This window comes from Bombina bombina, chromosome 3 (genome assembly GCF_027579735.1).
Source record: "Bombina bombina isolate aBomBom1 chromosome 3, aBomBom1.pri, whole genome shotgun sequence".
Classification (NCBI taxonomy): Eukaryota; Metazoa; Chordata; class Amphibia; order Anura; family Bombinatoridae; genus Bombina; species Bombina bombina.
The window spans coordinates 395,655,130-395,799,308 of NC_069501.1; the positions used below are offsets into that span (position 1 = coordinate 395,655,130).

The following is a 144,179-nucleotide window of genomic DNA, read 5'->3' on the forward strand; positions in this document are numbered from 1 at the left end:
CACCATGATTATCTAGACCGTTCTCTATGTTTCTCAGGTGCTCGTTAAATCTGGTCTTCACGGGTCGTTTCGTACGACCTACGTAGATTTTGTCACACGAACACCTTAAAAGATAGACAACATAGCATGTTTTACAATTCATCAAGCCTCTAATTTTAAATGTTTCATCACCTTTTCTCTTTCCAAAGGTACCATTATTCTTTTCCAAATGTGCACAGCAATTACAATTCTTCCTGCCACATTTGAAAAATCCCTCTGAGTTTTTCTTTAACCAATTTGTGGATTTCTCCGATTTAAGCATACTAGGACTAATTTTATTTTTAACATTTGAGTTTCTCCTAAAGATGACTTGTCCCCTATCGTTCAAAATATCTCTCAATACTGGATCCTGCATGATAATCGTTTTTTCATGGCTTTCTCAATCTCCCTTGATGCTCTATTAAATTTTGTTACAAGTTGGATCTTCCTTTTGCTACTATCGTGCTTATTCTTTTTCAGATTGTTACCTCCAATAAGTTCATCCCTATTCATATTACCTACAGTTTCCTGAATTTTAACTAGTTCCTTATTCTCATATCCTTTTGCTAAAAATCTATTTTTAATCACCCCTGCAGCTATTCCATAATCATCCTGTTTGGTACAATTACGTCTCGCTCTCTGAAACTGTCCTAGGGGGATATTTTTTAGCCATTTATCATGATGGCCACTGCTGGCGTGGAGATACCCATTTGTGTCAGTGGGTTTCCTATACAGATTCCAGTAAACCCTGCCATTTTCTTGTATAATTTCAAGATCTAAAAAGTTAACCCTGTCCTTACTCCATTCCATTGTAAATTTTAAGTTCAATAGATTTTTGTTGGTATATTCCACAAAGTTCTTCAACTCCTCACTGGAGCCATGCCAAATCATAAGCACATCGTCTATGTAACGATACCACTGTATTATGTTACATTTAAAAGGGTTATTTGTACTGAAAACAAATAGATCCTCCCACCACCCCATGTAAAGATTCGCGAAAGTGGGGGCGAATTTTGTACCCATAGCGGTACATCTTGTTTGGAGGAAATATTTGTTTTCAAATACAAAATAATTTTTGGTTAGAATAAAATCCATGGCCCTCTCTAGGAAACTCATTTGGGTCTCATTTATGTAGCCGCTTTTGTTAGCAAAGTACTTCACAGCCGCAATTCCCAACAAATGTGGAATTGAGGTATACAACGAGCAAACATCCATTGTGACCCAAATTAAATCCTGTTTCCATTCTATATCCTTTGTGAGTTCCAAGATATGTATTGTATCCCTCACATAAGACCATAAACACGGAACCATGGGTTTCAAAATTTGATCAACATATTCAGACAATTTGGTGGTGAGGCCTCCAATCCCCGAGACTATCGGTCTCCCCGGCGGGTTAATCAAACCCTTGTGGATTTTGGGGAGATGATAGAAAATCGGTAGGACTGGATTCCCCACCACCAAATACTGAAATTCCACATAACTTAGAACCAAATTATTCTTCCCAGTCCTGATCAATTCTTCATATTCTAATAGAAAACTTTTTGTTGGATTTTTCTCTAGGACTTTATATGTCTCAGAGTCGCCTAATAGACGATGGGCTTCTTTGATATAATCTTTTCTTCCCTGAATTACAACCCCCCCACCCTTATCCGCACTACGGACCACTACGTCCATGGCCTCACTTAAATTCTTTAGTGCTTTTTGTTCATTCAGGTTTAGGTTGCATCTATTTCTCTTCCTCTTACTATGTCTTAGGCAAATCTCTTTTAGTTCCTTTTCTAAAAATTTCTCAAAGACTGGGATAAAGTTCCCCTTAGAATGAACAGGGTAAAATGCTGTATTCTTCTTTAACTGACTATGATTGACAGGTATATTTCTTGCTTCCTCTTCAAGATCGTTCAGAATATTTATTAACCCTGTTTCATTAACCCCTAAAACCTCTTCATCCTCTAGACTCTCAAGGACAACTGACTCATCCCCTTGTATTGGGGGGCCATTATCCTTTTTACTGTCATTCTTAAGGTTAAAGTGTCTCGCAAGTGTGAGTTTTCTAATCAGTTTCTTTGTGTCAATATATAACTCAAACTCATTAGGGGCTGCATCGGGAGCAAAAGACAGGCGCTTTCTCAGGAGATTTTCTTCATCTTTAGTTAATACCTTATCCGATATATTAAAAATCTCCTGCCCAAAGGGTCTCAAAAATGCTTCCCTTTCCCTTTTTTGTTTTTTGGCTCTATATACCACTCCTCCTCTGCATCCTCTTCTTCGTGTTCAATACCTCTTTTTGGGTTTCGATTCCCTACTCGAGGCAGATTCTCTGAGGGGTGGCCTAAAAAACGATCCTGTACTTATTCTTTCCTATAAGGGAAATATCCCCCAATATCTTTCTGTTCTTTGTCTTTATATCCAGCATTTTGGCCTTTTTTACTATTGGTGTTAATCTTTTTTCCACTCTCTGAGTTTTTCTTATGAGTAAATAGACCTTTCTGTATATTACTTTTTGGTCTGGCCCCTAAACCCCATTCCTGATAGTAACCTTGATTCTTTTGCGGGTATAGAGAATACTGTTCATTAACACTTGATTTCCTCCTTTCTCTGTATACCCTATTCCCTTCAATCTGATCATATTTATAGCCCTCTGAATATGTACCTCTCTCTCTGTTCATTTGATTATTTCCATTTTTACTCTTGTTCTTATTAATATTTTTATTATTCATGTTCATCTTATGTTTGGGCTGGCCATTAACATGAAATCTTCTACTGTCATAGCCTGTTCTTTCCGAACTCTCATCCCCCCTCTCTATTCCCCTAGGTGTCCCCTCAATCTTCTCTCCAGTGTTATTATCTTTTTATTTCCATATAGGGCATTATGTAGTTTCTTATTTTTGTTTTTTATAACTTCAGATTCAAAAAGTCTCAGAGCTGTTCTATTTCTCATATCTAATTCTTTGTACAGGACATCATCCTTATACTCATTTAAGACTGTTTCAATCTGAAGTATCTCATTGCTCAATTTTTCTACTTTTTTATCCCTATATCTCTTCAGTATAGAGATAAACTTTCTCGAACAGGTATCCATAGCTTCCTCCCATTCACTGAGGAATTCTACCTCATCTAGCTCGAATATAGATTTTTTATATAATTTTAACCCTTTTGGGATGATTCCGTATTTTTCAAAATTTTCCAAGGTTATTAAATCATACCAGCAGTTTATCTGTGACCTGCTGAGTTTCTCTAGCCTTCTAAATAATAACTTGGGATCTCTCTCTTCCTCCTCCCCATCCCCAGTTGTAGATAATAATCTGCTTCTGGTGGAGGGATCAAAATATTTTCCAAAGCTAGTAGTATTTTCTAAACTTGGCATGTCCATTTCTAGAGATGTTTCTTTAAGACAATATCTATAATATCAAGTGTCCTCCTTATGGTATTTGAAGCTGTGGGCCCAGGAGGTATGAACCGAGACATTGACTTAGCAGCATTTCTGGACATATGACTAATGTATAAATATACAGTTGCTATTTCTCTAGGTTATTTCAGTTGATTTTACTCTATTTAGTCCCCCAATAGAAACATGCCTTTCCTAATATCATAGTTTTATATATATCATGCATCTTTAAGGGAATGTAGAGTATCCAGGGCTCTAGTAAATAAAAACAATATATGTGGAGACCTGATCTTGGTCAGGGTGCAGTCACTCCAGATCTCCCAGAAATTTATACTTTCCTTATGGGAGTTCTTATACAGGTGTGTCCAAATAGGCTTTATCTAGTGTCTTATGTATTTTGATTATTTTTTAAAATATGCACTACTCATTTTAGTGACTATTTATTGATTGATTTTAAGTAGGTAATATATATAACTATGTTTATATTTTTAGCAGGTGCAAATATATATATATGTATATTATGATTTTTTAATTTTTGCAAGTGCATATACATTTATACATTTATATATTTGTTTTGGGTTTGCTTTTAAGTATTTATTTTGGGTTGTTTAGAATAGCTATTACACATAATGCAGTTTTGTGACTTTTTATTAATTTTGTATGTAATGTATTTGATGTATTTAGATTTTAACTGTTATCAGATCAGTAATCTTATGTATAATCATAGGGATTGTTCTAATCACATATTAATAGGTTGGGAAGTGTATTGGGAATTTCTATGTGATAGATGGAAACAGCCCGCCTATTGATTGGGACATTAACATATGTATATCGCTCACATATGATAGAGGGATATAAATAGGCTGTGACAAGCAATGTGGGCATTGCCTCTGACGAAGCGAGGAGGAGCCTCGCGAAACGCGTTAGGCCACGCCCACTTTACGCAACGTAGGACGTACTCTGACGAGTGTGTTAGTACCTGGACTGGAGCCGGCAAATTACAGTACAGCGTCTATCGCATGAGAGCAGAGAGGGTCCGGTTTTTCTGAGAGGACTTACCCGCTGGCTATCGAATATCTTGGGAGAGAGAGAGGAGAAGACCAGCAGTGGGACGCACTCTCTTCTTATTTTATGATGTGCTGACATACCTCATATGTTTGAGGGCTACTATGTGAGTTTGTTATCATTTGTTTGGATGTTTATATTTGTATTGTTACCATTAAAATCGTTTTAAATCTACACTTAGATCATCCGTGTACTGTTTGGTGCACGGAGTTGCGCTCCTGTCTTCTTGTGTCTTTTGACAGAGATTTTCTTCAGTTTTGCTACCACGGATTCTACACCAGTGGAATATAAGGAGCAGCAGGACAGTGTGGAGGAAAATTGTGAACGCTTTATTTGTTTGAACTACAATTATATATTTTTTTTCACTTTTGATCTGCCTTTGTTGAATGCATATTTGGTAAGAGTTTATTTATTCCTTTTTTTAGGACAAAGTATTAGTTTATATGTGCATTATTTATTTATCATTGAGCAATAGACCCTGTGACTTTATAGTGTTTATTCTATCTCTGAATTTCTAAATAGTGGGTCTATCTGACTTTTTTGTTGGCGCTTTTGGGAATTTGTTCTCAAGAGATATATGCGATGCGATAGAAAAAGGATTTCATACAGATTTGTGCTAAGAGTTGAAGGAGCTGAAAGTTTTGCGACCTATCATGGTCGCCGCCCGGAAGTTCCCCCAGATATATGAAAATTTTATTCACAATGCTAAAAAAAATTCTGGAGTAAAGGAAACCCTTGCATCTCTATTTATAGGCTCACCCGTGCTAAAGAAGATGGTGGTATGACACTGCCCAATATTAAAATACATAACTGGTCAAGTATGGCCAAAATTGCTTTAGATTGGTTAACAGGTTCAGACTATATCACAAGTTATCAAGTAGAAGAAAATATTATTTTCCCGTACTCCCCCAAAGCTATTCTATATATTCCTAGAATTGAAAGTTTAAAAAATTTCATTCCCAAGTATACATTTCTTAATATAGTTAAGGCCTGGAATAAAATCTGCAAAGGGCTATCTATAGATAATCTGTCCTACTCATTTCTGCCTATACAAGGGAACCCGGAATTTAAGCCTGGTTTGGACTCCAAAATCTTTCATAAATGGGCTCGGAAGGGCCTTAAATTTGTTATTCAATTTTTAGATGACGATACAAACATGATCAAATTATTCAATCAGCTGGTTCAAGATTTTAGTCTGAGCAATAAAGATTTTTTTGCCTACCTCCAAGTGAGACATTTTCTGTCAGTCAAGAAGATTTGTAGTAAAGAACAGTGCTCTTTGGGTGTGAAGGATGAGTTGATTAAAACTTATCAGTCAGGCCTCCATTCCTCGGCTCTGCTATATAATACTTACATATCAAAACAGGGTAAAAAGGATCTAAGGATGCTATATTCTAAATTGATTAAGGAACTACAGGATCTCCAATTTTATGATTTTAAAAATGCTTTTATTAGAATTAACCAGTATACAGTATCAATAACTTGGAAAGAGGCCCATATGAAGCTAATAAATAGATCATATATAACCCCTCTCATGAGATCAAAATGGAATAACTTTGATAGAATTTCATGCTCCAGATGTCGTTCATGGGAAGCGGATCTTCTCCACTGTTTCTGGCAATGTCCTAAGATACAAAAACTATGGTCTTGAATCGGTTTCTGGCTGAATAAATTTATGGATACCAAAATTATGTTGAATCAATATCATATTTTTTTTATTTAACAATCTGAATTCTGAACAGATATTTAATTAATACAGCCATTCTCATTGCGAGGCAGCTTATCCTCAAATCTTGGAAGGACAAGCATAGTCCCAGTTTCAGTCTTTTTTTAAAAGAAATTAGACTACAAATAGCGGTGTGGAGCAATACAACGCTTTGTCCACTTCTGAGAACAAAGTGATTTTTTTTCTGAATAAATAAGATAAGGTTCTTATATCCTTCCTGCTAGCATTTCAACTTCAAATTCTCCACCCTATGAGGCAATCGTCAGAATTCATCCTTGCGATTCTTACTACTGACTGGTATCCGGTGGAATGGAAGCATATATTGTAGGGTGGAGTGAGTTCGGGGGGGGGGGGGGTGTCGAGGACTGAGAGAGTTTTTTTTTTTATTCTATTCATTTTATTTTTCTCTTTTCTTGGAATAGTAAAAACTCCAACAAATAGGTATGTTTGGGATATTTGTCATTCTTATTTTGGGAACTTAAGGATCAAATATATATTTCTGGAAGGAATTCTAAAAGTATATATCTACAGAGGATGTATGTCTTGCTGTGTTTTATTTTCTTTCTTTTTACTATGGAATATTGTGTTTTGTTTGATACTACGTCTGTAATTAATTACTGACTAGTGATATTGATAACCTTCCCATGTTCTGTTTTGTTTTATTGTATAATCATGCCTGTTTGTTGGTTAATAAAAAGATATATATATGAAAAAAAGTCACAACAATTTATAATAACATAGTGTAGACATATACAGTAATGTAAACAAATTCAAAGGACCATATAATCAGAATGAACAAGGTTTTATGTCAGTCCTTAAGCAACAAAGTCCAACTATTTTGGTCTTGAGGAAAAGTGATCCTAGAACGTACAAGACCTAGGTTGTTCTATGAGGTCTTCAACAACTACAGGTGGAGATTAGCAGAGTCCATGTATTAAGAAAACAATATACGTTAAACATCATAATATTGCATACAAAAACATTATAATCACAACAATAAAACTCAATGATCTGTACTACCACATTGAATATTTACTGTGACAACTGATAGATAATTAGCAAGTCTAACTCATTTAGACTTGATTCCATGAAATCATTCCAGGTGGGGTGAAGTGTGAAGAGAGGAAGGAGGGTGGAGGGGAAGGGAAGTTCAGTAATATAGAATAGATCATGTGAGTAGAAAGAATAAATCAAATGACCGGTATTCTCTAACGTGATACAGGAAGTGAATTAGGCATTATAGACTCTTTATAGAACCTCTTGGTAATGAAACCAGGGCTCCCAAATATTCCAGAACAGAACCTCTTCATCCAGATTTATATAGAAACTTTGTTCCATTTTGGCAAAGTATTTTAGTGTCTCAGTTACTGCCTAGATGTCAGGGGTGCAGACTGTTTCCAGGCTCTTGCTATGCAGAGCTTCATCGCAGCCAAAACAAAAATGATCAATTTAGATTGAGTTTTTGGCGTTTTAGATGGGAAAATATGAAAAAGAGCAACTTCAGGTCTCTGCGGTAGCGTAAACCCTATTTCTTCACACATTTGAAAGAGGATCGGGATGATTTTAATCCGCCACCTAAAAAGGTGGCAGACAAGTTAAGGTGCATCGGTCTTATGACCGCTGCTTCTGTTTCAGGCTAAGAAGAAGCATCTGCTGCTTAATAAATGGAGCCCAAACTGTTGATTGTCATGCCGCGCCGCTCTAGCCGTTGCTAGGGGCGCAGCGTCTCCTTACTGCTCGTTGCCTAGGGCTGTGTTGGCTCTGGAGGCATGCTCCTGATGACGACCGGTCCTGTGGCGCCAATCCTCAGGTATTTAAATGGGCAGCAAACAATCTATCACTGCCCAAGTATAGGTGCTACTTTGTGTACTCCTGGATGTGATAGATTGTTTGCTGGACTGATACACTGTTGCTGATCCCTGCCTATCTCACTTTGCTACTTGGTTAACCCCTGAATTGCTGGACTGATTGATTGTTGCTGATCCCTGCCTGTCCCACTTCGCTACTTTGTTAACCCCTGAATTGCTGGACTGATTTATTGTTGCTGATCCCTGCCTGTCTCACTACGCTACCTGGTTAACCCCTTCATTACTGACTGATACATTGTTACTGTCAGGGGTTTTTCCCTGTTTTGTTTGCCATGTGCTGCTGGTAGCCATTTTACTCACCTCTCTTGCTGACTATGGTGCATTGTGGGGGATGCTGCTCATTTCCTGCACTTCCTTTTATGGCCAGACTGGTGTGCATCATCCGTGTGAGACAGGATGCAGTCTCAGAATTGTGATGTCATCACTTATTATTTAAAGGGCCTCTGTTCAGTATGCTTTGCCTTTGCGTTGTCTCAGACCTGTTTGTGAGAGTTCCTGTGTATTACCTGGCTGCCTGACTCCTTCCTGGTTCCTGATCCCTGGCTTGTTCCTGACTCTGCTGTTTTCCTTGTTCCTGATTCCGGCTCGTCTGACTATTCGCTTTGGCTCCTGACTCGGCTCGTCTGACTATCAGCTCTGGTTTTGACTCCTGCCTTGTTATTTGACTTGTGGACTTTTTATTATTTTTTGCTATTAATAAAGGTGTGATTATGTTTGCACTTCTCGTCTCAGTCTGATTCCTGGCACCCTGACAGTTGCTGAACTCTGCCTGTCTGGTTAACCCCTGAATTGCTGGACTGATTTATTGTTACTGATCCCTGCCTGCCTGACCATACTCGTAGTTTGCCTTGTGCTTTCCTGCCTGTGGTGTTTGCCGCTCTCCTCATTTGTCTAATATTCTCTGCTCTGGGATATTCCCTATCTTTCCGGCTCAACGCCAGGATAGCAAGACTACTGGCCGAGTTCGGTCTGATAGAGGAGTATCCCACGAGCCTTAGATTATACTTGGGCCATGCAGCCAGATGAGGTGGCACGAGCTGTTTATCTGCAGGGACAGATTTTGGGAACCCATACCACGAAGCTGCAGAATATGGATTCCAAGCTAGAGGCTATTACCACTCAACTTGCCTTACTAGTTACCGCAAGGCATGCCGCTCCTGTTGCTTTACCACCAGCCCCTACTCCCAGTGCTGTGACCTCTCCCTACACTCCTGGAAGTATACCCCGGATACCCTTGCCTGACAAGTATGGCGGTACTACCGATTGCAGGGGCTTTTTGAACCAATGCAGGCTGCACTTCCGCAATGATCCTCACACCTTCCAGTCTCATCAGTCAAGGGTCACCTTTATCGTTTCTTTGTTAAAGGACAAAGCTCAATCCTGGGTCTCTCCCCTTTTGGAACAGAATGCTACACTTCTGCAAGACGCTGATGAGTTCATTTCTGCCTTGTCTTCTGTGTTTGGGACCTCTGGCCGTACCTCTGCTGCGGAATATTCACTCCTGGATCTCCGCCAAGGCAGTAAAACAGTGGCACAATTTGCCATTGAGTTCCGCACCTTGGCTCTAGAAACCACTTGGGATGGCAGTGCACTCAAGGCAGCCTCCATAGCGCTTTGTATCAATCTGGACTCTCGCTTTCAGGAGAGACAAACAGAGAGACAGAGCTAGGAGGGGCCTTCCCTCCCGACCTCCTGTTCGCCCAGTCCCATCAGCAACCACTACCCCTTCTGTTACTGCAGATACCTCAGTAGAGGAACCCATGGATCTCTCCTCCTTCAAACCTTTAGAGTTTGAAAGACAGAGAAGAAGGAGACTAAAACTAACACCCACCAACTGAAAGACTGACATTCGACCGGGAAAAGCCAGTGCTTAGGGGAATAACACTGGGGTACCTCTAAGCATGGTCTCAACAAAATCACCTCACTCCTCTCTGATCCTGGTACCTGTTACCCTTACCTTCCTTCAGAATACTGTCCACACTCAAGCCTTCATTGATTCAGGGGCAGCTGGAAACTTCCTGGATCATCGTTTTATGATGCAAGCCAGTTTACCTCTTCTGCAGAAAAGACACTGTCTCAAAATAACCACCCTGGATGGCACCCCCCTTGGTTCAGGCGTGAATTATTTTGAGTCAGCACCCCTGACCCTGACTGTGGGAGTCCTCCACACTGAACAGCTGCAGTTTGAGGTCATTCATTCCCCAGCACAGCCTGTCATCATTGGTCTTCCTTGGCTTCGGATACATAATCCACAGTTCGGCTGGGCTGAGGGACAACTGGCCTCCTGGGGTACCTCCTGTTTCCACTCATGTCTTGTTAAAGTCATTCCTCTGTCCCATATTCCCATAGCCAGTATACAGACTCCTTCAAACCTTCCTTATGTTTACATGGACTTTGCGGATGTGTTTGAGAAAAAAGCAGCCGACATGCTGCCACCCCACCGTCCTTATGACTGCAAGATCGACCTCTTTCCTGGAGCCCCACTTCCTAAAGGGAGGACTTATCCACTCTCCAAGGCTGAAACCAAATCCATGGAGGAGTACATCCAAGAGAACCTAGCTAAAGGTTTCATTCGCCCTTCCTCCTCTCCTGCTGGGGCTGGCTTCTTTTTTGTCAGTAAGAAGGACGGCGGGCTTAGACCCTGTATTGACTACAGGGCCCGGAATAAAATAACCATCAAGAATCGCTATCCCATATTTGATCACTGAACTGTATGACTCACTCCAGAATGCTCGCTTTTTTACCAAATTGGACTTACGTGGGGCATACAATCTGATTCGCATCTTTCCAGGCCAGGAATGGAAGACCTTTAACACAAGATCTGGGCATTACGAATACCTTGTAATGCCCTTTGGAGTCTTGCAGTCTTCCAAGCATTTGTCAACTATGTCTTCCGTGATCTCCTTAACCGCACGGTCATCGTTTATCTGGATGATATCCTTGTTTTCTCTTCCACTTTAGAGAAGTATCACAGGCACGTGAAAGAAGTGCTTCTTCGCCTCAGAAAGAATTTTTTAGTAGCTTAGTTAGAAAAGTGTGAGTTTGATCAGGAGCAAATCCAATTCCTTGGTTATGCCATCTCGAAGGAGGGTTCTGCTATGGATCCTACTAAACTCACCGTAGTTCTACATTGCCCTCAACCTACCTCTTTAAAGGAATTGCAGAGATTCTTGAGATTCTCCAATTACTACCGCAAGTTTATAAAGAACTTTTCCCAAATAGTGGCTCCTCTCACTGAAATGACAAAACGGAACAAAGATGGTAAACATTGGCCTCCTTAGGCTGTAAATGCCTTTTCTTGTCTGAAAAAGGCTTTTTGTTCAGCTCCTGTCCTTCGTCATCCTGATCCTGACCTAAAGTTCACTTTAGAGGTTGATGCCTCTGAGATAGGAGCTGGAGCAGTTCTTACCCAGAGGGACTCTTTGACCTCCAAGTCACACCCTGCAGCATTTTCTCTAAATGTTTTACTCCTGCTGAGAGGAACTACGATGTGGGTAACTGTGAACTCTTAGCCATTAAGATGGCCTTAACGGAATGGTGTCACTGGTTAGAGGGCACCGCCAATCCTATTCAGATTCTCCCCGACCACAAGAATCTGACTTACCTAGAGACTGCTCATTGACTCAATCCCCGACAGTCCAGGTGGGCCTTGTTCTTTTCCCGTTTTAACTTTGTGGTCTCTTATCTTCCCAGGACCAAGAACAAGAAGGCGGGCGCCCTTTCTCATCAATTCCCTCACTCAAATGATGCCTCAGAAGCTCCTATCGAACACATCATACCCCCCTCCTGTGTGGTTGCTTAACTCAATACCACCCTTCTGCAAAGATTGCAACGTGCCCAGTCCAGTAAACCCCCTGGTGCCCCCATGGCCTCAGATATCCTCTTTGTACCTCTGAATCTACGTATCCCTGTGCTAGCCTGGGCTCATGATAGCAAACTTTCAGGACATCCTGGTTCGACTAAAACCTTCAAGCGTCTTTCCCAACATGTATGGTGGCCTACTATGAAGTCTGATACTCAGGATTATGTGAAGGCCTGCACGATTTGTGCGGCCAACAAAACTCCGATCTTTGCCTCCTGGCTTGCTCCAACCATTGTCCATTCCCAAACAACCCTGGACACATATAACTATGGACTTCATTGTGGACCTTCCCTCTTTCAACCACTATACTGTTATCTGGGTGGTGGTAGACCGCTTCTCCAAACTGGCTCACTTCGTACCACTAACCAAATTACCTTCTGCTCAAGAATTATCGTCTCTTTTTCTCTTGCATATGGTACGACTTCATGGCATTCCTGTGAACATTGTTTCCGACAGAGGTCCACAGTTTATCTCTGCCTTTTGGAAAGCCTTTTGTAAATTGATTGGAACCAAGGAGTCCTTGTCTTCCGGCTTCCATCCACAGACCAACAGTCTAACTGAGAGAGCAAACCAGGACCTTAAAGCCTACCTTAGAGCCTTTGTCAACGCTAGTCATACCAACTGTTCTGAGTTGCTACCCCTAGCCGAGCTGGCAAGAAACACTCATTGGCACTCTTCTCTTCGATGTTCTCCATTTCAAGCCGCAGCTGGGTATCAACCTCGTGTGTTCCCTCTTTCAACTCAGTCCACTGGGGTTCCTGCCGCAGACCGACACGCCACTAGACTCATCACTCATTGGCAACGTATTCGCTCTCAGCTACGTTCTGCTGTCTCTAGAAGTTTGCTGATCGTCTTAGGGTTTCTGTACGAACCATTCCAGTGGGTGAACGTGTTTGGATATCTACCCGACACATGCGTCTACTCCAACCCTGTCACAAATTGTGGCCCAGATATATCGGTCCTTACAAGGTCCTGAAAAGACTGTCTCCTGTTGCCTACAAAGTAGCCTTGCCAAAAACCCTACATATACATCCAGTCTTTCACATCTCCCTGCTTAAACCCTACATCAAGAATCGATATAACCGGCTCCGAGCTCCACCTCCTCCGCTCCTGATACATGGGGACCCCGAATATGAGGTAGCTAAGATCCTGGACTCCAGATACAGACGCAGACAATTGCAGTACCTGGTACATTGGAAGGGTTACTCCCTGGTGGATCGTTCCTGGGTTCCTGCCCGTGATGTGCATGCTCCATCTCTGGTCTCCAAATTCCATGCTGCTCATTCTATGAAGCTGACTCCGGTTCCCAGAGGGAACCCTTGTGGAGGGGGCTATGTCACGCTGCGCCGCTCTAGCCATTGCTAGGGGCGCGGTGTCTCCTTACTGCTCGTTGCTTAGGGCTGTGTCGGCTCTGGAGGCGTGCCGCAATGACGTCATTGCCGCACGCTCCTGATGCCGACCGGTCCTGTGGTGCCAATCCTCAGGTATTTAAATGGGCAACAAGCAATCTATCACTGCCCAAGTATAGGTGCTACTTCGTGTACTCCTGGGTGTGATAGATTGTTTGCTGGACTGATACACTGTTGCTGATCCCTGCCTGTCTCACTTCGCTACTTGGTTAACCCCTGAATTGCTGGACTGATTTATTGTTGCTGATCCCTGCCTGTCTCACTTCGCTACTTGGTTAACCCATGAATTTCTGGACTGATTTATTGTTGCTGATCCCTGACTGTCTCACTTCGCTACCTGGTTAACCCCTGAATTGCTGGACTGATTTATTGTTACTGATCCCTGCCTGCCTGACCATTCTCGTAGTTTGCCTTGTGCTTTCCTGATTGTGGTGTTTGCCGCTCTCCTCATTTGTCTAATATTCTCTGCTCTGGGATATTCCCTATCTTTCCGGCTCGACACCGGGATAACAAGACTACTGGCCGAGTTCGGCCTGATAGAGGAGTATCCCACGAGCCTTACATTGATAATGTGTATTTTCAGTTTCTTATGAACCCAGTATTGAAGTTTGTTGCAAAATTGGTTTATAGGTGGACCATCCAAAAATAATGAAGCAAGTTTGGGGCATCTATAGAACATTTAACACATTTATTGGTCCAACCATCCACCCATTTAGCCAATCCTCTCTCTTGGGGTAAAATATGCTTTGTGCAGAATTCTAATATATGATTCCCTAAATGCTGCAGATAAAGTAGCCTTTCTGATCTTCTCTAAACCCTCACAAGCCACAGCCCAAATAACATCCATGATACCCTCCCTTTCCCATCCTTTTAAAATCATGGGTTGAGGTTTTAGCAAACTGCCCATTTTGTATAAAATAAAATTCTGTGTTGTCCCTGACCATAGTCCCCAAGTAGTGTCACAGTTGATGATAGGCATAGAAGTGTTTATTTGGGATCTCATAATCTCTCTGTATAGAGGCAAACGTTTAAGTGGAGTGTGTAAGTGGATCCAGAATTGCTCTAATATCCACTGTCTTTCCCAATATAAAAAGTTAAAGTATCTGTTCTAGCAGGGAAGTCAGGATTTACACGGATAGATAGATAGATAGATAGATAGATAGATAGATAGAGGAATTACAAGATTTTTTCAAAAACCTATGTGCCTGTCACCAGGCCCTTAAAGGGACACTAAATCCAAATGTTTGCTTTAATGATTCAGATAGAGTATGCAATTTTTTTTTTTTTTTAAATTTCAAAATTTTTTATTGAGTGATAGTCAAAACATTACAGGCTTTCAATTCACAATCATTAAGAGCATTGCAGTTTTACATCATCAATTGAACAAACAATACTCAAATCAAAAGGGAACAAAATAATTTTTTATCATAAAGGATGAGCACATACTCATATAAGGTTTGAACAGAAAAGATGAATAATGTAAGATCATTATACTATAAGCTCCATATAATTAACATAATTGTTAACTTTGACCCATAGACAGACTATGTTCTTTGCCTATTAATATATTTTGTGGTGTGTAATGTAGAATATTCTTCCCACAAAAAAGAGATAGATAAGTAATCGTCAAATCTCTTAGAAATAATAAAGTGATACTTTTCTAATAAACTTGTAGATGATACCACCTCTCTCCACTTTTCCATGGTGGGGGGGCTAATTTGTTTCCAGTTCTGGGGTATTATCCTTTTTGCACTATTAACCATGATATATAATAGCTGGAGTCTAAGTTTGCAATGTACCTTAGGGAATTTATTAAATAAGAGTACCACTGGGTAGAGTATGCAATTTTAAGCAACTTTCTAATTTACTCCTATTATCAATTTTTCTCTCTTCCTTTGCTATCTTTACTTAAAAAGCAGGAATCTTAGGAGCTGGCCCATTTTTTGGGGTTCAGAACCTGGGTTACGCTAGCTTATTGGTGGCTAAATGTAGCTACCAATAACCAAATGCTATCCAGGTTGCTGAACCTAAAATGGGCTGGTGTTTTGTCGAAACATCAAACCTGTTGGAATGTGAAATACGTCACTTCCGGAGACGTGGTTCCTCTCAATCCGACAGGTTGCTCCCGCAGCTCAAACATAATAGAAATTCCTGGAATTCCTAGCATAAATACCGCGCATGCCCACATTGCCTGTCAGATTTTGCAACCGCAGTCACGTCCGGTCCCACAGATCAATTAGGTAGCCCGTCAGAATGTGGAACCACTGAGTGCGCAGTGACTTCCTAGTGTGTTGTAAAACTTGACGGGTGATGTGCGCATCCGCTGATTAGCTATTAAAGCTAACATCTGATCTGACCTTCCATCACTGTTCTCTATGGGACGCAGCCACTACAGGGAAAGGCTTGCAGATTTAATTGAAGGTGAGACACTTTATTTTACCTGTGTACCCCCTCTTTATCCTACTTACCTGAACCCCTTTTTTCATTACCCTGCTTCCCTGAACCCCTCTATTTCTCACCATGCCTACCTGCACCCCTTTCTTCCTTACCCTACCAACCTGCACCCCTCTTGTCCCATAGAGAACAGTGATGGAAGGTCAGATCAGCTGTTAGCTTTAACAGCTAGTCTGCGCATGCGCACATCGCCCGTTGAGTTTTACAACCCGCTGGGAAGTCATCACGCACATAGCGGTTCCACATTCCGACTGGTGTCCTAGTTGATCTACTGGACCGGAAGTGACTGTGATTTCAAAATCTGACGGGCAATGTGTGCATGCGCAGTATTCGTATTAGGAATTCCAGTAATTCTTAGTATGTTTGAGATGCGGGAGTTGTGCATGTGCAACCCGTCGGGTTGAGAGGAACCACGTCTCCGGAAGTGACGTGTTTCCACATTCCGATAGGCTTTATGTTTCGACAGAACACCGGCTCCTAAGCTTTACATTTAACAAGTTTAACATCTGTTTTTGTTAACAGCAGAGGCAGCGTAAGTAAAGAATATAATAGGCAAGGTAATATAATCATCTTAAAGGGACAGTCAACACCAGAATTTTTGTTGTTTTAAAAGATAGATATAATCCCTTAAAAGGGGAAGTAAACCTACAAAATAATGTAATATAATTCTGCTCATAGTGCAGAATTATATTACATTATCTTAGCACTAACTTCATACTTTAAAATATTGCAGGCATATTTTATAAATAAAAAAAAATTCATACCGCCGCTCAGTGCTCTACTGAGTGGGTCTGGCCTTTTGTCTAAGCGCATCTGGGCAGCTGTCTAGTCCTGCTCTGGGAGCGAGCTACATTGAGTGTAATGGCGCGATCGGGCCGGGCTGTGACTAGACAGCTGCCCAGATGCGCTTAGACAAAAAGCCAGACCCGCTCAGTAGAGCACTGAGCGACGGTCTGAAAAAAAAATATTTTTTAATAAAATATGCCTGCAATACTTTAAAGTATAAAGTTAGCGCTAAGATAATGTAATATAATTCTGCACTATGTGCAGAATTATATTACATTATGTTGTAGGTATACTGCCCCTATAATTACCCATTCTCCAGTTTTGCATAACCAACACAATTTTTATAATACATGTTTTACCTCTGTAATTACCTTGTATCTAAGCATCTGCAGACTGCCCCCTTATTTCAGTTCTTTTGACAGACTTGCATTTTAGCCAATCAGTGCTCACGCCTCGGTAAATTCATGTGCATGAGCTCAATGTTATCTATATGAAACACATGAACTAACGCCCTCTAGTGGTGAAAAACTGTCAAAATGCATTAAGATTAGAGGCGGCCTTCAAGGTCTAAGAAATTAGCATATGGATCTCCTAGGTTTATCTTTCAACTAAGAAAAGCAAGAGAACAAAGCAAAAAATTGGTTATAAAAGTAAAATGGAAAGTTGATTGTCTATTAGATTAGATTCGTTTTATTGTCATTGTACAAAGTAGGAAAACAGAGACAACGAAATTATATTTGAAAATCTAACCAATCCTATACACAGATAGCACTATAATGGTAAAACTAATAGATAGCAAAAAATTCAAGTGACTTGTGCAAAAAATTTCTATACCACAAAAGTAAGTACAATGCAAGTGTAATAAAGTTCAAGTGCAAAAAAAATCAGTTCCATACAAAAAAGTATATATATGTGTAAAAAAATGTAATAAAAAATTAGTCATCTTGCGCACATATGTGTACATTTGCATTATATATATGATGTGAATCATGAGTGTTTTATATGAATCATATGTGTATTTTATATTATATGTGTTATGTGAATATAAAGTGAGGTGAAAAAGAACCATTAACAGGATAATCAATAAATTAAATTAAAACCATTAATTTAGCACTTTCTTCAATATAATAAAAAGATCTAATCATCAAAAGGATAAAAAATTTAAAAATTAAAAAAGGCTATGAGCATAAGAGAGATTTTTAAAAGTTATTATTTAGCAGAGTAATGGCTCTTGGAAAAAAACTATTCCGTAATCTAGCAGTTTTTCCTTTTAAGCTTCTATAACGTCTCCCAGATGGTAAAAGGGCAAATAGTCTGTTGCTAACATGGAAGGGATCATGAATAATTCGATAGGCCTTTAAAAGACTACGTCTGCTTTGAAGATCTTCAATGGTAGGTATACGTTACTGGGCTATGGTTGTCTGCCTTTTGTGTCCATACAGGCAACATACATATTCCCTTAAGGTCATCTGATTGGACATCATTGCTGGTATCACACAGTGAGCTGGACCACTGCGAAGTTCCAGTCTGCCCCACTAGCTTTTTGTTTCTGAGTATTATATTCATCTGCATCCTTTTATATTTGTTTTGATGGTACTAGGCCATGGTGGCGCCTCTGTTCTTTTTCTGCAGATCACGATAAACAAGGATTTGACTGTCCTTCGACAGAGAGCTGACCCCCTTTTTTTGGATTACATGGACTTTTATGTTTAGTTGTTTTATTGTTTGCTCGTTATAGTTTTATATATTTATTTAATTTAATTTTCTTCTATATTGTTCTTATATATAGGTAGTAGGAAGGGCCCCCTGAGGGTTTGGCTGTACACCTGTACACCATTCTCTATTCTGTCCCTTTAAGTAGACTTACTCCACCTGCAAGAGACAATGGATGTTTTTTCCAACTTTTTATTAGGTTATGGAGTTTAGAACATGGGAGGTACTATTTATAGTGTACAGTTTTTTGGGGTTTAATATGAATATAAATTTCCAGAAAAGTCAAGGATTGTTTAGCTACAGCAAAAGGGTAACTATATCCCGTCTTCTCACCCTGTTTTAGCCATAGGATTTCCGACTTTTGCATATTAACTTTATAGCCAGAGAAGAATTTGAATTCTTGTAGAGCCGACAAAATAGCTGAGATATGTTTCCTTGGTTCTTGGATGAACAACAACATATCATCCAGGTAAAGAGCAAGATATTGAGGACCACCAGCGATATCTATACCAGGGAAAGTCTGCCTTAACTTAATTGCGAGTGCCTCTAACGGCATAATAAATAGTAAAGGAGAGAGTGGACACCCTTGTCTCGTGTCTCTTTGCAGAGAAACAGTAGGAGAAAAAAATATATATTGCTATCGTGGAGGTATATAGTTTTTTGATAACGAAAGAAAGGAGCAAGAGAAATTAAAATTGTGCATGGTTGAGAAGAGGTGATTCCACTGCATACAATCAAATACAGAAGGAAGGCCTCCTGGAGCTTTGTATTTGTACCATTTTGTCCTTTGTTCCATAAATACTGGATCACATTTAGAACTCATCGTACATTAACTATAGAGGAATGGGCAACATGAATCCTGTCTGGTCCTCATGGATCAGATCAGGCAGTACAAATTTCAAGCGTTCTGCCAGGAGTTTGGTCAAAATTGTATAGTCTGACTTAAGTAGGGAGATCTGCCTATATGACTCGGGCAATAGATGATCTTTTCCTGGCTTGGAAATAAGGGTAATATAAGCCGCCGACTCCGCCGAGAAAGTTGATGCAGGAATATCCTCTCCCTGAAAGTATATAGAAAAAAAGAGTCTGTGTTACTTGGGGTTTACTATTCTTTTTAATGTTATATATAAAGTTTTGTGATTTGTTGAGCCTTTGTAATGGGTAGTATATGTGAAAGAAAAATGAGCTTTTAACTCTCAATCCGTGAAAATCTTCAAATTTTTAAAATATGCTTTTTTGGTGCCAAATATGTCAAATGTAGGACCAATTTTAAAAATCAAAAATATATTTTAAAAAATATCAAAAATATAAAAATAAGCCGGACAGATAGTTTATTGTGCTAATGCACTGTTACAAAGATCTGTGGCAACCCAAGGGTTGCAGGTTTGATCCCGGCAAGGTCCACTCAGCCTTTCATCCTTCAGAAGTCGGTAAAATAAGTACCATTACGTTGGGTAATAATAATACCTGTTGTTATCAGTGCCGCGAGTCAATGAAGTTTGAGGTTGTGCGCTATACAAGTACCCATCTATTATTGATTATATTGAATTAGGTAGCTCTTTATATGTATTTTTAAGGGGGGGGGGGGGGTGTTGTGTTGTTACTCCAAGTGGTACAAAAGTTATAGGTCTTAGAATATGGAAAATATGATAGTTTAGTTAATAGCAGACCATGTAAGCATTCTACATCTGGTTGCAGACGGACTCCGTAGGTTTGAATTGGTTTCACAAAGCTTGATTTCCTGTTGAGGCATGTATCTGCTGGCTTAAAGTTGTTACAGCCAATACTTGCCTTAGACTGGCTCTCTCATAAATTCTCTAAAATATCGTTTTCAAGTTTGAGTGTGAGTTAAACAGTTGTACTTTGAAAAATCATTGACTAATTATGATTGAAGTTTTTGCCATTTTTAGACTTTATACATGTGAGGTATTTGTGTGTGTTTTTGTTTACTTTTTGCAGACTTGAGAATGGATTGGTCAATAGGGTATGTCAATCTAGCAACAGTCGATCCTCAGAACTCAAAAGGTATAATTCATTTTACTGAAGATAAGAAAAGACTCCTAGGGAACAATTTATTAAGATGCGGGCGGACATGATCCTGATTCCAGGTAAAGATTTGTGCTCTAAGTACTTACAAAAAGTACAGAATGCTTACAAAACTGTTAGATGATGAATCCGAAACAAAGAGATTGGTTTAAACCTGAGTGGGTTTCAATATAAGCTGTTAATGAAGCCTTGTCAGCACTTTTCATGGCAGAGGTCCATGTGATAGTGTAGGTTGTATAGTGAGGTGGTTGGTGGCAAAAGCAAGTCTACAACATACCATAACCAATCACTTTGTAATCCCTTTAGAGATGTATAATTAATCTAGATTAAACAGCTGGTAGTTTAACCTATTTGTGGGGTAAAAGACACAGTAGTTTAGGGTCTTAAAGGGACAGTATACACCAATTTTCATATGACTGCATGGAATATACACTAAAATAAAGAAGAATGTGCACAGATACTGATATAAAAATCCAGTATAGAACCTTTTACAAATATACTTAGAAGCTCCCAGTTTAGCACTGTTGATGAGGTTAGACTGGGACGCACACTGAAAGGGCTGGGAAAGAAGGAAAAGCAAACACACACACACACCCTTCCCTGCACATGAAAAGCCATTAAACAAACAGGAGCCAGCTGTAGTCATCAGAATACATTTAAAACTGTGGGTCTTGGTTAGGAGTCTGAACATCAGCACAATGTTATTTAAAAATAAGCAAAACTATGCATTTTTACAAAAACACCCCAAGATGGGCTATATAAATGGACAATCTACAAAACATGTATGCAAAGAAAAATCTAGTGTACCTTTAAAACTACATGTTCTAACAAACTAGAGCATGTCATTTTTAGACTACTATAGATAGGACTTGAAATGTCCTCTTGTCCCAGACAGAAAATTGCAGTGGACAAATAAAAAATGTGACTTTTCCCTATCTTTAACAATGAGTAGACTAATAACTTTTTTCCTCTGGGCCATTACATTTTAACCCCAGAGTAGTAAGCTGAAGTTTTATTTTTTACCCCTGATTATGATTCTTTTAACGCCTTGTTTGATAATGTTTTTCAATGGTCAAACCAGACACTTTCCTTATTTGGAGAAGTCAAAGTGAACTTGAGTCTGTAGATGACAGGGTTTACCACTGGCATTCAGTTGACAAAATCATTATTGTTTGGCTTGAACAGAAATACACAATTGTAAGATTTAAATTACAGAATAAATTTGGAAAAATAAATTCAGAATTATTCAGAGTACATTGCAAAGTATTTTTACTACGCATAATAAATCAACACAGTATCCAAGTCCAACTGACTATTGCAGCAGAAGCCATTTTAACTGATGCCGCTTTGTTATACATTGTTACAGTTTTTAATCTAGCTTCTTCACCCTCTTATGCCTCACGCTCATTACGACCACACAAATCGCTACTCTTGATAAAAAGAAACTGCAACGCTGCGTTATACGTGCTAAACGTCATGCCCTATACCTAATATACACAACATCAACTGGCAGCGTGAAGCATCAAGGTCCGTACAACGTGCAGCGTCACCTCAGCACACAGAAAGTTCCATACAACGTGCTCAATGACGTCGGCGCGCTGTCATCTGCCCCGGAAGTGGACCGCTGTTTGTAGGTGAACCTGTAACAGGTAACCAGGTTGAAATAAGAGCATGGGCTGATCTGGGGGTCCTTGCAATGTGTGTGACGTTAGGGTATTGTCACTAGTCTTAGCACTCACCTCGGCGCGTCTGGTTAACAGTTAACGTCACTGCGAACTAGAGATGTTGTTCTGAACGAACTTCCTGTCTTATTTGGCTACAGTTGGATTTTTAACAATTATTTCACTAATAAAACTGGTCACAGTATATGTGCGTATTAAACATTCTTTGCCTTTAGGCCTGTTAAAAAAAAACTGCAACAAAATTTTCTAAACAGATACATTAAACAGAGTGCACGTACTACTCCATATTAATGTGTACGTAAATTAACCTATGCAACTGGTAATCTCTTATTTTATCGTATTTTATTCTCTATGGGAGAAACAAGCGTTTTAAATTCCCAGCCACTGTTGATGCTTTCTATACAATGTTTCTTAATACTGTACAATGTTGCATCTTGAAGAAACTACACAGAGCTTCTAAAATGAAAACAGCACTGCCCTTAGGGCACATATTGACATACTGAATTCAATCTCTTTTCTATTAACCCTTGCAATGCCATCACATTACTAGGCAATACAGGGTTAATTTTACAGTGCATAATACTAGTTACTGTAGGCAATAAAGTGTTCATTTTACAGGGCATAAATACTAATTACTGTAGGCAATAAAGGGTTAATTTTACAGGGCATGATACTAGTTACTCTAGGCAATAAAGTGTTAATTTTACAGTGCATAATACTAGTACAATCTGAAGGCATGAAATGGTTAGCTTCACACTTTTTCATGCAGTCTGATTACTTGCAACATTGTATAAACATTGTGTTACCAGTGAGAGCACTGAGAATAAAATACTCTAAAATACTAAATTGGGCAGATGCTCCTAATAAAATATGCTGCTGTGTTTTACCAATCAAATAGAAAGAGCTAAATTATAAATATGTTATGTACCATGTGCCCCGCTCCAGACTGCATATGTCATTGGATTTGACTTGTTTTTAACTACCGTGTAATGTGTATTCGATTTAGTAATATATAAATGGCAGCTAAAACAGAAAACTGCATGCTCTATCTCACTGGTTTTCAAACCTGTCCTCAAGCCTCCCTAACAGGCCACATTTTGAGGATATCTAAACTGGAGCACAGGTGAAATAATCAGCTGATTGTAAATTTTTTTTACTTTACTAGGCGCTAGTGAGAAATTGAATCCATTGTCCGATTGGTTGTGCATTCGGTGACCTCACGGAGACACAGACCAATCAGATCATGCATTAACAGCCGAGGACATATACGCTCCAGAGAGTTCTGTTCTATTCAGCTCCTCGGGCACCGCAACCGTCTCTGAGAACCTAACCCACAATGTGCTTTTAAAGGTTCTCGGACAGAATGCGTGTGTGACGAATAATAATCTGACAGACAAATGTCAGTTGGATAACAGTCCAGTCTGTCCGAGAACCTTTAAAAGCATGTTGTGGGGGTGGAACCCATGGTTAGGTTCCCAGAGGCGGTTGCAGGTGCCTGAGGCTCTGATTAGAACAGAACTCTCTAGAAAGTATCTGCCCTCGGCCATTAATGCATGATCTGATTGGTCCGTGTCTCAGTGAGGACATCCAATCGGATAATGGATTCAATTTGTCACTAGCGCCTAGTGTTATTTTACCTGTTCTCATCCAAGGCAATCCTGAAACCCTGGCCTTTTGGGGAGGCCTGAGGACAGGTTTGAAAACAAGTGCTCTATCCGACTCACTGAAGTTTAAAATATGCAGGGCTTTGCTATTTATAGAGCAGTCCGTGAATATAACCTTTGAAAAGTCTGTGGGAATTTTCCATCAGCTGGCATTTGAGACGTTTTACAAAGGCACACAGGATGGCTACGGTGTATTCACTCTTGGTCTCCAGTCTTTTTGGTGAAGAAGGAAAACACAATTTGACAAAGCTAATTACAGGGAAAAATAAGCAACATACATAAAAGCATGTATTGCAAGGATACCAAAACAAAAAGGAGGAATGCATGCAAATATTTAAGTACTTGGGTTGTAGGTTTTCATTATTATTTTAATTTGTTTTGTCGCTATAGTCCACATTCCATGTTTGAAAGGAGCAGTAAGGACCTAATTGTGTGCAAACATGACTGACGATGTACACTGCTGAGTAGCGAGCAAGGTCTGCAGCTATGTGAGGAAGGGTTAAACAAATTAGTGTAGCAAGAAAAGTGCCACTGGATAGGGCTAAAGTGCACAACAGGATAAATATATATATATTTGGTATTAAATGAATACACAATCAATAAAAAGCAGCACAATATAAAATATATCAAAGGGCACAATCAAAGAAATGGAAGAAGTCTTCCAGACATCTTTCTCCCTAGACCCCCTGATATGGCTGCTCAATAAATCAGCTAAACTCCCCTCCAGACACTATAGACCATTATTATTTACGAGTAATGATAAATAGCGTTAAGGTCCTCATAGCCAAGAACTGGAAATCAGATGGGGTTTCCAGACTTGGCTTTGTGGAGACAAAAAAGGTAGCTGAATTAATTGAACTAGAAGAGTACAGATCAGACAAAAACGATTCATTTATTGAATCGCAAGTTGTCTGGGAACAACACATAAAACGTCTTTCCACCAATTCACTCTCTCAGAATTGGCATACATAAAAACTCACACTATTGCATGACACTCCCAAAATACAAGTGTGACAAAGAAAGCGCAAAAGAAAAATGACTAAAGGCGACACATTTAACATAGTATCATAGATGATATTGTATATTTAACAGATGGGTAACTGTTTTGAACTAACTCTAGATAAATGAGACTGCTGCATATGTTTAATGTTCAAAGTTTATCATGAAAATGTAAAAATAAGAATCCATGTTTAAAAGATAATATTCTTTTCCACAGTTTGTAACCTTTACATTATTACCGACTTGAAACTATGTAATGTTTAAAGGATTCTTAGTAAAAAAAAATAAAGACGTTAAAAAAAATCAAAGGGATCCTAATGAGTAAATGCACAAATAATACCAAAAATAGAAGTAAAAGTTAGGTCCAAAATATGTAGTTTAGAATAGATGAAAAAAATATCTCATTACATTAAAGGCATCCAGCAGCTCTGGTACCATTTGCATCACCCCTCAGTCTTTAGCTGTAAGCCCTGCCTGTCACTGTGTTGTGTACATTCACTGACAGCTATGCATTTGTACTGCATTGCAACTGTATTGCTCCATCCAAACATGTTGTGTGCAATACAACCAGATACCTCCATTATATTTTCCATTCTAAGGGGCCCATTTATCAAGCTCCGAATGGAGCTTGAAGGGCCGTGTTTCTGGCGAGTCTTTAGACTCGCCAGAAACACTAGTTATGAAGCAGCGATCTAAAGTCCGCTGCTCCATAACCCTGTCTGCCTGCTCTGATGAGGCGGACAGGAATCGCCAGAATTCAACCGAATCGAGTACGATCGGGTTGATTGACACTTCCCTGCTGGCAGCCGATTGGCCGCGAGTCTGCAGGGGGCGGCGTAGCACCAGCAGCTCTTGTGAGCTGCTGGTGCAATGTTAAATGCGGAGAGCGTATTGCTCTCTGCATTCAGCAAGGTCTTGCGGACCTGATCCACACTGTCGGATCAGGTCCCCAAAACCTTTGATAAATAGGCCCCTAAGTGTTTACAAACCAAACGTCTTTTAATTAAACACAATATGGTTTTATGTTTCTTTAAAGGGACAGTAAACATTCAGAATAATGTTATATAATTCTGCTCATAGTGCAGAATTATATAACATTATTTTAGCGGTACGTTCAAAAATTAAAAGTATTTGCTGATTTTGTAGTGTAACGTTGGACTCCGCTCCAGGATCTACTGAGCGGGTCTTGGACATCCAAAGCGTTTTGTGGGCTTGCTGGCTAGTCACAGCACTCCTGGTCGCACTATTGGACTAAATGTAGCTCGCTCCCACTCTGGTCTAGTAGCGGAAGCGAGCAACATTTTGTCCAATAGCGTGACTGGGCGTGCTGTGACTAGCCAGCAAGCCCACGAAGCACTTTGGATATCCAAGACCCGCTCAGTAGATCGTGGAGCGGAGTCCAACGTTACACTACAAAATCGGCAAATACTTTTAATTTTTGAAGTTATCGCTAAAATAATGTTATATAATTCTGCACTGTGTTCAGAATTATTTAACATTATTCTGAACGTTTACTGTCCCTTTAACTGTCAGTGGGAAAAATTGATAGCAACACAATTGCATAAGTTATCTTCCCAACAATAATAATAAAAAAAATAATATATATATATATATATATATATATATATATATATATATAATTTTATTAGTATTACTATTATTTTATTATAGCTATGACCTGCACAATAGAAAAGATCCTACAAGATGCCAAGACTCTGCTGGAGAGATTAAAAGATCACGATAATGCTGCAGAATCCCTTATTGACCAGTCCAGCTCACTTCACAAACGTATGGAAGGAATGAAAGATGTTGGGACAGCCCTACCAGACAAGGTAACAACACAGGACACTTTTTTTTTTTTAAATTATATTTTTAATTTTTATTGAAAACTGTCTGCTATAGTCTAATTATGTTATGTTTTAACATATCCAAGAATGTCAGGTTGTTCTTTATTTTCTAGTTCCAGGAAGATCTCTCAGAGTTAAAGGATGCCTCAAAATACAAACCTCATGTGTTATTGTGTCAGGAGAACACACAGATCCGAGATCTTCAACAGGAGAATAAAGGTAATTAATGGTCTCATAGCTTACTGTTTTGACATTTAAGTGCTGTAGCTGTACCAGCTTTAACTAAAAATACCTAAATACGAGTTTTGTTTCAAGCTTTATATCTGGAAAAAAATTGTGGATTGTTGTGTTTTTTTTATTGTATATACACAATGAAGATGCGCTATAACTTAGTTATTAATATAGATATGAAATTCAAATACCCCTCGTTACACCACCCACTTCAAAAGTCAATTTTCCTGTCAGCTAAATGATTGAATTACTCTCCAATCAATGCTCTAGCTACAACAAAAGTGCCATATGGGGAGAGCGCTGATTGGACAACAATTCAATCTGTTAGCTCACAGAAAATTTTACTTTTGAAGTGGGCGGAGGAGCATGCAGTATTTGAATTTCATATCTATATTAAAAAGCATGTTATACTGCATCCTCATTACAACTAATAAGTTAAACTCCATCTCAAATAGCGCTTACATTCCAGATCTGATTTTAAAAAGGGGAGAGTTTACCATCACTTTAAGTGTATGCCTTTAAAAAAAGATGAGTAAACCTAGCCAGCAGAAGAAATTACACTCCCAGTGGAAGGTATGAGAGAAAAGTAATACAATCTTATACATTTTATACTCTGCTGCTGATATAACAAGGAAAAACAATTTTACTGTATACTGTCCCTTTAATTATCTTAGGCAATTTATGGATCATTACTATTAAAAGGGGTAGACCCCTTGCTGTTTACCTTCACTCATATAGTGTTATCATGCAAGAGCAGGCATGGTAGTTTCATGAATTCTCCAGTTTTCTGGCCTGTATTTTCTTTATATTGTGCCCTGCATTTATCTAGAAAGATGGTCCAGTCTTGCTTATGAATATACCTTGGGAGTTAGGCAGTATATTTCTTTAAAGGGACATTCCGGTCGAAATTTAAATGCACATAGATGAATTGCATCTTTAAATAGAAACATATTTACAATATACATATATTGGTGAAAATGCTTCTAGTAAAAGTTATCACTGTTTTAGTGTTACATTTTTACTCTGCACGTGCATGTGAAGCATAGCTAGATAGTCTCAGTGCACCAGCATTTTAAATACTGAAGCTGCTCAGAGCACCAGTGGGGCTTGTATCATGTCAGCAATTAACAAATTGATTAATTACCAGTTGATACAAACACCTTAGGCTCTCTCAGCAAGTGCTGTGTTTAAAATGCTGGTGCACAGTCCAGTAAACACAGTAGATTTGCATAATCAACAAATGCAAGATAACAAGACAATACAATAGCATTCACTCTGAATTTCATATGAGTAGTAGATTTTTTCTAACAAATTTTAAAGTTTATGTATATTTCCACTCCCTCTGTACCATGTGATAGCAATCAGCCAATCACAAATGCATATGCTCAGTAGGAGCTGGTGATTCAAAAAGTGTAAATATAAAAGACTGTGCAAATTTTTTTTAATGGAAGTAAATTGGAAAGTTGTTTAAAATTACATGCTGTACGTGAAGAAAGGTTTCCGGTGGAGGAGGAGCTACACAGGTGTGCTGCACAGGTGTAGCCCAAGCAACAGCTCCAGTCCCATACCTGCTGGCGGTAAATCTCTATGCGCCCAGCCCTCAGCCCTTTGACTGTGGGCTGACACATTTGCGTGGACAGTCAAGCAAAATCTGTTCCGGAACCCATGCCAGTGGCCTATCATCCCACTGGCCTTTGTTACCTCCATCTATCTGGACTTTTTTTTTACAAAACACAAACATTCATCATATCTGCTCTTTTGTTGGGCCTGAACTTTGCCGATACATTTAAACTCACCCAAGTTTCTGGGACCCTGTCTGCTTGCTAAAGAGTACCTTCATTGTCACTACAGGACAAACTCCCCCTGTGCGCCAGCCGCCCCACGACAACTAACTTTAAATTGCTGGATAGCTTTCCTTCCAAACACGCCGCACTGCGGTGACTCTGATGGCGGTTTTTCTTCTACCACTGTAAATGTGTGTTTGCCGCATTGATTCGGCTCTGGTAACACCTCACCTTTCCATCTGACCCACCGCTGTGGCTACGCCGTTGTCCTGCTGATCCACGGATCCGCCTGCCGCTTTGTTGCGGCCCCGCTGGCGTCCCGCTGCTGCATCCTGCACCTCTGTGGCCCCTCCGACGGCCCGTAGATCTGCTCCTCCCTCCCCCACCGGTGCTGCGTGGGAGGGAACGGGGCCCAAGCACAGAGCAGGACCTCGGCCCGGGGGTACCCCCTACAGACTGCCCTGCTGCACAGGCTGGTGTTGCTGCCTCCCCCTGTCCCAACGATCTGCGAGGGGCACTGACGCTGCTCACTGGACCAGCCGGAGCAAAGGAGGAGGCATAGTAGTCCCTGCTCTGGAACCGGGCTGCCTGCCGGAATATTTGAGCTGACGACGGACTTCTGGGGTGGCTGGATAACGCGCGAAGGGGGGGGGGGGGGGGTAAGTCTCTAAACAGGCACCTTAGAGCTGATACACCCTGTGTTTTCCTCCTTCCCTTTTGTTTAAGGCTGCCAGTGACACCTGGAGGAAACATATACATAAGGACTGACAGGGTCTGGCCCTGGAACTGATAAAGGAGCAAGAAGCTCTTAAAAAGTACCCGGGGATTTAAATAGGACTTATACCACTTTGAAAGCTCACATATCTGTATAACTGTTTAAATAATTGTAAAGAGTTAAGTCCTATTGCACTATAAGAGTTTATGTTATATAGACGGGTGGATTAGATTAAGGCTTTAAACAGGCAAAAGTTACAAATATGTTAAATTCATATAAATTTCCAGGTTTATTGAAGTCACCCCTCTAGGATAAGGGGGACAGTGACAGAATATATATACTGAATGTTGTATCTCAGAACATAGCTGCAATTATTAGTATTTAGGATTACTATACCGCAGGCTTAATAGCCACAGGTAACCTAAAAACACATGACTTAAAACGATTCGTTTATTCTACTTCTCTACACTATAGTCTAAACTCCCTAGGAGCTGTGGTTATATACATAAAAATAAATTTTGAGCAGCCTATTGGCTGCACCTACTTTTGAGTTTCCTCTCCCCCTGTTATCCCTGCTCTGAAATATAAGAATGCAGATTCAATGTTTAATGTTATAAGCTAAGCATCTATTGGGTTTACTTCCTTTTTTTTTTTGTTTTTTTTTCTTGAAATGGTCCTTACTGCAGCTCTTGCTACATAAGAGCTGCCCAGGTTTCAAGCCTCTGGTGCCACCTACTAGGACCACTTGGTCATGCCTGGCAAATTTTTCAACTGATCTAAAAACAATCTCTATCTAATAACAATTCGCTCACTTTAAACAAAACTAGATAACACATAGAGTTCGATACTCCTTAGTAAGGTTCCCTAAGATACAGGGTTACGGGCACAGTCAATAAAACAAAAATAACAGCTAACACTTAAAAGGAGTAATCTTGCCTAGAATTAGTGGCTCTCCCTTTTAATATTTCTAAATCACATCTATAAGTCCTGGCGAGCGTGTCTCCAATCACCCCCTGGCCCCTGAATAATTTTTTTTCCGGCGGCCTGCATCTGCACCCCCCTTTTTTTTTTTTTTTTCCCACTAACTGAAATCAGGCTTAAAGTAGAGCACGCACTCCCCTCACATTTCCTCACAGTTTCCCCCACTCCCTTCCCCCACTTTTCTCTCCTTATTCTAGCACCTCGACAATTTTTTTTAAACACGATTTTTTCCTTTTTTATTCACTGAAGCGTCCCATGGATACATTTTTTCACTCACATGCTAAGACTCCCTCGCCAGTCATGGCTGCAAAACACAAAGACAGGAGAGCAAAGAACACCATAGCAACCTCAGATCGGATATGCAAAATTTAGTCACCAGAATAACGGAAGCATTAGCTCCTAATTTTGATGCACTAAAGTCAGAGATCAGACAAGATATCACTCTCCTATCTCAGGAAATCATACAGTTTGCAGGCAGAATCAATGAAATTGAGCAGAGAGTGTCAGATCTTGAAGATCTTACCATATCACATAACACCAAGTTAGATTCAGCTAAACACTCTCTAAATGTAATTCAGGCTAAACTCGAAGATATTGAGAACCGCGCCCGCAGAAATAATATACGCCTGATAGGGATACCCGAGGATAAAAGATATGAGGACCTAAACTCCTTCATTTCTGAGCATTTACCTCAGCTTCTCAAACTCCCACCTAACTATCCCCCGATAGTAGTAGAGAGGGTACATAGGCTTGGTAGACCCTGGGTGGATAATAAAGGAAATCATAGACCTAGACCAGTAATCGCAAAACTCTTGAATTTTCAAGATAAGGTTACTTTGATGCAATTCTATCGTAAGAATCAGCCTATTACTATTGGAGAATCGAAAATTCTCCTTTTTCAAGACTTCTCAGCTGAAACATCATCCAAAAGGAGGGTGTTAGCCCCCATGTGCACAAAATTGATCCAACAGGGCTACCAAGCCACCATAATCTATCCTGCAAAACTTAAAATCAAAGAAGCTGAGAACACATTTATTTTCAATACTCTTCAAGAAGTAGAACAACATTTGAAAGACTCCAACATTTCAGGCACATATCCACCAGGCTGAAAAGGGAAGAGAAAGAAAAAAGGGAAAAGGGATTTATCTCCCGCTGTTTTTCCTACTTTTATTTTTCTTTTCTTTTTCCTTTCTTCCCTTCATCTTTTTTTATTTTTTCTTTTCTTATCATGAGCAGGATTCCTTGTCTTAGGAAAGTAATGATAGATGGGGCCTTAAGCCCTCCTGGTTTTTTTTCCTTTTTTTTGTTTAAAATTCTGGGGTTTTGTGTTTTTTTTTTTTTTTTTTTTTTTTTTTTTTTTTTTTTTCCCCTCTCTTCTCTTTTTTTCCCTCCTTCCCTTTCCTTCCCCTCCCACCCGCGCCAGTCACACTTGGACTCGGTCACACTACCCAGTTAAAAACCTATGGCAAACTTTAAATTAGTTTCATGGAATGTGGGTGGGATCTCCACTCCAATTAAAAGAAAGGCCATTCTAACGCATCTGAGGAAATCAGGGGCCGATATAGCATTCTTGCAGGAAACGCATTTAACAACAGAAGAATCTCAGAAACTCAAATCCACATGGGTGAAAGAAATTTTCTTCTCCCCGGGAGAGCGAAGGAAGAGAGGGGTGGCGATCCTGATTGGGAAGAAAATTGGCCAAGCGGTTATTCACAGTGACATAGACCCTGATGGGAGATTTGTAATAATTAAAGCTAAAATCCACAAAACAATCTACACACTATGCAATGTTTATGCCCCTAACAAATTAGACCCCAGCTTTTGGCACAAGATCCAGGCCAAAATTCTTTCTGTTCAGGAGGGACACCTAATACTAGGAGGTGATTTCAATATGTCTCCACAGTGCCCATTAGACAGACTTAGAATTTCTGGTAAGTCGCCTAAACAAAAACGGGATAATTTAGAAGCTAAATTAATAAAATCAATTATGCACAACCTAGCAATAAGAGATATCTGGAGGCTTCAAAACCCCGATGTCAGAGATTTCACCTGCCTGTCCAAAGCGCACAAAACAATGTCCAGAATTGATCTTTTTCTCATCAGCGACAGAATAAGACTGACAGAAGCAAAAGCAGGCTTGTCTCCTATCTATTTATCAGATCACGGCCCCATCTCGCTCGAGGTGCAGACTAGCTGCTACAATAAGAGACCAACACGCTTTTTATTTCCCTCCTTTCTCGCGAATGATCTGAAGTTTAAGAATTGGCTTAAACTCAAATTTGCGGATTATCTGGATCATAATCAAGACTATATAGGTTCGCCCCTGGTTTTCTGGGAGGCTGCTAAGGCAGTCCTCCGGGGCGAAATCATAGCCTATAGCGCGGAAAGATTTAGGAAAATACGACAAAGGGAGAAAGAAATTACTAGCTCAGTGATTAATTCATATAACTCTTATTAACTTGAAAAATCACCTAGATACTGGGCAAAATATATTCGGGCCAAAAACACAAGAGACACATTTACAATCTTCCAGGAAACGCAGAGGGATCTTAGACTCCAAGCCAGAATCTATAGATTCGGTAATAAATCTGGCAAACTACTGGCAAATCTGGTAAAAAGGGAAAGGAAAACATCTCTCATTGAAAATATTCAAGAGGATGGTATTCTTCTTGATAAACCAGAAGCAATAGCGAAAGCTTTCACCAGCTACTATCAGAATCTTTATCTAAGCAGAGGCTCAGATATCTCACAGGCATCCCAATTCTGGAGTCGAATATCTTGCCCAAAAATATCAACGGAATTGATTAATTCCCTAAACACACCAATCACTGAATTAGAGATAAATAAAACAATTGTAGATCTTGCCAATAATAAATCACCCGGACCAGACGGTCTCCCAAATGAGTTCTACAAAATTCTGAGATTACTCCCTATCTCAACAATTTATATAACAGTATGTACATCAAAGGCAATCAGGTGGCCGCCTCTTTCTCTTCATCTAATACTGTCTTAATTTTGAAGGGAGGGAAAGATCCCTCCCTCAAAGAATCATATAGGCCTATAGCTCTCCTGAACGGAGATTATAAGATATTTTGCTCTATTCTTGCTGAACGCCTCCAAGCACCACTTACCACGGTAATACACCCTGACCAGGCGGGGTTTCTTAGGGGCCGAAACTCTTCAGCTAAAATCAGAGAGGCCATACTTGTTACGGAGTATTTTAGGAAACTGGAGGCACTGGAGGGAGGGGGGGAGGGGGTGGCACCCGACCTGGCTATTCTTTCGATCGATGCAGAGAAAGCATTCGATTCGATACATTTTGACCATCTTTTTTCATCTCTGACAAATTTTGGCTTCAAAGGTAAATTTCTCGAATTTATTATGAATCTCTATAAAGAACCACACACTACCCTGATTATCAATTCTATAGCCTCTTCACAGATAACTCTCTGAAGGGGAACGCGCCAGGGGTGCCCCCTCTCTCCCCTTCTTTTCGACATTTCAATCGAACCATTAGCACTTATGGTTAGGCAACAACTTCCAGGCATCAAGGTGGGGAAGCAAGTTATAAAAATTGCCTTATACGCGGATGATCTTCTGTTATACCTTTCAGATACTAAATCCAGCATCCCCAAACTGTTAAACATCACTACTCAATTTGGGTCCTTTTCGGGCTATAGGATTAACAAAGTAAAATCGGAACTGCTATGGTTGAGACAAAACAAAGACTCTCTTTATGATACTCCCTTTACCGTCTCTAAAATATCTCTTAAATATCTTGGAATCTTAATCCCTTCATCCCAGGGGGACCTGTACAATCTTAATTTCTCTCCGATTTTTGAAATGATCAGGGAAAAACTTAAAAATTGGCAATCTCTTCCGCTATCTTTATCCGGACGGATTGCTTTGTTTAAAATGATCTTGCTCCCAAAACTCCTCTACGTTCTCCAGAACGTCCCATTAATTCTTTTAGAGAAATACATTCGCTGCCTAAATGGCTCACTTAGCAAATTCCTTTGGCACGAAAAAAGACCTAGGATATCCCTAAATAAACTTTTTTTATCAAAAGAGAGTGCTGGCCTTGCATTGCCAGATATTCGATCCTATAACCATGCCTTTTTAGCCCGCGTGGTGGCCGACTGGATATCCCAGAGTAACTATGTTACGAATCAGCCCCTGGGAGAGAATATGTGTAGCCCGTATCAGCTGATAGCGCTGGCTCACTGCCCACCAAAAGATCTACCAGGCAGAATCAAAAGATTTCAATCTGTTTCTAATCCACTAAAGGCCTGGTGGAGAATAAGTAATCTATTATCCCTAAATGGGAAAATTTCTCACTATTTTCCAATACAGGGAAATCCGAAATTCCCCGCAGGAGTCAGTTCAGGAACCTTTAGGAAGTGGCAAGACCTAGGCTTGAGTAGGGTGATACAACTTTGGGACCCAGAAAGGAACATTGTCAAATCCTTTGACGAGCTAAAAGGAGAGTTTCACATCAACAATAAGGAATTTTTTGCATTCCTACAAGTTAGACACTTTCTTCTCGAACTAGTGAACGAGGTAGGATGGAGCTGGAGTATGGGAAAACTGGAAGGCTGGATCACTCTGTTCAAAAACGGCATTAGGTCCATCTCCCCATGCTATCAGCTACTTAAATCAGGCAAAGGCGTTGTAGAGCTAGAGAAAATTACTGCTTTATGGAATAGGCTATTACCACAATCAACTATTGATACAAAAACTATTCAAAGCTCAATTTGCAGAGTGGCTCAGGTCTCTCTCTCAGCTACATGGCGTGAGATGCACATTAAACTTCTTCACAATGCATACTTCACCCCCAAAAAAGGCGACAAAATTCACTATGCCAGATTTAACAAATGTCCAAAGTGTTCACTCCCCGCAGCGGACATAATACACATGATTTGGAGTTGCCCCAGAATAAGATACCTCTGGTATAAATTAGAGTTCTGGATTAACAAAACCCTTAGGATCTCCCATCCGGGTCTTACACAGTTATTGATTGTTTTTGGTCATGGGGAACACAACCCAGAGAATAAATTGATATTTTTATCTATTTTAGCAACTAGATATCTTATCTTCAAAAAATGGAAGACGAGGGCAATACCATCTATCTCAGAGATAAAGAATTGTCTGAAAAAACAATGCCTTTTAGAACAAAGGGATACTAACCTAGATAATGACTTAGACATTAGACGATTCTTTAGTAAATGGTCTGCCTTCATCAAGTCACTACAAGACACAGAAATGCATGACCTTATATTCCCCTTTAGGAACTCGGAACTGGTCCTTCTGGGTGCTTGGTAGAGATCTGAAGGTGCTCTGACGCGGGGGGGGGGGGTTTCTCTCACATCCCTATATTCCTCTTCCTTTTTTTACCCCTTCCCTCCTCCACTTCCCTTTCCTCCTCCCCCTCCTCCCTCCCCCTTCTTTCCTTCCCCCCCCCCCCCTTTTTTTTTTTTTTCTTCTTTTTGTCTGTTTGGTTGTCTGCTTGTTTTGTTTTGTTCTAATTTGTTTTCTTTTTCGTTTCTTTAACCAGTATAAATAAAATAGAAAAGACTCCAGTTTAGTGTACAAACTTTACGCTGTGGGGACCAACTTATTAAGATAAAATGAAGTTATTGTTTTTTGAGGTTCTCCGAAATGTGGTTTACCTGGCCCTGCGTGGCACAAAGAGGTTGAATTTATTTTGACTGTACACTCTGCTGGATTTAAATAAATATTTAAAAAAAAAAAAAATTACATGCTGTAGGAGGTTCCGGAGGAGGAGCTCAGGTGTTTGGTCAGGTGAATCACCTGTGCAGCAATTCCTCCACTACAAGCCTTGGCGGTACTTTCGCGCTCAAACCTACTGTCTCAGGCTTTTGGCTTGCCTAGCTAATTCCACCGCTTCCGAACCTACACAGTGCCGCACCAAAGCACTGGGCTGCATATTGCAGCAGTTATAAGACTTTATCCCCTTCTTTCATATATTGCCTTATTAAGGGGTAATATTTAAAGGAGTTTGCTGTCTTTCCCCTACGCTGAACTTCTTCTATACAACCAGAGGACCTGTCCCAAAGCAACATACCACACTAAAGTTTCACCCGCTGTTCTCCTTCCCCGCTGTGCTGAGATCTGAAGAGTTACTGACCCCTCTACGATCTTACCCGGTTAAAGAGAGAGGTTCCCTGCTATCGATTTCCGGCATCAAGTACAGACCCAAGGTTCTCTGCCCAACTTGGTCTCCTTCATGAGCCTTCATCAAGGGTGGAGAGGGGTAGAGAGGCTTTGAGCTCGGCACTTCTTCTTCGGTCGCGTAGTCCCCTCCCACCGGTGCTGCGTGAGGGGACCCGACCGCTGCTCGCCTCCAGGAGTACTACCCAGACGTCAGGCGTAATCATCCTCGCTGCAGTTTCGCCTTCCGGGCTGGCCTGGATTCTCGACAGCTGAGCAACATCTCACACTCTCAGCAAACCTGAATAGGCGCCCCCTCTCCCACCGGTGCTGCGTGAGAGGGGTCGCTTTAGAAAAGGGTCTCTTTCGGTCACGGACATTCCTCAGATCTCCAGCGGGTAATATTGACGATTTTTTTTTTTTTCTCTTGGGTATCTGAAAATATCAGCATTATCCTCCTTACCCCTGTCTTATAACTACATCATTCAGATAAAGCCAAATCTGGTAAAGGGAGATAAGGAGGGACAAAGGCAAACGATTAACAGTTCAGCACTTAACCTGGCCCCTATGGGCAACTCAGTTATCATTCAATGGGGAAAGTTTTATCCCTCTGGATAAAATATTAAGTTACTGGACATTTCCTTTGTCTTTTCTGTTTTTGCTTTTTTTTTTTTTTCTTCATGTTTTTGTCCTGGATTATTTAAATTCACTGAAAGGAACTGTTTGCTTCAACAAGGATGTTACCTTTAAAATATAATGTTTAATAAATTAGCCTCTTTGTTGTAAGAATTGTCCACATTAAGAAGGCTATATTCACCTTAATTTCCAAGTAAGCTGTCCTAATTAGTTCACAGAAAAAAGAAAAGAAAAAGAAATTTTTTTTTGCTATTGGTAGGTGGATAAATTAGACATGTTTACTAAATTTGTCTGAAACTGTAAAGGGAAGAGGAGAAAATATACTGTTAATATCTGTAAAAGCACTGTGAATTGCTAACCATTATATCTCTTCTTCCAAAAATTTAATATTATATTATGCACTGTTGATTGAGGGCCATACTCTGCCATCTTTTCATACAATATATGTGACTTTAGAATTATAACTCTATCATCACATGGTTTATGTCTAAATTTCCTTGTTCTTGGTCATAGTTAAGGTTGATTTATCTCATCTGTTTAAAATTAATAGAACAGACTATCTCCTAATACTTTTTACTATCTAAGGTAGTTTTTTTACCACACATAATTTTTTGATAGACAGTATCTCTTTTCTCTTGTTAAGTGTATCCAGTCCACGGATCATCCATTACTTATGGGATATTAACTCCTCCCCAACAGGAAGTGCAAGAGGATTCACCCAGCAGAGCTGCTATATAGCTCCTCCCCTAACTGCCATTACCAGTCATTCTCTTGCACCCAACGAATAGATAGGATGTGTGAGAGGACTGTGGTGATTATACTTAGTTTCATACCTTCAATCAAAAGTTTGTTATTTTATAATAGCACCGGAGTGTGTTATTCCTTCTCTGGTAGAATTTGAAGAAGAATCTACCTGAGTTTTTCTATGATTTTAGCCGGAGTAGTTAAGATCATATTGCTGTTTCTCGGCCATCTGAGGAGAGGTAAACTTCAGATCAGGGGACAGCGGGCAGATTAATCTGCAAAGAGGTATGTAGCAGCTTATTATTTTCTGACAATGGAATTGATGAGAAAATTCTGCCATACCGCTATAATGTAAACTCAGCCTTAAATGCAGTAGCAGCAACTGGTATCAGGCTGTCATGTATGTATATTTTACACTTCAGTATTCTGGGGAATGGCACTTCACTGGAATTATACTGTATGCATAAAACTTTAGCCTAATTTGCAGGGACTAGCAACAGGCTTTTTAATAACACTCAATTTATTAATGTTAAACGTTTTTTGCTGGCATGTAAAATCGTTTAATTTTCTGAGGTACTGGGTGAAAAAATGTTTTGGGCACTATTTTTTTCCACTTGGCAGTCGTTTTATTTAATTTATGACAGTTTACTGATCTCTCTCACTGTTATGTGTGAGGGGGAGGGACCTTTTTTGGTGCTTTTGCTACGCATCAAAAAATTCAGTCAGAAGTTTATTGTCTTCCCTGCATGATCCGGTTCATCTCTACAGAACTCAGGGGTCTTCAAAACTTGTTTTGAGGGAGGTAATCACTCACAGCAGAGCTGTGAGATTGTAGTTGACTGTGATAAAAAAAAACAAAAAACGTTTATTTCTGTATTTTTTTTTTTTTTCTGCTATCAGGGTTAGTTATCCTTTGCTAATGGGAGCAATCCTTTGCTAAAATTGTGTTTTTTACAAAGATTTGATGCTATAACTTTTCAGTTTATTAATTTTCAACTGTCATAACTTTTTCTGTGCTTCTTATAGGCACAGTACGTTTTCATATTATAGTAAATTACTTGAAAAGTATTTCCAAGTTGCTAGTTTATTTGCTAGTGTGTTAAACATGTCTGATTCAGAGGAAGATATCTGTGCTATATGTGCTAAAGCCAAAGTGGAGCCCAATAGAAATTTATGTACTAACTGTATTGATGCTACTTTAAATAAAAGTCAATCTGTACAAATTGAACATATTTCACCAAACAACGAGGGGAGAGTTATGCCGACTAACTCGCCTCACGTGTCAGTACCTGCATCTCCCGCTCGGGAGGTGCGTGATATTGTAGCGCCGAGTACATCTGGGCGGCCATTACAAATCACATTACAGGATATGGCTACTGTTATGACTGAAGTTTTGGCTAAATTACCAGAACTAAGAGGTAAGCGTGATCACTCTGGGGTGAGAACAGAGTGCGCTGATAATATTAGGGCCATGTCAGACACTGCGTCACAATTTGCAGAACATGAGGACGGAGAGCTTCATTCTGCGGGTGACGGTTCTGATCCAAACAAACTGGATTCAGATATTTCAAATTTTAAATTTAAGCTGGAAAACCTCCGTGTATTACTAGGGGAGGTGTTAGCGGCTCTGAATGATTGTAACACAGTTGCAATACCAGAGAAAATGTGTAGGTTGGATAAATATTTTGCGGTACCGGCGAGTACTGACGTTTTTTTTATACCTAAGAGACTTACTGAAATTGTTACTAAGGAGTGGGATAGACCCGGTGTGCCGTTCTCACCCCCTCCGATATTTAGAAAGATGTTTCCAATAGACGCCACCACACGGGACTTATGGCAAACGGTCCCTAAGGTGGAGGGAGCAGTTTCTACTTTAGCTAAGCGTACCACTATCCCGGTGGAGGATAGCTGTGCCTTTTCAGATCCAATGGATAAAAAGTTAGAGGGTTACCTTAAGAAAATGTTTGTTCAACAAGGTTTTATATTGCAACCTCTTGCATGCATTGCGCCTGTCACGGCTGCAGCAGCATTTTGGTTTGAGTCTCTGGAAGAGACACTTGAATCAGCTCCATTAGATGAGATTACACACAAGCTTAAAGCCCTTAAGTTAGCTAACTCATTTATTTCAGATGCCGTAGTACATTTAACTAAACTTACGGCTAAGAATTCCGGATTCGCCATTCAGGCACGCAGAGCACTGTGGCTAAAATCCTGGTCAGCTGACGTTACTTCCAAATCTAAATTGCTTAATATACCTTTCAAAGGGCAGACCTTATTCGGGCCCGGGTTGAAAGAAATTATCGCTGACATTACAGGAGGTAAAGGCCATGCCCTGCCTCAAGACAGAGCCAAACCTAAGGCTAGACAGTCTAATTTTCGTTCCTTTCGTAATTTCAAAGCAGGAGCAGCATCAACTTCCTCTGCACCAAAACAGGAAGGAGCTGTTGCTCGCTACAGACAAGGCTGGAGACCTAACCAGTCCTGGAACAAGGGCAAGCAGGCCAGGAAACCTGCTGCTGCCCCTAAGACAGCATGAATCGAGGGCCCCCGATCCGGGAACGGATCTAGTGGGGGGCAGACTTTCTCTCTTCGCCCAGGCTTGGGCAAGAGATGTCCAGGATCCCTGGGCGTTAGAGATCATATCTCAGGGATACCTTCTAGACTTCAAATTCTCTCCCCCAAGAGGGAGATTTCATCTGTCAAGGTTGTCAACAAACCAAATAAAGAAAGAGGCGTTTCTACGCTGCGTACAAGATCTTTTATTAATGGGAGTGATCCATCCGGTTCCGCGGTCGGAACAAGGACAAGGGTTTTACTCAAATCTGTTTGTGGTTCCCAAAAAAGAGGGAACTTTCAGGCCAATCTTGGATTTAAAGATCCTAAACAAATTCCTAAGAGTTCCATCGTTCAAAATGGAAACTATTCGGACAATTTTACCCATGATCCAAAAGGGTCAGTACATGACCACAGTGGATTTAAAGGATGCTTACCTTCACATACCGATTCACAAAGATCATTACCGGTATCTAAGGTTTGCCTTTCTAGACAGGCATTACCAGTTTGTAGCTCTTCCATTCGGATTGGCTACGGCTCCGAGAATCTTCACAAAGGTTCTGTGTGCTCTTCTGGCGGTACTAAGACCGCGAGGAATTGCGGTAGCTCCGTACCTAGACGACATTCTGATACAAGCTTCAAGCTTTCAAACTGCCAAGTCTCATACAGAGTTAGTACTGGCATTTCTAAGGTCGCATGGATGGAAGGTGAACGAAAAGAAGAGTTCTCTCTTTCCACTCACAAGAGTTCCCTTCTTGGGGACTCTTATAGATTCTGTAGAAATGAAGATTTACCTGACAGAAGACAGGTTAACAAAGCTTCAAAATGCATGCCGTGTCCTTCATTCCATTCAACACCCGTCAGTAGCTCAATGCATGGAGGTGATCGGCTTAATGGTAGCAGCAATGGACATAGTACCCTTTGCACGTCTACATCTCAGACCGCTGCAATTGTGCATGCTAAGTCAGTGGAATGGGGATTACTCAGACTTGTCCCCTACTCTGAATCTGGATCAAGAGACCAGAAATTCTCTTCTATGGTGGCTTTCTCGGCCACATCTGTCCAGGGGGATGCCATTCAGCAGGCCGGACTGGACAATTGTAACAACAGACGCCAGCCTACTAGGTTGGGGCGCTGTCTGGAATTCTCTGAAGGCTCAGGGACAATGGAATCAGGCGGAGAGTCTCCTACCAATAAACATTCTGGAATTGAGAGCAGTTCTCAATGCCCTTCTGGCTTGGCCCCAGTTAACAACTCGGGGGTTCATCAGGTTTCAGTCGGACAACATCACGACTGTAGCTTACATCAACCATCAGGGAGGGACAAGAAGCTCCCTAGCAATGATGGAAGTATCAAAGATAATTTGCTGGGCAGAGTCTCACTCTTGCCACCTGTCAGCAATCCACATCCCGGGAGTGGAGAACTGGGAGGCGGATTTCTTAAGTCGTCAGACTTTTCATCCGGGGGAGTGGGAACTTCATCCGGAGGTCTTTGCCCAAATACTTCGACGTTGGGGCAAACCAGAGATAGATCTCATGGCGTCTCGACAGAACGCCAAGCTTCCTCGTTACGAGTCCAGATCCAGGGATCCGGGAGCGGTTCTGATAGATGCTTTGACAGCACCTTGGACCTTCGGGATGGCTTATGTGTTTCCACCCTTCCCGATGCTTCCTCGATTGATTGCCAGAATCAAACAGGAGAGAGCATCAGTGATTCTAATAGCACCTGCATGGCCACGCAGGACTTGGTATGCAGATCTAGTGGACATGTCATCCTGTCCACCTTGGTCGCTACCTCTGAAACAGGACCTTCTGATCCAGGGTCCCTTCAAACATCAAAATCTAATTTCTCTGAAGCTGACTGCTTGGAAATTGAACGCTTGATTTTATCAAAACGTGGTTTTTCTGAGTCAGTTATTGATACCTTAATACAGGCTAGGAAGCCTGTTACCAGAAAGATTTACCATAAGATATGGCGCAAATACTTATATTGGTGCGAATCCAAGAGTTACTCATGGAGTAAGGTTAGGATTCCGAGGATATTGTCTTTTCTACAAGAAGGTTTAGAAAAGGGTTTATCCGCTAGTTCCTTAAAGGGACAGATTTCAGCTCTGTCCATTCTGTTACACAAACGTCTGTCAGAAGTTCCGGACGTTCAAGCTTTTTGTCAGGCTTTAGCTAGGATCAAGCCTGTGTTTAAAACTGTTGCTCCACCATGGAGTTTGAACTTAGTTCTTAATGTTTTACAGGGGGTTCCGTTTGAACCCCTTCATTCCATTGATATCAAGTTGTTATCTTGGAAAGTTCTGTTTTTAATGGCGATTTCCTCGGCTCGAAGAGTCTCTGAGTTATCTGCCTTACATTGTGATTCTCCTTATCTGATTTTTCATTCAGACAAGGTAGTTCTGCGTACTAAACCTGGGTTCCTACCTAAGGTGGTCACTAACAGGAATATCAATCAAGAGATTGTGGTTACATCTTTGTGTCCTAATCCTTCTTCGAAAAAGGAACGTCTGCTACACAATCTAGATGTAGTCCGTGCCCTGAAATTTTATCTACAGGCAACTAAGGATTTTCGACAAACGTCTTCCCTGTTTGTCGTTTATTCTGCTCAGAGGAGAGGTCAAAAAGCTTCGGCTACCTCTCTCTCCTTTTGGCTTCGTAGCATAATACGGTTAGCCTATGAGACTGCTGGACAGCAGCCTCCTGAAAGAATTACAGCACATTCTACTAGAGCTGTGGCTTCCACTTGGGCCTTTAAGAATGAGGCTTCTGTTGAACAGATTTGCAAGGCTGCAACTTGGTCTTCTCTTCATACTTTTTCCAAATTTTCCAAATTTGACACTTTTGCTTCTTCGGAGGCTGTTTTTGGGAGAAAGGTTCTTCAGGCAGTGGTTCCTTCCGTATAAAGAGCCTGCCTGTCCCTCCCGTCATCCGTGTACTTTAGCTTTGGTATTGGTATCCCATAAGTAATGGATGATCCGTGGACTGGATACACTTAACAAGAGAAAACATAATTTATGCTTACCTGATAAATTTATTTCTCTTGTAGTGTATCCAGTCCACGGCCCGCCCTGTCACTTTAAGGCAGGTAATTTTTCCATTAAACTACAGTCACCACTGTACCCTATGGTTTTCCTTTCTCTGCATGTTTTCGGTCGAATGACTGGTAATGGCAGTTAGGGGAGGAGCTATATAGCAGCTCTGCTGGGTGAATCCACTTGCACTTCCTGTTGGGGAGGAGTTAATATCCCATAAGTAATGGATGATCCGTGGACTGGATACACTACAAGAGAAATAAATTTATCAGGTAAGCATAAATTATGTTTTTTGTTTCTACTGTGGAAAAAATTTACAGGGGTACATAACTTAACATAATAGACAAACCTACTGTCTTAATTTAAAATCACACGGCCTCCTCAATACAACTTCACAAATTTGGCCACTAGCTGTAGTTAATAATCTGCAGGGGAAGAGAGAGAAAGAAAGAGAAGAAGAAGGGAAGGAACAAAAAAAAAGGGAGAGAATATTAGAAAGGCTACAGAGAGCAGAAGAATATTCTAGTATTTCTAGTATACTTGCAACAAAACTATGAAAAGCAGACTATTTTGAGGTTGTATGTTACTTCTCTCTCTTATATCTGTCACAAACGGGTTAGAAATTATATATTTATAGTTAAAGTGACCTTGATTAACCACAAATGTAAGTAGACTTAATTAAGGCCCAGGCTAAAATAGTCTCCTAATTACCTTTATAGCAAACTAGTAGGAGATACCTAGTTAGACTGTAACTGCTGAACAAACTAACAATTTTAACCCCCATAAGAAAAAGAGGGAGAGACTTCATACAGACTCTACTTATTATTATCTTAGTAAGTACCCCTTTGGTCTCTCTGATATACACCACAGAAGCTTGAGTACTTCTTAGCACTTTACCACTTGAATTTTTACCAACTTCACATATTTGAATCTGTAGTAAACTCACAACTATTTCAACCTCACCCTAGACTCCTATTTCTCTCTCCTTCTCTGCTTAATAACCCTCTCATTTCCAATATTTTAACTTAAAAACACACATTTAGAAATTTAATAACTGCAATATACCCTAACAGACACCAATAGAGCAGTTCAAGGGTAGATCAAGCACAAAGTAGTTTACAATTTCACTGTCCTGTTCTCCCTGACTGCTTTGTTTCTTTTTTTTTCTCTTTTTTTCTTACACGTTCCTTCACTACTACATCCTCACTTTCTTATTTTCCCGGATTTAACCCCCCCCCCCGGGATCTTCACACTCACTCTCCCCCTCTTCTTCTTTTTTTTTTTTTTTTTTTTATCACTTCACCAATAAGCGTGTTAATTAGCGCTCTTCTCTTCACGCTTACACACACCCACGTAGCGTATGGATAAATTTCTTTCTACTTCATCCAAGACACTCTCCCCTAACATGGCAGCCAGGCAAAGGGACAAGAAATCTAAGAACACTCATGAACTTGCTGCTGGGATATTACCAACCTCACCTCACAGGGTAGCCATTCCTGAATCTATTACCTTACAGACTCTGGTTACTAATATATCAGATGCTCTTGCTCCTAAATTTGAGGCCCTCAGGACAGAGATTAAACAAGATATTTTGTCATTATCTCAAGAGATCAGACAATTCTCCAACAGAATTCAGGAAGTAGAACAACGAGTATCAGATCTGGAAGATCTAACAACAGCTCATAGTTAAAAAATTGAGGCATCAAGTAGCAATATTCAAAAAATCTATGACAGACTGGAGGATCTAGAAAATCGCTCCAGAAGAAATAACATACGCATAATAGGCCTTCCAGAGGACAAGCAATATGACAATCTAAGTTTTTTCATATCAGATACACTTATTAAAGCCTTAAAAATTCCCCCAACTTACCATCCAATTATAGTGGAAAGAGCACATAGAGTAGGCAATCCTCGCTTAGGCAATAAAAATACCAACCGTCCGAGACCTATCATAGCGAGGCTACTTAATTTCCAGGACAGAAACATGATACTACAATACTATCGCAAAAGCCAGCCAATCCTCATAGACAACGCAACAATTCTGATTTTCCAAGATTTGTCAGCCCACACCGCATCTAAAAGAAGAGAGCTAGCCCCCATTTGCACTAAGTTCATACAAAACGGACATCGTGCGACTATAATTTACCCTTTTAAACTCAGAGTTGTAGTGAATGATATAGTACACTTTTTTGAGGATGCCCATATGGCTGAGAGCTTTTTTCAGACAGTAAACCCCTAATTTTACTAGAAGATGATACCCACAATTGAAGGAAGGATAAGTCTTATGACTAGGGAATCCCCTCGGGTCGGGGACGATTTGGTTGATTGTATGAATGGGTTTAGGTTTTTTGTTTTTTTTTCTTCTTTCTCTCACTCTTGTTCCCTCCCTGTCTCTGTAAATGCCACAAGAGATAAATAAATTCAAAATAGTATCATGGAATGTCGGAGGCATTTCGACCCCTATTAAACGAAAGGCGATACTCGCCCATCTGCAAAAGGTCCATGCCGATATCGGTTTCCTCCAAGAAACCCATTTAAACTTAGAAGAATCTCTAAAATTAAAGGCACAATGGGTTAAGGCAGTTTTTGTAGCACCAAGTGTAGGGAAAAAAAGAGGTGTGGCTATTCTAATTGGGAAAAGATCTGAGGTGAAGGTTTTGCACTCTGAGGCTGACTCTGGGGGGAGATATATTCTGGTAAAACTTAAGCTTGCTCAAGCAATTTACACTCTCTGTAATGTGTATGGCCCAAACACTTCTGATCCAGAGTTCTGGAACCTAATTCAATCAAAACTCTTGTTATTTAGTGAAGGCCATTTAATCATAGGGGGTGACTTTAACATGGCACCACAATGCCCCCTTGACAGACTCAGAAATAAGGCTAAACACTTAAAGCAGAAAAAAGACAATTTAGACTCTAAAATACTTAAGAAAATTAAACACAATCTTGCAATTCGAGATATTTGGAGAGTCCAAAATCCGGATGTCCAGAACTATACCTGCCTCTCTAAAGCTCACAAAACCCTCTCCAGGATTGATTTATTTTTAATTGACGAACACCTACCTATAACAAAAGTTAAAGCAGGAATAATGCCAATTCTTTTATCTGATCACGGTCCCATTTCCCTCGAACTATATCTTGATCATCTTAAGCCCAAAACATCGCAATTTTTTTTTCCTTACCACCTCACTACAGACTTAAAATTTAAGAATTGGATCAGAAATAAGTTCACTGAATATGCTAATTTTAACAAAGATTACGTGCAGCGCCCAGAAATATTCTGGGAGGCTGCAAAGGCTGTGCTTAGAGGAGAAATCTTGGCCTATGCCACTATGCTATCTAAAAAGATTAAGCTGAGAGAAAGGGAAATGTGCAACTCTCTGGTTTACTCATATAATCACTTCCTACTTGAAAAAACTCCCTTAAACTGGGCAAAATATATCCACGCTAAAAATATTAGAGATACTTTTTTACTGACCCAAGAAACCTATAGAGAACTTAGATTTCAAGCCAAATTATACAGATTTGGCAACAAATCTGGAAAAATGCTAGCCAGATTAGTTAAAAACGAAGGAAATAAACCAACGATAGAAAGACTCGCACACAATGGGAAGCAAGTAATGAAACCAGAAGAAATATCTGATCTATTCATAAAATATTTTCGAGATATATACACATGCAGAGGGTATGATGCTGCGAATGCTTCAGAGTTCTGGAGCAAAATCACCTATCCGATAGCCTCGGCCGATGAGATAATCAGCCTTAATTCTCCTATTTTAAGAGAAGAAATGGAGAACGTAATCTTTAACCTCTCTCTCAATAAAGCAGCGGGCCCGGACGGACTTCCGAATGAAGTCTACAAAATTTTATCACCTGAAATAACACCTTATTTGAGCAATCTTTTCAATGATATTTATCTCAATGGCAAATCGGTCTCATCCTCCTTCTCCTCGTCATTTACAACTTTGATCTTAAAAGAAGGGAAGGATCCATCGCAAAAAGAGTCATATAGGCCAATCGCTCTATTGAATTCTGATTATAAAATTATGTCCTCTATCTTAGCAAATAGGCTACAGACCATCTTACCCAAAATAATTCATACAGACCAAGCCGGTTTTCTTAATAAGCGAAATTCCGCGGCAAAAATTAGAGAACTTCTTGTCACTTTGGATTATACCCAGAACCTCCCCTCTTCTGAAGCGGAGGGAGAGGACACCCTGGACTTAGCCATTCTGTCAATTGACGCAGAAAAGGCGTTTGACTCAGTGACATTTAATCATATATTAACATCTTTAACAAATTTCGGAATTAAAGGAAACTTCCCTAGATTTCTAGATAATCTGCATAATCAATCTCAAACAAGATTGATAATAAATGGTACTGTTTCATCCCCGATCCAAATGGACAGGGGGACGCGCCAGGGTTGCCCTCTCTCTCCGCTTCTTTTTGACATAGCTATTGAGCCTCTCGCAATCATGCTAAGGGAATCACTTGATGGCATAAAAATTCGGAACTATGAGATAAAGATTGGACTATATGCCGACGATCTTTTGATCTATCTATCTAACACAAAGCTTAACATACCAAGACTTCTTCAAATAACTGACCACTTTAGCTCCTTCTCAGGATATAAACTGAATAAATCAAAATCTGAAATTTTCTGGCTGAGGAGAAATAATAGCTCTATCACAAATACCCCATTTAAAGAGGTCTCCGAATCTTTTAAGTATCTTGGGATTCATATACCGATTAACTTTAGAGACTTATATAAGCTGAATATATCCCCTATACTAATTAGCATTAAAGAGAAATTAAAGGATTGGCAGCATCTACCATTATCTATCTCCGGCCGATCAGAATTGTTTAAAATGATTCTTCTTCCTAAGCTTCTCTATATTCTGCAGAACTTCCCGTTAATCTTGTTGGAAAAAGATATTCGCTCAATTAATACTGCACTCATACAATTCATATGGCAAGGGAAAAGATCCAAGATATCTTTTACCAAACTTAATGCACCAAGGGAGTATGGAGGCATAGCAGTGCCAAATATTAGATTTTATAATCTTAGCTTCTTAGCGCGTATAACAATGGACTGGATCTTCACTAAGAATTACATTCTTAATAATGAACTTGAACTCAATATCTGTGAACCATATTTCCCAGTGGCCTTAATCCATTGTTTGCCAAAGAAGCTTCCAGAAAGAATCAAAAGATTTAAAACTATATATAATCCTATAAAAGCATGGTGGAAAGTAACTAAAATTTTGGCAATAACCAGTACTGTTTCAAATTATCTTCCCATGATAGAAAACCCACAATTTCAAGCAGGGATAAACTCAGCGGTTTTTAATCGATGGCACAACAACGGCCTAGTCAAGATTTCCTCTCTGATAGATAGCGAAAGAAAGTGTATTAAGTCTTTTGAGGAATTGAAGACTGAATTTAACCTTGTTAATAAAGATTTCTTTGCATATTTGCAAATAAGACATTATACAGCTGAATTAGTTAGAGAAGCCGACTGGTGCTGGGCGCTAGGTAAGTTGGAAAATTGGCTAACTTTAGCCAAAAATAGCTTTATGTCTATTGCTCCGTGTTATCACATACTCAGTGCCAGTAAAGCCGCCCCTACTTTGGAAGGCTTAGCAACGGTCTGGACCTCCCTAATACCTCAAAGTAATATTGTATCAAAAACTCTTCAGTTATCGATTAACAAAGTCGCATCCACCACCATTTCGGCTACCTGGTGAGAGGCGCATCTTAGGCTCCTTCATAGGGCTTATTTCACCCCGGAGAGAGGCCTCAGAGTGCATAACCAACAATTCAATAAATGCCCCAAATGTTACTGCCCGGCAGCAGATTTGATACATATGTTCTGGCATTGTCCCAAGATTAGAAGATTTTGGAATAAATTGGAATACTGGCTTAAAAATGTCTTGAAAATTGAGATAACTACTCTATCACTATATCAAATCATTCTATGTTTAAATATTAACAGTAGCGCTCCGAGTAATGAAAAACTAGTAAATCTCTCTATCCTGGCCTCTAGATACTTGATCTGCAAAAAATGGAAAATGAGAACCCTGCCAACCATTACCGAAGTAAAGAATTATCTAAAAAAAACAATGCGTATTAGAACAAAAAGATACAAATATTGACAAATAATCGGATATAAGACATTTTTTTAATAAATGGGCAGTCTTTATAAAAACATTTCAAGAAAGGGAAATTGATTTCTTGATTTTCCCATTTAAAAACTCAGAAATAGTTCTTCTTGGCATTTGGTAACTGGAGATAGAGAGCGGTGAATAAAATCCCCCTCTCTCTTGTCCTTTCCCCCCTTTTTTTTTTTTTTTTTTTTTTATTTCATTATTTTTTTTATTATTTTGTTTGTTGTTTTGTGTGGCTGTATGTTGTATGGTGTATTGTTATGGCCTGTCTTAATTAGTGGTGGCTACTACCACATCACCAGTCTAGATCTTGATTATAAAATTGACCTAATACCTAGATTCGGATAAGGAATTTACTATGACAATAGGAAGAATAGGGAACATTTTAGAGTATATATAAAAGTGACCCTGCTGTGAGATCTCAAAGTTCTCAGTTATCATAGATGGATCTTGGCCTGCCTCTGTTACAGAGGTGGATAACGATTATTAGTCCTTACATTTACATAATATCAAGTCCTTTTTTTTTTCTTTTTTTTCTCTTTCTCTTTCTTCTCTTTTCTCCTTTTCCACTTATATATTGTGAAGGTCATAATGATTGAGAATATTATATACATGAAGGTCATAATGATTGAGAAATCGTTAGGATAGGAAGTTAAAAAAGAAAAAAACCCTCCTGCAGAGTATACAATGTAATTTAGAGAAACCTTGTTTATATTGATAAATATTTTTGTTTGCAATTTTTATTTGATTTCTCTGTTGTCTGTTTTGGGCCCTGCGAGGCGCCAATTATGTTTTTCTTTTTTCTCTCTGTATGCACTGCTGGATATAAATAAAAGTTTAAAAAAAATAAAAAAATTACATGCTGTATCTGAATCATGAAAATTTAATTTGACCTGAGTGTCCCTTTAAATACACTTTTTAAACAGCTACAGCTTTTATTAGAGGCATTTTTGCTAATACGTGTTTATTACAAAAATGCTTCCATCCAAAACTGAAATGCATACATGTGGATTCCAATTTAGGCTGTAATGTACCTTTAATTTATGATAAGAAAATGATGGGTCAGTAGGTGTTCCTCCAGTTCTCCCTGCTATTTTTTTGCTAGCCTTTTGTTAGTTATTTTCATAGATATTACTGTTCCTTCCCTTTACCGTGGTACATGCACAGTAAAGTGTTTGTGGAGTGTCTATACCAGATTAGTTATGTGCTGTAAATCTACTTTGTGTATTTTGGCTCCTAAAAATATGCAGGAAGAAGGATGGTGGTGGAATCTGTGGTATCATCAGTGTTGTACTTTTGACACCATTTTGGTGTTTTGCTATTTCTCAGCATTAAGTGCATTTGCTTTAGTTTAGTGTCCCTTTAATATATTTTATGAGGCAGAATGTCCTGGTATGCATAATATGGATAATATTAAAGGGACATGAAATCCAAACATTTTCTTTCATGATTCAGATAGAGAATACAATTTTAAGCAACTTTCTAATTTACTCCTATTATCTAATTTGTTTCATTTTCTTGGTATAATTTGTTGAAGGAGCAGCAATGCACTAATGGTTTCTATTTTTTTTTTTTTTTACATAATTTTTATTAAGGTAAGGATTATACAGTACAAAGCAAGCTTTAGCGTCATACTGACAAAATAAAAGAAATGCTACATTATATTCAGTTCAACCTATAACAATATTCTCAATACATTTGTTGAATACAGAGTTACAAGATACAAACATCTGCATAAATCAATATTCAGCCATTACCTTATTTTTCTATCTTAATAACTTAATAGAACTAGTGTTAGTGAGCCAGTATTTTAACTTTAACTACAGCTGGTTTATCAAGGGGCATGCCCATACCATGTGGATGAGATCTGCTGCAGGGAGAAGAGATTTCGGGCATTTGTAAAATTTCAGGTTATTCCAGTTCGATCCCTTCAGTGGGGTGTAATAAGATCTGTATAACAGTTTAATATGGGACTCCCTCCAGCTTGAGGATAAAGTGGTTTGCCCTACCGGGGCAATGGAGCGCTTTACTTGGTTCGGCCCTATGGTGATTTTAGGTAACAGTGTTTTCCAATTTTGTGCTATATAAAGCAGATTCTGGTCACCATATTGGCTAATTGCCAAATCGTACCAAATTGAGATAGAGGATAAGTCGCTCTTGACAAGAACAGGTCAGCTATCCAAACTCCCCCACGTCCATTGCCAGCCAAATTTCTTGATAAGTTCAAAGAGATAGTGCCTGACTTGGAGATAGGCAAAGAAATCCTTGTCAAGTAAGTTAAATTCCTGTTTTAAACAATTGAAAGTCTTAATAATGTGGGTATCCTGCGCTATAAACTAGGTGATGAAAGAGAGGCCTGCTTCATGCCATCTTTGGAAGACTCGGGACTGCAGGCCTTCTTGAAACTCTGGGTTTCCAAGTAAGCCCTGGAATTTGGGAATGCAAAGATTAATATCTAGTTTTGTACCTAGTTTTTTTCCAGGCCTGAATTACTATATATATATCGAACTGAGTTATTTTACTTGTTTCGGGATTGTACTAACTGGGCAGTGAATGAGGGCCATTGGGTGATATGGACATAGTATGTTCATCTCAAGAGTATTGTTAGTAAAATAGTCCTTATTCAGAATCCAATCGACCGCAATACGTGATAAAAAGACCAGATTATATTTATTAAGATCTGGGAGCGCTAGACCTCCGAATTTCTTAGGTAAATAGAGTTTATTAATAGAAATTTGTGGTCTTTTTCATCTCCAGATAAAATATCGCAGAGCAGTGTTCAAGCTCTTCCAGTCTTCCTAGTAGTAAAAAAAAAAGGGGGGAACGTTCTGTAGAGCATATAGAATTTTGGGGAGTAGGACCATTTTAAACAGAGCTATGCGGCCAGACAGGGATAACGGCAGATTTTGCCAGCTTCTCATATAATTTTCAATTTTGGTGAGGATCGGGGGAATATTAAGTCTATACCAATCATGGGGCTTTAATGAAATATTAATTCCAAGATATTTGAAGGAGGAAGCTACAATCTTAAATGGTATGTCGGTTAAGGAGAACTTCTTTTTTTTTTTTTTTTTTTTTAATCCACAGGAGTTCAGTTTTAGACATATTAATCTTATAGCCAGAGAAAGAACCAAACATTTTAATGAGAGTAATTTAGGGATATTAATTCTGGTATTGGAAATATACACTAATACATCATCAGCGTTAAAGGGCTATTTTTTGTTCTGTAGCTCTAATCTTAATTCCGTCTAGTTGCTGCCTTATTTTAAGGGCTAATGGTTCAATGACAAAATCGAATAAAAGGGGGGAGAGCGGGCAGCCCTGTCTAGTGCCGCACCGTAGATTAATTGATGTAGACTCTAAATGATTGACACTTAATTTTGTTGTACATTTTTCATACAAATTGTGAACAAAACATAAATTGAGAAAGCGTGTCTCAGAGATGGTGATAATGCACAGAGTCAAATGCTTTTTCGGCATCGATTGCGATAATCGCAGAATCTACATAATCTTGCCCCGTTACTTCTTGGAGATTATAGAAGTGATCCAGTACCAGTAAAACCTCTCTAATCTTGGCTGCCGAGTTACGCTTGGATAAAAAAACCTGCTTGATCTATGTGTATAATGCTTCCTAGCTCCAGTTGTAATCTCTTGGCTAAAATAGATATAAGTAGCTTGTAATCAGAGTTAAGGAGCGCAATAGGACGATAAGACTCCTTTTTCAGCTGATCTTTTCCTTGTTTCAAAATTAAGGTGGTAGTAGATTCGACAAAGGTCGAGGGAATTGGATTATTCTCTGAGTATAGATAGTTAAAAAGTTTCTTAAGATGCGGCATAATAACAGGGGCCAGGAGCTTGTAGAACTCATTCGGGAGTGCATCTGGCCCGGAGGCCTTATCCAAGTGCAAATCTTTAATAGCCTGTAGTATTTCTTGTTCAGAGATAGGAGCATTAATTCTTGCCACTGAATCATTGCTCAAGGAAGGAAAACTGAGGTTTTGCCAAAATTGTTCCAGGGCAGCAGCATCGGAATCTCTGAAAGCGTATATATCTTTGTAATAATTAACAAAGACATCCAAGATCTCTCTTGGAGTTTTTTCAATGAAGTATCTTGATCTTGGATTAGTTCGATAGCCGAATTTCCTTTAGTGCTTTTTACTAGTTTAGCGAATAACTTGCCTGCTTTATTGCCATGGTGATAAAATTTAGCTTTTAATTTTAGATCAGCCTGAACTGCTGATTGCAATAGATAGGTATCTCTCTCATCTTTGACTGAGGTGTATCTTCCCCAGTTTTCAGTTGAAGGCTGACTTAGATATTTATTATATGTGTTTAGTAAGTGCCCTCAGCCCTTTCCGTCTCCCTAAACGCAGCCTTTCTCCTAATTTCTGCCATGTGCGCAATGATGTCCCCCCCCTTAACACTGCCTTTGCAGCTTCCCAGAAAGAAGTTGGTTTCTCCACCGACCCTAAATTCAGGGAGATAAATTCGGTCATCTTCATATTTAACCAATTTTTAAACTTCGGGTTATTTATTAGGAATTTGGGTGGGGGGGAATGCTGTGAGGAAAACAATATTTTTTGAAGAGGGATTTCTAGGATAATCGGGGCGTGGTCTAAAATACAGATTGGAGTGATTCTGGCTTTAGCTCCTCTCTTTAGCAGAGAATCGCTGACCAGGAATAGATCAATTCTGGAAAGAGAATTGGCATTTCTAGCCTTGCAAGTAAAGTCTCTAAGATCAGGGTGCTGCAACCTCCAAATATCTCTGAGTGCTAGATTCGTGAATAACATTTTAAACATTTTGGCCTCAAGGCTATCTCTTTTTGACTTAGACTGATTAGGGGACTGTCTGGATCTGTCGAGAGGGACCTGGGGGGCCATATTAAAATCCCCTGCAAGAATTATGTTCCCCTCGCCATGCTGGAGTAGTTTGGTCTGCAGGGTTTCCCAAAATCTTCTATCAAAATCATTGGGGGCATAGATATTACAAAGTGTATATATAGAATTTGTGATTTTAATTTTCAGAATTTTATAAATCTATCAGAGTCTTGGATTATCGACTTTACTTCATACGTTAAATTCTTCCCCAATAAAATAGCCACCCCTCTCTTCCTACCTATACTTGGAGTAGCAAAAATCTCCCTTACCCATGAAGATCTCAGTTTCAGAGACTCTTCAGTGCTCAGATGCGTTTCCTGAAAAAAAGCAATGTCTGAGTTGAGCTTCCTTAAGTGTGAAATAACCATTTTTCGTTTTTATAGGGGGTGAAATACCACCAATATTCCAGGAGGTTCAAATTAGTTGCTTTATTCTAGATATAACTTATTGGGGAAATGAGAGTCTGAACCTAAAATATGGAGTCTATAAACACAAGGGAAAAAGGGGGCAAAAAAAAGGGAACCCCCCTCGCTCTCTCGTCCCTCCACCCCCTGAAGAAAAAGGGGAGTGAGGAAGTGCAAAAGAATAAAATTACGAGGATGGCGTGATCAAGGGGTGCGCAAGAAGTGACTTAAGTCCAGCCAGGGGCTCCTGGCGCAAAGGAGGCCAAAATTAAAAATACGACCAGAGTCTTATCAAAGAACTGAGTGTCAAAGATATGGAATACTTCTAAGATCACAGGACCCTTTCCTTGACAGTGCTATACAATTACAACAAGATTATCAGGGCCCTTATCATAAAAAAAAAAAAGAAAATACGACTTATAAGAAAAGCTGTGTAAGTGGTACTGAGCTTATAGGGACCTTGCTTAGCTGGCAGAATCCAAAACAAGCCGAACCAAAAGATAAGTGATTGCTAGGCTAACCTACCATGCTTACCACCTAGTTGGGTCCGAACTTGTAATTAAAGGTAAACAGACAAAAGATATATACCGCTATAGACAATGTTTGGCAGCCGCAAACAGACACATGTAAGGTATGATTTTGAGAAGAGGAAAAAAAAAAAAAAGACGGGGGTGGGCCTCTTTGTACTGTAGAGAAGACCCAGAGGATAACTCAGTTTTAGGAAGGTGCACTCAACACCTGAATATACTAACATATATATGTACTTAAGCCCCTATCTAATGAGAACTGATATTAGACAAAAAACACATGACACAAATAGGATATGAGAACAAGAGTAAATAAATGCAGGTAAAATAGGCAGACAAAGTGTCCTCCAAACAATGTGCAGCAAAAATTAGTAGGGTGGGCCCTGAAGGGGCTACCACCATATTAAGGTTACCTTCTCCTGAAACAAAAAAGAAAAGGGAGAGGAGCTCGCACAGACAGGTCCAATTGCTAAAGAATATTTTTATAGAGGAAGTCTGTAAATCAATCCATAGGAGTAGCACTTAGATCCTTGTTTGCCCACTCTAAACGTTCCTTTAAGAGTTCCCAACCAGAGAGTGGTGGGGTGGTGGTGATGGTGTCTCCCACTCCAATCTGTTATGGGGGTCTAGCAGGGAAATATGAGAGGGCTGTTCATGTCTAGTGGAAACTATATGAGCACAAAGAAGGCCGTATTATTAAGCAAGTGTAACTTTTTGCTACCTCCTGGGGGCTATAAGAGCAATAAAAGTAAAGTCCTGCGAGTGCAGTCACTGTCAGTAATCCAAACAGACCCCCCTGGGGCTCTCCTCTGAGTGCGGGAAGTTCCCGTGCAATTAGCAAACAAAGGAGTGATTTAAAGGGCCCTCGTTGCACCCGAGTATCAGAGCAGACAAGGAGTGTAAAAAAGGGGCCGGTAAGAGTTCAGTTCACTTATCCCACACAGAAAGCCTCACAGTAGAGGAAAGTTCTGCTTATCCTCTCTCAATGATTCTCCGGAGCTCCGGGATGGAGGCACTGTACCACAGGGGAGCCGCTCTCTTGTTGAGGGCTACAGATAGTCCCCCCTGATGCAGCACCAGTGGGAGGGGGGGAAGGGCTGCCAATCCTAAAAGCTCTGTTCGGAAGACGTCAGCACAGCAACACCCGGCTCTTGACTTGGAGACTCGGCGGTTTAATTTATTTTATTTTCCCCTTCAAGCAAGGGTAGCTGTCCCCCCTCACGCAGCACCGGTGGGAGGGGGGGTTGATGCAGCCGAGGTAGCTTTTGGTATTCCAGCGAGAGCCCAGGGATAAGGGCTGGTCGGTTTCCGTAGAAAGTAAGCGTGTTGGAGTAACGCTTTACGGTGAGCCCCAGACGGAGCCGGTCTCCGCTTCCTTAACTGCCTGAGCCACTCAGGTTCCCAGTGTGAGTATCGGCGTCCTCCGCCACAGGTGCAAGGCTGGAGCGATTGCAGACAAGCGTCTCAGCGTGGCTTGGCGCCTGACTCCTCCGGAAGCTCTCCCCCCTCACAGTTCCGCACAAATGGTTTCTAACTGAACACATGGGTGAGCCAATCACAATCAATAAATAAATATATATATATATATATATATATATATATATATATATATATATATATTCAGCAACCAATCAACAGCTAGAACCTAGGTTCTCTGCTGCTCCTGAGCGTGTCTAGATAAACCTTTCAGCAAAAGATAACAAGAGAAGGAAGCAAATTAAATTATAGAAGTAAATTGGAAAGTTGTTTAAAATTGTATTTTCTTTCTGAATCATGAAAGAAAAATGTGGGTTTCATGTCCCTTTAAGGTTAAGAAATCCTCTAATAGGGCGAGTTGTTGCATTCTGTAAGGCTGCCATACACCTTTGCTTGTAAACTACATGGTAGTTTGTATTTTTAGATTTGATCATATTTGTTTTAAAATTGTTATAAAAAAATATGCAAAATTGCTCCTTGTATGTAAATAGGCCATAAAGCACATGAAGATAATGTTGTTTTTTGTTTTTTTTTGTCCCATGGCTTACTGTAGAGAACAGCAGCAAGCAGATGGGGAGCTTTTGTAGCATGAATTAGCCCCAGATTGAGAAAAAAAAACATTTGTTTTTAAATAGCAGTTTCACAAAATACACTTGCAGTACACCTGGTGGAAGTGCGAGGAATACAAGTCTTACTTTTTCCTGCAACAATATTTGTGCTGGGTGAGAACATGCATGTGTGACAACAAGTCTCTTATTCTTGACGCTTTATATGATTTTGATTAGTGGGTGCAAGTATTTTAAGCATAGTTTACATGGAATAACACTCAGTATTGTAAACAAAATCTTGGTTATCAAGTAAAAAGTTATTTTCTTTAAATAAATAGTATTGACACTACAAATGTGTGGTGCTTTTTATATCAATTAGTTGTAAACATTATATTTATATTATATTTTTCTTTGAGTGTTTTCTTTTTTTTAAAATAATTTTTAATTGAGGTTCGAAAGTTAAAAAAGACATATGACGTCTTCTGATTTGCACAGTACAAAATGCACCTCAAAGAATAGTAGAAATACAATATATACAAACACAAATAGATGTACGTATTAGTATTTAATCTTAAACAGAGTTTCTAAATCTTGAGGTGCTAACTAAATATGTATAACCTCTAGTTTTATTATTTAGAGGTTATTATTTGCTAACAAAACCAACTGTATTTATTCTGCAATTCTTCTATGTTGTAAAATTTAAGGGTCGTAGGATCACAATATATGTTATTTTTTTTTTATATATTAAATAAAGAAAAAAATGTTTAAGGATCAGTAATCCTTATAAAAAGATAGGGATTTCAGTACACTCATTACCCAAATACACTCCCAAACCAAAGGGAGACCTTACAAATTATTGTTGCACGTGGGAACCTCAGCAGAGACAATGAATAATACTTCCAGACCACCATGTGTTTAATGCACAATTAATTTATTAAATACACATAATAAGAAAAGAAAATGAAAAAATAAATAAAAATAATATAGATATTTTAATGAGAGACGTCTCTTATGGGGAAAATGAAATTGAGGAGCTTGATTTTTATATTATATAGTTTTGAAAAGAGGAAACCTACAACACCTCTATCAGAGGGCAACCCCACAGATTATAATGAGGGATATGTTGCCATGAAAAGTAACTGAGGATCTATGTAGTAACCTCAAAAACAATATATATATGGTTATTACGAGTCAATAAAGTACATACACATGTGAACATGCAAAGCTTAATTTCACAAGAGGGAACTTACAACACCTCCATCAGAGGGCAACCCTACAATGTCTCATTGGGGATAAGTTGCCATGATACTCAAATGAGGATCTATGTGGTAACCTCTGAAAACAAGCAAGACAATTTGGTCAAAATATATACAGGGACATCTGAAAACACCTTAATCAGAGGACAACCCCAACATGGAGGGTATAGTTGTCATGATATGAATATATAAAAATCTACGTGGTAGTTATAGTTATAACATAGAAAAAGAAACACAAAGTTTTGAAGCAACACGGCAAATGTGCACAAATGTACTGATCTCAAATAATGTTATAAAAGGAGACTAGAAAAGATTAAACTAGAGGTGGAAGAATCAGTGAAGCTAGTAAACTCTTTTGAGTCGGATTCAAAATTTTGTAAATTAAATGATGAAGTGAAAGAGCATGTTTCAAAATTGAGAACTGAGATTAAATCAAGAAAATGTAGAAAGTTGAGTCGTAACCAGGATGATTACAAAAAGGATAAGGTATATTCTTACTTTTTTAATAAAGGGTCATATGACTTCCGGTACTGATGCTTCTGATAGTGAAAGTGTTTTAAAAAAACAGGGTAAGTTCAGAAAAAGACACAGAGGGGGGGAGGAAAAGACCCAAATATAAAAAAACAAGGATACACAATTCCAATCAAAACCACAGAAACAAGGGAGGAGACAACAGAATCAAGATCCTCCTCCTCCGGTGGAGGACGAGACGAGGCACTCAGAGAGACTATTAGTTAATAACAGTAGTGAGAGTTCTGATGAAATCCAAATCGTAAATTTATCTTCCTTTTAAAGGGACATAATACTCATATGCTAAATCACTTGAAACTGATGTAGTATAACTGTAAAAAGCTGACCGGAAAATATCACCTGAGCATCTCTATGTAAAAAAGGAACAGCAGCCAATAAGCATCAACAGTGCTGAGGTCATGAATTCTTTTACTGTGATCTCATGAGATTTGACTTAACTCTCATGAGATTTCATGGTAAACTTCCTTACACTGAATAGGGAAATAAGATGAGTGTGCACAAAAGCTCGCTCCTTCGCTGTCCTGAGACAGACATACTGATTTGTTGCTTAGAAGTCCTTTACAATGGGATGTGGCTACTGAGAAACTTTTGAGGTAAAATATCTTTCTTTTTTTACATAGAGATTTTCAGGTGATATTTTCTAGCCAGCTTTTTACAGCTATACTGCATCACTTTCAAGTGTTTAAACATTTGGGTATTATGGCCCTTTAAGTTGAATCTGTCTCATGTTAGCCTTTTGAAAAAAGGGTTGTCTTTTTGTCCTACTAATGGTTTAGACAAATTCACACTTGTAAAGAATTTACACATGTTTGGTAGAAAATTAGTAGTATATTCCATTATGGAAGGGCGAGAAACTAAGGATGATTTAGCAGTAGCCAATTTAGTGACCCTTTTGGCGGAAAGTGAGCCTTGTATATCCGTGCCAGTACCTGATAATGTTTTGATTAATACCCCTGAGATTGATAAACCAAGAACTACTTTTAGGCCGAAATCTAAGTTTATGCTGGCACTTTCTCTTGCCCCTGCAATGCAATTCTTTGTTAATGCAGTAGAAAAGGACATTGAACAAATTAGTTAAATTGTAACCTACAATGCCAATTAAACCAAAGTATTAAGACAGGCGTTGTGGGAACTAAAGAATGCTCCTAATGTCGTTATTAAAGGGAGGCAATTTAGTTTTATTGGATGAGACAATTAAACAATAGAGACAATTAAACAATAAAGAACAGTATGAACGTTTGAGATATAATCCTTTAGAGGAAACTCATACAAAGTTACTTTCTTTCATGTAATTAGCAAGAGTCCATGAGCTAGTGACGTATGGGATATACATTCCTACCAGGAGGGGCAAAGTTTCCCAAACCTCAAAATGCCTATAAATACACCCCTCACCACACCCACAATTCAGTTTTACAAACTTTGCCTCCGATGGAGGTGGTGAAGTAAGTTTGTGCTAGATTCTACGTTGATATGCGCTCCGCAGCAAGTTGGAGCCCGGTTTTCCTCTCAGCGTGCAGTGAATGTCAGAGGGATGTGAGGAGAGTATTGCCTATTTGAATGCAGTGATCTCCTTCTACGGGGTCTATTTCATAGGTTCTCTGTTATCGGACGTAGAGATTCATCTCTTACCTCCCTTTTCAGATCGACGATATACTCTTATATATACCATTACCTCTGCTGATTCTCGTTTCAGTACTGGTTTGGCTTTCTACAAACATGTAGATGAGTGTCCTGGGGTAAGTAAATCTTATTTTCTGTGACACTCTAAGCTATGGTTGGGCACTTTGTTTATAAAGTTCTAAATATATGTATTCAAACATTTATTTGCCTTGACTCAGAATGTTCAACTTTCCTTATTTTCAGACAGTCAGTTTCATATTTGGGATAATGCATTTGATTTAATCATTTTTTCTTACCTTCAAAAATTTGACTCTTCCCTGTGGGCTGTTAGGCTCGCGGGGGCTGAAAATGCTTCATTTTATTGCGTCATTCTTGGCGCGGACTTTTTTGGCGCAAAAAATTTGTTTCCGTTTCCGGCGTCATACGTGTCGCCGGAAGTTGCGTCATTTTTTTGACGTTATTTTGCGCCAAAAATGTCGGCGTTCCGGATGTGGCGTCATTTTGGCACCAAAAAGCATTTAGGCGCCAAATAATGTGGGCGTCTTATTGGCGCGAAAAATATGGGCGTCGCTTTTGTCTCCACATTATTTAAGTCTCATTTTTCATTGCTTCTGGTTGCTAGAAGCTTGTTCTTTGCATTTTTTCCCATTCCTGAAACTGTCATTTAAGGAATTTGATCAATTTTGCTTTATATATATGTTGTTTTTTCTCTTACATATTGCAAGATGTCTCACGTTGCATCTGAGTCAGAAGATACTACAGGAAAATCGCTGTCTAGTGCTGGATCTACCAAAGCTAAGTGTATCTGCTGTAAACTTTTGGTAGCTATTCCTCCAGCTGTTGTTTGTATTGATTGTCATGACAAACTTGTTAAAGCAGATAATATTTCCTTTAGTAAAGTACCATTGCCTGTTGCAGTTCCTTCAACATCTAAGGTGCAGAATGTTCCTGATAATATAAGAGATTTTGTTTCTGAATCCATAAAGAAGGCTATGTCTGTTATTTCTCCTTCTAGTACACGTAAAAAATCTTTTAAAACTTCTCTCCCTACAGATGAATTTTTAAATGAACATCATCATTCTGATTCTGATGACTCTTCTGGTTCAGAGGATTCTGTCTCAGAGGTTGATGCTGATAAATCTTCATATTTATTTAAAATGGAATTTATTCGTTCTTTACTTAAAGAAGTACTAATTGCTTTAGAAATAGAGGATTCTGGTCCTCTTGATACTAATTCTAAACGTTTGGATAAGGTATTTAAAGCTCCTGTGGTTATTCCAGAAGTGTTTCCTGTTCCTAATGCTATTTCTGCAGTAATTTCCAAAGAATGGGATAAATTGGGTAATTCATTTACTCCTTCTAAACGTTTTAAGCAATTATATCCTGTGCCGTCTGACAGATTAGAATTTTGGGACAAAATCCCTAAAGTTGATGGGGCTATTTCTACCCTTGCTAAACGTACTACTATTCCTACGTCAGATGGTACTTCGTTTAAGGATCCTTTAGATAGGAAAATTGAATCCTTTCTAAGAAAAGCTTATCTGTGTTCAGGTAATCTTCTTAGACCTGCTATATCTTTGGCTGATGTTGCTGCAGCTTCAACTTTCTGGTTGGAAACTTTAGCGCAACAAGTAACACATCATGATTCTCATGATATTATTATTCTTCTACAGCATGCTAATAATTTTATCTGTGATGCCATTTTTGATATTATCAGAGTTGATGTCAGGTTTATGTCTCTAGCTATTTTAGCTAGAAGAGCTTTATGGCTTAAAACTTGGAATGCTGATATGGCTTCTAAATCAACTGTACTTTCCATTTCTTTCCAGGGTAACAAATTATTTGGTTCTCAGTTTGATTCTATTATTTCAACTGTTACTGGTGGGAAAGGAACTTTTTTACCACAGGATAAAAAATCTAAAGGTAAAAGCAGGGCTAATAATCGTTTTCGTTCCTTTCGTTTCAACAAAGAACAAAAGCCTGATCCTTCATCCTCAGGAGCAGTTTCAGTTTGGAAACCATCTCCAGTCTGGAATAAATCCAAGCCAGCTAGAAAGGCAAAGCCTGCTTCTAAGTCCACATGAAGGTGCGGCCCTCATTCCAGCTCAGCTGGTAGGGGGCAGGTTACGTTTTTTCAAGGAAATTTGGATCAATTCTGTTCACAATCTTTGGATTCAGAGCATTGTTTCAGAAGGGTACAGAATTGGTTTCAAATGAGACCTCCTGCAAAGAGATTTTTTCTTTCCCGTGTCCCAGTAAATCCAGTAAAAGCTCAAGCATTTCTGAAATGTGTTTCAGATCTAGAGTTGACTGGAGTAATTATGCCAGTTCCAGTTCCGGAACAGGGGATGGGGTTTTATTCAAATCTCTTCATTGTACCAAAGAAGGAGAATTCCTTCAGACCAGTTCTGGATCTAAAAATATTGAATCGTTATGTAAGAATACCAACGTTCAAGATGGTAACTGTAAGGACTATCTTGCCTTTTGTTCAGCAAGGGAATTATATGTCCACAATAGATTTACAGGATGCATATCTGCATATTCCGCTTCATCCAGATCATTATCAGTTCCTGAGATTCTCTTTTCTTGACAAGCATTACCAGTTTGTGGCTCTGCCGTTTGGCCTAGCTACAGCTCCAAGAATTTTTACAAAGGTTCTCGGTGCCCTTCTGTCTGTAATCAGAGAACAGGGTATTGTGGTATTTCCTTATTTGGACGATATCTTGGTACTTGCTCAGTCTTTACATTTAGCAGAATCTCATACGAATCGACTTGTGTTGTTTCTTCAAGATCATGGTTGGAGGATCAATTTACCAAAAAGTTCTTTGATTCCTCAGACAAGGGTAACCTTTCTGGGTTTCCAGATGGATTCAGTGTCCATGACTCTGTCTTTAACAGACAAGAGACGTCTAAACTTGATTGCAGCTTGTCGAAACCTTCAGTCACAATCATTCCCTTCGGTAGCCTTATGCATGGAAATTCTAGGTCTTATGACTGCTGCATCGGACGCGATCCCCTTTGCTCGTTTTCACATGCGACCTCTTCAGCTCTGTATGCTGAAGCAATGGTGCAAGGATTACACGAAGATATCTCAATTAATATCTTTAAAACCGATTGTTCGACACTCTCTAACATGGTGGACAGATCACCATCGTTTAATTCAGGGGGCTTCTTTTTTGCTTCCGACCTGGACTGTAATTTCAACAGATGCAAGTCTCACAGGTTGGGGAGCTGTGTGGGGATCTCTGACCGCACAAGGAGTTTGGGAATCTCAGGAGGTGAGATTACCGATCAATATTTTGGAACTCCATGCAATTTTCAGAGCTCTTCAGTTTTGGCCTCTTCTGAAGAGAGAATCGTTCATTTGTTTTCAGACAGACAATGTCACAACTGTGGCATACATCAATCGTCAAGGAGGGACTCACAGTCCTCTGGCTATGAAAGAAGTATCTCGAATTTTGGTTTGGGCGGAATCCAGCTCCTGTCTAATCTCTGCGGTTCATATCCCAGGTATAGACAATTGGGAAGCGGATTATCTCAGTCGCCAAACGTTGCATCCGGGCGAATGGTCTCTTCACCCAGAGGTATTTCTTCAGATTGTTCAAATGTGGGAACTTCCAGAAATAGATCTGATGGCGTCCCATCTAAACAAGAAACTTCCCAGGTATCTGTCCAGATCCCGGGATCCTCAGGCGGAGGCAGTGGATGCATTATCACTTCCTTGGAAGTATCATCCTGCCTATATCTTTCCGTCTCTAGTTCTTCTTCCAAGAGTAATCTCCAAGATTCTGAAGGAATGCTCGTTTGTTCTGCTGGTAGCTCCGGCATGGCCTCACAGGTTTTGGTATGCGGATCTTGTCCGGATGGCCTCTTGCCAACCGTGGACTCTTCCGTTAAGACCAGACCTTCTGTCACAAGGTCCTTTTTCCATCAGGATCTGAAATCCTTAAATTTAAAGGTATGGAGATTGAACGCTTGATTCTTGGTCAAAGAGGTTTCTCTGACTCTGTGATTAATACTATGTTACAGGCTCGTAAATCTGTATCTCGAGAGATATATTATAGAGTCTGGAAGACTTATATTTCTTGGTGTCTTTCTCATCATTTTTCTTGGCATTCTTTTAGAATACCGAGAATTTTACAATTTCTTCAGGATGGTTTAGATAAGGGTTTGTCCGCAAGTTCTTTGAAAGGACAAATCTCTGCTCTTTCTGTTCTTTTTCACAGAAAGATTGCTATTCTTCCTGATATTCATTGTTTTGTACAAGCTTTGGTTCGTATAAAACCTGTTATTAAGTCAATTTCTCCTCCTTGGAGTTTGAATTTGGTTCTGGGAGCTCTTCAAGCTCCTCCGTTTGAACCTATGCATTCATTGGACATTAAATTACTTTCATGGAAAGTTTTGTTCCTTTTGGCCATCTCTTCTGCCAGAAGAGTTTCTGAATTATCTGCTCTTTCTTGTGAGTCTCCTTTTCTGATTTTTCATCAGGATAAGGCGGTGTTGCGAACTTCTTTTGAATTTTTACCTAAAGTTGTGAATTCCAACAACATTAGTAGAGAAATTGTGGTTCCTACATTATGTCCTAATCCTAAGAATTCTAAGGAGAAATCGTTGCATTCTTTGGATGTTGTTAGAGCTTTGAAATATTATGTTGAAGCTACGAAATCTTTCCGTAAGACTTCTAGTCTATTTGGTATCTTTTCCGGTTCTAGAAAAGGCCAGAAAGCTTCTGCCATTTCTTTGGCATCTTGGTTGAAATCTTTAATTCATCTTGCCTATGTTGAGTCGGGTAAAACTCCGCCTCAGAGAATTACAGCTCATTCTACTAGGTCAGTTTCTACTTCCTGGGCGTTTAGGAATGAAGCTTCGGTTGACCAGATTTGCAAAGCCGCAACTTGGTCCTCTTTGCATACTTTTACTAAATTCTACCATTTTGATGTATTTTCTTCTTCTGAAGCAGTTTTTGGTAGAAAAGTACTTCAGGCAGCGGTTTCAGTTTGAATCTTCTGCTTATGTTTTTCGTTAAACTTTATTTTTGGGTGTGGATTATTTTCAGCAGGAATTGGCTGTCTTTATTTTATCCCTCCCTCTCTAGTGACTCTTGTGTGGAAAGATCCACATCTTGGGTAGTCATTATCCCATACGTCACTAGCTCATGGACTCTTGCTAATTACATGAAAGAAAACATAATTTATGTAAGAACTTACCTGATAAATTAATTTCTTTCATATAAGCAAGAGTCCATGAGGCCCGCCCTTTTTTTGTGGTGGTTATGATTTTGTATAAAGCACAATTATTCCAATTCCTTATTTTATATGCTTTCGCACTTTTTTATCACCCCACATCTTGGCTATTCGTTAAACTGAATTGTGGGTGTGGTGAGGGGTGTATTTATAGGCATTTTGAGGTTTGGGAAACTTTGCCCCTCCTGGTAGGAATGTATATCCCATACGTCACTAGCTCATGGACTCTTGCTAATATGAAAGAAATGAATTTATCAGGTAAGTTCTTACATAAATTATGTTTTTTCTTTTAAATGATGCAAAATATGAAGGCCTAATCACTAAAAAAGAATTTGATTGTTTCAACATAATCCTGTTCTGCCTACCTTTTATTTTTTACCTAAACTGCATAAGGACAAAAACAAACCTCCAGGCCGTCCCATTGTCTCTGGCATAGGTGGTGTGACTGAAAATGTACCACCTTGCCCACCTATGTCAGGGACACTACTGTTCTTTTACAAAAGCTTGATAACCTAATTGTCGATGAAGATGTCATCTTGGTTTCCCTAGATGTTGAGGGTTTATATTCATCAATCCCTCATGAGGTTGGTCTGGCAGCTAGTAGATCTTTTCTTGATACTCATGGTCTCTCTTTCAAAAAACATACTGATTTTGTGATTTCTCTTTTGAGATTTGTACTTGTAAACAATATTTCTCCAACATTGGTGTGTCCGGTCCACGGCGTCATCCTTACTTGTGGGATATTCTCTTCCCCAACAGGAAATGGCAAAGAGTCCCAGCAAAGCTGGTCACATGATCCCTCCTAGGCTCCGCCCACCCCAGTCATTCTCTTTGCCGTGGCACAGGCAACATCTCCACGGAGATGGTTAAGAGTTTTTTGGTGTTTAAATGTAGTTTTTATTCTTCTATCAAGTGTTTGTTATTTTAAAATAGTGCTGGTATGTACTATTTACTCTGAAACAGAAAAGGATGAAGATTTCTGTTTGTAAGAGGAAGATGATTTTAGCAGACAGTAACTAAAATCGGTTGCTGTTTCCACATAGGACTGTTGAGATGAAGTAACTTCAGTTGGGGGAAACAGTTAGCAGACTTTTCTGCTTAAGGTATGACTAGCCATATTTCTAACAAGACTGTGTAATGCTGGAAGGCTGTCATTTCCCCTCATGGGGACCGGTAAGCCATTTTCTTAGTCAAAAACAAACAGAATAAAGGGCTTATTATGGGCTAAAAAACTGGTAGACATTTTTATGGGCTAAATCGATTGCTTTATTTGTGCATATTATTCAGATTTAGGCTAATAATTGGCATTTATAATCTTGGGGAACGTTTATAAAACGGCAGGCACTGTATTGGACACCTTTTTCAGTCAGGGGGCCTTTCTAGTCATAGACTGAGCCTCATTTTCGCGCCATTAATGCGCAGTTGTTTTTTGAGAGCAGGGCATGCAGATGCATGTGTGAGGATCTAAGAATCTCTGAAAGAGCTTTTAGAAGGCGTCATTTGGTATCGTATTCCCCTCAGGGCTTGGTTGGGTCTTAGCAAAGACTATATCTGGGACTGTATAGGGGTTAAATTGAAAAACGGCTCCGGTTCCGTTATTTTAAGGGTTAAAGCTCTGAAATTTGGTGTGCAATACTTTTAAGGCTTTAAGACACTGTGGTGAAATTTTGGTAATTTTTGAACAATTCCTTCATACTTTTTCACATATTCAGTAATAAAGTGTTTTCTGTTTGAAATTTAAAGTGACAGTAACGGTTTTATTTTAAAACGTTTTTTGTGCTTTGTTGACAAGTTTAAGCCTGTTTAACATGTCTGTACCTTCAGATAAGCTATGTTCTATATGTATGAAAGCCAATGTGTCTCCCCATTTAAATTTATGTGATAATTGTGCCATAGCGTCCAAACAAAGTAAGGACAGTACTGCCACAAATAATGATATTGCCCAAGATGATTCCTCAAATGAGGGGAGTAAACATGATAGTACATCATCTCCTACTGTGTCTACACCAGTTTTGCCCATGCAGGAGGCCTCTAGTACATCTAGTGCGCCAATACTTATTACCATGCAACAATTAACGGCTGTAATGGATAACTCCATAGCAAATCTTTTATCCAAAATGCCTACTTATCAGAGAAAGCGCGATTGCTCTGTTTTAAACACTGAAGAGCAAGAGGACGCTGATGATAATTGTTCTGTCATACCCTCACACCAATCTGAAGGGGCCATGAGGGAGGTTTTGTCTGAGGGAGAAATTTCAGATTCAGGAAAAATTTCTCATCAAGCTGAACCTGATGTTGTGACATTTAAATTTAAATTAGAACATCTCCGTGTACTGCTTAAGGAGGTGTTATCTACTCTGGATGATTGTGACAATTTGGTCATTCCAGAGAAATTATGCAAGATGGACAGGTTCCTAGAGGTTCCGGTGCCCCCCGACGTTTTTCCTATACCCAAGCGGGTGGCGGACATAGTAAATAAAGAGTGGGAAATGCCCGGCATACCTTTTGTTCCTCCCCCTATATTTAAGAAATTATTTCCTATGGTCGACCCCAGAAAGGACTTATGGCAGACAGTCCCCAAGGTCGAGGGGGCAGTTTCTACTCTAAACAAACGCACTACTATTCCTATCGAAGATAGTTGTGCTTTCAAAGATCCTATGGATAAAAAATTGGAAGGTTTGCTTAAAAAGATTTTTGTACAGCAAGGCTACCTTCTACAACCAATTTCATGCATTGTTCCTGTCACTACGGCAGCGTGGTTCTGGTTCGAGGAACTAGAAAAGTCGCTCAGTTGAGAAACTCCATATGAGGAGGTTATGGACAGAGTTCACGCACTTAAATTGGCTAACTCTTTTATTTTAGATGCCGCTTTGCAATTAGCAAAATTAGCGGCGAAAAATTCAGGGTTTGCTTTCTCCTGTTAAGTGTGATCAGTCCACGGGTCATCAATACTTCTGGAATATTAACTCCTCCCCAACAGGAAGTGCAAGAGGATCACCCAGCAGAGCTGCTATATAGCTCCTCCCCTCTACGTCACACCCAGTCATTCTCTTGCACTCAACTAATAGATAGGATGTGTGAGAGGACTGTGGTGATTTTACTTAGTTTTTATAACTTCAATCAAAAGTTTGTTATTTTAAAACAGCACCGGAGTGTGTTGTTCCTTCTCAGGGAGAATTTGAAGAAGAGTCTACCTGAGTTTTTCTGTATGATTTTAACCGGAGTAGTTAAGATCATGTTGCTGTTCTCGGCCATCTGAGGAGTGAGGTAAACTTCAGATCAGGGGACAGCGGGCAGGTTCACCTGCAAAGAGGTATGTAGCAGCATATTATTTTCTGAGAATGGAATTGACTAGAAAATACTGCAAATACCTATATAAAGTAAGTTCAGCCTTAAATGCAGTAGTAGCAACTGGTATCAGGCTGTCATGTATGTATATTTTCACTTCAGTATTCTGGGGAATGGCATTTCACTGAAATAATACTGTTTACATAAAGCTTTAGCCTATTTTGCACTAAAAACGGCTTGCAGCAGGCTTTTTATGACAAATACATTTATTGATGTTAAACGTTTTTTGCTGGCATGTGAAATCGTTTATATTTCTGAGGTACTGGGTGAAAACTTATTTGGGCATTAGTTTTATCCACTTGGCGGGCATTTTGTTTGATTTATGACAGTTTACTGATCTCCCTCACTGTTGTGTGTGAGGGGGAGGGGCTGAATTTGGCGCTTTTACTACGCATCAAAAATTCAGTCACAAGTCTGTTCTTCTTCCCTGCATGATCCGGTTCGTCTCTACAGAGCTCAGGGGTCTTCAAAAGTTATTTTGAGGGAGGTAATCACTCACAGCAGACCTGTGAGATTGAGCTTGACTGTGATAAAAAACGTTACATTCTGTACTTTTTTTCTGCTATTAAAGGGCTAGTTATCCATTACTAATGGGAGCAATCCTTTGCTAAAATAGTATTTTTACTGAGAAAAAGGTTTGTTTTCATAAAATTATCTGTTTTATTGTACTCAACTGTCATATCTTTCTGTGCTTCTTAAAGGCACAGTGCGTTTTTTTCATACTATATATAAAAGTGAATTGAAAAGTATTTCCAAGTTTGCTGGTTATTTGCTAGTGTGTTAAACATGTCTGACTCAGAGGAATATCTCTGTGCTATATGTGCTAAAGCCAAAGTGGAGCCCAATAGAAATTTATGTACTAATTGTATTGATGCTACTTTAAATAAAAGTCAATCTGTACAAATTGAACAGCATTCACCAGACAACGAGAGGAAAGTTATGCCGACTAACTCCCCTCACGTGTCAGTACCTGCATCTCCCGCTCGGGAGGTGCGTGATATGGTAACGCCGAGTACTTCAGGGCGGCCATTACAAATCACATTGCAGGACATGGCTAATGTTATGACTGAAGTTTTGTCTAAATTACCAGAACTTAGAGGGAAGCGTGATCACTCTGGGGTGAGAACAGAGTGCGCTGATAATAATAGGGCCATGTCAGATACTGCGTCACAGTATGCAGAACATGAGGACGGAGAGCTTCAATCTGCAGGTGACTGTTCTGATCCCATTAGAGTGGATTCAGACATTTCTAATTTTAAGTTTAAGCTTGAAAACCTCTGCGTACTGTTAGGGGAGGTATTAGCGGCTCTGAATGATTGTAACACCGTTGCAATTCCAGAGAAATTATGTAGGCTGGATAGATACTATGCGGTACCGGCGAGTACTGACGTATTTCCTATACCTAAGAGGCTTACAGAGATAATTACTAAGGAGTGGGATAGGCCCGGTGTGCCCTTTTCCCCCCCTCCTGTATTTAGAAAAATGTTTCCAATAGACGCCACCACACGGGACTTATGGCAGACGATCCCTAAGGTGGAGGGAGCGGTTTCGACGCTGGCTAAGCGTACCACTATCCCGGTGGAGGATAGCTGTGCTTTTTCTGATCCAATGGATAAAAAATTAGGTTACCTTAAGAAAATGTTTGTTCAACAAGGTTTTATATTGCAACCTCTTGCATGTATTGCGTCTGTCACGGCCGCATCAGCCTTTTGGTCCGAGTCCCTGGAAGAGACTCTTGACTCAATAACTATAGAGGAAATTTCAAACAAGCTTAAAACACTTAAGCTAGCTAATTCATTTGTTTCAGATGCCGTTGTACATTTAACTAAACTTACGGCTAAAAATTCCGGATTCGCCATTCAGGCACGCAGAGCACTGTGGCTAAAATCCTGGTCAGCTGATGTTACTTCTAAATCTAAGTTACTCAACATACCTTTCAAAGGGCAGACCTTATTCGGGCCCGGTTTGAAGGAAATTATCGCTGACATTACAGGAGGTAAAGGCCACGCCCTGCCTCAAGACAGAGCCAAGCCGAAGGCTAGACAGTCTAATTTTCAATCCTTTCGTAATTTCAAGACAGGAGCAGCATCAACTTCCTCTGCACCAAAACAGGAAGGAGCTGTTGCTCGCTACAGACAAGGCTGGAGACCTAACCAGTCCTGGAACAAGGGCAAGCAGGCCAGAAAACCTGCTGCTGCCCCTAAGACAGCATGAATTGAGGGCCCCCTGATCCGGGAACGGATCTAGTGGGGGGCAGACTTTCTCTCTTCACCCAGGCTTGGGCAAGAGATGTCCAGGATCCCTGGGCGTTAGAGATCATATCTCAGGGATATCTTCTGGACTTCAAATCCTCTCCCCCAAAAGGGAGATTCCATCTGTCAAGGTTGTCAACAAACCAAATAAAGAAAGAGGCTTTTCTACGCTGTGTACAAGATCTTTTACTAATGGGAGTGATCCATCCGGTTCCGCGGTCGGAACAAGGACAGGGGTTTTACTCAAATCTGTTTGTGGTTCCCAAGAAAGAAGGAACCTTCAGACCAATCTTGGATTTAAAGATCCTAAACAAATTCCTAAGAGTTCCATCGTTCAAAATGGAAACTATTCGGACAATCCTACCCATGATCCAAAAGGGTCAGTACATGACCACAGTGGATTTAAAGGATGCTTACCTTCACATACCGATTCACAGAGATCATTTCCGGTATCTAAGGTTTGCCTTCCTAGACAGGCATTACCAGTTTGTAGCTCTTCCATTCGGGTTGGCTACGGCTCCAAGAATCTTCACAAAGGTTCTGGGGGCTCTTCTGGCGGTGCTAAGACCGCGAGGAATCTCGGTAGCTCCATACCTAGACGACATTCTGATTCAAGCTTCAAGCTTTCAAACTGCCAAGTCTCATACAGAGTTTGTACTGGCATTTCTAAGATCGCATGGGTGGAAGGTAAACGAAAAGAAGAGTTCTCTCGTTCCACTCACAACAGTTCCCTTCTTGGGGACTCTTATAGATTCTGTAGAAATGAAGATTTACCTGACAGAAGACAGGTTAACAAAACTTCAAAACGCCTGCCGTGTCCTTCATTCCATTCAACACCCGTCAGTGGCTCAATGTATGGAGGTGATCGGCTTAATGGTAGCGGCAATGGACATAGTCCCCTTTGCACGCCTACACCTCAGACCGCTGCAATTATGCATGCTAAGTCAGTGGAATGGGGATTACTCAGATTTGTCCCCCACTCTGAATCTGGATCAAGAGACCAGAAATTCTCTTCTGTGGTGGCTTTCTCGGCCACATCTGTCCAAGGGGATGCCATTCAGCAGGCCAAATTGGACAATTGTAACAACAGACGCCAGCCTGTTAGGTTGGGGCGCTGTCTGGAATTCCCTGAAGGCTCAGGGATCATGGACTCAGGAGGAGAGTCTCCTGCCAATAAACATTCTGGAATTGAGAGCAGTTCTCAATGCCCTTCTGGCTTGGCCCCAGTTAACAACTCGGGGGTTCATCAGATTTCAGTCGGACAACATCACGACTGTAGCTTACATCAACCATCAAGGAGGAACAAGAAGCTCCCTAGCGATGATGGAAGTATCAAAGATAATTCGTTGGGCAGAGTCTCGCTCTTGCCATCTCTCAGCAATCCACATTCCGGGAGTGGAGAACTGGGAGGCGGATTTCCTAAGTCGTCAGACTTTTCATCCGGGGGAGTGGGAACTTCATCCGGAGGTCTTTGCCCAAATACTTCGACGTTGGGGCAAACCAGAGATAGATCTCATGGCGTCTCGACAGAACGCCAAGCTTCCTCGTTACGGGTCCAGATCCAGGGATCCGGGAGCGGCCCTAGTAGATGCTTTGACAGCACCTTGGACCTTCGGGAGAGCTTATGTGTTTCCACCCTTTCCGATGCTTCCTCGATTGATCGCCAGAATCAAACAGGAGAGAGCATCAGTAATTCTAATAGCGCCTGCGTGGCCTCGCAGGACCTGGTATGCAGATCTAGTGGACATGTCATCCTGTCCACCTTGGTCTCTGCCTCTGAGACAGGACCTTCTGATTCAGGGTCCTTTCAAACATCAAAATCTAATTTCTCTGAAGCTGACTGCCTGGAGATTGAACGCTTGATTTTATCAAAACGTGGATTCTCTGAGTCAGTAATTGATACCCTGATACAGGCTAGGAAGCCTGTTACCAGAAAGATTTATCATAAAATATGGCGTAAATACCTATATTGGTGCGAATCCAAAGGTTACTCTTGGAGTAAGGTTAGGATTCCTAGGATATTGTCTTTTCTACAAGAGGGTTTAGAAAAGGGCTTATCCGCTAGTTCTTTAAAGGGACAGATCTCAGCTCTGTCCATTTTGTTACACAAACGTCTGTCAGAAGTTCCAGACGTTCAGGCTTTTTGTCAGGCTTTGGCCAGGATTAAGCCTGTGTTTAAAAATGTTGCTCCGCTATGGAGTTTAAACCTTGTTCTTAACGTTTTACAGGGCGTTCCGTTTGAACCCCTTCATTCCGTTGATATAAAATTGTTATCTTGGAAAGTTCTATTTTTAATGGCTATTTCCTCGGCTCGAAGAGTCTCTGAGTTATCAGCCTTACATTGTGATTCTCCTTATCTGATTTTTCACTCGGATAAGGTAGTTCTGCGTACTAAACCTGGGTTCTTACCTAAGGTAGTCACTAACAGGAATATCAATCAGGAGATTGTTGTTCCATCCTTGTGTCCTAATCCTTCCTCAGAGAAGGAACGACTTCTGCACAATCTAGATGTAGTTCGTGCCCTAAAATTTTATTTACAGGCAACTAAAGATTTTCGACAAACATCTTCACTGTTTGTCGTTTACTCTGGTCAGAGGAGAGGTCAAAAAGCTTCGGCTACCTCTCTCTCTTTTTGGCTTCGTAGCATAATACGTTTAGCCTATGAGACTGCTGGACAGCAGCCTCCTGAAAGAATTACAGCTCATTCCACTAGAGCTGTGGCTTCCACTTGGGCCTTTAAGAATGAGGCCTCTGTTGAACAGATTTGCAAGGCTGCAACTTGGTCTTCGCTTCATACTTTTTCCAAATTTTACAAATTTGACACTTTTGCTTCTTCGGAGGCTATTTTTGGGAGAAAGGTTCTTCAGGCAGTGGTTCCTTCTGTATAAAGATCCTGCCTATCCCTCCCGTCATCCGTGTACTTTTGCTTTGGTATTGGTATCCCAGAAGTAATGATGACCCGTGGACTGATCACACTTAACAGGAGAAAACATAATTTATGCTTACCTGATAAATTCCTTTCTCCTGTAGTGTGATCAGTCCACGGCCCGCCCTGTTTTTTATGGCAGGTCTAAATTTTTAAATTATACTCCAGTCACCACTGCACCCTTTAGCTTCTCCTTTCTCGTTGGTTCTTGGTCGAATGACTGGGTGTGACGTAGAGGGGAGGAGCTATATAGCAGCTCTGCTGGGTGATCCTCTTGCACTTCCTGTTGGGGAGGAGTTAATATTCCAGAAGTAATGATGACCCGTGGACTGATCACACTACAGGAGAAAGGAATTTATCAGGTAAGCATAAATTATGTTTTCGTGGCGCGCAGAGCGCTTTGGCTAAGGTCTTGGTCAGCGGATGTGTCATCCAAGACAAAATTGCTTAACATTCCTTTCAAAGGTAAAACTTTATTTGGACCTGATTTGAAAGAGATTATTTCAGACATCACTGGGGGAAAGGGCCACGCCCTTCCACAGGATAGGTCTTTTAAGGCTAAAAATAAACCTAATTTTCGTCCCTTTCGCAGAAATGGACCAGCCTCTAATTCTGCATCCTCTAAGCAAGAGGGTAATGCCTCACAACCCAAACCAGCCTGGAAACCAATGCAAGGCTGGAACAAGGGTAAGCAGGCCAAGAAGCCTGCCACTGCTAACAAAACAGCATGAAGGAGTAGCCCCCGATCCGGGACCGGATCTGGTGGGGGGCAGACTTTCTCTCTTTGCTCAGGCTTGGGCAAGAGATGTTCAGGATCCTTGGGCGCTAGAAATAGTTTCTCAAGGTTATCTCCTGGAATTCAAGGAACTACCCCCAAGGGGAAGGTTCCACAAGTCTCACTTATCCTCAAACCAAATAAAGAGACAGGCATTCTTACATTGTGTAGAAGACCTGTTAAAGATGGGAGTGATACACCCAGTTCCAATAAAGGAACAAGGAATGGGATTTTATTCCAATCTGTTCGTAGTTCCCAAAAAAGAGGGAACGTTCAGACCAATTTTGGATTTGAAGATCCTAAACAAATTTCTCAGGGTACCATCGTTCAAAATGGAAACCATTCGAACGATTCTACCCACCATCCAGGAAAGTCAATTTATGACTACCGTGGATCTAAAGGATGCGTACCTACATATCCCTATCCACAAGGAACATCATCAGTTCCTAAGGTTCGCTTTTCTGGACAAACATTACCAGTTTGTGGCTCTTCCATTCGGATTAGCCACTGCTCCAAGGATTTTCACAAAGGTGCTAGGGTCCCTTCTAGCGGGTTCTAAGACCAAGGGGCATTGCAGTAGTACCTTACTTGGACGACATTCTAATACAAGCGTCGTCCCTGTCAAAGGCAAAGGCTCATACGGACATCGTTCTAGCCTTTCTCACATCTCACGGATGGAAGGTGAACAAAGAAAAGAGTTCTCTGTCCCCGTCAACAAGAGTTCCCTTCTTGGGAACAATAATAGATTCCTTAGAAATGAGGATTTTTCTGACAGAGGTCAGAAAATCAAAACTTCTAAGCTCTTGTCAAGTGCTTCATTCTGTTCCTCGTCCTTCCATAGCGCAGTGCATGGAAGTAATAGGATTGATGGTTGCAACAATGGACATAGTTCCTTTTGCACAAATTCATCTAAGACCATTACAACTGTGCATGCTCAAACAGTGGAATGGGGATTATACAGACTTGTCTCCAATGATTCAAGTAGATCAAAAGAAAAGAGATTCACTCCGTTGGTGGCTGACCCTGGACCATCTGTCTCAGGGAATGAGCTTCCGCAGGCCAGAGTGGGTCATTGTCACGACCGACGCCAGTTTAGTGGGCTGGGGTGCGGTCTGGGAATCCCTGAAAGCTCAGGGTCTATGGTCTCGGGAGGAGTCTCTTCTCCCGATAAACATTCTGGAACTGAGAGCGATATTCAATGCTCAACTAGCAAAGGCCAAATTCATAAGGTTCCAATCAGACAACATGACGACTGTTGCTTATATCAATCATCAAGGGGGAACAAAGAGTTCCCTGGCGATGAAAGAAGTGACCAAAATAATTCAATGGGCGGAGGATCACTCCTGCCACTTGTCTGCGATCCACATCCCAGGAGTGGAAAATTGGGAAGCGGATTTTCTGAGTCGTCAGATATTTCATCCGGGGGAGTGGGAACTCCATCCGGAAATCTTTGCCCAAATAACTCAATTATGGGGCATTCCAGACATGGATCTGATGGCGTCTCGTCAGAACTTCAAGGTTCCTTGCTACGGGTCCAGATCCAGGGATCCCAAGGCGACTCTAGTAGATGCACTAGTAGCACCTTGGACTTTCAACCTAGCTTACGTATTCCCACCGTTTCCTCTCATTCCCAGGCTGATAGCCATGATCAATCAGGAGAGGGCCTCAGTGATCTTGATAGCTCCTGCGTGGCCACGCAGGACTTGGTATGCAGACCTGGTGAATATGTCATCGGCTCCACCATGGAAGCTACCTTTGAGACAGGACCTTCTTGTTCAAGGTCCATTCGAACACCCAAATCTGGTCTCCCTCCAACTGACGGCTTGGAGATTGAACGCTTGATTCTATCAAAGCGTGGGTTTTCAGATTCGGTGATAGATACTCTGGTTCAGGCCAGAAAACCTGTAACTAGGAAAATTTACCATAAAATATGGAAAAAATATATCTGTTGGTGTGAATCCAAAGGATTCCCATGGAATAAGATAAAATTTCTTCAAGAAGGTTTGGAGAAAGGATTATCTGCAAGTTCTCTAAAGGGACAGATCTCTGCTTTATCGGTCTTACTACACAAAAGACTGGCAGCTGTGCCAGATGTTCAAGCTTTTGTTCAGGCTCTGGTTAGGATCAAGCCTGTTTACAGACCTTTGACTCCTCCCTGGAGTCTAAATCTAGTTCTTTCAGTTCTTCAAGGGGTTCCGTTTGAACCTTTACATTCCATAGATATTAAGTTACTATCTTGGAAAGTTTTGTTTTTGGTTGCAATTTCTTCTGCTAGAAGAGTTTCAGAGTTATCTGCTCTGCAGTGTTCTCCTCCTTATTTGGTGTTCCATGCAGATAAGGTGGTTTTGCGTACTAAGCCTGGTTTTCTTCCTAAAGTTGTTTCTAACAAAAATATTAACCAGGAGATAGTTGTACCTTCTTTGTGTCCGAATCCAGTTTCAAAGAAGGAACGTTTGTTACACAATTTGGACGTTGTCCGTGCTCTAAAGTTCTATTTAGAGGCTACTAAAGATTTCAGACAAACATCTTCCTTGTTTGTTGTTTATTCTGGTAAAAGGAGAGGTCTAAAAGCGACTTCTACCTCTCCTTTTGGCTTAAAAGCATTATCCGATTGGCTTATGAGACTGCCGGACGGCAGCCTCCTGAAAGAATCACAGCTCACTCCACTAGGGCTGTGGCTTCCACATGGGCCTTCAAGAACGAGGCTTCTGTTGACCAGATATGTAAGGCAGCGACTTGGTCTTCACTGCACACTTTTGCCAAATTTTACAAATTTGATACTTTTGCTTCTTCGGAGGCTATTTTTGGGAGAAAGGTTTTGCAAGCTGTGGTGCCTTCCGTTTAGGTGACCTGATTTGCTCCCTCCCTTCATCCGTGTCCTAAAGCTTTGGTATTGGTTCCCACAAGTAAGGATGACGCCGTGGACCGGACACACCAATGTTGGAGAAAACAGAATTTATGCTTACCTGATAAATTACTTTCTCCAACGGTGTGTCCGGTCCACGGCCCGCCCTGGTTTTTTAATCAGGTCTGATGAATTATTTTCTCTAACTACAGTCACCACGGTACCATATGGTTTCTCCTATATATATTTCCTCCTGTCTGTCGGTCGAATGACTGGGGTGGGCGGAGCCTAGGAGGGATCATGTGACCAGCTTTGCTGGGACTCTTTGCCATTTCCTGTTGGGGAAGAGAATATCCCACAAGTAAGGATGACGCCGTGGACCGGACACACCGTTGGAGAAAGTAATTTATCAGGTAAGCATAAATTCTGTTTTTCTGTTTTTGATGGAAAGTATTTTAGACAAATACGTGGCACAGCAATGGGGGCCACTTGTGCCCCCACCTATGCCTGCCTTCATTTGGGAATCTGGGAACGTTTCGAAGTTTTTGGTACCCATAATGACATTGTTGAAAGTTTGGTGCAATTGTGGCTACGCTATGTGGATGATGTCTTTATGTTATGGAAGGGTGACATGTCAAGTTTGGAGGCTTTTGTCAAAAGGAACCAAAAAATTCTGGTATCATAGGCGCTAGTGAAAGCTTGAAAAAGACCCTTAGCGGGTTGAAATGCGTTGCTCTTTGTTGCAAGTATTTTGTCCCCTCAAGGCTTCCGTAGAACCAGACTTCGGCTACCTGCTTGCAAAGGTGATTCGGATGAAAATTTATCTTCCACATGAACGCCATATTGAGACGCCGTATCTAAGTGCTGGTATCGTTGGATAGTGTACCTGAAAGAGGGAATCATCCGCTTCATCACCGTTTTCGGTGTAAGCAAAAGTGTTGACCTTTATTTAGTGCCTCTTTCTGTCGTTTGATTGGTCCTTTATCTCGTTCCAGCCAGACCTGGATGTTTCAACTGAGACGAGACAAGCAATATTCATCCAAACTGTTCATCGGAATCGTTTTATCTGATTGTATGGTCTCAAGTGGATTTCATTTAAGCTTTCTGTTTTTTATCTCATATAATAATTGTTACAAATTGTATACTACACTTAAACTGCGTCTGATCAACGCAATTGTTTCTTTTGCAATAATTTTGTATCGGCCACATTTTTAATTGTATCTGCTGCAATATCCTTTTTTAATTGTATCTGCTGCAATATCCTTTTTGTATTTGTTATTTGTATATTTTATTTTTCACTTGTTATTAAATTTATGCAGATTCTGCAATACACAAATTATTGTGACACTAATTTATCACTTTTATTCACATATTAGGACCTTTATTTTTATTTTATTTTCACATTATATCACACTTATAAGTTTTCCAAATTAAGCAAGATCACTATTTTAAGCTTTCACTAGCGCCTATGATACCAGAATTTTTTGGTTCCTTTTGGTAACCAATTTATTCTAAATTATTTACTTGTATTTTAGAGGTTGGAGAGTCCTCTTGTTTTCTCATAGGCTTAATAGAGTTTCACTGCGCACTAACCAACACCCCCTCTTTTTTTGTAAAGTATTGAATAACAATAATTATAATATTTTGTTGACCTATAAAGCTAATACTGTCATGCTACCCTTCCTAGACTTTTTGATTAAGAAACAAGGGAGATATTTGCAGACAGAGAATTATTGAAAACCCACGGCGACTAATAGCCTATTACAAGCACATACTAATCATCCTCACTTATTGAAAAAGGGTATCCCTTATGGACAGTTTTTGCGTTTACACAGAAACTGTTCAACAAACTCCAAGCTTTAATTTCCACGCTAATAAAATGAAAGAGAGGTCTCTCTAGAGGATACTCAAAAAAGTATATATTATAGTATGGTAATAAGCTCTCTCAATAGAGTGAGAAAAATGAAAAGAGACGACACCCTTTTTCCAAAAAGTGACAAAGAAGTTGAACAAAAATCTAATGTAAGATTCATTACACAGTATAATTGTCACTGGGATAAGATTCGCCACATTTTAACCACAAATTGGCATTTTTTACTTGCTGATAAAAAAAATTGCACACAAAGTAGGAGAGCGTCCCCTTTTGACAGCTAGAAAAGCTCTCAGTTTGAAAGATTGTTTGGTAAGAAGCCATTTTCTTAAAACTCCGAAACAAAATTGTCTCACAATGCACCAATCACAAAAAGGCAGTTTTCCTTGTGGAAAATGTGTGTTATGCAGTTATATTGTTAGAACTTACAATTTTTCTACTGGGGGCAAAATTTTTCGCATTAATCATTTGATAAATTGCCAGACGTTTGGACAACTCTTAGATAGAGTAAGAGAACATAGAGACGATGTCAAAAATAAAAAAATGACTAGTAGCACGACATTTTAAAGCTTGTCATGATTCTAACTCTAATTTAATAAAATTTATTGGCATTGATGTAGGCCTGACACATAAAAGAGGAGGTGATCAGGATAAATGCCTTCTTCAAAAAGAAAGAGACAGGTTGGATTTATCGCTTACGGACATGTGCTCCGGTTGGCCTTAATGAAAAACTTGAATTAGCTCTTGTTATGTAGAGCTAGCAACTGTTTCGTTCCAAATCTGTATTTATCATATATATTTTTTATTATTTCGGTATGTACTCAACTTTCTGCATTTCGTATGTGAAACGAAAAACCTTTTATAAATAAAATTTATTAACATCCAATTATTTACTCTGCTCTTAGATCTTTTCCTTTTGATTAGGATAAATTATCGGTGACATTTTAACCATATGTGATGTTCCTGAGTGGGTGAGTGGACTGAGACCTAGCTAGATAAGATATTGTTAGGTAAATTTGGAAATCCCAGGGTTCAATTCTGCCCTTAAGAGCCTATTTTATATCCTTTGACCTAAATTTAAACCATTTAGTATACGTTATAATTATGCTCTTAATATTGACTTTGTGTTTCTTTTTCTATGTTATATCTATAACTACCACATAGATCCTTATATATTCATGTCATGACAACTATACCCTCCATGTTGGGGTTGTCCTCTGATTAATGTGTTGTCTAGTTATCTTTTTTTTTTTTTTTTGAGTTTTAAATCTCTTTTATTGTAAAGTACCGTACAGAAAAAAGTGAAGGTTACTCTATATTGTGATACAGAAAACAGTATACATTTCAATTATAACCATATAATATATAAATCCATTCGAGCCTCCGCTCCCTGCTTTGAAGTAGTCTGGACACGAAGGGGACAGGTTTCCTGCAGGCCCTCAATGATATGGGCTGGAGTGTTTATGTTTAATGTCTCTGACTTGTTCAAATTTAAATGGAAATTAGAATATTGACCATATTCTTTAAATTCTTCCATAAGGGGGGGTAGCAATCCTTCTAAGTCTGTAATAGTAAGGAGAATATTGTCCGTGTACATCGCCAACTTGTTTTCTGCCTGTGTTGTGTGTATGCCTTTGTCTAGTTATCTTTTAAACATATCCGTGTCACTTTTACATGTGTTTTCAGATGTGCCTGTATTTATTTTGACAAAATTGTCTTGCTTGTTTTCAGAGGTTACCACATAGATCCTCATTTGAGTATCATGGCAACTTATCCCCAATGAGACATTGTGGGGTTGCCCTCTGATGGAGGTATTGTAAGTTCCCTCTTGTGAAATTAAGCTTTGCATGTTCACATGTGTATGTACTTTATTAACTCGTAATAACGATATATATTTTGTTACTACATAGATCCTCGGTTACTTTTCATGGCAGCATATCCCTCATAATCTGTGGGGTTGCCCTCTGATAGAGGTGTTGTAGGTTTCCTCTTTTCGAAAATTTATAATATAAAAATCAAGCTCCTCAATATCATTTTCCCTGTCATTGAAAAGTCTATATTATTTTTATTTATTTTTTTCGTTTTCTTTTCTTATTATGTGTAATTAATAAATTCATTGTGCTTTAAACACATGGTGGTCTGGAAGTATTATTCATTGTCTCTGCTGAGGTTCCCACGTGCAACAATAATTTGTAAGTTCTCCCTTTGGTTTGGGAGTGTATCTGGGTAATGAGTGTGCTGAAATCCCTATCTTTTTATAAGAATTACTGATCCTTATATTTTCTTTTGTTATTTAATATAAAATTGTTATTTATAGGGTCTGCACCTCTAATTTAAATTTACCTACATCATTATTATATTTTGGAATAAACACAGTTCCCTTTAATTTATCTCACAATATGTTAGTATACGTCAAGATCTATGGTGCGCTTCCACGAATGTACCCCTGAAGCTAATCTTGGACTGCATGACTTTTCTCCAAGTCCAATGCCACAAGTCTTAAACTACCAGCTTGCTTTTAATTCCTGGTGAAATTCTCTCTGTATGATAGTTCCCTTGCTCACGGGTTCAATAATTATCAGGCAATCAAATCTAGTGAGTTTTTATGCTCAAAGTCCTCAAAATGACTACAGCTTCAAAAAATTCCTCCATATTCAGAGTGCACCAATCAGTGTCCGTAACCCCGCATTTTATACAGATAAAATTCACATAAGATACATCAATCTGTACATTGGGAGATTCTGCATAGATTTTTCTGAAGGATGAAGTCTCTCACAGGTCAGTGTAATTTCTGTGATATTACTGCTGTCATTGCTCCACTGATATTGCCGTCTACCATGACAGCCACCCGGATGCCCCCTCTTTGAGTGTTTTTATTTAATTGAACGTAAGGTTTTGTAGAAAATCTCTACTTAATTGGATTGGTTTAAGGTACATGCAACTCACAATTTTCTCTCAAGTTGTTATGAATATAATAAGATAAGAGTCCTAAGCAAGTGTTTTATGACACTTGAGGAAACTTTTGTTAGAACATGTTGGTAAAATTTTAGGGTTTGCATGCCACTCTCGGCTTGATTCTGTAATGAAGCTTTTTTTATTTAGAGGTATCTTTTTCTGTTATTGTTGAAACATTTAATAACATTTCAGGTCATCTTTTATTACAGAGCTGTGGCTGTCTTTGGAAGAACATCAATATGCACTGGAACTCATCATGAGCAAGTACAGAAGACAGATGCTGCAGTTAATAGCCAACAAGAAACCAGACCCTAAAGAGCCAGTGTTGGAAGCCCATGAGATCTATTCATCTGTAAGCCATTTTGTATGTGAAAGCTTATTCTTTTAAATTTATAAAAATAAGACAGTGTGTAAAACTATTCTTAAAACTATATGGCCTACTTGTTTGACTTCAGTAGCTGGAAAATGAATGGTAACATTTAAGAAGAGTTGTATCTTACATAAAATCAACAACTTACTGGGTCAAACAGGACAGCACTGTTTTACTACAGAACGATTTTTAGACTGAAGTGAAAAACCATGGTGGAGCAATGTATGTAGCTTTAAAGGACAATGTACTCACAACCTCATCACTCAAGGACTACACTGCTTTAAACAGTGGTTCACATACCGTAGAGTCCATAACTTTCTTACAAGACATCCCCAAGCTAAAAACATGACAAGACCTCTAACTTCGAACTCTTATGCTCTAAAAACCCTCCACTGAGACACACAATCTCAATTATTTATAAACTACTATCCCAGACTCAACCAGGATAGACCCATCCCTAAATACAAAGCAAGGAAATAGATCTGGGTCTTCTCATCCTGCCACAAACAAGCTCTCAGATCTTTCAGTCTACACTAAAATCTTTGATATCCTCGAATATAATAGAACTTAATTTTAAAATTACTACACAAGTGGTACCTCACTGTGCTTGTGTCTTAAAACAAGTAATAATTGTTGGCCTTGTGGGAAGTGACATGGCTCGTATATGGTGGTGGTGCACATCTATTCAGAACTTTTGGAGAAAAATTATTACAGAGATTAAAAAAATATATTAGCATTACAATTCCATCTAGACCCTCTAGTTTGGCTTTTAAATAGATCTCCAAGAATAAAACATAAACCACACTTAAAATCATTTTTTATTATGACAAACAGCATTACATTTTTACTAGCGAAGAACTGGAAAGTAGAGAGGTCCCCCACTTAATGTGGATACTGAAAAACGATAAAATGGACATCTATTCTGAAATGTCCATGCTTTGGGAAATTAAATCAAACCACAAAATGCGGAGCTATAATAACTTATGCCTTTGGATATTAGAAATACATCCACACAACCGTAGGTACTACCATGTTTCTTGACAAAAAGTCTTATTTAATATAATAGAGCTCTCCAGTTAACTGTTATTGTTATGTTATCTTTATTTTGTCACACCATTGTGGACATTTACTGACACTCAAAGCTATATATGTTGGCTTTTTACTCTGTAATCACAACATTGGAGCTGCTTCTCCAGTATTTGTATCATATCTTTCATTAAAACAAAATCTGATTTAAAAAAAAAAGACAATGTACTCAGCAAGCAGTTGAGAATATTGTAATTATTTGCATTCAAAGCTGCTGCATGAACTCCCTTTCAAATGGGCTCTCTATTTTCGCCCTCTTCTATACATAGCTTTGTTATAGTCAGTACTATAGCATTACACTTTCAAGTATAGGTGGTGGTTTTAAAAAGCAAAAGCAGATATTTCAAATTTAAAAAAATAAAGGTACATTAGTTATTTGTAAACAGTTTAATGCACTCAGGCAGATAAAAATGATTGTTGGAAACACATTAAAGGGGAGAACACTTTTACAATGCACAGACCCTTTAACTAGATTTTTAGTAACACATCTGAATGTCTCACGTAACAACTAACTCATTAACTGCATGGTCTTAACTAGACTTGAGAATATTTAACTGCAAAATGTTGCTTTAAATATACGCAACAGAGTGTTTTAATTCTTTTAGCACATTCACAGAATTTATTGCTTGGATCTGTTTTGTTTATTATATCTGTAATAGTGATAGTGGTTTCACGGCAAGGCTTGACAAACCCAGGCACTATGGAGCCCCCAAGATACCCATGGGTGCCTCCCACTTTCTCCTGCCAGCCGTACCTAATATTTAGCTTTGTGTGGCTGTATCCTTTCTAGGCCTTGCAGTTATCAATTACAAATCCAACATTGTCTAAGCCATCCCTTTAAAACCTACTGTGAAGCCCTTTTACCAATGACACAACACAGGGAGCAGTGAGAGGGAGTCAATGTCACTTGATTTCACGTATAATGCCAGTCTTAGTGAGAAGAAAAAAAAGTTACATAAATCTGCACAAGTTACCCATGGAAATGTATGCTTTTTATGGTATTAAATTGCATACCTGTAATGTCATGCTTTTATTGTAGGAAATTGAGGGCCAGATTGATAAAATCTGTGAGATGGGGGAAGTGATGAGAAAAGCAGTTCAGCTTGATGAAGATCAGACATATAATGTCCAAGAGAGGCTTGCCCAGCTAGAGGTAAGATGGCTACATACATTTATCATATTGCGGTTGTACTTAAAGGGATATTCCAGCCAAAATTGGAAACCACATGGATGCATTTCGGTATTGAACAGAAGCATTTTTGTAATATACATGCATTATCAAAAATGCTTCTAATAAAAGTTATAGCTGTTTCAAAAGAGTATTTAAGTATGCACCGTGCACCAGCATTTTAAACACAGGACTTGCTCAGACAGCCTAACGTGCATGTACCATCTGATAATTACTCAATTTAATGTTAATTGCTGACATGATACAAGCCTCACTGATGATCTGAGCAGCTGCAATATTTAAAATGTAGGTGCAGTGAGAATATCTAGCCATGCTTCACATGCACGTGCAGAGAAAAATGTTAACACTAAAACAGTGATAACTTTTACTAGAAGCATTTTTGCCAATACACGTATATAGCAAATATGTTTCTATTCAAATATGTAATTAATCTATGTGCATTTAAATTTTGACCGGAATATCCCTTTAACCCCTTGAGTGCTAACAACGGTTCTGAGCCATCGCAGAGTTTCCCACTCTGGTACAAACGACGGCTCAGAGCCGTCGCTAGCACACTCCCACCTTGAGGAAGATCTGGGGGCTCCCACCCGCTCCTACCCCGGCGATCGGGCCTGCATAGTGACAGGCATCGCCAGGGCTTCACGTTATGCGCGGTGACGTCACGCGCAATGACGTGATGACGTCACAGCGCAACTTTATACTTAACAATGTTAAGTATAGGAGCAGGGGGTATGCTGCTTAGAAGCCCGTATATCAAGCATCTAAGCAGCTACAGACCCCCAAGACCCACCTTTGGAAAGGTAATCGCCTAACCTTTCCAACAGTGTAAGTCTTGGGGATCTGAAAAACATTTTCTCCTGTTAAGTGTGGTCAGTCCACGGGTCATCATTACTTCTGGGATATTAACTCCTCCCCAACAGGAAGTGCAAGAGGATCACCCAGCAGAGCTGCTATATAGCTCCTCCCCTCTACGTCACACCCAGTCATTCTCTTGCACCCAACTAATAGATAGGATGTGTGAGAGGACTGTGGTGATTTTACTTAGTTTTTATAACTTCAATCAAAAGTTTGTTATTTTAAAACAACACCGGAGTGTGTTGTTCCTTCTCAGGGAGAATTTGAAGAAGAATCTACCTGAGTTTCTGTATGATTTTAACCGGAGTAGTTAAGATCATGTTGCTGTTCTCGGCCATCTGAGGAGTGAGGTAAACTTCAGATCAGGGGACAGCGGGCAGGTTCACCTGCAAAGAGGTATGTAGCAGCATATTATTTTCTGAGAATGGAATTGACTAGAAAATACTGCAAATACCTATATAAAGTAAGTTCAGCCTTAAATGCAGTAGTAGCAACTGGTATCAGGCTGTCATGTATGTATATTTTCACTTCAGTATTCTGGGGAATGGCACTTCACTGGAATGATACTGTATGAATAAAACTTTAGCCTATCTTGCAGTGAGAACGGCTAGCAGCAGGCTTTCTGTGACAATTTATTTATTTGATGTTAAACGTTTTGCTGGCATGTTAAATCGTTTAATTTTCTGAGGTACTGGGTGAAAAATTGTTTGGGCACTATTTTTATCCACTTGGCGGGCATTTTATTTAATTTATGACAGTTTACTGATCTCCCTCACTGTTGTGTGTGAGGGGGAGGGGCTTAATTTGGCGCTTTTACTACGCATCAGAAATTCAGTCACAAGTCTGTTTTTCTTCCCTGCATGATCCGGTTCGTCTCTACAGAGCTCAAGGGTCTTCAAAAGTTATTTTGAGGGAGGTAATCACTCACAGCAGACCTGTGAGATAGTGCTTGACTGTGATAAAAAACGTTATATTCTGTACATTTTTTTTCTGCTATTTAAGGGTTAGTTATCCATTGCTAATGGGGGCAATCCTTTGCTAAATTTGTATTTTTACCGGAAAGAATTTGATTTTATAGTTTATCCGTTTTATTGTTACTCAACTGTCATAATTTTCTGTGCTTCTTAAAGGCACAGTACGTTTTTTTCATACTATTTGAAAATTAAATTGAAAAGTATTTCCAAGTTGCTGGTTTAATTGCTAGTGTGTTTAACATGTCTGACTCAGAGGAATATCTCTGTGCTATATGTGCTAAAGCCAAAGTGGAGCCCAATAGAAACTTATGTACTAATTGCATTGATGCTACTTTAAATAAAAGTCAATCTGTACAAATTCAACATCATTCACCAGACAACGAGAGGAAAGTTATGCCGACTAACTCCCCTCACGTGTCAGTACCTGCATCTCCCGCTCGGGAGGTGCGTGATATGGTAACGCCGGGTACTTCAGGGCGGCCATTACAAATCACATTGCAGGACATGGCTAATGTTATGACTGAAGTTTTGTCTAAATTACCAGAACTTAGAGGGAAGCGTGACCACTCTGGGGTGAGAACAGAGTGCGCTGATAATACTAGGGCCATGTCAGATACTGGGTCACAGTATGCGGAACATGAGGACGGAGAGCTTCAATCTGCAGGTGACGGTTCTGATCCCAATAGAGTGGATTCAGACATTTCTAATTTTAAGTTTAAGCTTGAAAACCTCCGCGTTCTACTAGGGGAGGTATTAGCGGCTCTGAATGATTGTAACACCGTTGCAATCCCAGAGAAATTATGTAGGCTGGATAGATACTATGCGGTACCGGCGAGTACTGACGTATTTCCTATACCTAAGAGGCTTACAGAGATAATTACTAAGGAGTGGGATAGGCCCGGTGTACCCTTTTCCCCCCCTCCTGTATTTAGAAAAATGTTCCCAATAGACACCACCATACGGGACTTATGGCAGACGATCCCTAAGGTGGAGGGAGCGGTTTCTACTCTGGCTAAGCGTACCACTATCCCGGTGGAGGATAGCTGTGCCTTTTCAGATCCAATGGATAAAAAATTAGAGGGTTACCTTAAGAAAATGTTTGTTCAACAAGGTTTTATATTGCAACCCCTTGCATGTATTGCGTCTGTCACTGCCGCGGACGCTTTTTGGTCCGAGTCCCTGGAAGAGACTCTTGAATCAATTACTATCGAAGAGATTTCAAACAGGCTTAAAACACTTAAGCTAGCTAATTCATTTGTTTCAGATGCCGTAGTACATTTAACTAAACTTACGGCTAAGAATTCCGGATTCGCCATTCAGGCACGCAGAGCACTGTGGCTAAAATCCTGGTCAGCTGACGTTACTTCTAAATCTAAGTTACTTAACATACCTTTCAAAGGGCAGACCCTATTCGGGCCCGGGTTGAAAGAAATTATCGCTGACATTACAGGAGGTAAAGGCCCTGCCTCAAGACAGAGCCAAACCTAGGGCTAGACAGTCTAATTTTCGTTCCTTTCGTAATTTCAAGGCAGGAGCAGCATCAACTTCCTCTGCACCAAAGCAGGAAGGAGCTGTTGCTCGCTACAGACAAGGCTGGAGACCTAATCAGTCCTGGAACAAGGGCAAGCAGGCCAGAAAACCTGCTGCTGCCCCTAAGACAGCATGAATTGAGGGCCCCCGATCCGGGAACGGATCTAGTGGGGGGCAGACTTTCTCTCTTCGCCCAGGCTTGGGCAAGAGATGTCCAGGATCCCTGGGCGTTAGAGATCATATCTCAGGGATATCTTCTGGACTTCAAATCCTCTCCCCCAAAGGGGAGATTCCATCTGTCAAGGTTGTCAACAAACCAAATAAAGAAAGAGGCGTTTCTACGCTGTGTACAAGATCTGTTACTAATGGGAGTGATCCATCCGGTTCCGCGGTCGGGACACGGACAGGGGTTTTACTCAAATCTGTTTGTGGTTCCCAAGAAAGAAGGAACCTTCAGACCAATCTTGGATTTAAATATCCTAAACAAATTCCTAAGAGTTCCATCGTTCAAAATGGAAACTATTCGGACAATTCTACCCATGATCCAAAAGGGTCAGTACATGACCACAGTGGATTTAAAGGATGCTTACCTTCACATACCGATTCACAGAGATCATTACCGGTACCTAAGGTTTGCCTTCCTAGACAGGCATTACCAGTTTGTAGCTCTTCCATTCGGGTTGGCTACGGCTCCAAGAATCTTCACAAAGGTTCTGGGGGCTCTTCTGGCGGTGCTAAGACCGCGAGGAATTTCGGTAGCTCCGTACCTAGACGACATTCTGATACAAGCTTCAAGCTTTCAAACTGCCAAGTCTCATACAGAGTTAGTACTGGCATTTCTAAGATCGCATGGGTGGAAGGTAAACGAAAAGAAGAGTTCTCTCTTTCCACTCACAAGAGTTCCCTTCTTGGGGACTCTTATAGATTCTGTAGAAATGAAGATCTACTTGACAGAAGACAGGTTAACGAAACTTCAAAACGCTTGCCGTGTCCTTCATTCCATTCAACACCCGTCAGTGGCTCAATGCATGGAGGTGATCGGCTTAATGGTAGCGGCAATGGACATAGTACCCTTTGCACGCCTACACCTCAGACCGCTGCAATTGTGCATGCTAAGTCAGTGGAATGGGGATTACTCAGATTTGTCCCCTACTCTGAATCTGGATCAAGAGACCAGAAATTCTCTTCTGTGATGGCTTTCTCGGCCACATCTGTCCAGGGGGATGCCATTCAGCAGGCCAGATTGGACGATTGTAACAACAGACGCCAGCCTGCTAGGTTGGGGCGCTGTCTGGAATTCCCTGAAGGCTCAGGGATCATGGACTCAGGAGGAGAGTCTCCTGCCAATAAACATTCTTGAATTTAGAGCAGTTCTCAATGCCCTTCTGGCTTGGCCCCAGTTAACAACTCGGGGGTTCATCAGATTTCAGTCGGACAACATCACGACTGTAGCTTACATCAACCATCAAGGAGGGACAAGAAGCTCCCTAGCGATGATGGAAGTATCAAAGATAATTCGCTGGGCAGAGTCTCACTCTTGCCACCTATCAGCAATCCACATTCCGGGAGTGGAGAACTGGGAGGCGGATTTCCTAAGTCGTCAGACTTTTCATCCGGGGGAGTGGGAACTTCATCCGGAGGTCTTTGCCCAAATACTTCGACGTTGGGGCAAACCAGAAATAGATCTCATGGCGTCTCGACAGAACGCCAAGCTTCCTCGTTACGGGTCCAGATCCAGGGATCCGGGAGCGGCCCTGGTAGATGCTTTGACAGCACCTTGGACCTTCGGGAGGGCTTATGTGTTTCCACCCTTCCCGATGCTTCCTCGATTGATTGCCAGGATCAAACAGGAGAGAGCATCGGTGATTCTAATAGCGCCTGCGTGGCCACGCAGGACCTGGTATGCAGATCTAGTGGACATGTCATCCTGTCCACCTTGGTCTCTGCCTTTGAGACAGGACCTTCTGATTCAGGGTCCCTTCAAACATCAAAATCTAATTTCTCTGAAGCTGACTGCCTGGAGATTGAACGCTTGATTTTATCAAAACGTGGATTTTGAGTCAGTAATTGATACCTTAATACAGGCTAGGAAGCCTGTTACCAGAAAGATTTACCATAAAATATGGCGTAAATACCTATATTGGTGCGAATCCAAAGGTTACTCTTGGAGTAAGGTTAGGATTCCTAGGATATTGTCTTTTCTACAAGAGGGTTTAGAAAAGGGTTTATCCGCTAGTTCCTTAAAGGGACAGATCTCAGCTCTGTCCATTCTGTTACACAAACGTCTGTCAGAAGTTCCAGACGTTCAGGCTTTTTGTCAGGCTTTGGCCAGGATTAAGCCTGTGTTTAAAACTGTTGCTCCGCCATGGAGTTTAAACCTTGTTCTTAACGTTTTACAGTGCGTTCCGTTTGAACCCCTTCATTCCATCGATATAAAATTGTTATCTTGGAAAGTTCTGTTTTTAATGGCTATTTCCTCGGCTCGAAGAGTCTCTGAGTTATCAGCCTTACACTGTGATTCTCCTTATCTGATTTTTCACTCGGATAAGGTAGTTCTGCGTACTAAACCTGGGTTCTTACCTAAGGTAGTCACTAACAGGAATATCAATCAAGAGATTGTTGTTCCATCCTTGTGTCCAAATCCTTCTTCAAAGAAGGAACGACTTCTGCACAATCTGGATGTAGTTCGTGCCCTAAAATTTTATTTACAGGCAACTAAAGATTTTCGACAAACGTCTTCCCTGTTTGTCGTTTATTCTGGTCAGAGGAGAGGTCAAAAAGCTTCTGCTACCTCTCTCTCCTTTTGGCTTCGTAGCATAATACGTTTAGCTTATGAGACTGCTGGACAGCAGCCTCCTGAAAGAATTACAGCTCATTCCACTAGAGCTGTGGCTTCCACTTGGGCCTTTAAGAATGAGGCCTCTGTTGAACAGATTTGCAAGGCTGCAACTTGGTCTTCGCTTCATACTTTTTCCAAATTTTACAAATTTGACACTTTTGCTTCTTCGGAGGCTATTTTTGGGAGAAAGGTTCTTCAGGCAGTGGTTCCTTCCGTATAAAGATCCTGCCTGTCCCTCCCGTCATCCGTGTACTTTAGCTTTGGTATTGGTATCCCAGAAGTAATGATGACCCGTGGACTGACCACACTTAACAGGAGAAAACATAATTTATGCTTACCTGATAAATTCCTTTCTCCTGTAGTGTGGTCAGTCCACGGCCCGCCCTGTTTTTTATGGCAGGTCTAAATTTTAAATTATACTCCAGTCACCACTGCACCCTTTGGCTTCTCCTTTCTCGTTGGTTCTTGGTCGAATGACTGGGTGTGACGTAGAGGGGAGGAGCTATATAGCAGCTCTGCTGGGTGATCCTCTTGCACTTCCTGTTGGGGAGGAGTTAATATCCCAGAAGTAATGATGACCCGTGGACTGACCACACTACAGGAGAAAGGAATTTATCAGGTAAGCATAAATTATGTTTTTTTCAAAAAATAAAAAAAAAGCTTAAAAAAGCTTAGCACCCAGGTAGGAAAGTGCTTAGCACTCAAAGGGTTAAAGAATGTGTTCTTAGACAACTGCAATAAAACTTTATGCAGTTTTTAGACATGGAGCGTTCTTATTTAACATTTTTGTTTCCTTTCTGACAACCATTATTTAATCAAAATTTTGCTTAGCACAATTATATATTTTTCTCAAATTAATCATATTTAGTTTTGAAGCCAATCCCTAGACAAGTCCTCCTGTAAACGAAGGCCTCTTGTGGATTTTTTTTCTATCTTTAAAGGGTCACTAAAGTCAAAATGAAATGTTCATGATTCAGGTAGAACCCCCTTAACGACCACAACATACCCTGTACATCGCTGGTCCTTAAGGGTATTTTGGTCCGTAATAGTGCAAGTCTCGCCACCAGCGGCAAGACCGCACTATTACAACCTCACTCCTGCAGGCCTTCGGTTAAAGCGCGTTCTTAATGCTGTGGGCCAGAGCCACACTTTCAAAAACTCAGACCCCATTTAAAGATTATCGACGTACAGTGTACATTACTGGATGTTTAGCGGTTAAACTTTTCATTTTACTTCTATTATCTAATTTGCTTGATCCACTTTGTATCCTTAGTAGAACAGCATACCTAAGTAGACCCAGGAGCAGCAATGCAATACTGGAGGCTAACTGCTAATCAGTGACTGAACATACAGTCATGGCCAAAAATATTAGCACCCCAGCATTTCTGTCCGATAATGCACCACTTCGCAATTGCAATTACAAATGTTTAGGCATTCTCATGTTTATTTCTTTGGTTTGTATTGGTATGACACATAAAAGTGGAGAGAAAAAAGCCAAATCTGACACATTCCACACAAAACTCCAAAAATGGACTGGACAAAATTATTGGCACCCTCAATTTAAAGGGACACTGAACCCAAATTTTTTCTATCGTGATTCAGATAGAGCATGCAATTTTAAGCAACTTTCTAATTTACTCCTATTATCAAATTCTTTTCATTCTCTTGGTGTCTTTATTTGAAATGCAAGAATGTAAGTTAGATGCTAGCCCATTTTTGGTGAACTCACTGTGTTGTTCTTGCTGATTGGTGGGCAAATTCACCTACCAATAAACAAGTGCTTTCCATGGTACTGAACCAAAAAAATAGCTTAGATGTCTTCTTTTTCAAATAAAGAAAGCAAGAGAACAAAGGAAAATTGATAATAGGAATAAATTAGAAAGTTGTTTAAAATTGCATGCTCTATCTGAATCACAAAAGAAATAAATGTGGGTTCAGTGTCCCTTTAATATTTGGTAGCACACCCCTTGGAAAAAAATAACTGAAATCAATCGCTTCCTGTAACCATCAATGAGTTACTTACACCTCTACTTGAATTTTGTACCACTCTTCTTTCACCAGGTCTCTGAGTGGAAGGGTTCCTTTTCCAAACTGCTGTTTTGAGATCTTCCACAGGTGCTCTATGGGATTGAGATCTGGACTCATTGCTGGTCAGTTCAGTACTCTCCAGCGCTTTGTCTTAAACCATATCTGGGTGCTTTTTGATGTGTGCTTTGGGTCATTGTCCTGCTGTAAGACCCATGAACTCTGACAGAGAACCAACTTTCTGACACTGGGTCCTACATTGCACCACAGAATTCTTTGGTAGTCTTCAGATTTTATAATACCATGCTCATAGTCAAGTCATCTAGTGCATGAACCAGCAAAGCAACCCCAAAACATCAGTGAACCTCCACCATGTTTGACTGTAGGGACTGTATTCTTTTCTTTAAAACCCTCATTTATTTTTCTGAAAACAGTAGATTTATGGGCTTTACCAAAAAAGTTGTTATTTTGTTTCGTCTGTCCACAGCACATTCTCCCAAAAGGATTTTGGCTTTTTCAGGTAAGTTTTGGCAAACTTAAATCTGTCTTTTTTATGTTTCTGTGTCAGCAGTGAGGTCCTCCTGGGTCTCCTACCATAGCATCCCTTTTCATTCAGATGGCGACGTATAATGCGAGCTGTCGCATTTGTACACTGTGCCTGAAGGTCAGCTTGAATTTGTCTGTAAGTTGATTGAGGTTCTTTATCCACCATTCGAACAATACTTTGTTGCAATCTTTTTGCAACATTTTTCTCTTTCGTCCACGTCCAAGGAGATTAGCTTCAGTGCCATAGGCTGTAAACTTCTTGACAATGTTGCGCACAATGGACACAGGAACATTATGGAGATCGACTTGTAACCTTGAGATTGTCCATGCTTTTTCACAATTTTTGTTCTCAAATCCTCAGACAATTCTTTGCTGCTCTTTCTCTTCTCCATGCTCAGTGTGGCACACAGACACACACAACAGGAAGGTTGAGTGAATGTTTCACCATTTTAACTGGTTGATGGTGTGATTTCTATATTGTCAGCACCTGTTAATTGATACAGGTGAGTTTAATTACAAATTACAGGAGCATCACTAACTTAGAATGCAATTATTTCCTACAATTTTAAGAAGGTGCCAATAGTTTTGCCCAGACCATTTTTGGAGTTGCGTGGAATGTGTCAGATTTGGGGGGGGTTTCTCCACTTTTATGTGTCATACCAATACAAACAAAAGAAATAAACATGAGAATGCCTAAACATTTGTAATTGCAACAATTTTCTGGGCGAAGTGGTGCATTATCTAAAATGCTGTTTTGTCGATCTCCCGCACTATAGGCCGGGGATCTGTTGGTGGCCTAGTGGGTGGCAATCCCAGGCTTCATGCCAGTTCCTGTGATGTCACCACGTACACATGTGAGGATGTTGCCACGTACACACATGGTTACATCACAGAGGGGCTGAGCCAAGAAGCTCAGTATAGCTGCTAGGGAGTAAAAACAAAACACAAAGGGATTATAGTTTATTTGCACAATGAAATAAAAACTAGTATGTCTAGACCCCTAATAAAGTTTATTTTCTATTAGACAAGTCCCTCTCTTAAAAAATATAGGGTTTTGTCTGTATAGTCAGGTGAACACCTTGCAAGAAAAAATGCTTTTATTTCTGTACTGCACAATGGGGCCTTGCTAATCCTCATTATAAACCCCCAAATGCCCATATGGGCATTTTATTAAATTGCATTCAGTATTTCAATCATGAGTAGCATTGTCATCACCACTGTTATAATGTTTGGATATTTAACTATTTCACTTCTCAATTTTATCAGCTGGAAAACAAGGAGCTTCGAAACATACTTTTAGCGAGCAAGGAGTCTCTACAGTCTGGCAAAAAGGAGTCTGAATGGAACTACGAGAAAGCCCAGTGATGGGTCTTGGACTACCAATGTTTAACGTAGTCAATGGACATTGTCATTATTTTATAGAAACTTTTCCCAAAGACTGAGCAAGATTGGTGTTTCATTACCTGTGTTTCTGCCTCTGTAGTTCAATATTTTTTTGGAAGTGGCAAAAGGGCTGTCTGGTAAACTTGAGGTGGTTGCTGCTGTGGAAAATCCACCAGCTTAGGTAAATGAAGAATACAAATGCAAAATGCTTACACTTTTTACAGATGTTTACTATTTTGAAATGAAATGTAAAAAAAAAAATATTGGTAATCTTAGTGGCATCAAAGTTGTTAACTTGTTAAAGGGACATGGAAATATATATTACATTTAAAGGTTCAGATAAAGCATGCAATTATAAAACGTTTAACATGTTTCAGGTTATTAGCTCAACATATATGTTCAGTTAGTTCTCAGTAGCACGGTGCTGCTCTGGAGCTTACTTTAACTATGTGTTTAACCCTGCAGCGGACGTTAAACACATGCTTATATGCAGGCAACAGTGAAGTAATAAAATGCTCTAACACATTACAGTATTTTCTTTATGCACTTATAAGTCCCTTAATGGGATAATGATAGATTACTTTAGTTTATCACTTTGATTTATTTTTCATTCTTGCATCCCAAAACATACTTAAGAGAGTGATTTACAGTCTAGGAACAAAGAGATTTTAATATATGTAACATGCGTAACATTACCCCATATCATGTCCTTTTGTTCCTTGCCCATAAGTCTTTCATATATGTGTGCAAACGACGTACTGTTATCTGATCCATCTATCAATACACGTTGACTTATTTATACTGGTGCCAGAATTTTTATGCCCCTATATACCAACTATGTTGGATTAGACAGTGTTTTGAAACCATACATCAGTTATTGGCGTTGAAGTTAGCTTCTTTTTTCCCCATTTGTGAGTGATTATTAGGCCAAAATTAAACCAGTTTATTACAGTAAAGTTGTAAACTTTAACAATTCAGCTGCAAGGAAATGTTACTTTTGTGTTTAAAATTACTCTTAGCATATAAACATCACTGATGGACTTGTACTGATGTGAGCAAACAGCATTCTAATCCCTCATATATTTTCATCCCTGCTAGAAATGTTGACACAGAGATAAAACCAAGGAATATGTAACTTAATAACAGTGCTGTTTAATGCGCAGGACCTGCTTGCAGCAATTTCACTTATACCACATCAATCAAAAGATTTCACAGTCATCGTTTCACTGGATAGGTTAGATGGATATAACTGCTCCTTTGACTAAGTAAGCTAGTTTTGCCTGAGCTTAAAGGGACAGTTTACCCACAATTTTTCTCCCCTTTAATTTGTTCCCAATGATCATTTTTACCTGTTGGAGTGTATTACATTTTTTACAACTATCTCCTTTACCCTTATTTCGGAAACATCTCCTTTACCATTATTTCGGCATCTGAAAAAGCTGATTTATCCTGTGGCATCCTTACCTATACTGAAAGTTTCTATACTTAAGTATAGGCTGTTGACAAACTATGTAAACGTAACCAGCAGAAGAAATTACACTCCTGGTGGGGTGTAGAAGAAATAACTAATACAATTATAATTTCTCATATTTTATTCACTGCATGCAGCTGGTATAACAAGTTTTTGGAAATAAATTAAGGGAAAAATAATTTTACAGTACATTGTACCTTTAAGGTAATGTGCAGTTCCTTGTATTTTATATATATGTTTGTTTCTTTTGTTTGGAAAAATTAACCCCTATGGGGAAAAATAGAGATATTTATACAAATTTACTATGTTTGCTGTATATTTATTTTCTTGTGGGAGGGAAGTTAGTTTTAAGTCATGGTTAATTCTTTCTCTGGCAAGTTTTTCTGTATTACAATGAGTTTCAGATCTTGATTTTCCTTTAGAATAGTATTAAAGGGATATGAAAACATTTTTTTCTTTCATGGTTTAAATAGAACATGCCATTTTAAGCAACTTTCTAATTTACTCCTATTATCAAATTGTCACTTGGTATCTTTATTTGAAAAGCAGGAATGTAAGCTTAGGAGACGGACCATTTTTGGTTCAGCACCTGGCTAGCGCTTGTTTAATTGGTGGCTCTATCTGAATCATGAAAGAAAAAAATGTGGGTTTCATATCCCTTTAAATGGACAGTAAATGTTTAAAATGATTGCAATATATTATGCCGATTGAAGTATAAATATATAGTTAATGCATTTTTGTTTAAAATAAATAACTATATATCTTAAGGTACATTTTGTTTTCCTGTAAGTTTTTGATTGCATCTCATCCCATACACCCTTCCCTCTAGGCAATTTTTTACAGCCAAGCAGCTGCCATATTGGCTGCCCAATACAAAGCAGAACACCTCCCACAGCCCTGCTGTAGGCTCTATAGCAGTGATGGCGAACCTTGGCACTCCAGATGTTTCAGAACTACATTTTCCATGTTGCTTAGGCACTCTGAAGTCCAGTCGAGCATCATGGGAAATGTAGTTCGGAAACATCTAGGGTGCCAAGGGTTGCCATCACTGCTCTATAGCAATTCAGTGATGGGTTGTCCATGCATTGTGCTGCACTACATGTCGCTGAGTTGCTTTAAACTCAAGTATTTTTTGCAACTTGGGATAAGTCTCTCGTTAACCTGCCCTGGTTCTTCAAGTTAAAACTCTGTGTGGATATCCTCAATTTGGACCAATGTTTCCTGGATATTCTGTTTAAAGGATATTTCTTTCCTAAGATATGGTGAGTCCACAACATTATCATCAATTACTGTTGAGAATGTCACTCCTGGCCAGCAGGAGGAGTCAAAGAGCACCACAGCAGAGCTGTTAAGTATCACTTCCCTTCCCACAACCCCCAGTCATTCTCTTTGCCTGCCGTGCAAGGAGGATGTGAAGTTTGTGTCTGATTATTTCTCTTCAATCAAGATTTTATTATTTTTAAAGCCAGAGTAGGTTTGCTCTGATTTTTCTTGTCAAGACAGGGTGTAGCTGTACTCCACGTTAGTCTCTTCTTCAGTAGGGCAGTGGTTGCTTTCAAGCAGTTAGGAACTTGTGGGGTGGGCCTCACTGCATTTCCTAGCACTTTGCGGCCCATGTATAGAAAACCAGAGTAGGCTTACTCTGTCTTTTTCTCTTGTTAAGTGTATCCAGTCCACGGATCATCCATTACTTGTGGGATATTCTCCTTCCCAATAGGAAGTTGCAAGAGGATCACCCACAGCAGAGCTGCTATATAGCTCCTCCCCTCACTGCCATATCCAGTCATTCTCTTGCAACTCTCAACTAAGATGGAGGTCGTAAGAGGACTCTGGTGTTTTATACTTAGTTTATTTCTTCAATCAAAAGTTTGTTATTTTTAAATGGTACCGGAGTGTACTGTTTATCTCAGGCAGTATTTAGAAGAAGAATCTGCCTGCGTTTTCTATGATCTTAGCAGAAGTAACTAAGATCCTTTGCTGTTCTCACATATTCTGAGGAGTGAGGTAACTTCAGAGGGGGAATAGCGTGCAGGTTTTCCTGTAATAAGGTATGTGCAGTTAAAATATTTTTCTAGGGATGGAATTTGCTAGAAAATGCTGCTGATACCGAAGTAATGTAAGTAAAGCCTTAAATGCAGCGATAGCGACTGGTATCAGGCTTATTAATAGAGATACATACTCTTATAAAAGTGTATTTTAAAACGTTTGCTGGCATGTTTAATCGTTTTTTACATATGTTTGGTGATAAAACTTATTGGGGCCTAGTTTTTTTCCACATGGCTGGCTTGAATTTTGCCTAGAAACAGTTCCCTGAGGCTTCCCACTGTTGTAATATGAGTGGGAGGGGCCTATTTTAGCGTTTTTTTGCACAGCAAAAATTACAGACACAGACATCCAGCTTCTTCCTGCATGATCCAGGACTTCTCTGAAGGGCTCAAAACCCTTCAAAAGTCGTATTGAGGGAGGTAAAAAAGCCACAGTAGAGCTGTGGCAGTTGTTGTGACTGTTTAAAAAACGTTTTTGTCATTTGTTATTCCGTTTTTGGTATTAAGGGGTTAATCATCCATTTGCAAGTGGGTGCAATGCTCTGCTAACTTATTACATACACTGTAAAAATTTCGTTAGTGTAACTGCATTTTTTCACTGTTATTTCAAAATTTCGAAAAATTTGTGTTTCTTAAAGGCGCAGTAACGTTTTTTATATTGCTTGTAAACTTGTTTTAAAGTGTTTTCCAAGCTTGCTAGTCTCATTGCTAGTCTGTTTAAACATGTCTGACACAGAGGAACCTACTTGTTCATTATGTTTGAAAGCCATGGTGGAGCCCCATAGGAGAATGTGTACTAAATGTATTGATTTCACCTTAAACAGTAAAGATCAGTCTTTATCTATAAAAGAATTATCACCAGAGGGTTCTGTCGAGGGGAAGTTATGCCGACTAACTCTACCCACGTGTCAGACCCTTCGCCTCCCGCTCAGGGGACGCACGCTAATATGGCGCCAATTACATCAGGGACGCCCATAGCGATTACCTTGCAGGACATGGCTGCAATCATGAATAATACCCTGTCAGAGGTATTATCTAGATTGCCTGAATTAAGAGGCAAGCGCGATAGCTCTGGGGTTAGGAGAGATACAGAGCGCGCAAATGCTGTTAGAGCCATGTCTGATACTGCGTCACAGTATGCAGAACATGAGGACGGAGAGCTTCAGTCTGTGGGTGACATCTCTGACTCGGGGAAATCTCATTCTGAGATTTCTAATTTTAAATTTAAGCTTGAGAACCTCCGTGTATTGCTTGGGGAGGTATTAGCTGCTCTGAATGACTGTAACACAGTTGCAATTCCAGAGAAATTGTGTAGGCTGGATAGATACTATGCGGTGCCGGTATGTACTGACGTTTTTTCTATACCTAAAAGGCTTACAGAAATTATTAGCAAGGAGTGGGATAGACCCGGTGTGCCCTTTTCCCCACCTCCTATATTTAGAAAAATGTTTCCAATAGACACCACTACACGGGACTTATGGCAGACGGTCCCTAAGGTGGAGGGAGCAGTTTCTACTTTAGCAAAGCGTACCACTATCCTGGTTGAGGACAGTTGTGCTTTTTCAGATCCAATGGATAAAAAATTGGAGGGTTACCTTAATAAAATGTTTATTCAACAAGGTTTTATTTTACAGCCCCTTGCATGCATTGCGCCTGTCACTGCTGCGGCGGCATTCTGGTTTGAGGCCCTGGAAGAGGCCATCCAGACAGCTCCATTGAATGAAATTATTGACAAGCTTAGAACGCTTAAGCTAGCTAACTCATTTGTTTCTGATGCCATTGTTCATTTGACTAAACTAACGGCTAAGAATTCCGGATTCGCCATCCAGACGCGTAGGGCGCTATGGCTTAAATCCTGGTCAGCTGACGTGACTTCAAAGTCTAAATTACTCAACATTCCTTTCAAGGGGCAGACCTTATTCGGGCCTGGCTTGAAGGAAATTATTGCTGACATTACTGGAGGCAAGGGTCATACCCTTCCTCAGGACAGGGCCAAATCAAAGGCCAAACAGTCTAATTTTCGTGCCTTTCAAAATTTCAAGGCAGGAGCAGCATCAACTTCCTCCGCTTCAAAACAAGAGGGAACTGTTGCTCATTCCAGACAGGCCTGGAAACCTAACCAGTCCTGGAACAAGGGCAAGCAGGCCAGAAAGCCTGCTGCTGCCCCCAAGACAGCATGAAGGAACGGCCCCCTATCCGGAAACGGATCTAGTGGGGGGCAGACTTTCTCTCTTCGCCCAGGCGTGGGCAAGAGATGTTCAGGATCCCTGGGCGTTGGAGATCATATCTCAGGGATTTCTTCTGGACTTCAAAGCTTCTCCTCCACAAGGGAGATTTCATCTTTCAAGGTTATCAGCAAACCAGATAAAGAAAGAGGCATTCCTAAGCTGTGTGCAAGACCTCCTAGTAATGGGAGTGATCCATCCAGTTCCGCGGACGGAACAAGGACAGGGATTTTATTCAAATCTGTTTGTGGTTCCCAAGAAAGAGGGAAGCTTCAGACCAATCTTGGATCTAAAGATCTTAAACAAATTCCTCAGAGTTCCATCATTCAAAATGGAAACTATTCGGACCATCCTACCCATGATCCAAGAGGGTCAGTACATGACCACAGTGGACTTAAAGGATGCCTACCTTCACATACCGATTCACAAAGATCATCATCGGTTCCTAAGGTTTGCCTTTCTAGACAGGCATTACCAATTTGTAGCTCTTCCCTTCGGGTTGGCCACTGCCCCGAGAATTTTTACAAAGGTTCTGGGCTCACTTCTGGCGGTTCTAAGACCGCGAGGCATAGCGGTGGCTCCGTATCTAGACGACATTCCTGATACAGGCGTCAAGCTTTCAAATTGCCAAGTCTCATACAGAGATAGTTCTGGCATTTCTGAGGTCGCATGGGTGGAAAGTGAACGTGGAAAAGAGTTCTCTATCACCACTCACAAGAGTCTCCTTCCTAGGGACTCTTATAGATTCTGTAGAGATGAAAATTTACCTGACGGAGTCCAGGTTATCAAAACTTCTAAATGCTTGCCGTGTCCTTCATTCCATTCCACGCCCGTCAGTGGCTCAGTGCATGGAAGTAATCGGCTTAATGGTAGCGGCAATGGACATAGTGCCATTTGCGCGCCTGCATCTCAGACCGCTGCAATTATGTATGCTAAGTCAGTGGAATTTGGATTACTCAGATTTGTCCCCTCTACTAAATCTGGATCAAGAGACCAGAGATTCTCTTCTCTGGTGGCTTTCTCGGGTCCATCTGTCCAAGGGTATGACCTTTCGCAGGCCAGATTGGACGATTGTAACAACAGATGCCAGCCTTCTAGGTTGGGGCGCAGTCTGGAACTCCCTGAAGGCTCAGGGATCGTGGACTCAGGAGGAGAAACTCCTCCCAATAAATATTCTGGAGTTAAGAGCAATATTCAATGCTCTTCTAGCTTGGCCTCAGTTAGCAACACTGAGGTTCATCAGATTTCAGTCGGACAACATCACGACTGTGGCTTACATCAACCATCAAGGGGGAACCAGGAGTTCCCTAGCGATGTTAGAAGTCTCAAAGATAATTCGCTGGGCAGAGTCTCACTCTTGCCACCTGTCAGCGATCCACATCCCAGGCGTAGAGAACTGGGAGGCGGATTTTCTAAGTCGTCAGACTTTTCATCCGGAGGAGTGGGAACTCCATCCGGAGGTGTTTGCTCAACTGGTCCATCGTTGGGGCAAACCAGAACTGGATCTCATGGCGTCTCGCCAGAACGCCAGGCTTCCTTGTTACGGATCCAGGTCCAGGGACCCGGGAGCAACGCTGATAGATGCTCTAGCAGCTCCTTGGTTCTTCAACCTGGCCTAAGTGTTTCCACCGTTTCCTCTGCTCCCTCGACTGATTGCCAAAATCAAACAGGAGAGAGCATCGGTGATTCTGATAGCGCCTGCGTGGCCACGCAGGACCTGGTATGCAGACCTAGTGGACATGTCATCTCTTCCACCATGGACTCTGCCTCTGAGGCAGGACCATCTAATACAAGGTCCTTTCAATCATCCAAATCTAATTTCTCTGAGACTGACTGCATGGAGATTGAACGCTTGATTCTATCAAGGCGTGGCTTCTCCGAGTCAGTCATTGATACCTTAATACAAGCTCGGAAGCCTGTCACCAGGAAAATCTACCATAAGATATGGCGTAAATATCTTTATTGGTGTGAATCCAAGAGTTACTCATGGAGTAATGTTAGGATTCCTAGGATATTGTCCTTTCTCCAAGAGGGTTTGGACAAAGGCTTATCAGCTAGTTCTTTAATAGGACAGATCTCTGCTCTGTCTATTCTTTTGCACAAGCGTCTGGCAGAAGTTCCAGACGTCCAGGCATTTTGTCAGGCTTTGGTTAGGATTAAGCCTGTGTTTAAAACTGTTGCTCCCCCGTGGAGCTTAAACTTGGTTCTTAAAGTTCTTCAGGGAGTTCCGTTTGAACCCCTTCATTCCATTGATATTAAGCTTTTATCTTGGAAAGTTCTGTTTTTGATGGCTATTTCCTCGGCTCGAAGAGTCTCTGAGTTATCTGCCTTACATTGTGATTCTCCTTATCTGATTTTTCATTCAGACAAGGTAGTTCTGCGTACCAAACCTGGGTTTTTACCTAAGGTGGTTTCTAACAGGAATATCAATCAAGAGATTGTTGTTCCATCATTGTGTCCTAATCCTTCTTCAAAGAAGGAACGTCTTTTGCATAATCTGGACGTAGTCCGTGCCTTGAAGTTTTACTTACAGGCTACTAAAGATTTTCGTCAAACATCTGCCCTGTTTGTCGTTTACTCTGGACAGAGGAGAGGTCAAAAAGCTTCGACAACCTCTCTCTCCTTTTGGCTTCGGAGCATAATACGCTTAGCCTATGAGACTGCTGGACAGCAGCCCCCTGAAAGGATTACAGCTCATTCTACTAGAGCTGTGGCTTCCATCTGGGCCTTTAAAAATGAGGCCTCTGTTGAACAGATTTGCAAGGCTGCGACTTGGTCTTCGCTTCACACCTTTTCAAAATTTTACAAATTTGACACTTTTGCTTCTTCGGAGGCTGTTTTTGGGAGAGGTTCTACAGGCAGTGGTTCCTTCCGTTTAAGTTCCTGCCTTGTCCCTCCCATCATCCGTGTACTTTAGCTTTGGTATTGGTATCCCACAAGTAATGGATGATCCGTGGACTGGATACACTTAACAAGAGAAAACATAATTTATGCTTACCTGATAAATTTATTTCTCTTGTAGTGTATCCAGTCCACGGCCCGCCCTGTCCTTTTAAGGCAGGTCTAAATTTTAATTAAACTACAGTCACCACTGCACCCTATGGTTTCTCCTTTCTCGTCTTGTTTCGGTCGAATGACTGGATATGGCAGTGAGGGGAGGAGCTATATAGCAGCTCTGCTGTGGGTGATCCCACAAGTAATGGATGATCCATGGACTGGATACACTACAAGAGAAATAAATTTATCAGGTAAGCATAAATTATGTGTTTTCTTCCACAGGCCCCTGCCAGACAGCTTGAAGTTCAGGTAAGTGCCTTTTTTATGTCTTTTCCTAAACTGAGGCACAGAAGCAGATAAACTGCTCTAAGGTTGGACTTTGTCCTGTCATACAGGACTATTTATGGCAGTAGCAGGCACTGGACTGTGTTTTGGAGAATTGGTGGCTCAATTTTAATCCTGGGAGATTGTGTAACTTGGATTGTATTGAAGTGCGTTGGTGCTTAGACGCTTTTTATTATGGAGCTGCTAGTAAGTCCCTGTCAACTTACTTTATGGCTGTGAACTGACGATTCAGTTGCGGCTCCTGGGACCGCCTCCGACATTAGAGTGGAGTGGTTCCTTTCTGAGGCAGCAATTCAGTGAAGTTACGCACGCTTTCACTTTGTGGCACAGCGTAGTACCGACCACATGACTTCCTGGAAACCAGCAGTGTTCAGAGAGCCCGTAGGAGTCCGGATCTGATCCAGAGCTAATCACATTGCTGTGCTTATCGGGAGTTTCAGAGGGGGCAAGTAGGCACCTCAGCTATACGGCTGAGGTGTAGAGGTGTTTTCTATAGCTTTGTTATGAGCAACGGAGGTCAGAAAAGACAATTAACCCCTAGTTTTTCCTTGTGACATTTTTTATCTCCTTTTAAGAGATATAATTAATTTTTGGCAACTTTAAAATTATTTGAATACCCCAGTGGGGACACTAGATGCTTTAATTCAATTTTAAAGAGACTGCATTTTTTAAAAAAAAAAATGTTTTCTTCAAAATGGACCCTGAATCTATTCCTTCTGCAGAATGCAAGCTTTGTCTGTAATTGGAGCCTCCCTTACTTTTTTGTTCCTCATGTATTGAAAAGACATTGTTGTACAAAGATTAAAAACAATTCTTCTGAGCCACCATTCTCTCAGGATGATGCCGTTCAGGCTATGCCACAGCTTTCTCCTCAGACGTCCCAAGCCGTAATGGCGTCACAGGCAGTGCCCTGTGGTTCCTCTCAATCTCCTGGAGGAGTGTTTTTGCAAGCAGAAATTTCTTCCCAGGTATCTTCTGCGGTATCTGAGGCATTAGCTGCTATTCCCATGTTACAGGGAAGACGCAAGAGGAAAATTAGAGATTCAGATTGTAAGGTGGCCTCTGAGGGTGAAATCTCAGATTCAGACAGTATAAATCCTTCATCTGATGCTGAAGTTGTATCATTCATGTTTAAGCTCGAACACCTCCGTGTGTTGTTAAAGGAAGTTTTGGCTACTCTGTACGACTCCGATAATCCTATCGTTGTCAACCCTAAGAAATCAAGTAAACTTAATAAGTACTTTGATGTTCATTCCGCGGTGAAGGTGTTTCCCGTACCTGACCGTGCTATTGACATTATTGCACGGGAATGGGAGAGACCTGGGATTCCTTTTTCCCTGTTGCCGGTGTTTAAAAATATGTTTCCGGTTGCTGACTCCATTAAAGAGTCTTGGCAGACAGTGCCCAAAGTGGAAGGGGCAATTTCTACTTTGGCTAAGAGAACTACTATTCCTATTGAGGATAGCTGCTCTTTTTAGGACCCTATGGACAAAAAAATTAGTCATTTTTGAAAAAGATGCATGTTCATCAGGGTTTACAATGGCAACCGGCAGTGTGTATTGCCACTGTGACAAGTGCGGCAGCCTATTGGTTCGATACTTTGTCTGAGTCCCTTCAAGCAGAGACCCCCTTGGAGGAGATCCAGGACAGGATTAAGGCTCTTAAGTTAGCCAATTCTTTTATTACAGACGCCTCTGGTTTTGCGGTACTAGCCCGCAGGGCCTAATGGTTAAAATCTTGGTCAGCAAATGTTTCATCTAAATCCAAGCTTTTGACTATCCCTTACAAAGGTAAAACCTTGTATGGTCCTGGTCTGGCAGAAATAATTTCCGATATCACGGGTGGTAAAGGGACGTTTCTGCCTCAAGATAAGAAAAGACCGAAAGGACGTTAGAGTAATTTTTGTTCCTTTCGTAACTTCAGAGGTAAGCCTTCCCCTTCCTCTGCCAAGCAGGAACAGTCCAAGCCTTCTTGGAAACCCAATCAGTCTTGGAACAAGGGGAAGCAATAGAAGAAACCTTCAGCTGATTCCAAATCGGCATGAACGGTTTGCCCCCGATCCAGGATCGGATCAGGTAGGGGGCAGACTTTTTCAGTTCTCTCTGGCATGGATATGGGATGTTCCAGATCCTTGGGCTGTGGACATAGTATCCCAGGGTTACAAGTTAGAGTTCAAAACTTTTCCTCCCAGAAGCAGGTTCCACCTCTCAAGATTATCTGTAGACCAGATAAAAAGAGAGGCATTCTTAAAATGTGTACAGGACCTGTCCGACCTAGGAGTGATAGTTTCAGTTCTGGAACAGGGTCTGGGATTCTACTCCAATCTGTTCATGGTTCCCAAAAAAGAGGGCACTTTCCGGCCAATTCTAGACTTGAAGTGTCTAAACAAGTTTCTCAGAGTACCGTCCTTCAAGATGGAAACTATACATTCCATTCTTCCCTTGGTCCTAGAGGGTCAGTTCATGACGACCATAGACCTGAATGATGCATACCTTTATGTTCCCATTCACAGGGATCATCAAAAATTTCTGAGATTTGCCTTTCTGAACAATCATTTTCAGTTTGTAGCTCTTCCGTTTGGCTTTGCCACAGCTCCCAGAGTTTTCTCAAAGGTTCTGGGGGCTCTTTTGGCAGTGATCTATCTGGACGACATTCTGGTTCAGGTGCCATCTTTTCAACAAGCAAACTCTCATACAGAGTTGTCTTGTCTTTTCTACATTCCCACGGATGGAAAGTGAATCTGGAAAAGAGCTCCCTTGTTCCAGCTACAAGGGTAGTTTTCCCAGGGACCATTATAGATTCCCTATCGATGAAGATATTTCTGATGGAGGTTAGAAAAGACAAGATTCTAGCCTCTTGCCTCTCTCTTCAGTCTACTGTTCGACCATCAGTGGCTCAATGTATGGAGGTAATCGGTCTGATGGTTGCTTCCATGGACATCATCCCATTTGCTTGATTCCATTTGAGAGCTCTGCAGTTATGCATGCTCAGACATTGGAACGGGGATTATGCAGATCTGTCTCAGAGGATACATCTGGATCAGTCTGCAAGAGACTCTCTCCCGTGGTGGCTGTCTCGGGAACATCTCTCTCAAGGAACATGCTTTCGGAGACCTTCCTGTGTGATTGTGAGCACGAACGCCAGCCTGCTGGGCTGCGCAGCAGTCTGGGACTCATTAAAGGCGCAGGGACTCGGGAGGAGTCGGCTCTCCCCATAAACATCTTGGAGTTGAGAGCGATTTTCAATGCTCTGCTGGCTTGGCCTCAGTTAGCATTAGCCCGGTTTATCAGGTTCCAGTCTGACAACATAACCTCAGTGGCTTACATCAACCACCAGGGAGGAACCCGGAATTCCTTAGCCATGAAGGAGGTGACTCGGATTATTCAGTGGGAGGAATCTGCCATCCACATTCCAGGAGTGGACAACTGGGAAGCGGATTTTCTGAGCATACAAACTTTTCATCCCGGGGAGTGGAAACTCCATCCGGAGGTGTTCTCCAGCTTGACCCTCAAATGGGGGTGCCGGAGCTGGATCTAATGGCATCTCAACAGAATGCCAAACTTCCGAGGTACGGTTTGAGGTCAAGGGATCCACAGGCCACACTGATAGATGCTCTGGCGATGCCTTGGGATTTCAGGCTGGCATACCTGTTTCCTCTGTTCGCTCTCCTTCCATGCGTCATCGCTCGTATCAAGCAGGAGAGTGTGTCAGTGATTCTCATAGCCCCTGCGTGGCCTTGCGGGATCTGGTATGCAGACCTGGTGGAGATGTCTTCTCTTCCACCTTGTAGACTACCTCTGAAGAAGGACCTTCTACTTCAGGGTCCCTTCCTTCTTCCAAATCTCGTTTCTCTGAAGCTGACTGCTTGGAGATTGAACATTTAGTTCTCTTTAAGCGTGGGTTTTCAGAATCAGTCATTGAGACCATGATTCAGGCTCGCAAGCCTGTTACTAGGAAGATTTACCATAAGATATGGTGCAAATATCTTTATTGGTGTGAATCTAAGCGCTACTCTTGGAGTAGGTTCAGGATTCCTAGAATTTTGTCATTTCTCCAGGCAGGTCTGCAGTGTGATTCTCCTTATCTTTCATGCTGATAAGGTGGTTGTTGTTCCTTCTCTATGTCCTAATCCCTCTTGTTCTAAGGAGCGCTTGTTACACAACCTGGCTGTTGTGCGTGCTCTGAAGTTCTACTTACAGGCAACTAAGGAATTTCGCCAGTCTTCTGCCTTGTTTGTTTGTTTCTCTGGAAAACGCAAAGGTCTGAAAGTTAGGGCTTCTTCTCTTTCACTCTGGCTGAGAAGTATAATTTGTTTGGCTTACAAGACTGTGGGTCAGCAGCATCCTGAGAGAATTACAGCTCATTTCACGAGGGCTGTTTCTTCCTCCTGGGCTTTCAAGCATAAAGCTTCTGTGGAACGGATTTGCAAGGCTGCGACTTTATAAATTCGATACTTTTGCCTTGGCTAAAGCTTCTTTTGGGAGAAAGGTTCTTCAAGCGGTGGTGCCTTCTGTTTAGGTCTACCTGTCTTGTCCCTCCCTAATCATCTGTGTCCTCTGGCTTGGGTATTGATTCCCAACAGTAATTGATGATAATGCCGTGGACTCACCATATCTTAGGAAAGAAAACAAAATTGATGCTTACCTGATGATGAATTTCTTTCTTTCCGGATATGGTGAGTCCACAGCCTCGTCCTTTTTGTTTTTTATTAAAGCAGTTTTTCTTGCCAAAACCTCAGGCACCTCTACACCTCGTGTTGCTTCTTTTCTCCATTTACCTTTGGCCGAATGACTGGGGGTTGTGGGAAGGGAAGTGATATTTAACAGCTTTGCTGTGGTGCTCTTTGCCTCCTCCTGCTGGCCAGGAGTGATGTTCCCAATAGTATTTGATGATAAGGCCGTGGACTCACCATATACGGAAATAAAGAAATTTATCAGGTAAGCATACATTTTTTGTTTTCCTTTTATTCAATACAAATCCATTTGTCAGCTCAGATGGCGATTATTTAGTTCTAGACTGGGAAAGTAGGATGGTATTTTTTGTCTGCGGTCTTTGGAGCACAATCCGCAAATACTTGTGCAGTGAAACCTCCTGCAACCAGTCAAGAGCAGTGGCTGTCAATCACAATGTTCAGATCAATCCAGTGGGGATTTATTCCACTGCCTCTGAAGTGAAGGAGAGGTTAAGAAACAGTGGCCTTAAGATAGCTTCTTCTCAACTAGTGATTGCAGGATTGCTTGTTCAAGTTTGCACCAGAAGGGGTCGGAAGATGCCTATGCAGCTTGATAAACAGACCCTGGTCTTTCTCCTGTTAAGTGTAGTCAGTCCACGGGTCATCCATTACTTATGGGATTATAACTCCTCCCTAACAGGAAGTGCAAGAGGATCACCCAAGCAGAGCTGCTATATAGCTCCTCCCCTCTACGTCATACCCAGTCATTCTCTTGCACCTAACTAATAGATAGGACGTGTGAGAGGACTGTGGTTGTTAAACTTAGTTTTTATTTCTTCAATCAAAAGTTTGTTATTTTAAACGGCACCGGAGTGTGTTGTTTTTTCTCAGGCAGCATTAGAAGAAGAATCTACCTGAGTTTTGTGTATGATCTTAGCGGACGTAACTAAGATCCATTTGCTGTTCTCGGCCATTCTGAGGAGCGAGGTAACTTCAGAACAGGGGACAGCGGGCAGGTTCACCTTCAAGGAGGTATGTTGCAGTATATTATTTTCTAAGGAATGGAATTGACTGAGAAAATACTGCTAATGCCGATGTAATGTAAGTACAGCCTTAAATGCAGTAGTAGCAACTGGTATCAGGCTGATATGTATGTATGTTTACACTGAAGTATTTCTGGGGAATGGCATTTCACTAAGAAAATACTGTATACATATAACTTTTAGCCTATTCTGCAGTGAGAGCGGCTAGCAGCAGGCTTTTTGATAACATTTCATAATTTATATTTAAAACGTTTACTGGCATGTTAATCGTTTATTTCTCTGAGGTACTTGGTGAAAAATTTTATGGGCATTATTTTCCACATGGCTGTCGTTTGTTATGAATTAAATCAGTTTACTGAGCTTCCCCACTGTTGTATTATGAGTGGGATGGGCCTATTTTGGCGCTTTATTGCGCAGTAGAAATTCAGTCACAGTCTGCCTTTTTCTCCCTGCATGATCCAGGACGTCTCTACAGAGCTCAGGGGTCTCCAAAACTAGTTTTGAGGGAGGTAATCACTCACAGCAGACCTGTGAGACTGTGCTTTGACTGTGATAAAAACGTTTATATTTTCAATTGTTATCCGTTTTTTGGTATTAAGGGGTTAATCATCCATTTGCTAGAGGGTGCAATCCTTTGCTAACTTAATGCATTTACTGTGAAAATTTGGTTTCTATAACTAATCCGGTTCATTGTTATTTCAACTGTGACAGTTTTTGTGTGCTTCTTAAAGGCGCAGTAACGTTTTTTATATTGCTTGTAAATTTATTTGAAAAGTATTTTCCAAGCTTGCTAGGCTAATTGCTAGTTTGTTTAAACATGTCTGACACAGAGGAATCTCTTTGTGCAATATGTTCAAAGGCCAATGTGGAGCCCAATAGAAATTTGTGTACTAATTGCATTGATGCTACTTTAAATAAAAGCCAATCTGTACATGTTAAGAAAATTTCACCAGACAACGAGGGGAAAGTTATGCCGACTAACTCTCCTCACGTGTCAGTACCTGCATCTCCCGCTCAGGAGGTGCGTGATATTGTGGCGCCAAGTACATCAGGGCGGCCATTACAAATCACTTTACAAGACATGGCTAATGTTATGACTGAAGTTTTATCTAAATTGCCAGAACTTAGAGGTAAACGCGACCACTCTGGGGCGAGAACAGAGTACGCTGATAATGTTAGAGCCATGTCTGATACTGCGTCACAATTGGCAGAACATGAAGACGGAGAGCTTCATTCTGTGGGTGACGGATCTGATCCAAATAAACTGGACTCAGACATTTCAAATTTTAAATTTAAGCTTGAGAACCTCCGTGTACTATTAGGGGAGGTATTAGCGGCTCTGAATGATTGTAACACGGTTGCAATCCCAGAGAAATTATGTAGGCTGGATAGATACTATGCGGTACCGGCGTGTACTGACGTCTTTCCTATACCTAAGAGGCTTACAGAGATTATTACCAAGGAGTGGGATAGGCCCGGTGTACCCTTTTCCCCCCCTCCTATATTTAGAAAAATGTTTCCAATAGACGCCACCACACGGGACTTATGGCAGACGGTCCCTAAGGTGGAGGGAGCAGTTTCTACTCTGGCTAAGCGTACCACTATCCCGGTGGAGGATAGCTGTGTCTTTTCAGATCCAATGGATAAAAAGTTAGAGGGTTACCTTAAGAAAATGTTTACTCAACAAGGTTTTATATTACAACCCCTAGCATGCATTGCGCCTGTCATGGCTGCGGCGGCATTCTGGTTTGAGTCTCTAGAAGAGACCATTAGCTCAGTTCCATTGGATGAAATTATAGACAAGCTTAGAGTCCTTAAGCTAATTCATTTATTTCTGATGCCGTAGTACATTTAACTAAGCTTACGGCTAAGAATTCCGGATTCGCCATTCAGGCGCGCAGAGCGCTGTGGCTAAAATCCTGGTCAGCCGATGTGACTTCTAAATCTAAATTGCTTAACATACCTTTCAAAGGGCAAACATTATTCGGGCCCGGTTTGAAAGAAATTATTGCTGACATTACTGGAGGTAAGGGCCATGCCCTGCCTCAAGACAGAGCCAAACCAAGGGCTAGACAGTCTAATTTTCGTGCCTTTCGCAACTTCAAGGCAGGAGCAGCATCAACTTCCTCCGCTCCAAAACAGGAAGGAACTGTTGCTCGCTACAGACAGGGCTGGAAACCTAACCAGACCTGGAACAAGGGCAAGCAGGCCAGAAAACCTGCTGCTGCCCCTAAGACAGCATGAAGTGAGGGCCCCCAATCCGGAAACGGATCTAGTAGGGGGCAGACTTTCTCTCTTCGCCCAGGCTTGGGCAAGAGATGTCCAGGATCCCTGGGCGTTGGAGATCATATCTCAGGGATATCTTCTGGACTTCAAAGCTTCTCCTCCAAAAGGGAGATTTCATCTTTCAAGGTTGTCAGCAAACCAGATAAAGAAAGAGGCGTTTCTACGCTGTGTACAAGATCTTTTACTAATGGGAGTGATCCACCCGGTTCCGCGGTCGGAACACGGACAAGGGTTTTACTCAAATCTGTTTGTGGTTCCCAAGAAAGAAGGAACCTTCAGACCAATCTTGGATTTAAAGATCCTAAACAAATTCCTAAGAGTTCCATCGTTCAAAATGGAAACTATTCGGACAATCTTACCCATGATCCAAAAGGGTCAGTACATGACCACAGTGGATTTAAAGGATGCCTACCTTCACATACCGATTCACAAAGATCATTACCGGTACCTAAGGTTTGCCTTCCTAGACAGGCATTACCAGTTTGTAGCTCTTCCCTTCGGGTTAGCTACTGCTCCAAGAATCTTTACAAAGGTTCTGGGTTCTCTTCTGGCGGTACTAAGACCGCGAGGAATATCGGTAGCTCCGTACCTAGACGACATTCTGATACAAGCGTCAAGTTTCCAAACTGCCAAGTCTCATACAGAGTTAGTACTGGCATTTCTAAGGTCACATGGGTGGAAAGTGAACGAAGAAAAGAGTTCTCTATTGCCACTCACAAGAGTTCCCTTCTTAGGGACTCTTATAGATTCTGTAGAAATGAAAATTTACCTGACAGAGGACAGGTTAACAAAACTTCTAAATGCTTGCCGTGTCCTTCATTCCATTCCACACCCGTCAGTGGCTCAATGCATGGAGGTAATCGGCTTAATGGTAGCGGCAATGGACATAGTACCCTTTGCACGCCTGCATCTCAGACCACTGCAATTGTGCATGCTAAGTCAGTGGAATGGGGATTACTCAGATTTGTCCCCTATGCTGAATCTGGATCAAGAGACCAGAAATTCTCTTCTATGGTGGCTCTCTCGGCCACATCTGTCCAAGGGGATGCCCTTCAGCAGGCCAGATTGGACGATTGTAACAACAGACGCCAGCCTGCTAGGTTGGGGCGCTGTCTGGAATTCCCTGAAGACTCAGGGATCATGGACTCAGGAGGAGAGTCTCCTTCCCATAAATATTCTGGAATTAAGAGCAGTTTTCAATGCCCTTCTGGCTTGGCCTCAGTTAGCAACTCTGAGGTTCATCAGGTTTCAGTCGGACAACATCACGACTGTGGCTTACATCAACCATCAGGGAGGGACAAGGAGTTCCCTAGCGATGATGGAAGTCTCAAAGATAATTCACTGGGCAAGAGTCTCACTCTTGCCACCTATCAGCGATCCACATCCCAGGCGTGGAGAACTGGGAGGCGGATTTTCTAAGTCGCCAGACTTTTCATCCGGGGGAGTGGGAACTTCATCCGGAGGTCTTTGCCCAAATACTTCGGCGTTGGGGCAAACCAGATCTGGATCTCATGGCGTCTCGCCAGAACGCCAAACTTCCTTGTTGCGGATCCAGGTCCAGGGACCCGGGAGCGGTTCTGATAGATGCTCTAACAGCACCTTGGGCCTTCAACATGGCTTATGTGTTTCCACCCTTCCCGATGCTTCCTCGATTGATTGCCAGGATCAAACAGGAGAGAGCATCAGTGATTCTAATAGCGCCTGCGTGGCCACGCAGGACCTGGTATGCAGACCTAGTGGACATGTCGTCCTGTCCGCCATGGTCTCTACCTCTGAGACAGGACCTTCTGGTTCAGGGTCCTTTCAAACATCCAAATCTAATTTCTCTGAGGCTGACTGCATGGAGATTGAACGCTTGATTCTATCAAAGCGTGGATTCTCGGAGTCAGTGATTGATACCTTAATACAGGCTAGGAAGCCTGTTACCAGGAAAATTTACCATAAAATATGGCGCAAATACTTGCATTGGTGCGAATCCAAGAGTTACTCATGGAGTAAGGTTAGGATTCCTAGGATATTGTCTTTTCTACAAGAAGGTTTAGAAAAGGGTTTATCCGCTAGTTCGTTAAAGGGACAGATCTCAGCTTTGTCCATCCTTTTACACAAACGTCTGTCAGAAGTTCCAGACGTTCAGGCTTTTTGTCAGGCTTTGTCCAGGATTAAGCCTGTGTTTAAAACTGTTGCTCCGCCATGGAGCTTAAACTTAGTTCTTAACGTTTTACAGGGTGTTCCGTTTGAACCCCTTCATTCCATTGATATCAAGCTGTTATCTTGGAAAGTTCTGTTTTTAATGGCTATTTACTCGGCTCGAAGAGTCTCGGAGTTATCGGCCTTACATTGTGATTCTCCTTATCTGATTTTCCATTCAGACAAGGTAGTTCTGCGTACTAAACCTGGGTTCTTACCTAAGGTAGTCACTAACAGGAATATCAATCAAGAGATTGTTGTTCCATCATTGTGCCCTAACCCTTCCTCAAAGAAGGAACGACTTCTGCACAATCTGGACGTTGTCCGTGCCCTGAAATTTTATTTGCAGGCAACTAAAGATTTTCAACAAACTTCTTCCCTGTTTGTCGTTTATTCTGGACAGAGGAGAGGTCAAAAGGCTTCGGCTACCTCTCTCTCCTTCTGGCTTCGTAGCATAATAAGTTTAGCCTATGAGACTGCTGGACAGCAGCCTCCTGAAAGAATTACAGCTCATTCTACCAGAGCTGTGGCTTCCACTTGGGCCTTTAAAAATGAGGCCTCTGTTGAACAGATTTGCAAGGCTGCGACTTGGTCTTCACTTCACACTTTTTCCAAATTTTACAAATTTGACACTTTTGCTTCTTCGGAGGCTGTTTTTGGGAGAAAGGTTCTTCAGGCAGTGGTTCCTTCCGTGTAAAGATCCTGCCTGTCCCTCCCGTCATCTGTGTACTTTTAGCTTTGGTATTGGTATCCCATAAGTAATGGATGACCCGTGGACTGACTACACTTAACAGGAGAAAACAAAATTTATGCTTACCTGATAAATTCCTTTCTCCTGTAGTGTAGTCAGTCCACGGCCCGCCCTGTTTTTTATGGCAGGTCTAAATTTTAAATTATACTCCAGTCACCACTGCACCCTATAGTTTCTCCTTTCTCGTTTGGTTTTCGGTCGAATGACTGGGTATGACGTAGAGGGGAGGAGCTATATAGCAGCTCTGCTTGGGTGATCCTCTTGCACTTCCTGTTAGGGAGGAGTTATAATCCCATAAGTAATGGATGACCCGTGGACTGACTACACTACAGGAGAAAGGAATTTATCAGGTAAGCATAAATTTTGTTTTTACCAGAGCTCTTGAGTAGTACAGTGAGCACACGCATTGGGTTTATCACAGGCTGTGATCACTCCACTCCTCTTTAACAGTTTAAAAAAAAAAAAAAAAAAAAAGCTTGACCTTGACTCACTCCACATATTGCTTTTTAAAGCTATGAAACAAGAAATCATCAGCATCTCCAACTTGTAGCTTTCTAAAATTTTGGTAAACTATAAATTTCACCTTTGTCAGCTCTTTCTGGGACCAAATTGGCAGAGTCTGCATCGATCACCAGCTATTTCCGGCATAGGTTTAGATAAAACTAAAGCAGATTTTATTAATGACTGAACAACCTTTGACCTCAGGGCTTAGCTGCATGCTCCACAATAGCATTTCTTTTTTGTTCATGTTCTTGTGTTTCTTGAGCATTCATAAAACCCTCCCTGGGTTTTGTATGCAGTTTATTAAATATAGTCAAAGTGCTTGGAAGTTAATGATGGAGAGCTAGGAAGGCCCTTTTTGATGCTTCTGTTTAAGGGATACAATTATCCTGTCCATGAGGCAAAATCTCATCTGGTTCGTGAATGTTTCAGCCGTTCTAGGTAAAGGAGTAGAAACTGACCCATTAAGGTAAGATACTGATGTCACAAGTGTTAAACACATAGTTATATGCAAACCTCTGAGAAAGCCGTGCTAGCGGCGAAATGTACATCAGGCATTGTCTGTGTGCATGAGACTTGCTTATTTGTGTTTACCTGGGACCTTTCTAAGCTCATATTGATGTGGCAATTGCCTTCCTTAATCAGTCATTTATAAACCGTTTCCTCTCCTGCTCTAGATACCAGTATTGCTCAGATTAGGTAATGTTGTTGGGGTCAATCCCCTTTTTAGATTAGCTTTAGAGCAATCCGTGTATTCTCTGAGCCCTGAGGGTTACGGTGTATTTGAACTATTACCCAGGGAAGTAATTCTGTTTTTGAAGTCTCACACACACAGTCCTGATCTGTTTCTTAATCTAAGTTTTAAATGTATGTCTCACATATTTATGTTATACATTTGGTACTATTTACCACCCTTTTTATTCTATCATTAGTAAAAGTTACGTTTTAATAACCAGTTCTTGACACAATCCGGTTTTCAATGCATACTGTTACTATATAGTGTTTTGTGAGTGCTGGGTACTGTCAAACTTCTCTCTCTTTTTTTGTACCTATATATCTATCAGACAGTCAGCACCCCCCTTCTCCTACACTTCACCAGTGATACTAACTGGTATATAATGAATACTGAATAGATTATATATCTACTATTATTTCAGCATACTATATTATGAAGGGGTTGATATTTGTTTAAACTAACACCGTTGCCACTATTTCCATTATAGTGGTATATTACCTTAGGAGTGAAACCTGTGTATCAAATCCTATATGTATTAACCTCTCAATCTCCCATATCTTCAATAGAAGTGGTGCAGAATCCAGCAATAGATTTAGCTTACACTTTATTATCTTTGCTCAAAAGACAATAGTTACCATTGGTAAATTTAATTCATGAGCTGTTACAATTAACCCTTTAAGGACACAGCTTTCTGTTTGCTCAATTGTTTTATGACAGAAAAATTCCGTCATATGTCCTTAAGAGGTTAACAGACGTTTCAATTATTTCCTAACTATTGGAAATCTTTCCTATGAGCTATTATAGCTATCAGATGTATCAGTAATACTCTAGCTCATACACCACATTTATCTATGTGATTTCCCTTGCAGCCATACTCTGTCACCCAGTTCATGGATAACAGACATATCTCACATAATTATCAGATGTTATATGTGCACATATACACAGCAATCATTTATATTGCTTAAAGGGCCATGATACCCACATTTTTTCTTTCATGATTTAGAAAGAGAATGCATTTTTAAACATCTTTCTAATTTACTTCTATTATCTAATTTGTTTTATTCTCTTGATATTCTTTGCTGAAAAGCATATCTAGATATGCTAAATAGCTGCTGATTGGTTGCTGCACATAGAAGTCTCATGTGATTGGCTCACCCATGTGCATTGCTTTTTCTTTAAATAAGGATATTTCAAAAATGAAGCAAAATAAATAATAGAAGTAAATTATAATGTTGTTTAAATTTGTATGTTCTATCTGAATCATGAAAGAAAAATTTTGGGTTTAGTGGCCCTTTAAGTCAATCCCTGCAATATACAGGTCATTGAATTGACTCACACAGTGTTACCAGTCAAGTCATTTGAGTATTCCTTAGTGACACTGATACAGATGACAGGAGCTTCACACACATCGTTCACAGGGAATTTTTATAACCTTTGTGACTGACTAGTTATACTCGCAATGCACTAAACCAGTTGACACATTGTTGCATTGCATTTACTGTGGAACACTGTCATATAGATAATTATTTAGACAGTCTGATAATCTAGTTGCTTTATTTAACAATTTAACAAACATTGGAATACACCAATAATTTGGATGTCATATATACTGACATTACAATATTATATCACTTGTTAGTTCTATCTACCATTTGGTTTTTAACTATTTGAGTGTGGTTTTTGTTTGATATTCATTTTTAATATAATAACAATAAAAGTTATATTTTATCTTTAACTGTGAAGTTCAGCCTTCTAGTCTGGGCCTTAGAGTGCTACAAGTGCATACTTTCGCAGTGAAACACCTTTGTTTCACTAATTTGTAGTATTCATTTATTTATGCACAAGCACCAACCCACCACAACGAATATTGTGATAGGATATATAAATATTACAATTCAGTGGGGACGGCCTAAATAGTGCCATTGTAAATTCTTTTTCTTCATACTCCAAAAATGTTATTGTGTTAAAAAAAAAAAATATATATATATATATATATATATATATATACATATATACAGTGTATATGTGTGTGTATATATATATATATATATATATATATATATATATATATATATAAATATATATATATATATATACACACTATGCGAGAAGCCTGCCCAGAGGGCAGTCTATGTTTGAAAAACTACAAACACTAAAGCTAATATTACAAAAAAAATTACAGAAAAAATAAACAAAGCTATCCAAAATAAAAGATGTAAACCTTAACTAATACCCCTATAAAAATTACCCCCCCCAAAATAAAACACCCCCTAATCTATCAACAAACTACCAATAGCCCTTAAAAGGACCTTTTGTAGGGCATTGCCCTAAAGAAATCAGCTCTTTTACATGTAAAAATTACAAATTATCCCCTAACAGTAAAGCCCCCCATCCAACCACCCCCCCCAAAAATAAAAGAAACTAAGTCTTAAAAAACCTAAGCTATGTTAGAATGCCCTGTGCGACACATGCTATCCAAAATTTACAAACTATTGATACCCTCTGACGTTATGCCCGCCTCTATACATAAATGGCACTCTGACTTGCACACAAATATAGCACCAAAGGACTGGGAAAAAATCTTCCTCACGCATAAAAAATCCTCAATCTCAGCCAACACTCAAGAAATGAATTTTAAATGTATCTCTCGATGGTATCTGACCCCCACCAGAATAAAACAAATATACAAAAAAACAGATGGGAGATGCTGGAGGGGCTGCGGAGAGGAGGCTGACCTTCTGCACATCTGGTGGAAATGTGACAGAATAGCTCCCTTCTGGAATCAGTTCATCGCATTTCTTAAACAGGCTTTCTCAATCACATTACCCTTGAGACCAGACATCTTACTCTTCCAATCTCTGCCCAAGGTTGAGGAGGTCTCACTTCAGCTGCTCCTTATGATCTTTTTAAACAGTGCTAAAGCACTTGTCCCCCAGAGGTGGAAGTCGACAGCGATCCCCACGTTAGATCACTGGAAAGCCCAGGTTGCACTCACCTTAAAACTAGACAGAAGCCACTACTGGGAGTCGGGCAGGGCTGTGACGCATGAGCAAATTTTGGTTAAATGGCATGAGGCCCTGAGGGGCAATAATGACACATAGAAATAGGTTTTTGACACAACCGGATTGGAGTTAGACCTGCTGAAACTACGATGTATATCTTCCATACCCCTTCCTCACACCCTACTTTACTGTCCCACGATTAATTTTCATTTATTTGTTTTTTTTATCTTTTTATTATCCCTTATTAGTTGACATGTGTTGATGTGTAATTACCTACTTGATATGGCCCGAAAGACCACTATACAGTACTCACTGAGTTTTTGGGCAATGGGTAATATCTGTTTATTGTTATTGTTAATAATATTCTTGGAAATATGGTTTTCTCTTGCTTTAGATAATATTGTTAAAAAAAAAATAGAGCGATTACATGGACTTATGATGTAATTCCTATATACAGGATCAGAGGATAATGTACCAGTCTTTGTCTCACATTGAAAAATATTTTATGTCCTATTTTGTTGTAATTTATCAAATTATGTTTCAATAAAGCTCTTTCGGAAAAAAAAAACAACAAAAAAACCTAAGCTAACCATTGCCCCTAAAGGGGCATTTGTATGGGCATTGCGCTTAAAAGGGCATTCAGCTCTTTTCCTGCCCTTAAAAGGGCAATCAGCTCTTTTACAGCCCAAAAAACCCTAACCTAAAAAAAAAAAGCGTACGACTAAACCCCAAATGGGTACTCACCGTTTCTGAAGTCCGGCAGTGAAGGTCTTTTTCCAGGCAGCTCCATCATCTTCTATCTTCATCCAGAGCGAAGGTGGCGGGGAGCAGTCTTCCACCGATGCACGGATCCAGAGCGGCGGTCTTCAGCAGCAGCGGTCCAAAGCTGCGTGGAGGCTCCTCTTTATCTGATCTCCGTCGTACACTGAAAATTTAATGCAAGGTACCGCATTCAATTTGGGGTGCCTTGTATTCCTATTGGCTGAAATTTTGAAATCAGCCAATAGGATTAGAGCTAATGAAATCCTATTGGCTGTTCAAATCAGCCAATAAGATTTCAGTAGCTCTCATCCTATTGGCTGATTTAAAAATTTCAGCCAATAGGAATGCAAGGTATCCCAATAAATATGGGGTACCTTGCATTTAATCTTCAGTGTGCGGCGGACAATCGCATGAAAAGGAGCCTCCACGCCGCTTTGGAGGACCGCCGCTGAGGATCTGTGCATCGGGCAAGCCAGTTACGCACCTCCGTTCCACGCTGCCTTCGCGCCGGATGAAGATAGAAGATGATGGAGCCACTTGGAAGAAGACCTCCCCCTGGACTCAGGAACGGTGAGTACCTTTTTGGGGTTAGACTTAGGCTTTTTTTTTTTTTTTTTTTAATTATTATTTTTAAAATTAGGGATTTAATGGTCTAGTAAAAGAGCTGAATATCCTTTGAAGGGCAGTAAAAGAGCTGAATGCCCTATTAAGGGCAATTCCCATACAAATACCCCTTTAGGGGCAATGGGTAGTTTAGTTTTTTTTATTTTGGGGGGTTTGGTGGGTGGGGGGGTTTACTGTTAGGGGGGACTTAGTATTTTTTAAATGTAAAAGAGTTGTTTAACTTAGGGCAATGCCCTACAAAAGGTCCTTTTAAGGGCTATTGGTAGTTTAGTTTAGGGGGTGTTTTTTATTTTGGGGGGATTTTTTATTTTTATAGGGATTAGGTTTAATTTTTGATAATTTTGTTTATTTTTTCTGTATTTCTTGTTATTTTAGATTAATTTTTTGTAATTTGTTAGGTTTTATTTTTAAATTAATGTTAAGATTTTTTATTTTAATTGTAACTTAGTTTATGTAATTGGGGTTAATATAGGGGGTGTTAGGTTAGGGGGCGTAGTAATTAAATTTACGGCTAGATTACGAGTTTTGCGGTATGAGTGAAAAAGCAGCGTTAAGGCTCTTTTTCACTACCGCTGGTATTACGAGTCTTGCAGGTATAGCTGCACCGCACACTTTTTGGGCCGTAATTACCGCAAAATGGGACTTCCTTTGCGCCGGTATTACGAGTTTGCCGGGGAGGCCAAAAAGTGAGCGGTACACCCTAAACCGTCAAGATTTGTACCGCCATCTGAAAGTCAGTAGTTATGAGTTTTATGCTACAAAGCCATAACATAAAACTCATAACTAAAGTGCTAAATAGTACACTAACACCCATAAACTAGAAGATGCCATCTGGATGAAGACTTCTGCCAGCTTGGATGAAGACTTCGGACTGCTTGGATGAAGACTTCTGCTGGCTTCGCTGAGGACTTCTGCCGCTTCGTTGAGGATGGATGTCGGGTCTTCAAAAACTGTAAGTGGATCTTCGGGGGTTAGTGTTACGTTTTTTTAAGGTTTTATTGGGTGGATTTTATTTTTAGCTTAGTAATGTAGTTGGCGGCTACATTGGGGGCGGCAGATTAGGGGTTAATAAATGTAGCTAGGTGACGGCGATGTTAGGGGCAGCAGATTAGGGGTTAATAAGTGTACTGTAGGTGTCGGCGATGTCGGGGGTAGCAGATTAGGAGTGTTTAGACTCGGGGTTTATTTTAGGGTGTTAGGTGTAAACATAAATTTCTTTCCTCATAGGAATCAATGGGACTGCGTTACGGAGCTTTACACTCCTTTATTGCAGGTGTTAGGCTTTTTTTCAGCCGGCTCTCCCCATTGATGGCTATGGGGAAATTGTGCACGAGCACGTAAAACCAGCTCAAAGCAGCGCTGGTATTGGAGTGCGGTATGGAGTTCAATTTTGCTCAACGCTCACTTATTGCCTGCTAACGCTGGGTTTATGAAAACCTGTAATAGCAGCGCTATAGGGAGGTGAGCGTTGGAAATAACTTGCAAGTTAACACCGAGCCACTCTTACCGCAAAACTCGTAATCTAGCCGTTATTTGCGTTGGGGGGATGGCGGTTTAGGAGTTAATAGATTAATTAGCTTTATTGCAATGTGGGGGTTTAGGGGTTAGTAGGTTAATTAGGTTTATTGCGATGTGGGGGGTTGGCGGTTTAGGGGTTAATAGGTTAATTAGGTTCATTGCGATGTGGGGGGTTGGCGGTTTAGGGGTTAATAGTATAATTAGGTAGTTGGCGTTTGTAGGGTTTGGCGGTTTAGGGGTTAATATGTAATTTATTTAGTTGGCATTGGGGGTTTGGCGGTTTAAGGGTTAGGTAGTTTCTGTTGTGGGGATTTGACAGTTTAAGGGTTTGGTTTTTTTGTTAATACTTAATGTGGTGTGGTTATGTTTTTTTTCTTAATACTTTGTGCAGGCGGTTCGTTTTTTTTTTGTTAATACTTCTTGTGTGTGGTTCTTTATTTTTTTTGCAATACTTTGTGTGGGCGGTTAGTTTTATCTTTTGTTTCATACTTTGTGTGGGCGGTTAGTTTTTTTTTCTTAATGCTGCTTCGTTTGCCTACGCTGCATCCAGGTGGATTTTGAAAATCGCGATCCTCCGCACGTAGCTCCTGCTGTACTTAGCAGATCGATAATGAATCTGGGTTCCTCCAATCGTTTTGTGCCCCCTTTGGCGTCCAGCTTGTGGGGCAATGCAATGATTGGAGGAACCTGGATTCGTCATCGATCTGTTAGGGTATATGTTGACATAGCAATCTAAATCATCCCATCGAATAAGTCCCCAATAACCTATACAGGGAGTGCAGAATTATTAGGCAAGTTGTATTTTTGAGGATTAATTTTATTATTGAACAACAACCATGTTCTCAATGAACCCAAAAAACTCATTAATATCAAAGCTGAATATTTTTGGAAGTAGTTTTTAGTTTGTTTTTAGTTTTAGCTATTTTAGGGGGATATCTGTGTGTGCAGGTGACTATTACTGTGCATAATTATTAGGCAACTTAACAAAAAACAAATATATACCCATTTCAATTATTTATTTTTACCAGTGAAACCAATATAACATCTCAACATTCACAAATATACATTTCTGACATTCAAAAATAAAACAAAAACAAATCAGTGACCAATATAGCCACCTTTCTTTGCAAGGACACTCAAAAGCCTGCCATCCATGGATTCTGTCAGTGTTTTGATCGGTTCACCATCAACATTGCATGCAGCAGCAACCACAGCCTCCCAGACACTGTTCAGAGAGGTGTACTGTTTTCCCTCCTTGTAAATCTCACATTTGATGATGGACCACAGGTTCTCAATGGGGTTCAGATCAGGTGAACAAGGAGGCCATGTCATTAGATTTTCTTCTTTTATACCCTTTCTTGCCAGCCACGCTGTGGAGTACTTGGACGCGTGTGATGGAGCATTGTCCTGCATGAAAATCATGTTTTTCTTGAAGGATGCAGACTTCTTCCTGTACCACTGCTTGAAGAAGGTGTCTTCCAGAAACTGGCCGTAGGACTGGGAGTTGAGCTTGACTCCATCCTCAACCCAAAAAGGCCCCACAAGCTCATCTTTGATGATACCAGCCCAAACCAGTACTCCACCTCCACCTTGCTGGCGTCTGAGTCGGACTGGAGCTCTCTGCCCTTTACCAATCCAGCCACGGGCCCATCCATCTGGCCCATCAAGACTCACTCTCATTTCATCAGTCCATAAAACCTTAGAAAAATCAGTCTTGAGATATTTCTTGGCCCAGTCTTGACGTTTCAACTTGTGTGTCTTCTTCAGTGGTGGTCGTCTTTCAGCCTTTCTTACCTTGGCCATGTCTCTGAGTATTGCACACCTTGTGCTTTTGGGCACTCCAGTGATGTTGCAGCTCTGAAATATGGCCAAACTGGTGGCAAGTGGCATCTTGGCAGCTGCACGCTTGACTTTTCTCAGTTCATGGGCAGTTATTTTGCGCCTTGGTTTTTCCACACGCTTCTTGCGACCCTGTTGACTGTTTTGAATGAAACGCTTGATTGTTCGATGATCACGCTTCAGAAGCTTTGCAATTTTAAGAGTGCTGCATCCCTCTGCAAGATATCTCACTATTTTTGACTTTTCTGAGCCTGTCAAGTCCTTCTTTTGACCCATTTTGCCAAAGGAAAGGAAGTTGCCTAATAATTATGCACACCTGATATAGGGTGTTGATGTCATTAGACCACACCCCTTCTCATTACAGAGATGCACATCACCTAATATGCTTAATTGGTAGTAGGCTTTCTAACCTATACAGCTTGGAGTAAGACAACATGCATAAAGAGGATGATGTGGTCAAAATACTCATTTGCCTAATAATTCTGCACTCCCTGTATATATTAAATCAGTAAGTTACACTGAAATGACTCATTGCAGAGTTTGTCTGTCTCCAAATTTCAGAGCCAAATCTGCTTGTCTGATGATCAGGGAGGTTAATGCCGATGATTGGCTCAGATACAGTGCACATTATTTATGTTATCCAGTCCCAGAGTATCCAATAGCCAAAACAAAACACAAACTCTGCTTACAATATGGGGGTCATTTCCATTGAGCCATAATTAGGTTTACGCAAGGTCGCAAACCGATAAATATGCTGTCGGAAGCAATTTTGTTTATTGACTGCTTTCGATGCTGCGTTATACCACAATATTTTCTAATCCCATAGAAAGTATTAGAAGCCATTAAGTCATAATTTACACCCAGTTTCCAATGAAAGCATAAACCATTAATACATTCTCAGAGGCTGTCGATACATTGAAATAAATTACACCCAATTCATCTAGGTGTAAAAGAGGAAAAAGGAGTTCTTTAAGACCTATTTCACATACAAAATGTAAAATCTTCTTTGTTAGTGATCTAACTATTACTTGTTGAATTTGAATTTCTTTGTTTGTATTGCAACTGTTTGTTGGAAGATATCCGCTGAATAGTGGAATATAATCCTTTGCAAAATTGTTACTGTATCATACTTTGTTTGAACTTTAGTCACTTGCAATTGGTCACTGAGTCAGGTGCAGGGGGCACCTAGTTTCCCTATCCTACCCAATCTACCCCCTCTCCCTCCCCTTTTCTATACAGTGAATACTTAAAACCATCATGTGCACACCCTATCCTATTTGGGCATTTTTGGGTATAGTATTAGTGATACGGGCCCTAGCTTACAAATTGCCTGTTTCAGACAAAATTCAAACTATTACCTTCACCACTGTTAATGTCAAGGGCTTCAACACCCCACAAAAAAGAAACATTGTACTCACAGATCTACACAAACAAAACTGCGCAATCATACTATTACAGGAAACACACTTTAAAAAAGGTAGGGAGCCAAAATGGCTGCATCACAAATACCCTACAGCATATTTCTCCTCTAGCCCCATTAAAAAGGGTGGAGTAGGTATTCTCCTTAGGAGAGACATCCCCTTCCAAAAATTGCAGTTAGAACATGATAATGAAGGCAGGCTTTTAATTTTGACAGGACTGTTATACAATAGGCCTATCACTATAGTCCATGTTTATTTCCCTAACCAGGCACAAAAGACATTTATGCAACAATTGTCGAGTAAAATCCTTGATCACAAAAAGGGTATGTTACTCGTAGGGGGGGATCTAAATACCCCCTTAGACCCAAGTAAAGACACCTACGGAGGTATCTCACACATCCCGAAATGAGACATCAAAAGTATCAATAATCAGCTTTGCGCGTTAACACTTCATGATACCTGGCGAGTACTTCATCCAGACGCATTAGATTGATATGCAATCAAACTCATCAAATATTTTATATATGATAGTGATTTTACTCGCACCCACATAATACCTACTCGCGCATAGACTACATGCTAACTGACTCACTCTGTCTCTGGTTAAAAATATACACATACACCCGATTACCTGGTCTGACCATGCACTGGTTTCCTGTACCATAAACTGGCCCGAGAAACCTTTATCCCCATTCCAATGGAAGTTAGATGATACTCTTCTTGACCATCCATTCATCCGCTCAGAAATAGAAAAGACTATGACAGGATATTTTCTTATCAATAATGAAACCGACACATCCTATTTTAATGTTTGGGAGGCGCATAAATGCGTCATCAGAGGAGAATTCCTAAAACACAAAGCCAACCTCACTAAACAACACAGGCTTAGATATGACTCCCTCTTAGACAAGACGCGAACACTGGAAATAGCACACAATCTCCCGACAATATCACCTTATTGACATACTTAATGTTGATACTTAATCAAATTATCTCCTCAGACCAAGTAGGCTTCATTCCCGGTAGAGAAGCCAGGGACAATACCCTGAAGGAAATCCAACTTACATCATATGCCCAAAATAATCACATCCCATTCTCCCTCATTTCAACTGATGCTGAAAAAGCATTTGACAGGGTGGACTGGGATTTTCTCAAAGCCACCCTGTCCAAATTTATTATTGGACTGAAGTTTATAGGAAAAGTATTCTCCTTATATGCAGAACCCACTGCCAAAATCAAAGTTAATACAATACTTTCAGAGCCTTTTGACATCAGAAATGGCACCCGTCAGGGGTGCCCATTGTCACCTATCCTATTTGCCATGTCAATTGAAATTTTAGCTCACAAAATCAGACAGAACCCTCTTATAAGAGGCATACCTACAACATATGCCGAATACAAGTTGGCGATGTACGCCAACAACATTCTTCTCACTTTAACGGACATAGAAAGATCACTACCCTCCTTGTTGGAAACAATCAAGGAATATGGCGCGCATTCTAATTTTCATTTAAACTTGAACAAATCGGAGATGTTAAATATAAACACCCCACCACATACTATAGAGAGCCTAAGACAAAACTGCCCCCTACGTACCCAGAACACACAACTAAAGTACTTAGGTATCTTTCTGACAGCAGATACTCAGTCCCTGATCACAGCAAATTATAAACTACTACAAACAAATATCAGGGATCTATCCTGCTGGAAAAATAAGCTACTCTCATGGATAGGGAGAATCCATGTAGTAAAGAGGTACATACTACCCAGGATACTCTACCTCCTACAGACCTTACCGATCCCATTACCCAAAAATTACATAACACAATTGCAAGGGAACATAGATCACTTTATTTGGGGCTCCATCAAACCAAGAATTCCTAAAAAGACTTTATATATGACTAGGGATAGGGGAGGGCTGGGAGTACCAAACTTAGAGAGATATAGGTTTACAATAATACAAAGACTTATAGACTGGTGTCATAATTAAGTTTATAAACAATGGATACAACTGGATAGGGAGATACTTAGAATTCCTAATGCGGGCTGGTTGGGGTGGACCCACTCTTCCAATAGGCCCAATGCTATACACAATTACCCTCTCCTCATCAAGTTCTTCTCGCAATGGGACAAATTATTAGCAACCAGCACCCATGTCACAACCAGACTGTCCCCATTGACTCCTCTAACAAACAACCCCTTCCTCCCCTTCCTCCCCCCCCCCACCCGCAGGTATGAAACTGGCTATGCCCCCAAACTACCTACACATACATGGAAAAACATCACCGAGAATAGAAAACTTAGCTCAAGACAAACACTTAAAGAGAGAGAGGACTGGACCCTCTCGTCTTGGTACACCCATACACAACTATCTCATTATTTAAGCTCACAAACAAAAGAAAAACCTCATGAGACCCCTCACAGCGTTTGAATCTCTTTGCTCGCTACCTTTTACGCCACTCCACACCATATCTACCATTTATAAGATTCTGTCAAACACAGGGACTGACGATATCCCCTCTTACTGCTACAAATGGTCAAAGGACCTAGGGTGTGATATAAATATTAAAGAATGGGGAACAATTTTTAGACATCACAGGAGAGCATCGGTCTCAGCCATAATTCAGGAGATAAACTATAAGTTTCTGTCTTGGTGGTACCTTACTCCGCAGAGATTACAGAAAATTTACAAACATACTAGCAACAAATGCTGGCGAAATTGTGACGGGACAGCCGACCTCTTGCACATATGGTGGACCTGCCCTAGACTTGACCTTTATTGGAATAATATAACACACATGAATAAAGTACTCTCATCACAACTACCGACTAGCCTGCACATCCTGCTCTTACACAACCTTCCAAATCTCAAAAACGATGCTAAAACTTCCTTACTATATATAATGATAAGTGGCGCTAAAATGCTGATCCCACAGAGATGGAAATCTCAAAACATTCCCACAATAACTTTGTGGACAGACCAAGTTGACGCGTTACTTGCCCTGGAGAGATATCATTTCTTCAGGGCTGGGAAAATAGAAACAAATGAACAGATGCTCATGCTATGGAGTACCTCTAAAGTAGAACGAACTGACTAACAGACCCAGGAAGTCTGTAACACACATAATATAAGATTCACGACACTCTACCCTGTACCCCTCTCACCTCTCATACCCCCTACACACCTTCCCGCAACCCCAACATGCCTGTGCCCGACTACAGATTACAAACTAGAATAACAGAAGGATGAATGAGCGATCTAACAAATTGTTTTTCATATAGGATCAACGTAGATCCTATCTGTTTTGATTTTCAATGTTACCTGTTTCAGATCCAACAGTAATGTTTTTTCTTTATGTTGTACTTAATCATCTCAAATTATCTTTCCTCCGCTCCTATTACTCCATGCATCCACAAGAGGGTGACTTCTTTAACAAAGAACTTTATTGAAGTGACGCACTGGGTTAGCTCAGTACTCAACAGGACTAGCAGACTCTATCACTAACACGAAAGGGAGCGGAGAACTAGCAAACTCAATATACTAATGATTACATTTGCTCTGTACACTTTTCTCTGTATGATTGTACAGAATAACCTTATTTCTTTGTATTGTATTTGATTCTTCAATAAAAGATAATTAAAACAAAAAACAAAAAAATTAAAACTTGCAAATAATTCAAGAATTTCAATGTAGAAAGAAAATTTAATATTTATTTTTGTCACATGTATAGGAATAGTTGCACTTATATTCTTATGGCAATATCATTATGTATTTACATATAGAATATATACAAGCACATCCTGCTTCCTCCAATCACAGCTTTCCCCCCAGGGTAGTCATTGCCTGAGGCCATGCTGTGATTGGAGGAAGCCAGATTAGTAATTGAAACCCCCACCCCACCAAACCCACAAAATAAAAAAAACTATCTAAAAAACTTAATCTACCCATTGCCCTGAAAAGGACATTTGTATTGGCATTTCCCTGAAAAGGACATACAGCTCTTTTGCTGATGTGAGAATAGAGGATCTCTATGTGGGGGAAGCTGCCCTAGCTGTGATAATGAAAAAAAAGGTATTTTTTTTAACAAAACGGCTGCTTTGTAAACTTTGATGAATGAAAGTGTCCCTGTTTTTAATAGTATTTTTAAAAAACGGGCTTTCATTCACCAGAGTTTACCTTCACTTTAACTTACACCTACTCGAAAAGACTGACTGCTCGCAATGTGCAAAATATTTAAATGGAAACCTGGTGCTAAAATGTACCATAAACTACTTTTAGCTGTCTGCAACTTTGGTAGCTTATGGCTCAATTTTCTACGGCTGAGTGGAAACAAGCCCATGGTATGTAAGTCATGCGAGCAGGGTATCCCGTTTTTTGTAAAATCCAACTTTATTCAAATCTTCAGACACATTAAACTGAAAACAATCATGCCTGTCTTATAATAGAGTAAAGTTTGAATGTGTGAAATATGAATGCAAACAAACATACCTTATAATAGGGCTAGATTACAAGTGGTGTGCTATTGTTAGAGCGGGACCCAATAATCAATAATGCGACCACATTAACTAGTACTCATATTACAAGATGAAAGTAAACAGTTGCGCTCAAGCGCAAACAAAATTTGCGTTAAATGGATTAGCACCCCATAAGACGTAATGTAAAGTGTAAGAGTTAAAAAAAAAATGCACCAAACAAAACATAAATACAGTAAAATAAACTATTACACTCATGTACACACTTTCTGATTTATTTTATTTATTTCATGAAAAGGACGTCACAAAAACCATCCCCAACACAAGACGGGGTTCAATTTTGTACGTTTACAGATGTATAATAAGGTATGTCTAAATGACAGAGTGAATCAAAAAAATATAGAAAAATAAACATAATAAAAGAGCACACAATGGCAATATTTCCCGCACATGTCCCCCCACATTTTTCTATACATTACATTTTGGTCAGCCGACCAAATTCTCTCCCCGGGGTGTCAGAATGTCCCACCAATTTCTGTAGACCGTCTGCTTACTCAAAATCTAGTCTCCACTCGCCTCTAATCTGGGCCTCTAGTATGTACTCTGAATTGCGTATAGGGTATAGTATCCTTGCTTGTTGTGGCTCTTCTAGGGTCTGGATATGTACTCCCCACTTTTTCATAAAGTGGGCTGTGCGTTTGGAGATATCTCCTAGAGTGTCTACTTGTTCATATAGTAATTGTGTCCGGATTTCGTTTTTTAACTGCGACAGACTTGGTGCCTCTCTATCTATCCACTTTCTGAAGATAAGCTTCCTTGCTAACAAAATGACAAGCGTAATCATTGGGGATGTGAATGTGTCTATCGGGATGTTCAGGGTCTTCAGCCAGTGGTGCGTCATACCCCAGAATCTATTTAGTTTGGGGCAGGACCATAGCATGTGTATTAACCCTGCTTGTGGCTGCATGCACCTGGGACAGTTTCCTGAGTGATTGGCCTCCCATTTCTTATAGAGTTTTGTAGTGATGTACGCTAATTTAAGCATTCTGGTGTGTGATTCCCTTAGATCCATTGATAATGTAGCTTTCCTTACTTTCTGAATGCTCTCCTGGACCTGTTCCCTAGTTATTGGTGTCCCCAGTATCTCAGACCATTTTGCGCTAATATATGCAGTTGTGTGGTTATTGTCTGGTGTCTGTAGCATTTTGTAAAGTAGAGAGATAGATGTTACTCCCTGTGTATGCAGATGGCATATTTGGGCTATCCCCTTGGTTTCTTCAGAAAACTCTGATCTCCTGATCAGCTCAGAAACGTAATGCTTTGCCTGCAAATAGGCGAAATGATGTGTGCGAGGGAGAGCATAAGCATAAGCCTCCTGAAGATGGGCAAAGGTGCAAATTGTTTTCCCATCTCTATCGAGTATTTTAGCTACTCTGTCCAGTCCTAGAGATTTCCACTCTTTGAATGTCTGCGTGGTCATACCTGGCAAAAAGTCAGGGTTGCCCTGCAGTGGAATGTATTTAATGAGTTCCTGTTGGCATTTCAGTCTTTTACTGATCTTTTCCCATGCCCTAAGAGGTTGCTGTAGGAGTGGGTAGTCAGTCAGCATTTTTTCTGCTTTATCAACGGTCAAGTGGGGTAGTATGGCTAGTGTCCAAGGTTGAACAACCTGCTGCTCTAATTCAGGTATTGCAAAATGAGATTGTCCTGTTATCCAGTCGATTACATACTTCGCCTGCACCGCCCAGCAATACAATTCCACATTCGGAACTGCCAAACCTCCTGAACCTACTGTGCTCATCATTCTAGTCACGTGGATTCTGTGTTTTTTTCCCTGCCCATGCAAAGGAAAGAAAAAGGGATCTCCAGAATTTCACATCAGCCTTATGTAGTAACATCGGCAACATCTGCATCGTGTATAGGAGTTTGGGGAATAGTACCTTCTTGATAAGACCTATTCTACCAGAAATAGACAGCGGTAACTTGGCCCAGTGGGCAACCAGCTCCGCTGCACTGCGCTTGAGGGGCTTATAGTTTGCGTCATACCAATCCGTTGGGTTCTTGGAGAGTCGTACTCCCAAGTATTTGAAGCTAGTTTCTACTAGTTTAAAATCATAAGGAAAGTCGGGGACAGCATTAGCATGAGAGAGCCACATCAACTCCGTTTTATCGGTATTTATTCTATATCCCGAGATTTGTCCGAACTCCTCAATAATATTCAATAGGAAGGGGATGTTAGCTCTGGGTTTCTGCACATACAACACCATGTCGTCTACACTTTCTGATTTTAATGTTTCATATAAATATTAATAAAACATTTAGGGTTAAAAGGTACATGGTGCATGACAAGGTATTTGAGTGGAAAGGACTATAATATGTATGTGTGTGTCTTTACTTTCAGCTCATTTAGCACCCAGGTGAAAAAAATCTGTAATCCATGCTACTTGTAACCTGGCCCATTGTGTGTAGAACATCCCAAAGCCTGCCTGTCTGAAACTGGAAGTGCAGTAGAACCTCTTCCAGTCATGATGACATACCTCACTAACCAAAACATATATATATATATATACACATTATATATAAATGTGTGTGTGTTACTAGCCCAGAGGGAATTTACTAGTCCACTCAATGTTAAAGATAGGTAAAAGGTAATCAACAAATTAGAGCATATATGGGTTTTTGTTTTTTTTTATTTTTATTTTTATTGAGGTTAACATAGCTTATACACAACAGTCTCTTCAACCAGGTTACAAGTAATATTATACATTATACTGACATGACATATCAATCCAGGCACCTCATTTTCTTATATATATACTGGTTTTGCAATGTCCCCCACCAACAGGTCCAGACATGGGACCAGACACTGTAATTTGAAAAAATAATAGAAAATGTAGCTTCAGTGCATATGTAGTATAGACAGACTGTGGAATAAACAAACAATATCAACATAAGAAATATAAGGAAGGCACCACAATTACTCAGTTGTATAGGCCATCGATAGAAGTGAGGTGTCAGACCATTCCTTAATAATTATTATTAGCTTAATTATAAATTAACACTGAACAGGCATAGAACTATAAACATTAGCAAAACTATCATTCTAAAAAATTCTTCAGAGAACCATAAAATCCTAGCCGGAGTTAAGTTTTCTGTATTAGGACCCCCAGAGCCTTTATATCTAAATGCGGAGGAAAACTCAGTCAAGGTTCTATGGGTTGGGCAGAGGCTGCATAACTCTGCCAAAAGGAAATGCATGGGAGGAAATAAAAGAAAAATTATTCCTCCCTAACCGCACTAAATAAATAAGTGGATAAATGGATGGGGGGCTGAGACTAAGTCAGTAAGAGTGTATCTTGTGATTGCTAAGTCACATACCTATTATTTAAGACTACCTTAGCAGGGGGGGCCATGTTTTCAAATTGTACAAGCGGAAGCACAGTACTAAAATATTGTCAGTGTATAATAGAGAGATAACAGTAACAAGAAAACCTGAATCTAACCCCTCCTGCAATACGATATAATTAACTCTTACTACCATTAAACTAGAATGGCAATACAAATGTGTACATTTTTATATAAAAATTTCTTCCGTGCTGGTGGTCTAAAATAATCAGCTGACTAAGGAAAGCATAGGTAGTGACACTACAAATATAAAAATCAATCTATTCAGTTTACATGCATAGAGGGTTTTCACACAAAACATAACCATCACCAGGCAGTATAGATATATTTACACGAAGGGATTTAGCAAAGTGGCACATTCCGCCATAGATAAGCATTAAGAAGACAGTGTGTGCTCTTAAATGGCGCTTTGTAGTGATTTTACTATAGGTACTATACGATAGAAGGATCTGTGTCACTTAGTTATTAAGATAACCGTCTGTGCAATCCACTGGGAGCAATACATATAAAAAATTAGTGGGCATGGTAGCAATGAACATTATGATCATACAGCATGGAAATGCAGTCCGGGCAAATGAACAACTTTAGCGTGGAAGTTCAAGTATCAGGTCTCAGGACCTTCATATTAAATGTCAACTAGTTTCATAGCACACTACCTGAGAACCCCATCGGAGTGCCGTAGGAAATGGCATAATAAACTGACTGCGACAATTACCCACTGCTTGTCTTCGTAGGTTAGGTACCATAGGTCTGAGCTGTCAGGCTAAAGAGCCGTCATTGAGGGTTATGGGGCCACAGTACTCCCAGACAAGCCACAAAGGTGAAGATAGCTTTATCCTATGCCAGTTCTGTACTCGTGGGTCTGTCGTGCGGCGTGCTGAGAGGTGAATACTTCTGCCAGACCCGGCCGCTTCAGGAGTGATATCAAGAGATCTCTGCAGCCATTTGAGTCATGCGGTAAGCCCGCAATATCAGTGTCCGAGAGAGGTGCGCATAGCAATGCATGTAAACTGCCAGGCTCCACGGAGCCTTCTCCTCTGTACTGCGTTACTTCCCATAGTTGTAAGCTGCTTTTGGTGGTAGTGAGAGAACGGAACCCCAGCTTGGGGTCCGCACTCACCAACAGCAGTGGTTGAGAGCACATCTGGGGGTCCATAGTCGCTGCGGGACACTGCGGCTCCAGTGTTGCTGCATACTTTTCAGCAGCTGTGTTGCTGCGTGTTCGCGCCTCTTGGATAGTTACATCAAGGGCATCGAATCTCTCACAGATCTTCCTCCCATACTCCTCAAGTAATTCTCTAATGCCGGTACAGAACTCCTGGGTCTCCATGGCGGGCAGTTGTATATCTCCCCCCAAAATGGCGCTGTAGTATGTGGCATAGAGCTCCGCAGCAGTCTTTCAGCTCATCGATATAGTTGCACCAACTGATTCTCCATCCCCATGTCTCAGGCTTCTTCCCGAATCAATGTCCCTTAGACACAAGCCGAAAAAACTAGATTGTACCAGGGGTATACCACATTTTTTAACATTGAGGTCAGGAGCTCCCAAGCAAGGCGTCCTGAAGCTTTGGCGGTTAACTCCGCCCCCCCCCATGTTTTTTACTATAATGAGTAATTTGAATATATATTCATAACAAGAGAAACAGAAGTGTGCCCTGACATGGTGTTCTGTATTACCACTTAGGTGGAATTGTAACTTAGCATTCAGTGTGACAAATAGTGTGGCACAAACATTGAAAGGATTCATAGGCCTAGGCTTTTTCCATTTTTCTATGGGAACTACAGGGCACATCAACCCAATGTTACCTCAAACCCAGGGCATTCTTGCCATTGGGGGCATACAACAAAAATGTGCTGGCATGGCTCCTTTATAAAGCTGGATATTGCCCATCTCATTATCAGAGTCAGCCATATATTAACTCCAGTGTGTTTTACAATGTTAACACAAGTGCCTTAATTCTGAGAAAGAGGAAGGATTCTTGGAACTAAATTCAGGAGCCTAACTGAGGTTGGTCCACTTCCAAAATGAATCACTGCGGACCTCGTTGGTGAGTCAGCCTTTTGTATCCATGGCTTCCTATGTAGAACTGTTTGTGTGTTTTCAAATGCTATGTATTTAGTGTCCTTGTCTGCACTTGAAGAAGTTACCCTGACTTTTATTTAAAACATGTTCAAAGAGCACATGTAAAGGGCATTGAAATATTCTGCATTCTAATGCTACTCAGTCATTTAAAGCAGTGGTTCTCAACCAAAGTGACCTCAAGGCCCGGTAAATTTTAGCTAGACATGTCCGGCGCCCAGTAGTTTATTTATATATATATATATATATATATATATATATATATATATATATATATATATATATATACATATATATCTATATATAGTGAGCAGCAGGGGCGGGCTGATCAGACAGGCAAATAGGACCTGGGCCGAGGGACCAGCAAGTAGGGGGGCCCACAAATGGTATCTCCACGGATCTTGTGCATTCCTTAAGCTGGAGTTTTCAGTTGCCCTTTCAGTAACTAAGCAAATAAGTGTGGGTTTAGTGGGGGCCCTAGCAGGGGTCTGTCGCTGTGAGGGCCATGGAGTGTGGGGTCTGGCCCTGGAGGTTGGGTGCCCTTTCTCTGGCCCTTAATGTTGGGGGTCCTGGCTCTGTAGGATGAGGGGCCTGTTGGGGGCAGGGCAGGAAGGCTACCATGTACATTTGCATACCATTTAATACATTTTGGTCAGTGTGAGACAGTGTTCCTGGGGCCTTGATTGGTCTCAGTCTGCACCTGGTTTGCAGTGGGGTAAGAGTGTGCAGTGGGGGCATGACAGGTCAGGGCCCACCAGCAGGGCTATCACGGCCCGGTACTGGGCCACGGCCCGGCTGTTGAGAAACCAGGATTTAAAGCATCTCGCGTATTGCTTCATTTCCTGTTGTACTCTGTTAGTTGCATTTTACTCCAAAGCACTGCAAAATACACTTGGTTTTTTTTGTTTGTTTTTTTTAAAGGTTTTTTGTTGTTGTTTTTTTTATTTAAGAAACGTCCAAAACTGCATTTGATTGATTTTTTGCTGTGAGTGCTTGATCTGCTTAGTGGGCAGATTCTCCTAAAATATCTAAGAAAAACAAAAAAGCTACAATATAATTTCCTTGCTATTAAAGCGTCAGATACACTTAGTTTCAATGCCAAATAATTAATATACCCGGTGAGATGTGCTACCGTATAAAAATAGCATTTTTAACTGTACATTTTTGTACAACACAGGTTCATAACCTTTGAAAAGCATTGTAAGTGTGTTTATCTTCTCTGCTATGGTCAATTAGAGACACACATTTACATTAGCTCCTACACTGATCATGCCAACACAGTGTAGAATGTTTCAGGGTCAAGAAGTATGCACAGCATCCTTTTAAGGGGCAGTGGATACTCAAATTTTTTAAATCACAGGAGAAGCTGCCAAAAGAAAATATTTAAAATATTACTTTTTTTTCCTACACATAATTAAATATTCTATGTAAATTACATTTTTTTACAGATAGTTTATGATGCATCATTTAGCTGCTGTTATACTTTGCATATTTATTAAAAAAAAATACTTAAATATCCCTTTAAATAATGTTTGCAGCGGCTGGCAACAAAGAATGAATGTAACGGTCACAGGACTGGCCTGGGCTACTTTTAGAGCAGCCTCACATGACAGTGTTTACAGTCTGAAAAGCCTCAGCAGTTGTCTGTGTTTAGAGAGTTACTAAGAAACAATCCCAGTCATTTTTATTAGGACAGCTCAGATCATTTAGGCCGTGGCAACAACTGCACTTGAAAGCTTATAGGACCAATGTAGCTTAGCATTAAGGTAGATGAATGCAGAAACGCACAGTAAATAGTGTGATGTTTGTCATTGCTAAACAGACCTCTGTCAAATAATATGAATAACCTGCATTTTCTCTGCTACAAAGCAGCGTTTCTCTGAATTTCTAAAAGGGAGTGGACAGTATGGAATTTATTGCAAAGCTGTGAGAGACCAGAAGTATATTGAAGCTAATGGGTACAGATTTAAATTGCCGCCCCAACCACAAATGTTAAAGGGACACTGAACCCAAATTGTTTCTTCCGTGATTCATATAGAGCATGCAATTTAAAGCAACTTTCTAATTTATTGCTATTATCAATTTTTCTTCGTTCTCTTGCTAACTTTATTTGAAAAAGAAGGCATTGAAGCTTTTTTTTGGTTCAGGACTCTGGACAGCTCTTTTTTATATTGGTGGATGAATTTATCCACCAATCAGCAAGGACAACCCAGGTTGTTCACCAAAAATGGGCCGGCATCTAAACTTACATTCCTGCATTTCAAAAAAGATACCAAGAGTATGAAGAAAATTTGATCATAGGAGTAAATTAGAAAATTGCTTAAAATGTCATGCTCTATCTGAATCACGAAAGTGTCCCTTTAATTAGACATTCCTGCCCCCATTGCATAAGCTTGTTCCTGTGATGATTCCGCTGATTTGTAGATTCCCTGATGCCTGTTCATAAATATAAATTGTATATTCTCCAGTATTATTTTTGATTCATTGTTCAGGGCATCCAGGGGTTCAAAATAGAATGTGAGACATTAGTGAGTCTTTTGCAAAGTTTTTCATTTGACCTTCCCCCCACCCCAAGAGAAGGTACCCTTAAAGGGACAGTAAAGCAAAATTAATCTTCCATGATTCAGATACAGCATGGAATTTTAAACAGTTTTCCAATTTACTTCTGTTATCTCATTTGTTTTGTTCTCTTTGTATCCTTTGATGAAAAGCATATCTAGGTATGTTCATTAGCAGCAATGCACTACTGGGAGCTAGCTGTTGATTGGTGGCTGCACATATGTTTCTTATCATTGGCTTACACAATGTGTACTGATAGCTCCCAGTAGCCCATTGCTGCTCTTTCAACAAAAGATACAAAAATATGAAGTAAATTTTATAATATAAGGAAATTTGAAAGTTGTTTAGAATTGTATATTCTCTCTTGGTATGTTTTGTTAAACACTACACAAAATAAAAAGAAAGGGGCTAAATGCAATAATTCTTCTACTAAAAAAAATACTTTTAATTATGTTAAACAGATAAAAATTATTTTTTAGTAGTAGAATTGGTGCAATAGCCGCATTGTTTCTTCTTGTGTGTAGTCTTGATCTGTTTTTTTTTGTTTTTGTTTTTATAAATATTTTTTTATTGAGGTTATGCGTTAAAAAGAAACAACGTACAATGATAGTCTTGCAACAGTAAATGTACGAACATCATTCGTCAAATATAAAAATGTAAGAAAAGTCAAAAACAAAAATAAAATACAACAATGCCTGGCAGCAAGTAAGCTTCTCAAACCTCTGATTTTGTGGATATAACTGGCTGACTAGTTAGAAGGCCACTCATGGGCCCATTAGCTACAAGGAAATGAGAAAACATTTGGTAGTCAGATCTGCGGCCTCTTTTGGGCCTAAGGATAGCATATAACAATCAGCGGGTGAGCACCGCTTGTGGAATCAGTTATATGCCTGTTAATATAGGGAAGGGAGAGGGGTATTAGCATCTGACTATAGAATAACTAATGAGGGCTGTGGACCCTAAAGGATCCTTTCACACTAGTGGGGTTAAAGGTACAGTATAGTTGGAAAGAGGGACTTCGCATGGATAGACTAATAGTTGCATGAACTGTATAGACGTCTGAGTCTGAATGTCAAGGACAACCAAGACTACTAAATAAGTCAAAGCTAGGCAGAACTGTAGTTTAAGGGAGGTCTACAAAAATGATACCCATGTGACATAGTTAGATCAAACTGAGCTTTATAATCTGACAATACAGCTCTTTTACTATATGCGTATACTAGTTGGTGTGATGTTACTAGAGGCCTTCTGGTACCTTTATACAACTGATAGTCTTCTCTTTTAATTACACCTCTAAGTGTCTCGACTAACAGTGAGCGAAATACTATAACGTGCAAAGGGAAGGAAAGTATCATGTGATACGCCTAGACTAAGCGGCATGCACCCACCTATACAAGTAGAATAATAGAAAGTTATGGCTAGATACGCAGGGTTTCACAACCTGAGGTACAAATAATATAAACTTGGGCAATGTATATCTTGGGAACAAGCTAGTTGTAGCTCTCATCAGGAGTCGTATTGTATTATGGGTCCTATAGCTGGTAAGGGCTTAAAGGGAGTTTAAATGCTCAGCCTCAGCAGGTGAAAAATGCAAACATGAAGCATTGGCCATGATATCAACAAGAGCAAATTGGTATGAGTAGTTATGTCATTAATAGTTGTGCCTTAACTAAGTGCTGTGCAAAGTAGCGATAGCAGGAGTATATCAACACCTAGGAACATATACAGGGAGTGCAGAATTATTAGGCAAATGAGTATTTTGACCACATCATCCTCTTTATGCATGTTGTCTTACTCCAAGCTGTATAGGCTCGAAAGCCTACTACCAATTAAGCATATTAGGTGATGTGCATCTCTGTAATGAGAAGGGGTGTGGTCTAATGACATCAACACCCTATATCAGGTGTGCATAATTATTAGGCAACTTCCTTTCCTTTGGCAAAATGGGTCAAAAAAAGGACTTGACAGGCTCAGAAAAGTCAAAAATAGTGAGATATCTTGCAGAGGGATGCAGCACTCTTAAAATTGCAAAGCTTCTGAAGCGTGATCATCGAACAATCAAGCGTTTCATTCAAAATAGTCAACAGGGTCGCAAGAAGCGTGTGGAAAAACCAAGGCGCAAAATAACTGCCCATGAACTGAGAAAAGTCAAGCGTGCAGCTGCCAAGATACCACTTGCCACCAGTTTGGCCATATTTCAGAGCTACAACATCACTGGAGTGCCCAAAAGCACAAGGTGTGCAATACTAAGAGACATGGCCAAGGTAAGAAAGGCTGAAAGACGACCACCACTGAACAAGACACACAAGCTGAAACGTCAAGACTGGGCCAAGAAATATCTCAAGACTGATTTTTCTAAGGTTTTATGGACTGATGAAATGAGAGTGAGTCTTGATGGGCCAGATGGATGGGCCCGTGGCTGGATTGGTAAAGGGCAGAGAGCTCCAGTCCGACTCAGACGCCAGCAAGGTGGAGGTGGAGTACTGGTTTGGGCTGGTATCATCAAAGATGAGCTTGTGGGTCCTTTTCGGGTTGAGGATGGAGTCAAGCTCAACTCCCAGTCCTACTGCCAGTTTCTGGAAGACACCTTCTTCAAGCAGTGGTACAGGAAGAAGTCTGCATCCTTCAAGAAAAACATGATTTTCATGCAGGACAATGCTCCATCACACGCGTCCAAGTACTCCACAGCGTGGCTGGCAAGAAAGGGTATAAAAGAAGAAAATCTAATGACATGGCCTCCTTGTTCACCTGATCTGAACCCCATTGAGAACCTGTGGTTCATCATCAAATGTGAGATTTACAAGGAGGGAAAACAGTACACCTCTTTGAACAGTGTCTGGGAGGCTGTGGTTGCTGCTGCACGCAATGTTGATGGTGAACAGATCAAAACACTGACAGAATCCATGGATGGCAGGCTTTTGAGTGTCCTTGCAAAGAAAGGTGGCTATATTGGTCACTGATTTGGTTTTGTTTTGTTTTTGAATGTCAGAAATGTATATTTGTGAATGTTGAGATGTTATATTGGTTTCACTGGTAAAAATAAATAATTGAAATGGGTATATATTTGTTTTTTGTTAAGTTGCCTAATAATTATGCACAGTAATAGTCACCTGCACACACAGATATCCCCCTAAAATAGCTATAACTAAAAACAAACTAAAAACTACTTCCAAAACTATTCAGCTTTGATATTAATGAGTTTTTTGGGTTCATTGAGAACATGGTTGTTGTTCAATAATAAAATTAATCCCCAAAAATACAACTTGCCTAATAATTCTGCACTCCCTGTATATAAAGCCAATAAGATGTACAATATCTATACTAATCACTCTATGTTGTCTTGAGTGTACAGGTTGTATACTCATATCAAAGGTTTGATATTATATCTACATTTGGTATGAAACAATGCTCTGCGGTTCAACATATATACACCTTGACATTCACCGCTATTTAGGAAAATATAGATATGATATGGGGGTATAGGCAATATCTCTGTACTATTAGATAACTGAAGCAGACTTAAGTATAGAAAAAGCTATTATCAGACCACACAGTTGTCATCAATATGCTAGTACAGTCTTCATAGGTAGTTAGAGGGGACTCTACACAGGATGAACTGAAAAGTAAAGTAAAGGAGGACATTCTCCTCAATTCCCAGCATGATCATATTCCTATATTATTACAGACCTGAGGCAACTAATTGAATGATGACTGGCAGGTATATAAGTTAGTGCAGTAACATATGTGTAAGAAGTTGCCACCGGGTAGGTGGAGATAACTGGCATGCACCTCATAACTCAAAGGTACCAGTGGGATAAGTGTCACATAGTCTAAAATCTCTTTGTAGTCCATGTATAGACATTCAACAGATGGGTAAATACTAATACTTAGCCAAGGATGAGTTATAGAATTAGTATGGGCTAAGATAGCCCCTATATGGAGTTCCTGAACAGGGAGACACAAAATATAGTTAGTTCCAAAGGTGTAATATTGACATTTATCATCTGACCAGTTATGTACACACAGCCCCCAGATTAAGCAGAGCAATTAATACTAATAGCTAGGACCGATATTTAAACATCAGACTGAGCAGTCATTATAGAGAAATGGGGAGCTATAAGGTTAAACGAGACAGACCGCTTATTTGGGGGAAAATAGGATATAGTGTCAAGGACAAAGTGATTGCCTGTGGGGAGACCCAGATGATAAGGCCTCCTTATGGGAAGGGTGTGTGGAACCAGTGACTCAGTCTCGTAGGTAGGTATTAAGTTAGAGAGTCAGCATTGTCTTGCGGGGGGCTGTAAGATACATAAAGGCTATCCATATCAGAGAGAAGTCACCCAATTCCCCTCCGGGTGTAACTGAACTTGCTGCTGAAATGAGAAAGGCTCAGGATGAAGAACATGATGAAAGGGCGCTGACAAAGGTACTCTCCTAGGCGAATCTGAGCTGCCGGGGATGAAGCTTGCCGATAAATATGAGAGATCAGGAACACATCGGTCTCTGCTAGGAAGGGTTTCACAAAAACATTTAGGTCTCCGGTCCTCACCGGAACATTGGGTGACTCTATATAGCACATTGGGTATTCTGAGCCTCCTCTTATTTGACGCCGTAGCTTAACTTCCCGTAGCTCCATGAACTGCACCTCCCTCTGAGCTGGAGTGAGCAAAGTAGTCTTAGCCACACGGAGAGGAGGCTGTGAGCAGCTGAGTCATAAGTCCTGCTCTGTTGCGGTCGCCATTTGTAAATCTGTAGTATACGGCTGCTTTTGAGGGCAAACTTTCATGACAGAGATTAGATGTGTAAAATTACTGTCCATTTTCTGGGCTATAGCAACCAAGAGGGCTTGTATCTCATTATGCGATGTCTCCTCGTATTAGTAGTAAGATAGCTCTGCTTTACCCGGCAGGCAGGGGGGAGTGGAAATGCTGATGGTCGTCTTGATCTGTTTTAAGGAGTATTGCATCCTACCTTTATTTTTTTGGTAGGACTATAATATTTTTTAAACTATCTTTTGTTAAAGGAACAGCAATGCTGTAGTAGGACCTAGCTGAACACAATGGGTGAGCCTGTGACTGCTGATATGTGCAGCCACCAATCAGCGGTTCTCTGACAGAATGTCGAAGCACATTTGTCCATCAGACATATGTCCAAGAGACTATATTCTGAGTGGACGTACATTTAGCCTTGGGCGCCGCAACCGCCTCTGGGAACCTAACTATGGGTCCCACCGCCACAACGTGCTTTTATTTTTTTTTTTATATATTTTTATTGAGGTTAACCAAAATAAGTAAAGACATCATACACCAGTAAATGGCAACAGTACAAGTTACAGGGTCTGCACAATTTCAATAGAGTTACACACATACAAAAGTGTAGAAACATCACATTCTGCAGCAGATTTAAATCTTTACGACATACCCGACATACTAGCTATA

The 144,179-nt window shown here is 40.4% G+C and overlaps 1 protein-coding gene across 2 annotated transcripts; it reads left to right on the plus strand.

Moving 5' to 3' along the window:
- The first annotated feature begins 21,846 nt into the window (after nucleotides 1-21,846).
- Nucleotides 21,847-98,038, plus strand: SIKE1 (suppressor of IKBKE 1). Of its 2 annotated transcripts, none has more exons than XM_053706556.1 (6): nucleotides 21,847-21,981; nucleotides 26,349-26,509; nucleotides 26,638-26,743; nucleotides 83,209-83,363; nucleotides 85,495-85,608; nucleotides 95,680-98,038. In XM_053706556.1, exons 2-6 carry the CDS (start codon nucleotides 26,351-26,353, stop codon nucleotides 95,776-95,778), a joined length of 633 nt encoding a protein of 210 aa, XP_053562531.1. In that variant the 5' UTR covers nucleotides 21,847-21,981; nucleotides 26,349-26,350; the 3' UTR covers nucleotides 95,779-98,038. The 2 variants fall into 2 exon arrangements, with proteins under 2 accessions (XP_053562531.1, XP_053562532.1); XM_053706557.1 differs by having other exon boundaries at nucleotides 83,209-83,351.
- The last annotated feature ends 46,141 nt before the right edge of the window (nucleotides 98,039-144,179 follow it).

Bases quoted from the DNA above. Each gene is read 5' to 3' on its own strand.
- SIKE1 (XM_053706556.1), top strand. From the start codon at position 26,351: ATGACCTGCACAATAGAAAAGATCCTACAAGATGCCAAGACTCTGCTG. The intron at 26,510-26,637 runs GTAACAACACAG...TTTATTTTCTAG, and splicing joins GGACAGCCCTACCAGACAAG to TTCCAGGAAGATCTCTCAGA. The intron at 85,609-95,679 runs GTAAGATGGCTA...CAATTTTATCAG, and splicing joins AGAGGCTTGCCCAGCTAGAG to CTGGAAAACAAGGAGCTTCG.